The sequence below is a fragment of the Vanacampus margaritifer genome, chromosome 5 (genome assembly GCF_051991255.1).
Source record: "Vanacampus margaritifer isolate UIUO_Vmar chromosome 5, RoL_Vmar_1.0, whole genome shotgun sequence".
In the NCBI taxonomy this organism is placed as follows: domain Eukaryota; kingdom Metazoa; phylum Chordata; class Actinopteri; order Syngnathiformes; family Syngnathidae; genus Vanacampus; species Vanacampus margaritifer.
In genome coordinates, this window is record NC_135436.1 from 5,511,294 (window position 1) to 5,655,472 (window position 144,179).

A 144,179-nucleotide genomic window follows, 5' to 3' on the forward strand; every position below is an offset into this window, starting at 1 on the left:
TGACTTAAATTCTTGTCAATAAGTAATTTTTCTTCAGATTTTTGTAGGTGGGTTTCTTGTAGGAGACAAATATCTGCTTTTAGTTTTAAGAGATGGTCTAAAAAAAAAATTATTTTTGTCTGTGAGCGAGCGCCACACACATTCCAGGAGACCAGAACTAATTTATGCATATAAACAATATAAACATCCTGTGTATATATCTGTATAGGCTACTTGTTAATATTGGCATTTTGGATGGAATCAAAGTGGTTAGGTGGTTTATGTGATTTGTGTGAAATGAGGTGACGTGAAAGTGAATATAACAGTGAAAAAACGGCGAGGGAGATGGATGTGAAGGAAATTGGCAGGGGATTAAACATGTAACAATACACCAGTAAATGGTAACCTAAGCAAGATTTTTTGTTTAAATATATCTTAGATATAGCTGTGTAGTAATATTATATTTGTAATATAGCCTGTACATAATAAGTATTCATATTTTAGGTTTTATAGCTACATATATATGTATACATCTAATAATCAAACAAAGTTCAGTTCCAACAATGCCAATTAAAACAGCCAGGGAGTGGAGTTGGTGTTCCGGAATAGTTGGCCATCGATGTATAGCTTTTCAACGACCATCGTAGTCCGTTTCCCTATTTTGTCTCATTATGGGAAACAGTACCTTTAGCCGCTCATTAATCTCTCTCGGGAATTGGTCATTCATCCCGAAAGAGGTCACTTTAAGCTCCAGTCCTTTACTTTTTTACAAATTATTTCTGTTTAAAATGCTTAAGCTTAGTGAGAATAGAACGGGGTTTGTTGCCCCTACGGGCTCCAAGCCGATGTACACGGTGAAAAGAGATATTATTCACAGTCTACTGAGGACTTTTTAACGATGTCGTGATAAATCTGTTTTTCTCGTCTCTGGATTGTCAGAGGTGTTCTCGGATATGAATATTCTCTCGCATGCAACGGGATTGGACATCCAGAACCGTTTCTTTTAGCGTTTTAATCTCCTTTTTAATTGTCTCCAACTTGGCTGAAACAGCCGCAAGCGAAGAGCGTAACTCGGCATTATCTCGTTGGAGGTCACTTACCTGTTGGCCAACGAATTTCAAACTCACCTTTAATTCCTTGACGTCCTCGCGGATGAGGCAGAGGACATTTAGTTTTTTGTTTATGGAGTCCAGCATACTGACCGAAATATCCGTAGTAGCTAGATCATCCGTGTCAGTCAAGGAGTCATTTTTTCTCTTTTTGGAAGGTTTCTCGTAGGAAGGATCCTCCATCGCGCAGCTGTAAAAGTATCCGTCGATGAAACGTTCGAGGTCCTCCACGCTTGGTGGTATTCCAAATCTGCCGCATGAAAAAGAGAAGAGAAAAGCCAAGTTATATGGTGGTTAGATTCGGATTTGGTTTAGCAAAATAGAGCTAGTTCTATTTTAGCAGAAGGGCGCCGCCATGTAGGATATTCCCGGTCTTGCTGCAGGTCTCGAATTGCTAACAGCCGTGCTGTGAGTCCGTGACTCTATGGGACCTTTAAAACATGATCATAAATGTTAGATGAAACGTTAATGAGTCAAACTGCCTTGAAATTTACATGACAAAAAAATAAAAATCCATAGAATCTAGAACCTGGCCATATACTGATCAACCGAAGTCGATGCCTGCTACTGCTTTCTTCGTTGCTCGTTCTGTCACTGAGAGAGGTTTTGTCTGAGTACACGTATAAGTCTCTGTGCAGCTGCAGCAAACGTTGAATTATGGTCCACATTCTGGCAAACAGAATTTAACAAAGACATTGTACAATAATGGCAAAAACTTGAGCTGGATAATATAACCCAGTGGTTCACAACTTTCTTTGGCTAAAACTCAGATGACCACAGACATTTTTTAAATTCATTGTTTTATTTATATTTATTTTTTAATTTAATGACAAGGCTGCTATGAATATTATTGTGGACAGAGGCAGAATATCCAGGATGAAGATAGTGCCAAATTTTATATTCCCGCTGTAGGACATATATAGCCTTGTGAGCTTGTACAAGCTTCATATAGTGTAGTACAAACAATGAAATTAAGCACAAAAAAAAGAGCTATGTGGCTACAAAATAGAGTGGGCACAACCCTTTTTATTTTTTTAATCATTGTAAAGGAGATTATTATTGATCAATTACAAGAAATTCCTGGCAAACCTGTTTGAGGTCCTGACCCATAGGTTGGGAACCGCTACTAAGTAGTAAAATCACAAACATTAGCTGATAGCATTATATTTCATCATCAGGCCTCATTCACACTTTAGCTTTTCAGGAGTTTAAAGTTTTCTATTGGAAAAAAAAGTCCACCAATCCATTCTCCAAACCGCTTATTTCTCACTATCACACAATCAATCTTACAAAAAGTAATAATTAGTGATAAATAAAAGTAATACATATTTTTGGCATCGCATGAACTCCTGCAGCCACTAGCCTTATTTAAATGAATACGTTTGTTGGTGTTTTTCACACAGTGCTTGCTCGTGGCCAATACTTCATGCTAACGTCAGTTCAGCTTTGACAAAGTCGCCATTTTTCATGCATTGCGCCCAAAAAATATGTTGTCGCAAAAACGACCCCTTACTGTTTGTTATTATTTTGCAACACTTATTTAGCATGTCTCACCTGTGCATTAGGTCCAGCAGGTTGTCCTGACGGTGGCCGGCCGGACGCCATCCTTGGGCTTGCAAGCAAGCGGGAGACTACGATGTGATCACAGTGCCAAGTAGACATCGGACATATCAGGCACGTAAATGTGGCTGTTGTACGGCAAAATCTGGCATAATCAATCGCTCAAAGACCGCAATTGGTGCTCAGTACTGTCTAAAACAGATTTTTAAATGGAATTTTGCCACTGGCATCAATTCATATGCTGCCAACGATCACACAAATATGGTGTAAATAAGTGTTGAGTTAAGAATTATTTTAATTTCTACGTTCCCTGAAGGCACTGTCACTGGGGGGTGGTTCCAAAGCACTTTTGTGCAGCTGTCACTCATGATTCCACGTCCCGCTCAGTTGACCCCATGCCCCCACGTAACATTTGGGTCAAAAGTTTGAAACTGAAAAAAAAAAGATTTGAAACTGGAAAAAAAAGATCTGAAAGTGAAAAACGATTTGAAAGTGAAAAAATACGTTTTGAAACCCTAAAAAATAAGATCTAAATCTGAAAAGAAAAACCATGCAACTGAAAAAAATAAGACCTCAAATGTCAAAAATATATATGGAAGAAAAAGTGAAAATAAATCATTTGTTGAAAGGAATTACCGAGGTGAATCAAAATATATTTTCACCCAAAAAAAACGTTTTACACGCTTATATTTATTTTGAATACGTTTTTATATTTTGCAAAATTCAAGATCAAAACAACAATTTTCAGTTTCAAGTTTTGTTTTTTCAAGTACAAAACTTTTGACCCTAATTTAACTCCATAGTATTCTCGTAGTATTTGTGGACAAATACCGCGAGAATTTATCTTATGTCGCAATGCATTCAGTGATAGTGGCCTAGCATGGCAGCTCACTCTCTGCCGAGCAATGTGAAACATCCATAAAGAAAGCAAGGTAAGCCTCGTAGAGTTCCTAAACAAACATGCGATCGGGAGTCACCCACACCCATGCCGTGCTCTCAGTCATTCACCAGACGCATTCAAGAGCTTTGCTCGTCCCTTAGGAACGCAACGGAGACTTACCTTGCTTTCTTTATGGACGTTTCACATTACTCGGCAGAGAGCCAGCTGCCATTCTACGTTACTACACGCTGAATGCATTGTGACGTAAATAACAATGGCAAAGTAAAGTTTCTACAAAATGTATTAAACTGGAAATAAATTTTGAACAATGAATCTCATAGTTATGTTAGTAACAACCAAATAAATAATATAGAGCAAACTTGTCATTACAGTCGGGGTTCTTTTTAAGCTATGCCTCAATTTAATGGGCTATTTGCACAAATCCACTACTTCCTGAATTTAGCACCACTCCTTCATTTCCTGTCGTTTGTAATTGGACAAACTGATTAATCCAGGTGTGCCTGACCTCAGTAACCACGACAACAATGGCCAGACACACCTGGATTAATCAGTTTGTCCAATTATGAAAGACAGGAAATGAAGGAGTGGTATCGAGTTCAGGAAGTAGTGGATTTGTGCAAAGAGCCCATTGGAGCTTTATGAACTAGGTATCACATTTGTGAATTCTGAATGTACTATACAAAGAAATGGCAGACATGACTTGCACGTGCGGAAGATAACTGAAACTTCTGTTTGGAACTGATTAACCTGCTTGTCCTATTGCTCATTGCGTGACATTGAATTAACAGTAAAACTGGAGAGCCAGTGTAGTGTGAGTGGCTGAAAGGAAGGTCAGATTCCCATCGAGCTCTTAAGGAATGTGGAGCAAAAAACGTGTCTTAAAGCCAAACCAAGATGCACTTAAGGAGAGAGGACACTGGGCAAGCAAGATGGAGTTTCTTTTGGCTGTTGCCGGGAACATTGTGGGACTGGGCAATGTGTGGAGGTTTCCGTACTTGTGCTACAAAAATGGTGGCGGTAAGCAAATGTGATGATAAGCGCTTCTTGCAAAAGTTGTACATATCACAAAATTATGTGGATGGATGGATGGATGGATGGATGGATTCAGGTGCATTCCTGGTGCCATATCTGGTGTTTGTGGTGACGTGCGGTATACCACTCTTCCTTTTGGAGGCTACTGTGGGCCAATACACCCAAGAGGGGGGTGTCACTTGCTGGAGGAAAATATGCCCACTGGCTGAAGGTGTGTCATGTACATGCGTGCCATTCTGAAACACAAAGCATGAAGAAACTATTTCAAGAAGGACCCATTTGTACCTTTTTCCATCACTTCGGACAGTTCAATATTTAGTTGAGATCACAACACAGAGGAATGTGCAATGAGAGTGAATGATTAGCCACCAACTGAAATCCAGAAATAAAAACAAATGCGTTGCCATGGAGTAAGGCAAACATTCACAGCATGACCTCTGCCTTAAATTCAAACAAAAACTAAGGACTTACTCAACATGTTTTCACAGATGATTGAGGCTGGGACAATATATTAATATTGTCATTCATCATATTGTAATTTCGTATAAATACATCCGAATCAAATATTGATATTATATCATGTTATCTGTTCTGAAATATGTTTGGTATATCAGTATCAAAATCAATTATAAATCAATATAAAATGTGTTACAATATAGTATACATAGATGAGAATCAAATACCAATATTGGATTACATGAGATCACTGTGTTATGCTACAGTATCAATAAAACAGCATCAAATATTGACATTGAGATCTATTAAATTGTTAGTACAGTATCAATCAATACATCAGCATAAAATATCAAAGTTGGGATACATTATTTCATTATCTGTTACAATAAAGTACCACTACACCAGCATCAATACTGATAATATTATATATCAAATCGTTATCTCTTATGACACCAATGATACATCTGTATCACATAGCAATATTATGATTTTGAATGTTTATCTGATGAAGATGGATCCATGCATTAAGTAGGGATATATTTTTATATTTTATAATGTAGATTTTTTTTTTTTTTTTAAATAATGTAGATTCAATGCATCAGTATTAGATAGTGATCTCCTGATATGCAACAGTTATCTGTTACGATTCATTATCGACACATCTGCATCACAAATGGATGTTATATACATCAAAATATCACAATATATGTAGGCAGCTGTCCCTTGCTCCAAAACAAATTTCACCTTCTGAAAACTGATGAATGATGATGATGTGCGGTGTGTGTCAGGTATCGGCTATGCGGGGCAGCTGATCCAGTTGTACAGCTGCATGACATACATTATTATTCTGGCCTGGGCTCTTTTCTACCTGGTGTTCTCTTTCAACGCTCCGCTGCCCTGGAGCACCTGTGACAACTACTGGAACACAGGTGAGATATAACACACAACATACGCTGCATTATTTTACTTTGTATTATAGCTTTTTATGGGAAAGCACTGAAGAAATTACATTTTGCTATAATGAAGTTAGTGTAGAGCTTGCATAACAGTGTCACTTTACTGCTGACTCAATGCACCGCCATTAATGTCTTAACTGCTTGCAGCAAAAGTGAGCACGCACTTAAGTGAAAATAGATTAAAATGTATGCTGTATTTATAAATGATTCATGCATTTTCTTTATTAATACAACTTAAAGGGAATGCATCTCAGTATTTTAAACCCTTCCACAGTTAACTATAGACATATAATGATTAAATCTTACCTTTGACACCATGGCGATGTAATTTTTTTATGACATATTAGTTATTTTGCTGGCTATTTTTCTAACGCGGAAGTAAAACACCCGGTTCAGTAAAACCCCGCTTCTCCCTGTGTGGTTGCCAAGTCCGAGTCCAAGCTGCTGCGCGCACTGCACACAAAATTCTGGAGCGCTGCGTTCGAGCACTCTTCTAAGGCAAGACCGGCCAGCCCTTTCAGTACAACCGCATCTTCTTCAAATGTGGAAATTGGATGGATGTTCAATTCTTCAATAAACATTTGAAACAAAACGGCTCCTTTGCCGCAAAAAATTATTATGGAGGAGGAGGGGAAGAAACAAAAAACCTTGATGGGTACATGAACCCGGGAACTTCTGTTTACAGGGTGAGCATGCTAACCACTACACACATTCATCCATCTAGATTAGATTACGCAGAAATTTTACTTACAGTGTACGCAAGTGTCAGCCACGGAATTTAAGACAGCCAATTGCCATTGCACTTTGGCATTGCAAATGTGAAGGATAATTGATTGGAGGTATTGGAGGTGAACACCACTTCGGTGATGTTTTTGGTGAGGAATTAGCATTTTAACATGACTAAAAGCTCCAAAAAGTCAATTTTTCACATTAGTGACCCTTTAAAATGTTCAGGGTGACTTGTGGCTGGATCTTATCCTATCAGAGTACTTGCAAAAGGCGGAAAACACCCCGGGCAGGTTGCTAGTCAGTCAAAGGGCACATAATTAAAGACAGCTGTTAACATTCACATTAACACTGCCACTGAGCAGGAATTGAGCCAACACTGCCTGAATCAAAGGCATGCAAATGTACCACCTTATGTGTATGTATAATATTCAATACTTTAAATACTAGGGCTGGGTATTGCCAACAACCTTACAATACGATACATTTCACGATACAGGGGTCACGATACAATATGCATCGCGATACATATGTATCCCAATACATGATCTTCAAGGCAATACATATCCCAATATTTTACATTAACTCGTTCACTGCCATTGACAGCTACAGTATAGACGTCAAAAATTCATTTTAACTAGTTTTTTAACGAGTTTTAGTTTTAACATTTTTGCCCCACATTTGTTAACAAGAGTATGAAAACCTAGATTTATTTTTTTTGTACATTTAGAACAGATAAAAAATGTTTTGATTAATCGTGAGTTAACTAGGGAAGTCATGCGGTTAATTACGATTACAAATTGTAATCGCCTGGTGCCCTTAATTTTTTTTCTTTATTCTTTTTACAATATATATATATATATATATATATATATATATATATATATATATATATATATATATATATATATATATATATAAAAAAATTTTTTAATAATCTTTTTTTAAAGAGAAGATTATTAAAAATTAAGGGTGTCAGGCGATTACAATTTTTAATCGTAATTAATCGCATGACTTCACTAGTTAACTCACGATTAATCACAAATTTTATATCTGTTCTACTACAATAAAAATAATTCTAGGTTTTCATTCTCATGTTAACTCTTTGACTGCCAAAAACGTTAAATAACGTTTAGTAAAATCCTAGGGAGGACTGCCAAAGACGTTAAAAGACGTTCACTGTGTTTTTTTGTTTTTGTTTTGTTTTTGGGGGAAACGGGTGGAGGAAAGCCTTGGCCAGCTGTGCTTAAAGTATCAAGCAGATCTAGTTAGTATAATGACTATTTTTGGCCCCTAGATGGCAGCGATGACTCTCTTTGGACAAGATTGGGTAGGCGTCAGTAGTAGAAGACGTGAGGCGGAGCTAGAGTGTTGAGGGGACAATGGCTGAGAAAGCGAAAATGGCGACCGGTGGCAAGCAGCTCACGCTTGATCGTTTTTTTTCAAAGAAGAGAAGCATCAACCAGTGCTAAAGAGCACATTGATGACGACGATGATGATGATGGTGACTCCGAGGTTGACGCCGAAGTTGGAAGCATTGACGCGGCGGCTATGATCACGTCATAAAGCCTCACCGGCAAGCGATGCTAACACCGGAAAACACGGACCACAACCTTGCATTTCTGCTCAGGCGGACGACGAAGAGTGCCCGAGTCCAATGCATATTCATCGGAGGAGTGGGTACAGTCTGATCACGGAGAAGACACTGGTTATGGACTACGATGCCACAATGAATGGAGCGGATAAGATGGATCAGAACATCTCTTGCCAACCGGTATAGGAACTGAAGGACATGAGGAAGCCAGACGTAACACCACCATAACGTTACCGTATCATGTTACAAAAAGAAAAACTGTATTTGAAACATCCACACAATTGTAAATAGTACCACGGTTGCACACATTTGTAAATAGTTAGCGAAATTGTTTTGTCAAATTGTTACACTGTTGAATGTAAATAAACGTATTTTACTATCAAAAAACACTTTTTCATTGTTGGTGGTAGTGTTTTACAGAAGTAAAGCACTGTTTAGGCGTGTGTGGCATCATTCATGGGGAAAAAAAGGTGTCAGATTCACTAGAGTGCATGAAATAATATCGTTTCACAAAAAGCTTGATTTCGCCGTATTTTGTTTTAAAACAAAGCATTTGGGTGAAACTAACCATTTTCTATTGTTGATTACTGAAAAACGGAATAAGGTAGAAACAAACTTTTTTTTCTGATGAAAGATGAGAGTCCAATCTTTCATTTGGTAGTATGTGTGTTTCCATAGTCCAAACACAAATTTTCTGTGGACCTTGAAAGATCAGTCAAAATGCTTAAATCGGCTGGCACCCACGGCATCCCTTTTCTGAAAACGTCTGGCAGTCAAAAAGTTAAGAAAAGTGAGAACATTTTTTAAACTAATAGAAAGAGTTCAAATGAATTTTTGACGTCTATAGCCGTCAATGGCAATGAATGAGTTAATTTACTTGGATTTTTAGTGTAACGGTCATATGTACAGTATACCTAAATGATATGTCCATTATGCTGGATGGCAAAAAAAAAATTGTTAGCAGCTCTTCTGGTTTACCATCAAGCGGCATGCCTGGTCTAAATGTGCACGCACTGCAGAGCAAGGAGCAGCTTTCACAGACACATCGGGAAAATTTATGAATAGGACTGAGCCGATATAAGTAAAAAAATCAAAGTATTAAAATTACAACTCTAAAATGTGCTTATTTGAAATATTTGGGAAATAATAGCATGTCCCTTTCATTTGCTCTCCACTCCGCTGCGCTCATACGACATGTGGACTAATTGAAGGCAATTGATATAAAAGACTGCTTGTTAAGTACAATGCGAGCTGCACCCCCCACCCCTGCCCGCACCTGCTGCTAATGTATCAGCGAAACTTCAGAGGCTCCTGTTTCTGTGCAAGCAACCTTGCTTTAACTGCCTATTTAATGTTAACGAGCAATATCGATTCTGCTGCCTGCGCATCGATACGTGAATTGTAATGAGGCCCGCAACAATGTATTGCCGTATGGATTTTTTGGAGCACACCCCTAGTAAATACTGTATTGCCTACTTGTATGATTTGCCTTAGTGTCACTACCTATCATTCTTTCAGCTGATTGTGTCATTGTTACAAGGAACCATACCAACTACACCAAAGGAACCTCAGGAGCAATGGAATTCTGGGAGTAAGGAAGATACAAAATAAATACATTAAAATAGCATCTTCTACAAGAAATAAAATATCTTGTTTTTTTTACTCTGTCCAGACGTCGAGTGTTGAGTATCTCAGGGGGTATTGAAGAGATTGGCAGCATCAGATGGGAAGTGCTTCTTTGCCTCGTGGCTATGTGGATCATTTGTTATTTCTGTATCTGGAAAGGGGTCAAATCAACTGGAAAGGTGAAGTATACCAAAATGCAACGACTAAGAAAACTATTGTCACTTCAAAGATCTGACAGTCTTGCGACCCCCTTCTCATCCAGGTGGTGTATTTCACTGCAACATTCCCTTACGTCATGCTAATCATCCTTTTAATCCGAGGACTCTCTCTTCCTGGAGCCAGACAAGGAGTGGAGTTCTACCTTCTGCCCGAGCCATCGCGACTCACAGACCCTCAAGTAGACTGTCTGATGGATTGGAAGCAAATGCATTTAATGGCAATGGGTGTCTTTTTTAAACAGGTGTGGATGGATGCCGGCTCGCAGATCTTCTTCTCATACAGTATCGGTGGAGGCACCATAATTGTACTGGGCAGCTACAACACTCACAACAACAACTGCTATAGGTAAGTGTCACAATGGAGCTAGAAAACACAATACGGTGCATACATTCAATAGTAACATCAGTTACACAAGGACCAGCCAATAGGATCCAACACAAAAGCAGAATGAAAAATGTGGACTTTTGAAGACAATACTATAGCACACTACTATACACTGATAGGTATTCACTATACTCTACTATACACTGAAAGGTATTCATTTAACAATATGTATATTAAGTTAGTTTTAGTTTACAATTATGAATGTTACAATCACTTTTTGGGGATCCAAGTCAGAGTCTTTGGTTTTAAGTATCGGCTGATACAGTCACAATCCGATACCTCACCAATGCATTAAGTAAAAAAGTGTGCATCCACATAATCTCAAATACATATAGAAGTATGCATACAGACTTGTCACATGAGGTGCACAAGTTGGACCCAAAAGCAGACAGGACACGGATGTTGAACAAGTTTATATGCGTATTCTTGATATCAAAAAGTACTAAGTAAGAACAGTGAGCAGAGATAGTTGGAGATTACTCCGAAGAAATAACTTGATGAAGAAACCTTGACAAAGAAGCCTCTCCATACTGACAAAAGTGTCACTGAGCAACTCCAGCTAGCCATGTTCAAGTCTATATGACGGAATAAAGGCAGCGATGACAAGCAACTGCATAGCAACTGACAACATCTCAAGGACCCAAACCAAAACCCAGATCAATGCGTTTAAATGTTATACAGGGAGTCCTCAAGTTAGGTCATAGTTGTTTCGACTATACGGCGCCTGTGCCTCGTCTGTAGCACCTTCTTTCTCGTTAATTTCCCACAGAAATCACGCCATTTTAAAGTTATTTATAGTTGTGGTGTTGTTACCTCCAGCAACGGACGTCCATCAGCAGGTCGGCTCGGCATCAGCCGCGTCACATTTCCGTGTTTCCATCAGCTCCGCTCTGCCAACAGTCAGCAATGAATGTCCGTGCGGAAACACGAAAATTGGTTCCGGCTCCTGTTTTTTTTAAATTACTGTAAAAAGTATTTTGATGTAAATATCGACGTTAACGGGGAAATCCAACTTAAGTAGAAATTCGGGTTATATCGCCAGCGTAGGAACGGAACTGCACCGTAACTTGAGGACTCCCTGTATATCATTGCTGCATTTTTGTCTTTTTTTTTAATTATTATTTTTTACGTTTTTTATGTTTATCGGATATCTGCATTCAGCTTCAGTGTCTGACGAGTTATGTGAAATGAAAAGCAATTGAAAAAATGACAATGAGGTACTTATGAGGTACTTACTGGCCCACTATACACACCGTTTCTGCTGAGTACCTGAGTTGACCTGCAAAATAGTCCTTGGATGATTCAGGCAGACAATAATGGTTTGCTAATTTGATGGCCCATCACCATCATGTGCTGCCACCTGATTCACTGGTTGAACATTAACATAAAAATAAGACTTTTGTCTAAGTGCCGCCACTGGGTGACCGTGGATACTTTCAAGATTTCAGAGACACTGTTGGCAACAAACACACGTAATCTTGTCGTCTCGTTGATGTACAACAACAAGGCCATGCTATCAGTCCAGAATACAGAGTCTTCAAGCTGTATCTGTAACTCCTTCTTTAACATTCTGTCCATGTGCCCAGTTGCTGCAGTTAATTCCAAAGGTGGAATGGTTGGTAGGCTTGAGAGGTGTGACCCTGGATTTACCAATGCCGAAAGTAGAATGTACTTGATTGCGGCTATTCCATTGCAGCAAGTCACTGTGCCATAGCCATCTTCACTAGCATCACAGAAATAGTGCAGTTGAGCAAAGACAGAATCTCCAAAGTGTGCCGGCTTGAAACATCTATGCGCTTCAAACTCATTGAGCAGCACCAGGCTCCTCAGCCATCCAGTCCATTGTTGGGCAAGGGCGTCCGGAATTTTTGCAGATAGAACCACTGGTGCCAGCATTTCTAGCGGGTCATTGATGGAGTTCACCATAGAAAGGATATTTCTTCCGGTGAGAGTTTTGGACACACCATTGTACTCCCAGGGCTATCTCTAATGCTGCATTCACACCAAAAGCAAGAAGGCAATCTGGAACGCTTCCTTCGCTAGCGTTTCACCTCGTGAAGTTTTCTGGACGCATTCCGTTCACAACACGGGGTGGGGCTTCGGTAGTACGTCAGCTACGGAGGACAATATGATTACCATTGTTGCTCTGTACTTTTTGTGGAAGTCAAAACGTCTAAATGGCAAACGCAGCCGTCTTTGGATTCGCAACACCATCCAAAGGTGCGCAGAGCTCGACTTCTCCAAGAACTTCATCTGGATGACTGCTGCTTCCAGCGATATTTCCGAATAATGACCAGTGTCCAGTTTGACAACTTGTTGGCTTGTATCGGTGCTAGGATATCCCGCATGGACACCAACTATAGGCGTTCCATTTCAGCTGCGGAGCGACTGTCTACAGTATTTGTTTCCGGTGAGTTGCAGCTTTGTTTTGTATTGCACAAATACTATATCTACAGTACCACTCGTAAGATTTATGATAGCACAAGCTAAATCATAATCAAAATAATGTTGAAATACATACACCATGCTGCCAAATTGTAAATGAATTAATAAAAAAGATGGAATTATGATTGATGAGGTTATCTGCTCTATTTACAAAATTTCGTACAATACAACAGAAAGTAACAGGAATGTAATTATGATTGTTTTACTTTGCTAGCTTGTAAGCCTTATCAATTAAATAGTACTACTACATGACATTTTATGTATTTAAGGTTGATGTATTTATCATGATGAATATGTTTTCAAATAATGTTTTATAAATTATTTGGGCTGTCTACTGTAGACTACCACAGCAATTCTCATGCAACTCTGATGCATGTGTTTATGTATTGCAGATACTTTGCCACTGGTGACTCATTCCGGACCATTGCCAACAGTTTCCGTGTTGGGGTCTCCACAGTCTCCATGATTGTCCCCGATGTGATGACAGCAATATGGGACTGCCTCGTGGATGAGTTCATGTCTGTGCGTACACAGAGGAGTAGAGCTCAATTGCAGAGAGTGGAGTGAGCAGTGGAGTTTTTCTCTGTACTGTGGAGCACTGGATGGGAAACATGTCCTCAACGCCCCTGCTAATTCAGGCTCTCCGTTCTTCAATTATAAGGGAACCTATTCTTTGGTTCTCTTGGCCGTTGTTGATGCTGAGAAATGCTTCCGGGTCATTGATGTTGGGGGCTACGGAAGAACCAGCGACGATGGGATATTTTCTAACTCCACTTTTGCCCAAGCACTGCGCTCTGGCACCCTTCAGCTGCCTGATGATGGGCTACTATCTGAAGCTGACCACCTCGGAGGGCAGCCTCATGTCTTTGTTGCTGATGAGGCGTTTCCACTCCTGTGACATCTGATGAGGTCGTTTCCAGGGTACATCCTCTCACCAGAGCGCCGGCTGTTTAATTACCGTCCCTCCCGGTCTAGGTTGGTGGTGGAGAATGCCTTTGGCATCCTATCTTCTTAGTGGATGATGTACTGGGGTGTGGAAGTTGCTAAGAATTGTGTGAAGGAACAGCAGGAACAACCATCCAGCCTGAAGAGGTGTAACCACTGCCAGCTATGGGAAGAGTTGCTGTCAATAATTCAGCAGTGTGGCAATGAAGGTCAGGGAGGCGTACCTCTTTCTTCTCGGCGGAGGGAACGGTACCATGGTAAGATTCTGTGTAGTACACACCCAAAACAGTTCTTTTAAGAGCCACCCACACATTCTTTGGAGCAAAATTCCTTAGAATAAAACTATCAACACCACAAATATTGTATAACTGTTTCTGCATGCAATGTAAAATCCTTTAGAAAATATCATAATGAACACTTTGCATTTTGAATTTTATGTGTATATTGTGTATATGTATCTTAAGTATTAAGTATTGTATCGCTTTGTGAGGTAGCAATGCATTTAGCAGGTAAACACAACTTTTGTTCACTGTGGATAAACGCTGAAATTGACAAAACAGACTAATAAAGATTCAAATCAATGCTTTTGATCACAAAATAACTATTTTTCAAAAAGTTTTTATAAACTCAGAAAATGTATGTGCATGTCTGAGAATTGAGATTCACTTCTTTTTTTTTAATCACAAGAGAAAGGGAACTATTTACAAAACAAGTTGTTCATAAACTCGGTAAAATACTGCTGAATACAGCACATACAGTAGGAAATAATCAATTATTATGTGAATGAATAAGAGTTGTCATAGCAACACATATTTCGTTTTTATTATTAAGCTGTGCGTGTAAAGCTTAATTTGCAATATTTATATTTTCATGGACTGCAGTGGGGGAGGGGGGATCACATGTTTCGTAGTGTGTTCAGCTGTACATGTGTAGTGTAATGCAACATGAATCAAGCTCTGCCTTGTCAAGAATGCTGCAGCATAAAATTAAGGACCAATTAAGAGATAATTACTGTCTGGGTGACATATCCTCTCTCTCACACTCCTCTCTCACCTTCTGTGTACCTGGGCCGTGGAGCGGAGGGAGGGGCCTTCTTTCCTTCAGCACATATACTAAGGAAGTCTACCTGTGTTATATTCTGTACCGGATATTCGTGTTGTATGAATATCAGTCTCACCCATAGTCCCGATTCCAAATTATTCTCAACAACACCACCAACAAGATGTAAATTGGGGTTGTCAGATTGGGGTTCCCCTAGTGATTAGGGGGCCCTAAGCAGCTGCGTAGTCTGTTTATAGGCTGGGCCCTAATCCAGATCCAGGTCTTTTACTTCTTTCACTTTGTCATTTTCAGGTATGGTTACCAGTACCATCTGACTGTTGCCTATCCATTTTGTCAAGCTGAAGCCCACTTTCTGACAGACAGCTTTCAGGTCATGACACAGCAACAAAGTCTCCTCCACGCTCCTGGCTGATCTCAAGCAGTCATCAACAGAAGTTTGCAATACTGTATCAATTCAACCAACTTGGCATTGAAGAGATCCGTGTTGTCTGTAGATCGTCTGAGGGCATAGCTGGCATAATTTGGTGATTAAGTAGCACCGTATATGTGCACAACATCCTGTACTCTGAGCGCTGTTGGTATCTCCTTCTGGCCACCATAGAAATGACATCAAGTAGGCTGGTTCTTGACGGAATCTGGTGATAACTCCAATCAGGGAGCTAGCTAGGTCCGGCCCCTGTAGAAGCCTGAAATATTCAAATTAGACCTTTATTTTACATATATATATACAGCATAGTTAATTATGCTGTTAGCATAATACTGCTATTATTGTCCATAGAGGGCATTAAAAAAAAACTTTTTTTTTAAAAACTATATATGTATAGATAGGTCTGATGCCAGTGAACATTTTGAGCGGTTGAAAGTGAAAAAAATATTCATAAATGACTAAGTTATCACACTTCAAAGGAAATGCCAGATTTTGGCAAAAATTACAAGAATTTAATCAAACTATAATAACGCCCAGGTTAAACTGCCCCTATCTACCTCAAAGAATTACTCACTCTTCACAATGCCACACGACATCTTCGCTCTTCCTCCTCTACCTACTGCCTTCACCAGCCTAGGTCCAGACTCTCTACTATGGACGACAGGGCTTTCCAGATAGTCGCCCTGCGGCTCTGGAATGCCCTTCCAGAGACAACTGAGGGCTTCCACAGATTGTGGAAGTTTTTAAAAAAGGCCTCAAGACCTTTCTTTTCATTTTTTTTTTACTAGATTTTATGGTTTTTAGCTGTTTTATTTATTGTAATTTGTTTTAACTTTTCCCTGTAGCACTTTGAGATTTCTCTCTCTCTCTTTTTATTTATATATATATATATATATATATATATATATATATATATATATATATATATATATATATATATATACACACACATTTGCCTACGTACATTTTAGATGCTCACTAAAGACATCAACTATGACAAATAACAAACACGTGAAGTTATGATGTACTTAACAAAAAAAGGAGAACATAATAAAATAAGTACATAAATAAATAGCCACACTTTTCTCTGATTACTTTTTTGCACATTGTTGGCATTCTCTTGATGAGCTTCAAAAGCTAATCTGAAACACCTGAAAAGGGTTTTCCAACAGTCTTTAATACGAAGTTCCCTGAGGTAAGAATGCCAAGAGTATGCAAAAAAGTAACCATAGCAAAGAATGGCTATTTTGAAGAATTTATAATATAAAACATGTTTTCAGTTATTTCACATATATTATTATTTTATTTATTCTTAAATTATCTTCTTAATTTGTAATTCTTAATTCTTCTTAAATTTCTTAAAATCTCTACTAACTTATTCTTAATTATTATCATATTGTTATTATTATTATTATTTTATTATTATATACTATTATATTCATTGCTCTCTGGGTACTTGTTTATTATTGAGTCTTAAGGTTAGTAGCAGAGTAGCTTGAAATTTTGAATGGTAGATGGGGTGGGATTAGAAGCTTTCTTCTTCCCACTCCCTTTCAGGCAGAATTGGACTATCTTTTTGTTTTTTTCTCTCTTTTTTTTTTGAAATCTTTGTGCAACCTGACACCGACTGTGTGCTTTTTTATTGCCTGAAACAAAAATAAAATCAAATGAATGTGTGTGACATATTTTGCAACTGTTCCGGCCAGAAAAGCAACTCAAAGTGCATACTGGAGTCCAGTCCAGTAAATCCGAAATAGCATTAAAATTACAGTTAATTTTATTCATAGAATTAGTAGAATATTTTTGAGAGCAAAATGCATTAAATGCGCTTTGGCGCCCCTATTGACTGGGTGTGTTATTTAGCTTCATAGGAGGGACATAAATGGTCCCTTACAAACTAATTGAGTGTAAATACAACACTGCGTATTCCAACTGTAACACAAAGCTAAAGCCGCTCAATCGTTTGAGCCCGAGTTGTTTCGATGATAAGTGTAATTTGTGTGTTGCAGGGACTGCTTTTGGCTGTGTTTGCTGAACAGTTGTACTAGCGTGGTGGCTGGCTTTGCTGTCTTCTCAGTCCTGGGATTCATGGCTCACAAGCAAGGTGTTCCTATTGCAGAGGTGGCTGAGTCAGGTAAATTTGAAATCCTCTTAAGCCTCACTCTATGAAGAAGAGACAATACCTTTTCACAGTACCACAATAATGGACTCGACACATGGGAGGCAACAAACGACAGTAAAATACGTACCTCGTCGCCTCCGAGGTCTCAACACGCGGGACACGATAAGCAGCCGCGACGGCGATAGCAACATACGTCACTCTCGTGTTACAACAGATTTGATTGTCTAGTAAAATTGGAGGGAATCTAAACGTTTTCCTATTGCAGAGGTGGCTGAGTCAGGTAAATTTGAAATCCTCTTAAGCCTCACTCTATGAAGAAGAGACAATACCTTTTCACAGTACCACAATAATGGACTCGACACATGGGAGGCAACAAACGACAGTAAAATACGTACCTCGTCGCCTCCGAGGTCTCAACACGCGGGACACGATAAGCAGCCGCGACGGCGATAGCAACATACGTCACTCTCGTGTTACAACAGATTTGATTGTCTAGTAAAATTGGAGGGAATCTAAACGTTTTCACTGTAATGTAAACACAGAAGTTTCACAACAGTACTGTACGTATTTCCAGTATGAAGATCCATCCATATTATAACACTGCTAAATTTATCTCATCCATTTTGCTGGATAGGGCACTGTGTAGCATGCCCTGCGTTCAATGGCTCATCAATGGAACCTTCGCTGATTGGTTGAAGCCCCGGCAATAGCAACAAAAGTTGAACATGTTTCAACTTTCTAGTATAACGTCGCGGGCCTACGTGTACGCACAAGATTTCTCACATGCACGAAGGTCGCGTGTCGCCCAGGGGAAGGGGGGAAGGTGATTTTCACTTTGTCACCCTGCTTCCGTAGGAAATGAATTGAGAGCGAGCGACGTTGGCTCCTGTGTGCTGAGCCCATAAATTGCCAGATTTGTTGTTTGTGTTTTTTTATTTGGAGGGAGGTGAGTTTAACCAATTGGTTTTGTCACAACACCCAACACTAACACCTGAGTTATTAGCGTTGTTGCAGAACGACTTAAGATTGGATGTCAAAGCATTGCTACAATGGACCTTATGCATGACAGCTCATGACGTGTTTGTTTCCCGAGGAATATACAGCAGGCAAACTGCAAATTTCCTATTTCTGTTTATTCTAAGCTCCAGGGACAACATCTGGAGGGAAAATAACCTCGTTCTTTAAAATTGTGTTAACTCATTCCCTCGCAGCCATTTTCACTGAAGCAAGTCCCTTCGCTCCCGGCTGTTTTACTGGATTTTGACAGATTTTGCAAGGCCCACAGAATATTGTGTTCTATTGCTATAAAAAAAAATAGAAGCTACCAAAAGAAAGATGAAAGTCTCTTGTTTCAGCAGGAAAATAAGTATATTTTTATCTGTTTTCGTTTTGCAGCAATTAGCATTAGAATATAGCTAAATTTCATCATTATTCACAAACCTGTTGAAAACACTGGGAAAGAGGGCTTTTTGCAACATGGCCCTGGCTGATCTCTTATACTCTGTTGCCACCTGCAGGCCGTTTTTTGTCATAACTACCATTGCTTTAAGCAACCTCTTCAAGTCAGAAGCTGCATCAAAGTGTTCTGTATGCTTAAGCATAAAAAAACAAACAAATAAAAAACGTTTGGGAGTAAAAGACAAAGTATAAAAAAACATTTACTGTATACGTTTTGGGTATTGAATGAGTTAACATGGATTTTTGTAATTGGTTTATTCAATAATTCGGAGAGCTGGTGCTGTTCAAGATGGCAATGTCATCCGTTGTAGTGAAGTTAAAGACGAAGGGATAGCTCCTCCTGCTAACTATGTGGTGCACTATTATGTGAACTTATTTTTTTTGCACACACATCCACACATAGGCTATGTGCATTCCCGAGTGGGAAGTGATCCCTCACCAACTGCAACGAAGGCAAGCTACTGCACCACCTCGCCACCCAGAGCCCGCCCTTATGCGAACATGTTTGCCAGTGAGCCGGTTCTACAAAGGAGATAAGAAGTGTATACAATTTAACTATAGCAACACTGAATCGATGTAGTTCGTCCATCATTGTATTTGTTTCTCCTTGCGAGTCACAAAGCTCTTTGTGGGAACATTTTGATCACTTTGCTGGCATTTGGATAACTTGAACAATTAATAAAGTAATGTGTTACTTATGGTAGCGTGACATCATTTCAGCGAAAGTGAGTATATTTTAAAGAGTTTGATGGTATCGCTATGCATTAGGCTAGCGACTGAAAGTTATCACGCCTCCGTACCCTAAATGCGCAAATGGTGCGTGCTTAGAGTCCATTTGAGTACATGTAGAAGGTGCATGTGGGTGTTTTTTTCCAGGTCCAGGCTTGGCATTCATTGCATACCCTCAGGCAATAGCCATGATGCCGCTGCCTCAAGTGTGGTCCATCTGCTTCTTTATCATGATCATCCTCCTGGGCCTGGACACACAGGTTAGACCAGTGAGAAATTACGCAATATCACAAAAAATTATTCATTATGAATAATTTATAAATCCATTCATGCCACTGAACTGTTAGCCTGGTAAGCCAGACCCACTTTCTTGACAGAAAGAAAGTGGGTCTGGAAAGGCTGCCACGGGAGAAGTCTCGCGTGACTTAATAAAGTCAAGGAAATGCAGTTTCAACAGCTCCCTTGTAAATAATCTCATTCATCCAGGACATTTCATTCTCATGGTATTGTATCAATCGCAACTGGACTGCTTTGTTTGTTTTATAAAAAAAAGTTTTGAGCAGCTCTATCAGCAACCTAAAATCAATTTATAACATCTTGACCGGGACATCGGCCGGGTCAAGCTATTTTTAGATTCATTAGTCCGTGTGCCGGCGCACTCGCATTGTTAAACTCAAAACCGGTTCAAATCGGCTTTTGTTACACCCCTAATTAAGACAATAACTTATTTTTATTTATTTTTTTAACTATACATAGTGGGACTGTGGTGCATATTAAAACCAACACAAGATGGCACAGCACTGTTTTGTTTTGTTCATCCAAAATGCTTTGCGCTGGTTGGGGGTACGAGGCTGAAAAAATATTTCGCAGCTGGTACATCACTGAAAAAAAGGTTTAGAGCCACTGCCCTACATGATCCTAATCGCCAGTTTAAGGCTAAGTTGGTAACGTTAGGATAACGTTACATTTAACAACATTAGCCTAGCTGAAACACACAGTTTATCTACAATGTATTGGCGACAAAAATCTCCTCTGTACAGTGATATTGCCACTTTAAAGCAATGATTTATTTGGAAACAACTTTAAAACGTACCTGTGAATGATGTTTTCATTGTATGTACACAGTATGTTGAGATAGCCTGCATGCTGTCACTCACTGGAAAGACGTTTATTTATTTCTGCCTCGCGCAGGAGACGGAGCGACCTGTCAATCAACTGGAGTGGCATTGACACCCACAAGTTAGCAATAAAGTTCTCGGCATGACCTGCCCTACTCATTTTTTATATGGGCATCAGTTCTCTTGCCTTCAATTAACCAATAAGACAGCGAGTGCAGGCCACTAATCTGTAAATACTACTGGATAGCCGATAGCAGAGTTCGGCTCTGGTGGAGCTGATCCAGTAATATATACAAATCAGTGGTCACGGCTGAATGGCGTGCAAAAACAGCGCATTCAGAAGGATTCAGAAGTGGGTAGATGCAAAATTGAGGATTTTGAAGTGGGTAGACGCAAAACTGACTGAAAAAGAAGTGGGTATACCCGCGTAGTCCCTGGACGACACCTATCTATCTATCTATCTATCTATCTATCTATCTATCTATCTATCTATCTATCTATCTGAATACTGAATAAAACTCAACTAACATTGTTCCTTGGCACCAAAATGCCACATTATGGTGGTAAAGCACTATTTCTGTTCAAATGAAATTCCTCAACTCACCTCAACATGTTTCTTGGCACCAAATTGCCATTAGATGATGCTAAATTAATACTTTGCCTTGGCCAAACATAAGCCCCCACCAACACCACCCCTTAAAAAACTGTAAATTTTCCAGCAATAGCAGATGATAGCTCCCAAAAGAATAACAAAAAAATAAATAAATAAATAACAACAAACTGCCATTAGGTGAATTTGCTTGTGGAACCGCAAATATGGAGGTTCACATTTCTGTAATGTATAATATGTGCCTTAATTGGCTCAACAAAGGTTCTGAAACACTGATTTAGACGTTCTTTTTTGCCTGGAAGTAACCTTGTCGCTCGGCTCTCTGCAGTTTGTTGGCATGGAAGTGGTGATGACGTCTGTCACGGACCTATTTCCCGCTGTGATGCGTCGGTCAGGCAGGCGGGAAGCTTTCCTCTTGCTCTTCTGCCTTACGTGTTTCTTGTCACAGCTTCTCATGATGACAGAGGTCAGAATATAGACTTGTATACTCTCTCTGTGCTGTCAAAGACCACATCATTGAAAAAACCCATAAGCATTTTAATAACATATCACCACATGTGATCAAATGGTTACTTGCCATCCCATGCGCACAAGCTCAAAGTGTTTTCAATACTCACATTTTGGTAAATATTTTAGCAGTCTAAATTAATGCCATTGTCTACCACCACTATCAACAAAAGTGGGTACAATTCTTATGGAGGACCAAAACTGCTAAAATTTAAAATAAATGACTACATAAATACATAAATGGATAAAAGTGAAAATAAAAATCGATATAAAAAAATATAATTTAAAAACTATATGCAAAAAAACAAATAAAAATGGAAATAAAAACAATATATTGATATATACCTAAATAAATAATTAAAAGTAAAAAATAATCTAAAAATAAAAACAAGATTCAAAAAAATATAAATAAGTATAAAAATAAATGTTGAAATTAAAAATATATATAAATAGATTTAAATATATACCAATAAATAAAAACGTTCTGCTCTCAAATTTGTTTATTCCATGCTGCAGACGCTCTGTTAGGTCAAAATGTTATTCAAATGAGAGGGCATTCCTAAGCGTGTCTTGGGTTGGGCTCCGCGGTTGTGTGTACGTACGTACGTACGTACATACATACTGAAGACATTTAACATTTTCTATGCATATTTTTACTGTTTATGAATTTACTTATAGTATATAGATGCCATTTAACTGATAATGTTTGTGTGAAATATATTGGACATATAACTGTATTGTAATGAATAACACTTTTCACTCCCTTCCAGCTGGTGAGACAGGAATGCACATGGGAGGCATGCATGTTCTCAAGTTGATAACACTGTGGGTCTTAGGGAGTCTAGGTCGCAGGGTCGTACCTGTCTAGTCATATATTTCCGGCTCTGGACAAGACTGGAGTAAACATGTCAATGAATCACTTGTCTGTTTATTATAATTGCTAACCCTTTGTCCAGCCTCAGAGGAAGAGTATGCTTTTTTCCTCTATAAAGCGACTGTGTGTTTTTCATATGGACACACTCGAGGCTTAACATCACCTTTGAATGTAAGCATGTCTTGTGTCTTTTAGGAGCTCCTAAAATAAATCTTTTGCAAAAGAAGCTTCTTCATCAGATCTCATTTTTCAATTATTTTGAACACGCAAAGATTACACTTAATATAGTAATCAACTAATACCTTCAATACATACAGTACTTACACTTACAGTATTGCCATGTGACTTTTTAGGCATACCTCCACAAGTTAATGAGATGTAAGGTGTAGCTATTAGAAAACGTTGTACAGGTGTACTTAGAAGTGTGGCCAGCGAGTCCAAATATAACATTTCTCCCTGATGTCTTTCTCAGGGAGGGATGTACATCTTCCAGATTTTCGACTACTACGCTTGCAATGGAGCATGCCTTCTCTTTCTCTGTGTGTTTCAAAGCTTGTCAGTGGGCTGGATATTTGGTAGGTTGATGGGTCATGTCTTCGCTTTTAGTGTTTTTTTGCTTTGCGGTGCGGACGTTTAAGATTTAATGGCAAAAAAATAATTACATATCAGCTAAACTCTCATCAAGGGTTTTAATCTGATGTGTGCCTGCTCAATTGATAAATCCTTTTTGGCCTTGTTGCAAGCAGTAGTGAACTTTGACCAGATTGATATCGACGCCTCCGGTGGTCAAAGTTAATCACTACCAAAAACAAATAATGCGTTAATAACTAACATGCACTTTTTTTCTAGGCTTGATTTTGTCATTACTAGCTTGACAAGTATTACAGTAGTGCCAATATGGTCTTATTATTAAGTGCTACTGTGCAACTGCATACTTTTCCATGAAGGAGCGGAGCGGCTGTACGGCATCATAGCCGACATGACAGGCGACCGTCCCAATTCGTTCTTCAAAATCTGCTGGCTCTACTTGACCCCCTTGATCTCATTGGTGAGTGAAATTTTTAGGTTTTAGCTGTAATATGATCGTTAGATATTTCATTAGATACACCTGCACCACATGCAGAGGTGAGTAAACTTTTGTTGTCAAGGGTTATTTAATTTTTATAATTAACTAAGAGGCCATGTCATTCACAGATGAAGGTTAAAAAAAACTGTGTATGTAAATTATTTTAATTGTGATATGTAATGTTTTTATTGCAATATTTATGATGAATGAACTAATTATTTAATTAGATGATGAATACAAAACGTTTGTTTAAAAAAAAGAAAATTAAGTTCACAAATTCACTGCTAGTAATAAGTATGCTTATTAATTGTGTTTTTCAATGGGAATGGGTTTGGGAAGGTCTGATGCTCCACTGTAAATTCCAAGTTTGTAAAGAACTTGACTTTGACAGCACTATATATATATATATATATATATATATATATATATATATATATATATATATATATATATATATATATATATATATATATATATATATATATATATATATATATATATATATATATAAGTTTGTGAACCCTGCAGGCATGGTTAGATTTTTTGTATAAAATATCAAAATAACCTTATTAAATTTTTAGTCATACCCCAATCTACAATGCTGAAATTGAAATAATGGACTTAAACAAAAAGAATGATAATATTGTCATTCATTATTGAGCAAAAGTTGTTGATTTAAGAAAAACTCATATTTTATGGGTGCAAAAGTATGTGAACCTGTCACTTAATCAGACATTTCACCTCCTTTTGGAATAAGAACTTCATCCAAGCACTTTCTTTAGTGACTTATCAGTCTTTCACATCTACTTTTTTTTTTTTTTGCCACTCTTCCTTGCAAAATGCAGCCAATTAAGAGAGGTTGGATGGGCGTCTAGCATAAACTGCCCTTTAAGTCAGGATTTTAACTGGGTACATCCAGAACATTTCTTGTTGTTCTTCAGACATTCCTTGGTTGTATTACTGGAATGCTTTGGATTATTGTCACGTTGCATGATCCATCTTCTACCAGACTGTAACTTCACAAAGGACGGCTTCAGGTTATGTATCCAGCATTTCACAATATTCCTCTGAATTCATGATTCCCTGGACTATGTGGAGTTGTCCAGGTCCTGAGGATAAAAATGCCAGCCCAGAACTTAACATTCTCACCACCCTGCTTCACTGTAGGAGAAGGTTCTTTTGCTGGTATGCAATGTTGACTTTTAACCAAACATAACTGTTTTGACTCATATGTCCACAGAAAGTATATATATATATAAATATATCTACTGCACTTCCTTTCCGCCACCCGAAATGCCCCTCTGCACAAAGTGCAAGTTGCACCGTCTCCGTTTACACATTAACTTATTAACAACTTCCTTGTTTAGCCGCTCGATGGCATTAATAGGGTCTAGGGGTGTTAAAAAAAAAATATTGGGCAATATATCGCAATCTTACAAGCATTATTCTCGAATCGATTCAATATGTGGCCGAATCGATGTTTAAACATAATTTCTTTATGGAAATATTCAACAAAATGTCTTACTTAGGGTTAGGTTTTACACGTTAAGCATGGTAGAATGTTATATTATGGAATATTAAGCCTAAATATACATTTTCATACAAATTTTGCATTGTATATGTACAAGTTTACTGATTAGTATTTTCTAAATTTGAGTATTTTGTTGTTGTTGCAATAATCAACTTATAGAATCGTATCGGGATTAATCGGTATCGAATTGAATCGTGACCTATGAATCGTGATACGGATCGAATTGCCAGGTACTAGGCAATTCACACTCCTAATTAGGGTCACTGTAGTACCCTAACCCTAACCACACACACTGTGGAAAAAATAACTTTAATAAAGTTATTAAAAAAAATAACCTCACATATTTATCCGAGTCCTGATTGGGAGACAATGTCCAATTCCTATCAAGTCAGCAACCACGTGATAGGGCCCGATTTCCGATCCCGTGATCGGATCGGGACATCGCTACGAACAAACTAAAGGAGAATTTTACAGCTAATGTATATTTTACTAGTTTATTTTTATTCTTTATTTTTTTATGGGCCTAGTTGATATGAATTTTCCTATTTTGAGCCTGATTGCTAATGTTTAAAATAGTGGGCAAGTTTACTTGCTACAAACGATATCGCGTGCTGTTGGCAACAGATGTAAAAAGTGTTAGAAGCCGCTCTAGGTAGATCTGGTGGTTTGCCAACAAGAAACTTGAACGAGCACTCCAGGGGAGATGACTTGTAATGATAACTCTTGATACTGGCATTTCAAAAATGTTCTCCCCATCACCACTCACATCATTTTGTATGTGTCTCTCCTTGTTAAGGTGAAAGTACTACTGATTGTCACACCCACTTAAGTGGGGCGAAATTCGTTCTCCGCATTTGAACCATCCCCTGAGGGAGCGGTGAGCAGCAGCTCAGGAATCATTTGGTGGTCTAACCCCTAAATTCCAACCCTTTAATGCTGAGTGTCAAGCAACAATTGTTGGTGTCCTGCTCTTTAAATACACAGACTGGGATATATTAGAAGAGCAGGACACCAACAATCGTGTCACACTGGACAATTACACACACTGTTTTGGATTACATTTGCTTCTGTGTGGACAATGTCACATGCTGGAGACAGTTCCGTGTGTTTCCTAATAATCCTCCATGGATGACACACAGTGTAAAACAACTTATCCGAGCAAGGGACATTGCATTCTAGTCTGGAGACCAGGAGGCAAACAGTGCTGCTAGGGCTTATCTCAGGAGGGGCATCAATACTGCCAAATATCACTACCGGAGGCGTATTGAGGCCATGTTTTAGAACACCACAGCCCTGAGACAAGTCTGGGAGGGCATCAGGGCCATCACGGACTACAAAAGGGAAACCACCATCACCCTCAGCTGACAGTCCCACTCTGGCTGAGGACCTAAACCTCTTCGATGCCCGTTTTGACAGGGACAACACCGACCCTGTCCTGCCTCCCCTTCTATCGACTGACCCCGCTCCAGGCGGAGTTCTGGGCCAGATGCTGAAAGACTGTGCTGCAGACCTGGCAGACGTCTTCACCTCTATCTACAACACCTCGCTGTCCTGCTCGCTGGTCTCTGCCTGCTTTAAAGCAGCTACAATTGTTCCTCTTCCAAAACAGTTCAATGTCACATGTTAGAATGATTACAGGCCTGTGGCTCTCACCTCCATCCCTGCCAAATGCCTGGAGAGACTGGTCATCAAACACATTAAAGCTGCCCTACCGCCATCACTGGACCCGCAACAATTTGCATACAGAGCGAACCGGTCAACTCAGGACGCCATTGCCATGGTGCTGCATGTACTTTTAGAGCCCTTTGCACAACTCCTCTTTGTGGACTATAGCTCGGCCTTTAACGCCATCCGGCCGTTCAAACTCTGGTCCAAGCTCCACCAAATGGGACACAACAACAACGCCTCTACTATTTGAGGAAGCTGAGCGCTCACATTCCTAGATCTCTGATGGTGAACTTTTACAACTGTGCCATCAGACGCATTCTAACATATGGATTCTTAGTGTGGTTCTCCAGCTGCACTAAGGCTGACCAGCAGGCTCTCCAGCGGGTGGTGAAAGCTGCTGGGAGAATCATTGGAACAACTCTCCCTGAGATTAGCACCATCTACTCTACTGGCTGTTTGAGTACCACCTCACCACCTTTTCCACCTGCTGCCCTCAGGGAGAAGGTACAGGTCCATATGGGCCAGAACATCAAGACTGGCCAACAGTCTGTATCCACAGGCTGTGTGGCTACTGAACTCTGCCCCTCTTTCCTCTCTTCCCCCCGCCCCCCTTTATGGACAATAATAACCTCCAACAACAATAACTTTGAAACGGTTTGCATTGATACAGAATGTCACTACTCCCTTTTTCCATTTACCCTTTTTTCTCAACGTTTGACAACCATAATATTTGATTCAATGATCTGGTTTTGCGCTGATGCACAATGTCATTCTCAGGTATCTGAATATTTCTGCTCTGCACTTTATTAATGACAAGACCTTAAATTGCGCTTAGTCTTTGTTGTACTATGTCCTATACTGTGTTGGATGTTTGCACTGGGTTATTTTATGGGTATTTATTTTGTGGGAATTTGCACTGGATGGATGATTCAAACGTAGTTTCGTTGTTCCTTTGTGACAATGACAAAAAATATTCTGAATCTGAAGGAGGGTGGCAAATGGGTCCCATTTTTAAAGTCTTTGGTATGACCCGAGCAGGGATGGAACCCATGATCTCACCTCCCAGTCAATGGACGGACACTCCACTACAGTACAAGGCCACTGAGCTGGTTGCTTGTTTTCATGAGCAATCAAGATTGCGCTTGTTTTTGCAAAAATATGCTGTAGTAAAACATTGGAATGTGTAAATCAACCCCAGTGAAACAATGTGCTATATTTTGAGATTAAAACCATACACATTAAAAAAACATGCCAGATTGACAATAGCGTAATGTAAACATCACTACCACGGACACTGAGTCTTTGGCTGGTGTACACATTTTTAATAATTTATAGAAGTGGCAGAATTAAAGGGCCTTAAAATCAAATTTTGCTTTGGGTTCAATGGCTCGTTCTGTACACACTCAAAACCGTGCCATGTGCTGATATGTAAATGGAATTTTTTCCACTTTTCAGGGCTCTTTTATATACTCGTTAGTTGAGTACAAGCCACTGAAATTCAACCGCTGGTACATGTACCCCACCTGGGCCTACGTGTTGGGCTGGATGATGGCGCTCTCCTCCATCCTACTGGTACCAGGCTGTGCGCTTTACAAGCTCAGCAGCGCCACCGGAACCTTCAGTCAGGTGGGCAGTGTCCTCCACTGAAATGCACAGTGAAACAAGGAATTTGTTTTCTACAAAGTCAAAAAACTAAGCATTTTCTCAATAGTTTTACAGTATATTTTGGCATATTTCAGTGCAACAGTATGTGTATCTCTTTGTTAGCGTCTCCATCGCCTGTGCTGGCCTGAGCCACTTGACTGCTCACCGAACCAAACGGGAGACACAGCACTGCAACACATCACGGAGGATCTTGAATAATTTTAATTCATGAACATTTAACTCATCCACTCCCAGCCATTTTCACTGAAGTAACCCCCTTTGCTCCCGGCTGTTTTACTGTATTTTGACTGATTTTGCAAGATCCACAGAATTTTGTGTTCTATTGATATAAAACCTACCAAAAGAAAGATTAGAGTCTCTTCTTTCATCAAGAAAAAAATGTATATTGCTATTTGTTTCCATTTTGCAGCAATTAGCATTAGAATATAGCTAAATTTCATCATTATTCACAAACCTGTTGAAAACGTTGGGGAAAAGAGCTTGTTGGCCCTGGCTGATCCCTTATAATAATAATAATAATAATAATAATAATAATAATAATAATTTATTATTATTATAATAATTAGGGATATGAATTGCCTAGTACCTGGCAATTCAATTTGCATCACGATTCATAGGTCTCGATTCGATTTAATCCCGATTACGAATCTATAAATTGATTATTGCGATTTTTTTTTAAACGCTAATTTAGAAAATACTCATCAGTAAATGCACACTGTAAGATTTGTATGAAAATGTATTTATTTTTTGAAAATTCAGGCTTATAACTGAGCCACTGCATTTAATAAACAGGTTGAAGTCTGTTTCATGTTTGAACAGCACTGAAATAAAATATTAAGGCTTAATGTTCCATTAAAAAAACATTCTTCTATGCTTAATGTGTGAATCCTAACCCTAAGTAAGACGTTTTGTTGAATATTCCCATTAAAAAAATTATGTTTAAAAATCGATTCGGCCACATATCGAATCGATTCGAGAATTGCGCACTGTAATATCGCGCTCTATTGCCGAATACATTTTTTCTAACACCCCTAATAATAATAATAATAATGCATTGGATTTATATAGCGCTTTTCTATCTAATCAGATTCTCAAAAGATGCTTTACAATGGAACGGATACATTATTCATGAACTTACACATCCACACTACTACTTAAGTAGCCACAGCTGCCCTGGGGCAGGCTGACGGAAGCGTGGCTGCCTGTGTGCGCCTACAGCCCCTACGACCACCACCAAACATTTGCACCTTCTATACACCAGTGTGAGTAGCACTGGAGGCAATGTGTGTGAAGTGTCTTGCCCAAGGACACGACGACACATGACTTGGGGAGAGCGGGGATCAAACAGCCGACCTTCTCGTTACTGAACGACCATCTCTACACTCTGCTGCCACCTGCTGGCCGTTTTGTAACAACTACCATTGCTATAAGCGATATAAGCTATAAGCTTCATGTCAGAAGCTGTATCAAAGCCTACTGTATGCTCTAGCATAACAAACATATAAATACGTTTTGGGGTTTGAATAAGTTAATGTATGACAGGCGTAGTATAAAATGGTAGCTGGTTCAATAAAATAAAAATACTATAATCAGTCTTCAAAAACACAGTCATTAACTGGATCTAAATTTATAGTATTATACTGGACATTTCAAGTACAGTAATGCACTAGAGGTGTGCCCAAAAAATTGATTCACGTAAGAATTGAGATTCTCATTTACTACATTTTCAGATTTAATGAGATTTGTTCCCAGACAGCTGGCCTGGGACACTTTTTAACACCATCCATCTAAAGTTAATCACAATCCTTGCCGCCTCTCTCTCCTCACCTACCCCCCGCCCGCCCATCCTCCTCCGTCTCCCGGTCCCTTCTCCCTCGTCACCCTTCCTCCTCCTCCCCCCTCCCTCTGCTGCCCTGCAGTCGCCCCTTCCTTCAGCCCGGGAATTTGAGATGAAGAGGCCTTCGATGCACCTTTTTTTTCCTTCCTGCCGCATTGGAACATTACAAATACAAAAATATAAGCGTTAACAGTGAATTAAGGTCTCATCATTTGTGTGGTACAAACTGAAGAGAATCTTATGACGTTGACCTTCAACGCACTTTAGGGTGCCATGTTGATGCCGGCCTTACTAAACTTGGTAAAAAAAAAAATGTTAACGTTGCACTGCCACAAAAAAAAAAACCTATAGCCTATCCGTGATATTCATACAGAATCAACCAAGCCAGCTACTGTGACTGTACTAAAATGTGTACTACTTTTCAAAACCTTTAACATCAGAAATGGGTTATTTAGAAGCTCAGTAAACAAAATCCAGAAACTTTATGTAACCAAATGTTGCAGATATCCACGCAAAAATAAGGCACACACCAAGGTGAAAATGTAAAATGCATGAATAAATAAAATTCTTGGGCAGTTGAATGCAATAGTAGGTACTAGCTAAGTTTTATCAAAGGCAGTCAAATCACATGCACGCATAGTACAAATTATAATGATGACAAATATTAAAAAAATGTCCAACTCCTGTCAATTTACAGAATGTCAATCAGATAACCATGACAAAATCTTCAAAACTGAGCATGCAATGAAAAAAACATACAACAATTAAACAATAACAGCAGTACTCAATAAAAGAGGAAATGAAAAAGAAACAGCTTTATCAAATAAAAAATTTTGATACAAAAAAAACATCCATATCCCATCCTGAGTAGCTTCACAAAATTTATGACTCACAGTCCAACACTCAAATGAGACGCTCATCGATCACATCAGTGACATATCTTACTATCACAGCACACTGGTCTGTGCATGGAGGTCATATCTTGTGTGTGTGGTGTCAATCTGCACAGAAAACATTCCTGCTTCCCTTACATTCTTTAGAAATCGTTTCTTTTATTAATCTGCTGATTACGTCAATGACTTTGCTGACTTTGCTGTCTTGGAGAACAACGTAACAAGTGATTGTCCGCCTTTAGTCCCGGACTCATGTTAGCTTTTGCTTTGCTGTATGCATTCATTAACATGCTCTTTGAGAGTCACATCAAATTTGACTTCTTGGCTTAGCTGTTACAATACTAGACATTGTCTCTGGTGACAGGACTGTTAGATCTGTATGAGCAAAAACAATATAGGCCTAATCAATAACATAAAAAAGTAACATTGACGTCTAATTTATCAGGCCATCAAAACTACTACAATAGTGAATAGGCTCCTAATTCCGGTTTTATTGTACTTGGAACATAAACATAAAATTGCCAACCCAGTACAACAACACAACACAAGTCTGCTTACTAGAAGCTCCTGCTTTATTTGGTTTCTTTTCATCTACCTCCTCCTTCAATGAGGCCAACACACCTTCCCCCTCCTCCAAAAACGGCACCACCTCCTCACCACCATGACTGGAGTCACCCAGTCCTTCAAAACTTTCTCCACTAGTGGCTTTAACAACTGATGTTTCTGCTGCTAATGATAAATGTACAGTATATATAATAATAATAATAATTAGGGGTGTTAAAAAAATAGATTCGGCAATATATCGCAATCGTACAAGCGCGCAAATCTCGAATCGAATATGCGGCCGAATCGATGTTTAAACATAATTTCTTTATGGAAATATTCAACGAAACGTCTTGCTTAGGGTTAGGTTTCACACATTAAGCATGGTAGAATGTTATATTAATGGAATATTAAGCCTAAATATTTTTATTTCAATGCTGTTCAAACATGCAACAGATTGTTTGTTAAATACAGTGGCTCACAGTCATAAGCCTGAAGTTTCAGAAAAATAATACATTTTCATACAAATCTTACATTGTACATGTACAAGTTTACTGATTAGTATTTTCTAAATTTCAGTTAAAAAATTGCAATAATCAATTTATAGATTTGTATCGGGATTAATCGAATCGAATCGTATGAATAGTGAATAGTGATACGGATCGAATCGCTAGATACTAGGCAATTCACACCCCTAATAATAATGTTAACAATTGTGTTCTTAATACACATAGCAATCGATGTAAGAAAAAACACACACACATAAATGTCTCTCGCACACACTGCCCCCCGCCCCCACACGTGCTTATCTGAAAGTAATCCAGCTAATTTGTCCACATATGAAATAATATGGAAGCATGACTTAACTGCTAACTGTGATCAAATAACAGATTATGGTTTTGATGATATTTTGATAGTGAGCATTGCAACACTAATCAATCAATGATGCTCCATAACAAAATCATTTGCATTAAATGTACGGACTACTTGGTCTAATATTGAGCCATATTAAATGTGTTTTTCACCGGGCCTACCTGTCGACGTGCTGCTGGAACCTGCCGCGGTTTTGCTGACAGTTGAGGCGCCAAAGTTGAGCGCCGAATTTGTGAGTAAGATGTACCGCAGTCTCAATGAAACGCAAGCTGTCTGTCTTCTACGCTGTGCGTGAGTGTTATTTGAAATTTTCGGATCGTCTCCTCGAGCCGTTCTTTTATTTCATCTCCGGAAGAGATGGCTGCTCTAAATTGCATGTCATCAAGTGCATTTACCAGGAGGCCAGTAAGATTCTCTGTCAGCTTCCCAGGTTCCGCGACAAAGCCGATATGTCCAAGCCTGCTGTGCTCCTGACGTCATTTACTGGCACGGCAGCTTACAACATCTCAGGAAAAACGCTTCATTCCCTCTTAAAACGCCCCAAGAGTCTAAAGCCTCCAAACTAATTTGTCTGGATCCTTCTTCCCCCATCACTTGCAACTGGAGGGATGCAGCACTTTTGTGTACAACAGACAAGTTTCATATTCAAATAGACTAGACATGGCCCAAAAAAAGGGTGGCGGAGTCGCAGTCTATTATCGCGATTGTCTTCGACGGAGCCCCGTCGGTTTATTTAAAATGTGCTTGACCTCAAATTTGCTGTCGTCAGGGTTGACGCTCCTGTCGAGGCTGTGATAGCTACGGTCTACGGGCCACCCAACCTGAATCTTGGCACATTTCTTCCAAACCTTGGAAGTCTCTTGGACGCCTTGGCGATGATGGACTGCCAACCTATTGTTGTTCAACTTTAATGAGGATTTGCTTTCAAAGGGAAAGAAATCCATTCTGGACTTGTTTCAGTCCAGAGGCTTTTCACAGCGGATCACCCAGGCCACAACTGGAAAGCAGACTCTGATTGATCACATTTACATATCTCACTCAGATTATTGTGTTCAATCAGGCGTTCTGCACATTTACTACAATTACCACAGTCCGGTCTACTGTGTGTTAACTTCTTGTGTGAGCTCATTGTAGATCACATTGGGCTTTGATGGTCGTGGAGATTGTGACGTTCGTCTGTTGTGGCTTTTGTAACTTCTACCTGATGTTGGCAGACGTAGGTCGTTTGTGTTGGCGGGTTTCAGGCATCCAGTCATCATGCAGTACGTGTTCAGTGTACTTCATTTGCATAGGCTGTTTCTCTCAGTCAGGGCGCAAGCGTTCAGTTTTACGTCAAAATAACGTGTATCTCTTTCTCATTCATCTTCAAACTCGCCAGAATGCATCGTCTGAAAAACTTATTATAGTTTTTTCATAACAATAATGTATCTCATACATAAGCGCTTTTCTGGACACTCTAAAAAACGTTTTATTCATGCACTCAGTCTTTCTCAAGTTGACCCACCAAAGGTACTCCACATTTGTTTGGGTTTCCGGTGGATATTTTTCTATTGTTTGACATTTATACTCGTGGTAAGGGCACCATTTTCATAAGTGTGCCTTTACAAATGTTATTGAGCCTTTCATACCACTGCTCAAAAAATGTCAATACTGTACTTTAAATTGTAAAGGCTGAAAAGCAAAATCCTTTTGCTTGTTCGAAATTTGTGTCATAACAGAATTACACTCAAAATCACAGCAGAATCTGCATCTTCAACCGTTAAGTCGTGAGAGCCTTTTGTTCGAGGTGTGCGCTTTCTCATACAACTCAGATGAAGCACAATTTGTGTGTGTGATGTGTCCAACAAGTTAAAGTCAAATGTGTAGGCGTGAATGTGCATGTTTCTTAAAGCGACAGTAAAGAACTTTTAGTTTATGGTGATTATGGTTAACGTCCACATTTCTTGACCGATTCCAATCGTTCCAATTTTAAACTGTTCAGTTCATTCCCATTTAAAAAAATAAAATACATTTTCAAAAATAAAAGCACCACATTATTATAATTTTTTTTAAATGTTAAGGAATGGACTGATTTTTAAAAAGTGCTTTTTTTAGCTATATTGCCCGGTCTCTCACTTGTGCATAGCAACTGCCTCGGCCAATCAGGGCTGCCTGTCATCTCTCTACCTGTTGAGCTCAACTCACCCCCTTTTTTCTGTGTACTCAAGGCTTGGCCTATGTATAACTACTACTATTGCAAATACTATTACTACTACTACTAATACTACCTTGGACAAATGATTAGGTACGCCCAGGATTCTCACCACTCCGCCCACCCAGGGTGGCAGCCGTCTTGGCCAATTGATTAGGTACGCCCAGGATTCTGGCTAATTAATTACGTACGCCCAGGATTCTCGTGGGTGTCATTTCATTTTAAAATAGCATAATCAAAAACAACAAAAGCTCACAACGGGTCACAATACCACCCATGGGTTTAAGATATCATTTAGTGTTTTGTTTCAAATCTTAGGGCCGACAAGATTGCTTCTTTTCTCGTTGGGTCTCCATAATAACCACTTTACAGTCAAAACATAACCTAAACACCCTTGTTGCACAAAAGCGTAATATAACTCTATTTTCATTATGCTCTATTTATTAGTAAATTAAAGTATTTTATACCTTTTTCTCACAGTTCAATTCATTTTCTTTGATGCCATAAAAAAATGTCGTCCATGCAAGTCAAAATCTGACTTTCAAATGTACCCAAGCAATTTATAATTGCTTGAGAGGGTATTGTGGGACATTCACAATATCCTTGTGGTAACCATATATATATATATATATATATATATATATGTATGTATATATATATATATATATATATATATATATATATATATATATATGTATATATATATATGTATATGTATATATATATGTATATATATATATATATATATATGTATATATATATATATATATACGTATATATATATATATATATACGTATATATATATATATATATACGTATATATATATATATATACGTATATATATATATATATATATATATATATATATATATATATATATATGTATATATATATATATATATATACATATATATGTATATATATATATATGTATATATATATATATATATATATGTATATATATATATATGTATATATATATATATATATATATATATATGTATATATATATATGTATATATGTATACATATATATATACATATATATATATATATATACATATATATATATATACATATATATATATACATATATATATATATGTATATATATCATTCATTATTTTGCTTCAGAATCCAAATTATCTAATCATGTGTCTAGTTAAAAAATTTTTTACTTTCAATCAGCACTCCTTCCTTTAGCAAGTCCTAGTGAAATTTATCTCTACTTCAGCATCTTACTTCAATAGTCTTTAGCATAGGGAATCACTTATTCGCTCTGATTTCCACTTACTTACATGCTGTCATTAAACCAACATCAGAATTACTTTTTATCCAGAATTAATCAAGAAGCAGGTTAAACAGCCCTTCCTGTACAGTTTAGAATAAAAACAACAAAAAATACCGTCATCTCTTTTCTTTTCCTAATCACATCTAATCTGACGCAGACACTTACCATCTCAACATTTACTGTTTCCTTCTACCATAACTGTGATACATTACATCATTAATTGAAACAACTTCCTAGTTTGTCCAGCATTATCCTTACACTCTTTAACCTGTCTTTCTGCTCTACTTAAAATTTCACTAGTATGTCAAACATTCTCATACCTTCTTTATCACACCAACATGTCTCAGCATTTTTTCCCACATTCTTTTCTTTTCTATTTCACACTACACTCTCAACATGTCTAGCATAATTTATAGACTCATCTAAACTTTTAGTCAAATTCCACTCCTTCACTTCAGGTCTCTTACTTCAATTTTGTTGTTGTTCCAATTAGAATCTGCATGAGTCACTGTCAAGCTTGTTAATACATGCAAACATCACAGTAATACAACTTTTAAAACATTTAACTCATAGTAAGTGTTTTCAAATTTAGTCAATAAGTGTTTAAATCACTACCTGTCAAAGTAATAGTAAATAGTCTATAGTCTTTTCGAATACTTAATCGTCTTTCTCTGTTAAGGAAGTCAATTCCACATAAAAGCGTTTATCATTTGAGTAAAAAGGCCTTCCCCATTTGGCAATTTGCCCAATGGTGCCTCTATAAATACTTTACAATAGTCATGGCCGAAAATCATCATTACTTACTTAAAGCAAAGTTTCAGATTTCACTAAACTTGTATTTAACAAACTAGATTTGCATTATATATGTATCTAATAATATATAAATCATTATGTATTTTCCATTTTTATCATAAGCCTTTTAATAGGAGGTGGACTATTGCTAAATTCTTGTCCACAGAAAGTGGAGGAGTGGACTGACTCACTCAGGGTCAGACTGATGAGGGAGAAACCGAGGCCTCTCATATTACAATTCCCATCTGTTTATCATCAACAACACCACTACTTGTTCTAAAACACTTTATTGAATCACACTCTGAATCCATCTACTAATTCTGCACTTTTCTTTTACTTAACTCTAATATAATTCAAATTTCAACATACTGTTTCTTCTTATTCATTTTTTTATCAGTCTCATTTAACCTTTTTATTTTTATTTTAAATAATTAATCTAAACAATTATCACAACTCCACATATTGCCAGTTTAATCACCTTTTCTTTTCTTTTTTTTTGCCAATTCAACCTAGAATAGAAATTGTGTAATTGTGTAATAAATCATTTACAATGGTCACCAATCATTTTCCTACTATCTGCACTCTTGTCATATTAAGTAAATTAAAAATGTCAATTTAAGGAACAAAAGCACTCAGCAATTTTGAATATTTCTTCATCAAAATCTCCTCTTTCATCTATGGCCCTTTGTTAATTACTAATTATTAACTTGTTTTTATCCCTTACTTCCTTTTTATTTAACTATTCTCTCTCCTTTCAAACACACCTCAACACGTCTAATAGTTCTCTTCTTGCATGCCTCCAGGACACATTTACAATAACTAATTCCTCTCAACAAGGCAACCCAACCGGGGTCTGTGCAATTCTCACCTCCCCCTCTCTAAAGGGGCAGATGACCAACAATCAGCAGGCGTCGATCAACTCCGCTACAAGAGTGGCAAATCCGACTGCTCCACACAAGCACGGCACGAGAACAAGCACGGACCGACCACCGATTGGTCGCCACTCACCAGATGGGCATAATTATAAAACACACTCACCCCCCTCAGGATTAGTCACCAAACAGACACCCCCCTCAGTACATATATTCTCCATTCACAGCAATGCAATTTTTGACTTACTTTCAATCAGTACTATCTCATAATAACTCGAGTAACTTGAGTACCAATCCATCAAATTAAACCTCTTAGTTATTCAAGTTAACCTTATTCAATCCCACAATGTTTTTATTTTATTATTATTTTTTTTCTCTCACAAATTTCCCGAGGCCCGGGTATTAACCCCTGACAGGACCACTTTCAGCCCACGCACCTCAGGTCTGACACCACCCAAAATTTCTTATTTCCACCGTTTTGTTATGCAGTTATGTTAGACACTATCTAACAACCCCTTATACACAATTCAAACCCTTTTAGACATCATTTCAAGACAATATGACAGAGACACATACAGGAGCTCACATACACTTTTACACACAATACACTTATGCCTCGATATCAGTAGGCTGTTAAGGCTCAAACTTTTCTCCTGGACTTAATCTTAGCGCCAGCTCAAGTCTTATTTCTCTATCTCGTTTGTTTTTTGGTTCACGGGCAGGTATTTCAACCCACCAATTTTAGAAAATGTTGTCCAGTTTGTCAACACGTAGGGTGTTCTAGGGACTGATATGTTTTAAAAACAGGGTGACAATAAATTTCTCACTGTGGTAATTCTCAATTTTCTACCCAACGGGGCAGAGAATTCTTGCCTTTGCTTCCACAATGAGTTCACTTCCAATCCTGTTTGTTTAATATGAATCAAGTATCAAGCGATACTACACTTTACACCATTCACTTCACACATTCACACAAGGCCTTTTTGTCAGCATTTCACGGAATTTAGGTACGTACACGACTCTGGCATCGTTCCCTTTCACTTGCCATTGACTAGTATTCACAAGGTTTTACACTATTGAGTCAGTACCTTCGCGCAATCTTTTTCACTCACACTTTCCCCTGGAAAGTAAACTTTTATCACCACTGGTGTCTTCCCTCCGCCAGAATGCTGTCAGCCTGTCAGATCCCAGCTGGCAGGCAGAGTTACAGTCCTCAAAAAAGGATCTTAGGCTCACTCTAGGGAGCCTGTGCCATGGCCATGGTCTTTCTGGAGTCCACCACGCCCGCTGGAATCTTGGTGGTCTTTTAGCATCCGGCTTGAAGGACCAAGTTAATGTCAGGTTCATTCAACCTAGAACATTTAATAAACAGACACGGAAGGAAGACAAGAGATATAGGCTTGCGAGGAGAAATGAACAGAGTTGTGAACAGATCACAAGCTTCTGCCTTTTCTGACACATTCTGTCATTTCTCCTCCTTTTATTTGGGTTGACCTACCACATGGACATTACTGCTCTGAGGGGTTTGGGGAAGCAACAATCATTTACAAAAAGTCGTTACATAGGCAAAAATGCAGACATCCTTTAACACTAATAGTTTCTCAACCATCTGGCCATTTGTCTTGTGATGATGGCACATTTCCTGTCGTGATTCCAACACACAAAGTTCAAACATAGGTTTAGGTTACAATGTTGACTACATTCCCAATGTTGAATAAATGCTTTGCAATTAATAAAAGACATAAATATGGGATAATTAGGATATATTAATCTAACAATTATACTTACCATCGAAAAAAACACACACAAAAAACCTACTGCATTAGGTTATGAGGAGACTTCAAGAATTTTGACCATCCAGGATTGGAGCCTGTCTGCCTGTCTGAATGTCTACTCACTGCAAAATGCCCTGCAGATTTACAGAGCAGATTACGGGTCACTACGCAACAGAAAAATTCACCGGTAAGATATGGTTTGAGAGGGATTTAACAGTCTTATGAACACACTCTCAAGCTCTAAGAAAAAAGTAAACCGATATTCATAACAGAAATGACTGAAATTAAAGTGAACCATGAGACAACCACACTGAAAAACTAAAATTTGAAATGTATTATAGTCGTTTCAGGTATCTAGCATATCGTTCTTATGTGAGCTGGTGCTAGGGACTCCTTGGGCGGCCAATAGGGTGGTGATTCCAGCGTGCGTGGTCCAATGCATCCACGCAGAGTTTCCAGAGGACGACAGCCATCACACTGGGTTTAAACTGCCCCCCGTCTGAACCTTGACACATAGCTGGCAACAACCTTGTCGGGCCTCTCATGCTGGGCTTCTCAGGGACAGGCATGGCCATTATTGTGTCAATGTATGTGTCAATTGTGTCAATGTATGGTCAATGCCAATGATTGGCAAAGATTTCTTAAAAAATGAGGTCCATTAGGTCTGCTACATAGCCTGTAACATACAACAAGGACAAATATCTTTGGTTGAACTGTGTGTATTTTCATGTTATTATGTCTTTGTACATATTTCATGTAATATATAGGGACAAATACTTTTAAACCCAAAAATAAATGTTTGAATTTAATGAAGTCTTACCAAACGTTGACTGAGTCTTGAGAAGTTTGGCTCTGCACTCCCTATGAATTACTTTTGGAAAGGACAGTTTGTAGCGAGGCACACCTTCCTTTGTCTCTGCCTGTGGTCGTTCAGCATTTTCATTGTAATGCATTGCAGCAAGATATAGTCTGAAATGTTAGGAAAATGTGTGACTAATAGTAATGTACACTCTAAAAACAGTTTGGTCAAAAGTAAACCAATTACGAATCAAAAATGGACCGATCCACTTTATGGGTCAATTTGACCCCACTTTCCGGGCTGTTTTATACGATACGATACGATACAATATACTTTTATACAAAATCATCCTATTTTTTTGACCCAAGTAAAGGATCTGACCAATATTTATGAGTTGTTTTACACTAAAAGACCAATTTCTTGACTCATAGTTGGCTCAAATAGACCCAAGTAGAGTATTAGTCCATCTTTGACCCACAGTTCGTTTACTTTTGACCCAACTGTTTTTAGACTGTATACAATTGGAATCATAGCAAGTGTCAAATATACATACATGTTTTATTTTTTTTTACCTGCACAGCATTCCAATGAGGGGAAAGACAACATTTTGGGGGGCCAAACGAATGATGATGATGATGAAAAGATTCCAAGGATGAAGTCTGCTCATGAGGACTTAGTTTTACAACATCCTTCTGTGTTGGTGAAATACCTGCTTGGAGCAATTTGTACTTGTCTGTTGTCTTGCGGATCTCATGCTCACAAATTGGATAGAAAGGCTCCTCGTGTGTATAAATGTCTAGCACGTGGTTCAGAATTCCTTTCCACCTGGCAATTCTCTCCGGACCTGATGTACAGGAAGCTGCAGTCTAGTAAATGTGGTTGTTGATGCTCTTTATCCACAGTTTTTCGCAGCCCTTTGTCTTACTGATCACATCCAGCTTCCTTGTAATTCCTATAGTGAGAGTGAGTTACAATCCATTTAGTAAAATAAAAATATATGTTTAGATAAGGAATGCATGTGAGTGGCAGAGTTTTGGACTATTTGGCAAAAAACAAATAGTTACAATAATCCTCACGGGATATGACAGCTGTTCACAAGGAAATAGGTTGTGTATGAAGTAAGGTAGAGGTTAAAACGATTGATGTTGCACATGTGGAAGTGGGCTGAGTGTGATGTAATTGATGTCTTCTTGGAATGACAAAGTGCTGTCAAGGATAATAACCAGACCCTAACCATTTGAGGAGGGGTAAACTGAGGTGTTATCAACAGCAGTGTAGCTCCTTATAGGTCAAGTAATTACAACAAATTGTAATTAAGTGTTTAAAATCAACATTGATGCCTGTAAGGTTTTAGTGGATCCCAAAACACGAACAAATAAGTAACAAAAACGAAAGCACACAGGCAAAACTCCAACAAAAAGATCTTGCAATGGCAAGAGAAAAATTAATAACAAAAAACGCACGCAACAAATAGGCGGAATTGTAAACACACTTGAGCCAGTCCAAAAAGGCAACAAGGCAAAGTACAACAACAAAAAAATCTTCAAGAACTTACAAGTAGTGATGGGACGTAATGTGCCGAGGCTTCAAAGTGTGTCTAGTAATCCAGGAAGAAAGTTCTAAAGCGTGTGTCGAGGCGTGATTCATTCCGGGCAAATGACATCACCGATGGCGTGTGACACTTCAGGGTTTCAGGAAGTGGTTTGACTTTTGCAAAGTTTCGCATAGCATATAAAGCGCAATGCTTCTCTACAAAAGTTAGGTGTCCGCTGGTGTTTTGCGCGACGCAATTTTTGACGTAACTAACACGCTTTCTTTTGACATGGAGCCTGCAAGAAAAGGTTATCCCCGGTTTGGCAACACTATGAGCAGATCTCTGCGGATAAGGTATTTCACACAATATACAAGTATGGAATGACACACGTTAAAATTCACGTCATTTGCATTGCAAGGTGAAATGTTTGTTGGGCACTAAGCAATTGGCATACAACAACACACTGTCTATGCTGAGGCATTTCCGTGCTTGCCATGAACAGAATAATGATGATGAAACACATGGAATGAGTCATGGTGGGTATATGGTTTTTCGTATTCTTCAGATTTGTTCACCATTAATCTATCTATTTTTTTTATTTATTTTTTTGAGAGCTCAGGTTTGTTCTTTCAGTAACTTTACCGATTTGACATGTCATCATCATTTGTTTTAATTTTCATTTTGTATGTGCGTGTGTATGTGTGTGTGCATGTGTGCGTGCATGTGAGTGTGTACTCATTAGTTCACCTAAAACCTATTAAAAATCCCATACCGTTCACCTAAACCGAATACTTCAGAATCCAGCTAGAGTCGTGAGGTTGTCAGGAGACCAGAGGAAGGATCAAAGAAAGGAAAGTGAAATCCAGCACCGACCAGACATTACTACCCACCGGGTTACCAACCAGAGTCTTTCACCAACCCCAGAAACATCTAAATTCCAACAAATTAGGGAGACCTCAAGAGACCAAAGGAGAGACTGAGGAAAGGAAGGAAGGAAGGATAGAAGAAGCAGAGTGAGATCCATAGACATCAGCCTCCACCGATTCAACGACCAGAGGAAGAAGCAGATTGTGTTTGAATTTCGATAGATGCTGGTGTGGTGGATCTGGCATGCATGAAAACCTCCACCAAAGAGGGGAGCCGTCGACCCCTGCCAGGACAAAACAAGCACTACCCCCTAGAGCCCCCCAGGCCACGGCAGCGCCAAGGGACAACCCCCGGGCCCCGCAGGGGCCACTAGCCGGTGAGCAAACCCAGGAGCCAAGAGCGCCCACCACCCCAACACGGCCCGCGCCCCCAACCCAACGCAGCAGAATGGGGCACGGGAGGCCCACCAGGCATTCCACCGGCCCACAGCCCCGGCTCCCCCCGCCACCCACCACAACCCAGCCGCCCCCAGGCCCACAGGCCCCGAACCGCGTCGGGGCAACGTCGCCCTGGACACCAGGGAGAGCACCGCAATGCAGCACCCCCCAAGCAGCCAACAGAGGGGCAGAGCCGCCCACGCTCAGCCAGGGGGGACAGCACCTATAGAGTTAACCCACTGGCATGCAGTGATTCCGAATATTGACCCTTAATACCCATTGGAAGTGAATCTTGAGGAGTTGGTGACTGTAAGGTGTCGTTAAATGTTGTCTGCTCGATCCTGCTGGCAGAAACTGGATTCCTGACTATAAAAACACAACCATTAGTTACAAATTGCCAAATACAGAAACAGCAATGTAAGTTATCGCGATGTGATGGCTCTCGCTAACAGGCAGACTTAAGTAACCAGATTTACGTTAAAAGATTCTATATACGTAGACTATTTTCGTTTCTATACATTTTGATATTTGGTTTTTATTTGAGGCAGATATTTTTTCCATTAAAATGTGATTTATGGGGTTAGCCCATAGGTCGATATTCAGAGTTTGTTTATTTTTCCAGTTAACAAGAATTGTTTTTTTCGCGATAGTAAGGGCTACAAGTGTAGATTGAAATTGTTTACGTGGTAAGTCAGTTGTTGTTAGGTCACCTAGCAAACACAAGTTTGGAGATAAAAGTATCCTACAGTCCAAGATAGCGGAAAGTTTTTCCAAGACTTTAGTCCAGAAATACATAACCGGAGTGCATAACCATAAAGCATGAAAATAAGTGTCTGTAGTGTTTTGTAAACACTGGAGACAAATGTCGGCGTCTGAGAGTCCCATTTTCTTCATCATATATTGAGTAATGTATGTTCTATGAATACTTTTATATTGGATAAGTTGTAAATGTGTGTGTTTTGTCATTTTAAATACGTTTTCACAAACTTGAATCCAAAAGTCAGATTCCGGAGCTATAGACAAGTCTGTCTCCGATTTTGAGATTGGTAAAGACATTTTATCAGTATATGAAAGTAACATATATTTTTGAAAGTTTTTTTGTTGTTGTCGGAGAAAGCTTGTTAATATCTTTAGCTAAAACAGGCGGTTGGAGCGTACCCCGAAGTGTTGGAATTTGTTTCTTTATCATATTTTTAACTTGTAGATAATGTAAAAAATTTTCGTTTTTTATTCTATATTTTTGGAGCAAGGATGTATATGATATAAACATATTATCTGAGAAGAGATGGTGGAGATGTGTAATTCCTTTCTGCTCCCACAAACCTAAATAAAACTATTGCTTGTTAAGTTGAAAGTCGGGGTTATGCCATAGGGGAGAGAGCCCACAGGGCTCCACTTGGGCTTTTGTAATTTCTAGTGCCTTCCACCAGGCAGTCAGGGTGGTGGAAATCATTTGGTTTTTAAAACAATTATGTCGCTTAATCGATGTTGTAATAAAGAGTAAATCTAGAAGTCTGAGGTTATTACAATCCTTCTGTTCTAGTTCCAGCCAACAGTTAGTATCTCTGTTGGGTTGTGCCCATAGAATGATATATTGTAGCTGGTTAGCTATATAGTAGTACATAAAGTTTGGTGCCTCTAGACCACCTTTGGATTAACTTTTCTGAAGAGTAGATAGACTAATCTTTGCTTTTTTTTTATTCCAGTAAAATTTTGTAATGGCTGAGTCCAACAACTGGAACCAGTTAGCCGTAGGTTTAAATGGAATCATTGAGAAAAAATAGTTTATTTTGGGTAAAACTTTCATTTTAATGGTGGCTATTCGTCCTATTAGAGAAATAGGAAGATTATTCCAGCGCTCCAAGTCACTATAAATGTTATCCAGAAGTGGAGAAAAGTTTAAATTAATTAAATCAGTTAATTTAGGTGCGATTTTTATGCCTAAGTATTTTAAATTACCTACAGGAAATGAGTAGTGTGGGTTCTGGCTTGCAGGGTTCCATGAATTTTCTGTAATAGGTAGAAGTGTTGATTTTGTCCAGTTAATAGAATAATCTGACAACTGTGAGAATTTAGTTATTGAGTTGAATACTTCCCCTAACGAAATAGCAGGCTTTTCTAAATAAAGTAAAATATCATCGGCATATAGATTAATTTTATGTTCTGTTACCCCAGAGTGAATTCCTTGAATCCTTCTTTCCTGGCGTATGGCTAATGCAAGTGGCTCAATAAATATTGCAAATAATAAAGGGGACAGAGGGCATCCCTGTCTTGTGCCTCTCTGTAGAGTAAAACTCTGAGATATAATCCCATTAGTAGTAACTGTAGCTTTAGGAGAATAATATAATACTGACACCCAGTGGATAAATGATTTCCCAAAGCCAAATTTATTTAAAACAGCAAAGAGGAAGGACCAGTTAACTTTGTCGAAAGCTTTTTCTGCATCCAATGATATAATAACTGCCTTTTTATCATGCCGCTGTGACATGCTAATAAGGTTAAAGAGCCTCCTAATATTATTAGTAGAGTGACAATCTTTAATAAAGCCTGTTTGGTCGCTATGAATGATTGTCGAGATTACTGTTTCTAGTCTAGATGTGAAAGCCTTAGTGATAATTTTAATATCAGTGTTAATTAGTCAAATCGGACGGTAACTTGATGGAAGGGTGGGGTCTTTTTCTGGCTCTAATAAAAGTTTAATTGCTGCTGTATTCATGTGTGGGCGTATGTAACCATTAGTTTTGATTTCTGTTACTACTGTTAAGAATAGTGGAGCAAGCATTAACCAGAAGTGCTTAAAAAATATAGCCGGATAACCATCCGGGCCAGGTGCTTTGCAATTAGGCATACTATCTAGAGCACTGTACAACTCGTTTATAGTGAGTGGCGCATCTAACATATCTTTATATTCAGTAGTTAACTGAGGTATATTTAAGCTACTGAGGAATGCCTCAATATGCTCAGGGTTAGGCTTGTTAGTTTCTGAGTATAGGTTACGATAATAGTTATAAAAAATTTGATTAATTTCTTCTGGTGATTGTGTGCATTCACCAGTTGTCCGTTTAATAGCCATTATAAGAGATTTTTCCCGATTGCGTTGAAGTTGGTTTGCAAGAAATTTACCTGATTTGTTATTATATTCAAAGTTGTTGTATCTCAATTGTTGTATTATAAACTCTGTCTTTTTAGTTAGCATATTGTCTAACTGTATTTTTGTATTTTGTAAGTCAGTCCATATTTGGTTATTTGGGTTTATTGCGTACTCATCCGTCAGTTGTTTAATTTTATCTTCCAAGTCTTTTTCTAATTTTTGATCCTGTTTCTTTTTATAAGAGTAATATGATATAATTTTACCTCTAATTACTGCTTTCCCAGCTTCCCAGAGAAGAGATGGCGATAGGTCTGGAGAGTCATTTATTTCCAAAAAGTCTGCCCACTCTTTTCTTTTTTCTTTTTCTTTTCTTTTTTATTTTTCTGGGAGATCTCAGTATTGATCATTTGACATGTCATCATCATTGTTCTCCCTTTTTTTTTTTTTTTTTATGTATGTGTGTTTGTGCGTGTGTGTATGCGTGCGTGTGTGTGTTCGTGCGTGCGTGCGTGCGTGAGAAAGAAAAAAAAAAAAGAATTCCCATACCGTTCACCTAAACCGAACACTTCAAAATCCAGCCAGAGTCGTGGGGCCGCCAGGAGACCCGAAGGGGGACCAAAGAAAAGAAAGAAAAGCGAAGCCCAGCACCGACCAGACACCACCCACCGGGCCACTAACCTTCACCAACCCCAGAGACATCTAAACTCCAACAAATCAGGGAAACCTCAAGGGCCCAAAGGAGAAACTGAGGAAAGGTAGAAAGGACAGACGAAGCAGAGTGAGATCCACAGACACCAGCCTCCACCGAATCAATGACCTGAGGGAGAAACAAATTGTGTCTGAGTCTCGATAGATGTTGGTGTGGTGGATCAAGCATGCATGAAAATCTCCACCAAAGAGGGGAGCCGTCGACCCCCGCCAGGACAGAGCAAGCGCAACACCTCAGGGCCCCCCAGGCCGCGGCCACGCCAAAGGACGACCCCCGGGCCCCGCAGGGGCCACCGGCCGGAGAGCAAACCCCGGAGCAGGAGCGCCCCCCACCCCAACGCGGCCCGCGCCCCCAACCCAACGCAGCAGGACGGGGCACTGCAGGCCCACCAGGCACCCCACCGGCCATCATTTCATTCAACAAAGACCTTCATCACGAGATGGCTTCGAGGGACGGACACATCTGCTATTGCGTCGTGACACTTAACCACATCACATAGTGTTATGCCTCACATTTATTATGCCCCTTCCACCGAATTTTTTAATGAATCAAACTGAATTTTGACTGCTAAGCCCCTCTATCTTTCTCTCTCTCTCTCTCTCTCTTACCTGCTATTCTTATTTCTAAACTCCACACATAAACATTGCTTCATTTTGCGACGATCAAGATTCGTGCTGGACTTTCTCTCTAGACTATTGTGGGATTAAATGTCCGGTTTTTAAATTTATAGAAGTTCAATGGTAGGACTGAAGACATTTAATATTTTCAATTTATAATTTTACTGTTTTTGAATTTACTTATAAAGCATGTAGATGTAATATAATCATGAGTATTTAAAAGAATACAGTGGGATGGTGATTTTGTGAACTCTTATTGATCCTCTTACCCTCAAAGCTATTGAAGATAGGAATTTGCATGATGTTATCAGAGTCTTTTGTCATTAGAGACTAAAAGTCTGGGGTCAGATCCTGATTGCATCTGTTCCCCCAGTCAAGAAGGGGAACTGTATGTAAATGTCTTTACTAACAACATTACACCTTTGTCCAACCTGGAGTCAACATGTCTGTATGTAAATGTCTGCTTACTAACAACATCACACATTTGTTCAACTAGGAGTCGACATGTCTGTCCTTTGTTCAATCAAGAGGCGGGAAGAGGAACCTTTTATATTTTGAGTATAAATGAGTCGATGTTCTGTAGACTGTTAGAGACTTGGGGCCCCACGTTGCATTCAGATGTGGTGTCCTGACTTTGTCTTTGGAAGCTTCTAAATAAATCCTTGCAAGGAACCTTCTTCATCAGATCTCGAATACAATTATTTTGGAACACGCAAAGATTACACTTAATATAGTAATCAAAATATTCCTTCAAAATGGTGACGCCCCGACGTGGACATATTGAGACGTTTTTGCAACAGCTGTGATTGGTCCTGCACACCGGATTTCTAAAGCGCAAAAATATTAACAAGGTGAGTGGACATTTTATCCACGTAGAGAAATTCTGGTTGTTTAGGATCAATACAGTTGCATTTCGTCTGTGCTAGATTGTATTTGGGATCTGTGAACAAGTTAGGGGGGTTAAAGTCGTATTTGTTACGGAGGGACGCGAAAGTCCTCGATTTTGAAAATTACTACGACATTGAACCATGCATGGGAGATTTGTTCCGCGGTGGAATAGGCTGTCTTTTTATTTTTATTTTTGTATGAATAAGCCGCCCGGATAATTCTACGGGGTGTGCGGAGTGTATTAGCCGCCCGTGTGGTATCATTCACACGGTGTGTGTGCTGTGTTGAATTACTAAACCGTGGGACATAATTCCTCGGTGTGTGTGTGTGTGTTGTGTTGAATCAAGCCGCTCGTGTGATATCATTCACATCGGAGTGAGAGCTGTGAAGAAGCCCGTTGTGTACGGAAGTGACGTCAAGTAGAAGTGCTCCGCCGTTTGAAACGGCATAAGAGATTGAGTTCCACGGAGGAATAGGCTGTTTTTGTTGTGGTGTGATATTAGCCGCTAGTGTTGATCACACTATGTGAGTGCTGTTGTGTGTTGTGCTATAAGCGGCCCGTGTTGATAACACGAGGCGACTGCTGTGTTAAACGCCCGTATATCGCTACGGTGTGTGGTGTGATATTAGCCGTCCATATATTTCTACGGTTCGAGAGCTGTGTGAAAAGCCGCCCGTGAAGATCCTGGATATATTTATTAAAGTCGCGCAGAAGGTATTTAATATCTAGTTTATTTTCGTCTTGTTTGTATTTTTCTGAAAAAAAAAAAAAAAATATATATATATATATATATATATATATATATATATATATATATACAGACGCTCCCCTACTTACGAACATTCGAGTTACGAACAACGGTACATACGAACATGTCTGCGCGCATGCGCGCATGTCAAACAATGTTCGGAAAGAGATGCTGTAAGTTAGATTTTTTATTGCGCACCTTTTTCCGAGTACTGTAGTGCTTCTTTCCGCCGCTAATACCGACGCTTGGCGCTGTGAGAGCTCACCCAGCATTGGAGGCTCAGCAACGTGTCGAGGAGGAGGAAGAAGAAGAAACGCCTGTCGCTCATAGATAAAGCCATTGCACTCTTCGAGCAGCAAGACCCAAATATTGAACGTTGCACAAAGGTTGCAAATCAATTGAATGATGCCATACAGTGCTACCGCATCATTTATGATGAAAAAAGAAGAAAACTGTGCAATCGTAGTTAGATCGCTTCTTTCGGCCAGTTTCTAGTAAATCTTCCAAGGAAGATACTCATCAACCCTCATCTTCTTCTCCGCGACCCTCAACTTCTTCCTACATTGAAGTTACGGAGGAGGAAGTAACTTTTGAAGCCCATTCTAGCGACGACGAAGAACCTCTCATGATATAAAATCCTCCTCTTCCTCCTCCTCCTCCTCCATCAAATCCTTAAGCATCGAGTACATCTTCCAAAAGTAAGTTAAACTTCATTTTATTTATCTTATTACGTACATGTACATACTGTGTGTGTCTCTCGCTCTCTCTCTCTAACATACGTAGTACAGTACTGTACGTATTCTCTTTAAACATAAATTATAATACAAAATATAGCACTGAAGCAACTTACGAACAAATTCACCTTACGAACGATCGCTCGGAACGTAACTCGTTCGTAAGTTGGGGAGCGTCTGTATATATATATATATATATATATATATATATATATATATATATATATATATATATATATATATATATATATATAAATTTTTGGGGGGGATTACTGAGAATAGTTTTGATCTGTTATATTGTAGTATCATAAGTGAGACGTCACTGACTATAAATATTAAAAACGACTAATTACTAGATATTATGGACAAAAGATTTCGACCGTAAATAAGGATGGATGCATACACTTCCGGTCGATAGAGAAGTGGTCGCTAAGCGAACAGTGAAGGCTGTAGAGTTCATGATGCTGGACGCATTTCCACCACGGCGTCAACGTAAGTATGAAACTCTTTTAAATGTATGAATGCGCACTAATTGTGATAGTGGTTGGTTCTCACCGTTGAAAAATGTGGTGTGTTCGTGGAGCTTGATTGTGTAAAACAGCGCTAGACGCTGATTACCTACAATATAAGGTCGTGGACTAAATGTTGGTTTGTGCTAGAATGTTAGCGTTGGGTAGCTCTGTGAAAGTTGCGCGGATGGCGGTGTTAAGTGATTTTGAGAACAAGGAGGCTGATGCTAAGCTAGCGGCTCTGCCAGCGTACGAGTTGCCATGCGCAGGAGGTGAGTTTTTGGTAAGACGCTACCGCGCGAATTATATATATATATATATAAAATATACCGCTGTATATTGTGTCTCCAAAAATGAGTGAGATAAGATAGGATGTATATGAATGACATTTTGTAGGAAGTGGAAAAGAGTAGGTTTCAATGGAAAAGAGGTGGAAAAAAAATTTCTCTCTCTCCAATTTCTTTGTCCTCAAAAAAGGGTGAAAAAGAATGGTAGCAGGAAATCTGCATATTTTGAAAGGATGGGGGCCGTGAGCTGCTGTTTTAAGAAGGTGGTGATTTGTACTGTTGTCTGTTAAAATTAAATTAAACTAGATAAAAAGGACAGGGGAGTGTGTATGATAAGTTTTTCTTCCACCAACCCCCCCCCCCCCCCCCCACACACACACTTCTCTCTCTCTCCTCTTTGTCTCCTGTGGGGAGGGGGGTGTGATAAGTTTTTTTCTTTCCCCTCTCCCATTGTCTCCATTTGGGAGACTTGTAGTCTGTTGTGTCAAAGTGACACTTTGTTGTCATCTTGTGGGATTTGTGTGTGAAATAGGAGTCAGAGGGCAATGTGTCCTGTAATGGGAGTTTTTCTCTTTTCTAGGTAAGAGAAGAATGCGGAAAGATATAGAGGTCTAGATCAGTGTTTTTCAACCACTGTGCCGCGGCACACTAGTGTTCCGTGAGATATAGTCAGGTGTGCCATGGGAAATTATCCAATTTCACTTAATTGGTCTAAAAACATTTTTTAGAAACAAATTAATTATTATCTGCCAATAACGTGTTGTTGTCGGCTGTGAGAGCAGTGTGGCGGAAGAGTGGCAGTAATCATAAATCTTCGCCTGTAGGTGGCAGCACGTCGCTAGTTGTTGATTGCCCTCTACTTTGAAACAAGGATTAGTGATGCATGGATGGCGGCAGGTGCCTAGCAAAACAAAACGGTGACAGTGATGCAAAAGTTTTTGAAAAGGAAAAATGCTAACTCCGAACCGGACCCTGGACAGAATTCGGACCCAGATGAAGGCCCTTGTATGAGTGGTGGTCAAAAGACAGCAAAGACGGCGAGCTCGACCAAGGCCTCTAGCGCGCGACAGTACAACGAAAGCTATCTTTCACTTGGATTTACCTTTACCGGGGATGAGACGAAACCGATACCGTTGTGCCTGGTGTGTGGTGAAAGGCTATCAAACAGTGCTATGGTGCCAAGTAAGCTTAAACGCCATCTCCAAACGAAACACCCTTCTCTCCAAAACAAGGATGTGGGCTATTTTGTTCGTCTGCGTGAACACATGGAGAAACAGACAACTTTTATGAGGAAAACCACAAAGGTAAACGAGAAAGCCCTGAAAGCTAGCTACCACGTCGCTGAACTGGTTGCTAAGTCAAAAAAATCCCACACTGTGGCAGAGACATTGATACTGCCAGCCTGCAAAGCTATTGTGAATGAGATGCTCGGACCTGAAGCGGCTAAGGAAATAGCCAAAGTTCCTCTCTCAGATAACACAATTTCCAGACGTATTGATGACATGTCTGCAGACATTGAAAGTGTGGTTTTGGAAAAGATCCGGATCAGTGAGAAATTTGCATTGCAACTGGATGAGTCTACTGATATTAGTGGACATGCTCAACTATTGGCCAATGTGCGTTTTGTGGATGGAGACGCGATCAGAGAAAACTTCCTTTTTTGCAAGGTATTGCCAGAAAAAACGTCAGGAGAGGAAATTTTTCGCGTCACATCAGAATACCTTGAAAAAGGAAGACTTAAGTGGGAAGACTGCACAAGTGTCTGCACTGATGGAGCTGCGGCCATGGTCGGGCGCATCAAAGGCTTTGTAAGCCGAGTGAAGCAGAGGAACCCAGATGTGATTGTTACGCACTGTTTTTTACACCGCGAGGCCCTCGTAGCCAAGACTTTACCAGCCGACCTAGTTCCTGTGTTGGATGATGCTGTGCGCATGGTGAACTTTGTTAAGTCACGACCTGTGAAAAGTCGCATATTTGCAGTTTTGTGTGAAGAAATGGGAGCGACGCATAAAGCGTTGCTGTTTCATACGGAGGTTCGATGGTTGTCGCGCGGCAAGGTGCTCGCCAGGGTGTACGAACTGCGAGAGGAACTTAAATTGTTTCTGACAAATGAGAAGTCCGATTACGCAAAGCTGCTTGCAAGTGATGAGTGGTGTGCAAAGCTGGCATACCTGGCAGATATTTTTCATCATCTGAATGATCTGAACACACGAATGCAAGGTCGAAATGAAAACTTCCTTACAAGTAAAGATAAAATAAATGGATTTCGTTCAAAGTTGCACCTCTGGCAACAATATGTGGAACGTGGCAACCTCGACATGTTCCCACTTACCAAGAAACTGCAAGATTTTAACACTGCTGCATCGTGTGAGATAATAGTTAAACATTTGAAAATGCTTGAGGAAAAGATGTCATTTTATTTCTCTTCAACCTCAACTGAAAGCCTTGACTGGGTCAGGGACCCATACAGTTCAGTATCAGTTGGAAAGGACATGACTTTACAGGAGCATGAGCAACTAACTGAACTGAGACAAAATCGTGGTTTAAAGCTAAGCTTTGCTGATCTGCCTTTGGACAGTTTTTGGTTGGCTACTGCCAAGGAATACCCCATTCTGGCAAACAAAGCATTTTGACATTGCTCCCATTTTCCACGACATATCTGTGCGAGGTGAGCTTTTCAAGTCTGACTGCCATAAAAACAAAGAACAGAGAGAGACTGAGAGCTGTTGAGGAAGAGCTTCGTGTGTGCCTCTCGTCGATTCCTGACAGAATATCTTCTCTGTGTTCATCCAAACAGGCCCAGGTTTCACACTGAGTAAACATAAAAAAGATGACAAAACACTTTTTTCTTTTTGTTTATTTGATTCATATTGAGGTAACTTTGACAAGAATGGCTTTATATTGTTAATATAGGCAACAGAGTTTTAATTTTTAACATTGTCAGCTGGTGGTGTGCCTTGAGATTTTTTCGAAGAAAATAGTGTTCCTTGGCCCAAAAAAGGTTGAAAAACACTGGTCTAGATGATAACTACAGGCCACTATCATATTATTTTTAAAATCAGATCTGTGTGTTTTATAGTTGAATGAGTAATAAAACCAAATTTTAATATAGTTGAATAAGTAATAAAACCAAATTTTAATTGAAATAGACTTTTCATTTTTGATTTTTATATTTCCCCTGCATCTCTGATAACTTATTCGTAGGTGTGAAAATGATTTAACCTTTGTCCTTATCTGAGTCCCATTCTAGAAGTCTGGAGAGGACTTCTCACCAAGTGGCCAGGGTGACTGTGAGCTGTCACATTTTAAGCATAATTTGAGGTAACATGTAATGAAGAAGATGTCTATGGTAGACATATGCGTAAATATAGTACTACTACTTGCTATAGTGTAGTGATCAAATTTAAATTAAACTACAAAATACATATTTTTTTGAGAAAATTATTATTTTTTTTAATTACAACAAGCAGATAGGATCTCTTGCTATGATCTCATCTCCCTCTGTCTGTTCCGAGTGTATAAATGTTTCAGGCAGGTTCAATCTTTGACGAGAGGTGTTGTTCTTGGGTGTCTCAAACGTGCTGGAATAACCTGGCTGTTGGGAATATGGACCTCCTGCTCTGCTTGGTGCACAGAGTGGACGGCGAACTGAACAATGGTCACTTTCGGGGGGGAAGTGATCACACGGACTGCGAAAAGGATGGTACACTGTAAATCCGTTCGCCCTGTGACTGTTCAATGACTCTTATGAATTATCTGAGCAAAATGTCCATCAACTCTTTGAGCAGACATCTCGAACTCTCATCACAGCCGTCTTGATGAAACTGTCAGGGGTCTCCAGTGACAGCTAAGGCTTGCTTTGAACTTTGCCCTGCATAAACTGCTATCTACAAGGACAGGAAGTAATATGAACTCCAGTTGTGGACTCAAAGTTCTCGAGTCATCTGAGATTAGCCCCTTGAGTCATATTTTGGTCTGTTTGAGTACAGTTTGCACTCTGTACTGTGTCGGAAAAGGAGATGTGATCTATAGCAACGCAGTTTCGGAAATTGAGAACAGCTTATGTGAATTAGGGTAGTATAAAATTTATTTTAATCTTTAATACTAATTTTTCCGTTGTTTGATGCTTGTTGAATTTCGTCTTCTAATTTTTTGACCATTTTCCTTTTAAATTTTAGCTTCTAGATTGGACTCATAGATTTGGAACACCTACGGCGAAATAAATTTTTAATTTTGATTAAGCTCAACAGCACTGATCTTTGGATCCCACGGGGAATGCACAAAGGCAAAGTTCCCTGCTGTGTTTTACAAGCCCCCACTACTCTGTAGAAGAGGTGAGGTTAATTAGCATTTTAAGAATACTTTTTGGTTGGTTTAAAGTAGGGATTTTGTCTTGTTTTTCTGATTATAACTCGTTTCTTTTACTAGTTGTGATGGCAGATATTTGGAAGATTTGTGACCTGAAATAGATTAATGGGGTTATTTTAAATCTTTTTCTCTTCTCTTCCTGACCCTAAAAGTCCTCCGCTGCAGTATCTTAATTTACATCTGCTTGAGTTGTTTTTCTCACTTTAAGTTGCCTGAACAGGATTCAAATTTACATTACAAACTCTTGCCTCAAAGGCTTTTGTTTTTATGGCTCCTGGCTAGCTCAGCTGGAGATCTTCTTGTAGTTCTGGTGTTGGCCAAATTGTCCCAATTTGGTTGTTTTTCTAATCTACAGGACACAAGGTGTCTGTTTTTCTTCCTCTTTGAAGCGGCATCTGTTCGCTGCTACAGTTTTCAAATACATGTCTGAAAAAGATCAGAGTTGATTTTATCAGATGGGGGAATGACTGGTCTGTCTGTGTATTGTTGAAAAGGAAGTCTGAGGTGAGAATGGTCTGTCTGTGTATTGAAAGATATTATAACATTTTAATACCTAATTTCATATATCAACTATTGTTACACATTATGAATATTTAAATTTTTCATATTAACCTTGTCGAAATGTTTTGTGTCCTGAGCAGAGCACATGATGTTGACCTCGTATGGCCTGGCCTTAAGCTGGGACATACTATTTAGTCTAAAAAGTTCCTTCTCAGCACTTTGTGCGAAAACACATTTATCCCTTGAACCAGAATTTGTCTCAAAAACACACACACTCCTTAGGCTGGTACACACTGATTGGTCCAAAATTCCTTGTTTTATCTGTACACGCACATCTCGGTCATGAAAACAGAATTAGTTTTGAAATAACACACACACACACTCTTTACTTTCTTCATCAGTCATGGCCACCGTAAATTTGGTTCAACTTGTTTGTGAGATTTTGCTATGGGAAAATCCTTCAACTATATAACACATTCTGTCTCAAAAACATCCACCTGACCTTGTTTACGCCATCTGCTCACGGAAAAGTACCAGAGAGTATGTTTATTCTACAAATGAAAAGGAGGAGGTCTTTTTAACTATAAGAAGCTATTGTACACGTAGAAGAACACATTTGACGCTCTGAATCCCACGATGATTAAGTGATGAATTAGAGGCAGTTATTTGTCCAGAGACTCTCTGTTTTTTATTAAATCATTTTTGCAAAAGGTGTATTTTTCTTACATTAAACCTATCTTCATTTTTGGAACACGCAAAGAGGACAAAATTCCTTAAATTCCTTCAATTGGTGAAACCGACGTAAAACGACGGTTTGTGGCGGTGCGTTCACAGACGAATGGAACTCTCGGCCATATTAATCAAGGTAAGTGGACACTTTATCCACGTTTTAGGAGTTCTGTCTGTCTGAGAACGCTGCGGCTGATAAATTCGTCTTGCAAAATTATATTGAGGATGGAATTTGTGTAAGAGAAATAGTGATAAATTTTGAAGTCGTGTGGTTGGACGCGAAGTTCCAGATTTCGGATTTTACCACGGTGTTTGAACTATACACGTGGTGACGTAGCATAGTATACGGAAATGCTGTCACGTTAGATTGTACGCGATCGCTCGGAAGTCAGTCTGGGAAGCATTTTGTTTAATAATTATTAAATTAATAATAATTGTGTTTTTATAGACGGGGGATGCTTGGAAGATTGACATAATTTCCTTGTATAATAAAAGCTGCACGTGGAGTTGTACGCAATTGCTTGGTAGTCAGTTTTGAGGTACATTTTCTGTTCTTACAAGACGAGAGATGCTTGGGAAATTGACATAAATTCCTTGCATAAAATAGAAGCTGAAATGGAAAATAGCTGTGTTCACGCAGGCGAGAGGCACTTTGGATAATTTGTTTAAAGGTCCTTGTGCAAGGAATTCAGTTTGTTAAACGCAAACGGGAGGTTCTCAGATGAAATTGCGGAGGAACTACGAAATATACAGCGGAATTGTACAGCCCTGATTGATGTCGTTAAGATCTGAGAACATATATATTCAGCTTTGGTAGTCAGGTTGGCAATAAGCGGAGTTGATACGCCGTTTTGTGATCAATCGCGAGGTCCTTGGATGATTGAATATGGATATTCATGGACAGATCTGTTCAGCTGACAGACAACAGAAAGATGAATGCGCAAATGAGGATATATTACCAGAGATTGGTACGTAACGTTACGAGGGGTTTCTGCACAATTGAATCGAGTAATTGTGAACAGACAGGCTATATTAGTCGAGAGACTGCTCCGTAATTGACTTAAAGCGGTATTTATTATTTTGAGATAAGATCATGATATTTGTTGTGTATTATTTGTATGTGGTAGAATAGTCGACGTCATTGTTATTGTTTTTACGGGGGCGCAAAGAGCTATTTTGTCGACTAATTCTGTTATAAGTGAGACGTCACTTCATTAATAAATATTAATACGACTCAACTATAATATAATATAATATAATAAGCTATAAGACACGGGCAATAATTAATATAAAGTATGGTCACTATTTGAAACTACAAAAATGGACGCTTTATTCGAGCGCGTAATATGATATTTTGGCCCGAAAAGCTTCCGTCAAACTACGGGATGACGCTAGGAAAGGTTGAGTGCGCATGCGCTGGTGTCAGAGGAGAACCATGAAATAAAAGACGAGGAATAAAATAATTGCACGACTGGTTGCACGATTGCGGTGGAATGAATCTTATGGCGCCGTTATAAGCTACGGTAAGTTAATTTTATTGATGGAGGACGTTGAGGCTTGCGCCGCCGGGCGTTCGAGGTAAAATACGAGATATAAGAACGCGTTTACGAGTGGAATAAAAACGACACATAATCGTGTATTTTGGATAAAATAATGATGAATAATGCTAGAATACTAGCTTTAGGTATTTTTGTGAAGTTATAACCATTTATATAACTTTAAATAATGACTTAAAATGTTGGGGCTACGGTACACTTTTATTCTGAAGGACTAAATGATTTGACCTGATATTAAATCCGCTAGACGGAATTAAAGGTTCCGGATTAAAATATTACCGTTGAATAATGACTTAAAATTTATTTAATATTGAACGACGGGACTTGATTATATTGTGGAAAAGGTTAGTTTATTCTAATAAGATATGACATTTGTTCGATGGTTTTGGGGGCGGTAGTTTAACTTTGTATTTCCGTAAACGCCGACCGCGGATTAGAAAAAGTATTAGAGTTATATGTATTTTAATATAGAGGAATATCCCGGACGTAACTTTAAGAAAAGTGTATTAAATGATGATTAATGCTGTAATATTGACTTTCGATTGTTTCATACAAACAGCTCGTATGATTTTGAATTTACGTAATAAAACAAATGAAACCGTTTAATAAGCGCTCAACGGGATAAATTAATTAGACGGTAAAATTACTAATAAAACTTCTAACGCTAAAACCGGCAAGCGTCTGCGTTAAATAATTGAACGACATTATATAAATTGTTGCCGTAACTGATTTTATAAGCCCCTTATATAAATTTCTTAAGCACTAATGTTGAATACTTAAACTGGCTTCACGAGTGCAAATACGTCATATTTAAAATTATGTTTGATATAAAACGAACGGATATTAATACACAAATAACATAGAAAGGTATAGTTTTAAGATATTATAAAATTTAGATGCATATCTTATGCTTATAGAACATAAATAACTTTGACTGATTGTAGTTGCTATGACTCTAGCTGACCGCTAGGTGTCACCCTTTAATAAATTAATGACGTGAGTCAACTGGAAATTTTAGTTGCTGTGACTCATTTTGACCACCAGATGTCCCCTTTTTCAAATTAAAAAATGCCAACAGCCATCAATCTTTGTAATGAGGTCAAATAAAATGTTTTTATAAAAGGTAATGTTAATTGTGTGATTGTTAATCTGCTTTTAAAGTTTAATGAGAAAATATATATTTAATTTTTCTGGGATTGTTTTTAGATTAAATAGTTGAGTCTCTACTCTTATTTTAATAATAATAATAATAACTAAAAACGAACAATTTGAATAGCTACCATGTGGAATAATTCTTTATATAGATGATTGTTTTTTCTCTTATAATTTTGTTTGTGCGTGAGAACATTGTTTAATAAATTTTAAATATCTTTTCAGAATCAGGAGACACGCCCATTAAAGACGGAATTCCCACTAAAGTGCCTTCCTGGGGATTAAGTAATGTGTTAATTATAATTTAAAAAGGGCTATTCCCATATTTATAGTAGGAAAATAATTCTTAATCTCTCCTGAATGTAATATTAACCTTTGAATTCGACAATTGAAGTCTCATTTCAGATAAGGAGTACGATTCCCTGGGAGATTGGACCTTCCATGGAGAGCCATTTGGGAGGATAACATTTTTGACATATTTAAAAGTTGTTATGTAATTAAAAAATAATTTATGCTTTGATGTTTGACCAAAAAATGGACTAGGTATCTTTGAAAATATTAATTGAAAGCTATCACACTTATTAATTGATTTGGTATTATATTTTGGGAAAAGGAGGAGGTCTTTTTAACTATAAGAAGCTATTGTACACGTAGAAGAACACATTTGACGCTCTGAATCCCACGATGATTAAGTGATGAATTAGAGGCAGTTATTTGTCCAGAGACTCTATTTTTTTTATTAAATCATTTTTGCAAAAGGTGTATTTTTCTTACATTAAACCTATCTTCATTTTGGAACACGCAAAGAGGACAAAATTCCTTAAATTCCTTCAGTATCATTGAAAAGGAAGTCTGATGTGAGAATGAAGTTTGGTGTGAGGAATTTACAGGCGGAGAATGGAGAGGATTGGACTTGGAGGAAAGTAAGTTCTACAAAGATGACAAAAGACGACCCTTATAGCAGAAATACGGTAAGTATGTTCCATCTCAGAAACAATTGAAAAGTATAATTTCTAGAGCCCATGGAATATGCCATTTAGGTGTGGAAGGAACATTGAGACACCTGGGTGACATTTTTTCATGAGACAAGTTGTTAAAAATGAACTGCAGGACTGCAGTGTTTATTTAAGGTATAAGTATATATATAAATCTCTTCTCAGACTGTTTATGGCCCAGCCGGACATGAATAGTTCTGGGTTAAGATGATGTTGTTTTTAAATGATTTACACTGCTATAATAAGAAACCAGCGTTAAAAATGCAGAAATTTGATGTACGACAAAGAGCACATTTATGCTAAATCTACAACAGTAAATATCATGGTAAAATATTTGATTAATCATTATCTACAATCATAAGGGTTTCCTAGGAATATTGGATCAGACAAACCCATTTGAAAAAACAAAACTTCATAAGATATAGAAACAATTAACATTTGCTAACAAAAAAAAACAGGTGCTCTTTTCAAAGTAAAGAATGGAGACTATGTATGTTATGAGTGACTAAATGAAAATGATTTTGCACACAGATTGGTTTGCTGATCATAATGGTGGGGGCCACATCCACTACATGTGAGCCACATGAGGTCCCAGGCTCATCAATCACATCAATTGACCCCGACCGAGGGGGTTGACTAAGCTGCTGATCCAGATGCGCGCCTGTCTGTTCGAGGAGGATGATGTCCAGTGCTTTTCCATGGCACTATTATCAAAGAAGATTCGTTCAAGTGCTTTTCCCTGAGCATCATTTCATGATTGGATCACTTTTTCCCAAATAGTGATCCCAGAGTGTGTCAATTTTTGAATCTCTGGCTATTGAGGAGTGCCAGGTTCAGAAAGAGGCTGACAAACACCTCTTTAAAAAAAAAATAATAATAATTGACCAACTGTCGAACGCACTTTTCATTCAACAAAGACCTTCATCACGAGATGGCTTCGAGGGACGGACACATCTGCTATTGCGTCGTGACACTTAACCACATCACATAGTGTTATGCCTCACATTTATTATGCCCCTTCCACCGAATTTTTTAATGAATCAAACTGAATTTTGACTGCTAAGCCCCTCTATCTATCTTTCTCTCTCTCTCTCTCTCTCTCTTACCTGCTATTCTTATTTCTAAACTCCACACATAAACATTGCTTCATTTTGCGACGATCAAGATTCACGCTGGATTTTCTCTCTAGACTATTGTGGGATTAAATGTCCGCTTTTTGATTTTATAGAAGTTCAATGGTAGGACTGAAGACATTTAATATTTTCAATTTATAATTTTACTGTTTTTGAATTTACTTATAAAGCATATAGATGTGATATAATCATGAGTATTTAAAAGAATACAGTGGGATGGTGATTTTGTGAACTCTTATTGATCCTCTTACCCTCAAAGCTATTGAAGATAGGAATTTGCATGATGTTATCAGAGTCTTTTGTCATTAGAGACTAAAAGTCTGGGGTCAGATCTTGATTGCATCTGTTCCCCCAGTCAAGAAGGGGAACTGTATGTAAATGTCTTTACTAAAAACATTACCCCTTTGTCCAACCTGGAGTCGACATGTCTGTATGTAAATGTCTGCTTACTAACAACATCACACATTTGTTCAACTAGGAGTCGACATGTCTGTCCTTTGTTCAATCAAGAGGCGGGAAGAGGAACCTTTTATCTTTTGAGTATAAATGAGTCGATGTTCTGTAGACTGTTAAAGACTTGGGGCCCCACGTTGCATTCAGATGTGGTGTCCTGACTTTGTCTTTAGAAGCTTCTAAATAAATCCTTGCAAGGAACCTTCTTCATCAGATCTCGAATACAATTATTTTGGAACACGCAAAGATTACACTTAATATAGTAATCAAAATATTCCTTCAATATATATATGTATATACACTCTTAGCTTACTCATCACTCACAGTACTTAAATATTTGTGCAAGTATTTTTTCTGCACTTTTAATTTCTACTTGAGTTTAATTTTCCAATGTAACATTACTCCTATTTGAATTAAATATTGGCTATTCTGCTTTTGAAATGTTAGTCTACCTGTATCACTAAGATGTGAGCAGTGTCACTGTCACCTAGCTAGTTTAACAAAAATAACTAGGTCAAATGTTAGTTTATTTATTTTTAATTAAATGAGAATAATCTCATAAATTTCAAAATCTTGCTCAAAAGGTGGAGACACTGCTGAAGCATCAGTGAAAAGGATGACCCACTCTATCAGCAAGCAGCCGGGAGACAGGAGATGACACCTAGGGGGGTTTCCATCAAGCCGAATTAAGGAAAAGCCTGTCTTATTTTGCTGAGCCCATCTTATTTTTATCAAAGTTCCGTTCCATCAAGTTGGGTTACATAAATTCCCACTCAGTAACCATGGTAATTTATGCTGCAGAAAAGGCTGTCTCATTTCAATAAACCTGGCTAATTTTAAGTCAGGGTTCCATTCCATCAATGTGGTTTATGTGAATGCCAACTCAGTAACCATGGAAATTTATGCTGCAATCCACTTGTGACTCCTAGTGGCGACTTCTTTGACTACAAGTTGTCATTTCTACAGGTACAAATCACGACTTTTACAGGTAAAAATATTTTTTTATTCCATCAAGCCGGATTATGGAAAAGCCTGTCTTATTTCGCAGATCTTCTGCTGATGTGAATGTAGCAGGTGGGGGTCCCCCACCTGTGGCAGTGGCCTTAGTCTTTTTTCTGGTGGCTACAATGGTGGGCAACATATATTTACAGCTAAACACCTATTTAGTCTTATTTTTTTATATAGATTGTTATAGGCTACTTGCCGACTTGTTGCCACGATCGCTTTTGGCTACTGTTAAGATGTAACAGTGAAGAATGAATATGTAGGTCAATTTGAAGTTCTTTACTTTAAATCAATAATTAATAACACTATTAATGTGAAATATACATCTAACATGAAACAATTCTAACTTATACATTTAGTCTGTCTGCTATTTTTTTATTTTTATTTTTGCCAATGATATTTCCCTCGTCTTATTGATTAGCAGCAGTATTGCCTTTTTTGGTGAGTCTTGAATTCCTCATACAGCTCCATCAATAACTTTTGTTCAGTTTGTGAGAAGAATACTGCTCTCGTTTTGCTGTCTTTTGACATAATTGATCGCAATTTCGCCTATCGACTCATCAGGGCTTTTTGTCTACCCCGGGAGCGTGTACAAAGCTTGGCTATGCAAGCCTGGTTTACGTTAGCCTCGATTAGACGCGCTGGAATGGGTTAGTGGAACGACTTGACGCTTTATTCGGAGATGGTGTTCACTTCCAGCCTCGCTTTTTTTGCATGAGCCTTGCTTTCTTTAGCTGCGTTGATGGAATACCCCCCTGATCTTCAAATCAAGGTTGACACAACCACAGCAATGGATGCAGAAACGGCTCTTCTGGACATCAAATAAAACATTTCAAATTATGCACAATCTTGTTTATTGAATGATACATGTTCATTGATTTGACTATTTAAAATAACTCAATATGGATTAAATTGTACTCCTTTAACATTTCAAACTCAAAATTGGAAGACGTCTAGAAAGCATAATTTCTTCACTTTCCCAAAGGTGATTGCTGTGAAACTCTCTCAGAACAGTAACCAGTGTATCAAGGATTCTCATTTGTTGGACTTCACAGCCGCTTTTTTAGCAGGTTTGATGTCACACTATGTGCCACCATCTAGAGATGGATCAAGAAATAGCTTTGATTGACTGCATGCTGGCATCTGGGCAAACAGAATGGTTGGGTCAGCATATTCATACAATAAAAAATAAACATAGCTTCCTGGCTGGGTCATTATCAAAACACAGCCACTGACATTATACGTAACTGTACTTATACTTATATGTTTAGCTTTATCTTGTTAGCCAGAAAAAAACAAAGATTTGGTCACATCTTAAGATCAAAAATATTGGTAATACTGATAGACACAGACATTGTTCATAAACGTTTCCATTTGCATTATTTTTATTTGGCTTCAGTGTTGAAGGCAAATGTGTATGTTAACAAGTGTTAACAAATGATCATTTGAATTTCACTGCTGTTGTTTTAACAACACATTGAATACTGTATGTACAGTAAAGGCTTTTGAAATAAAAACGGCAAATATGTCATCATGAACTCACAACATATGTCAAGCTTAATATATCTCAGTTCAAGTATACAGGTAGTTTTTTAAAGACATTAAAGAAGTGCAGGGACAAGCTATTGATCGTATGTTTACACTGTCTCAGCTATGACAATACAAATGGCCCAGCTAAAAGGAAATACATTCAGGACAGAAAGTCACAGTCCAAAAGTAGGCTTCAAATCTGTAAAAGAAAATCGTGACTTCAATGTGTTCAGTTTTCGTGACAATTAACAACATGAGATGAGCTAGCTAGCACCGGATTACAAGCTATGATCGTACAATAAATCTTACTAAAACTTATTTCTTTCTGCCCACTTTGAGTGCTCTGCATGTCACCCAACGTTTAAACTGCTGCACACGGTGTTTGTACATTGAACCATGTCAAAATGTTCACGCCTGGGACGTCCTCTTCTTCCAAAATGACACGTAAACTGGTGTGGCTACTCTATTTGTTTGGAATTTCGGACTTGTGCATATTAATGATAAAAACGTGGTGTCATTTGAGATCAACCCACTGTCATTCGCTGAACCAATGAGGTTGAGCTTTAGCCCGCCCATATCATCCGGAGCACGCCCTCTTCTTCTACGAGTACAAACCACCGAGCCCTACAAGTACGAATCAGTTTTGCACCATCTGTAGCGAGAGATTTGGTGCAAAAGTCAAGTGACTGGACAGCAGCAGAAAAAACACTTGTGACTCCTAGTGGCGACTTCTTTGATTACAAGTTGTTATTTCTACAGGTACAAATCACGACTTTTACAGATATAAATTTACACTTTTTTCTACAGGTACAAAAAAAAATTGTACAGGTACAAATCACGACTTTTACAGGTACACATTTTTTTACAGGTACAAATCACGACTTTTACAGATACAAATTTATACTTTTTTCTACAGGTACAAGTTTTTTTTTAAACACAACTAAAAAAATAGGTACTAGGTACAAGTTACTTTTGCACCATATTTACCTCCATATATTTTCACTGTGTTTGCCCTACGTGGGGACTGCCAGGCTCATTCTTACTCCCTATACGAGCTCATATAACCTAAGAAATATAAGCTTACACACTTTAGAATATGCACCTCCCCAATTAAATATACTGTTTAGAACGTAACATGTCCCCTGGGGGTGGGGGCTGAGGGCAACTTCAGGACTTGGCTTTTCTATACCTGGCAGTTAAATTCCAGGGGAAATTTTTAAGAAACTCTCTTTTACTCCACCCTCTGTTTAAAGGTCTCCGTCAGCGGCGTTGAAGAAGTTAGATAACTTGTATTTGTGAGTGTTGCTGTATATTTCTCCACCATGTCGATGGCAGAGGTTTATGATTACATCGTAATCGGTGCTGGCGTACAAGGATCTTTCGCATCATACCAGCTAGTGAAAAGGAAAAAGAAAACTCTTCTCCTCGAGCAGGTGTGTCATATATGATGTTTTGTAGGAATTAGGTAGGAAATGTTTTAAAAAGTCTGTCACTGTTTAGCCGAATGGTGAAGTCGCAACAACTTTTGCCTACTTAGTCCTTTGGCTAGACATGCACGTGGGTAATTTTCATGGGAAAGTTTTAAACCTACAGTACTTAGTAGTTGTGTTTGAATAAATAAATAACTAAATAAATAAATAATGATGATGATAATAATAACAATAATAATGTCAACAGCGCCTATAGGACAAGGACACTTAAATAAATAATGAATATAAGCATAATAATCAATATATTGTTGAATACATCTATTAGTGCACAATTTTCTGAGCATTAGTCATAATTCTGATTTCAAGTAACTTAATGAATCAGTAATATCTTAACTCTTTGACCGCCAAACGTTTTCAGAAAAAGATGCCGTGGGTGCCAGCCGATTTAAGCATTTTGACTGCTCTTTCAAGGTCCACAGAAAATTTTGTGTTTGGACTATGGAAACACACATCCTACCAAATGAAAGATTGGACTCTCATCTTTCATCAGAAGAAAAAGCAAAATAGCAAAATAAGTTTATTTACATTCAAGTGTGTAACAATTTGACAAAACAATTTGGCAAACTATTTACAAATGTGTGCAACCGCGGTACTATTTACAATTGTGTGGATGTTTCAAATACAGTTTTTCTTTTTGTAGCACTCCCCTGCGTGCAAGGGGACGCAGCAGGATTTGCACAACAGATTCGTTTCACTGCGATTGCCCCTTGGCGTGCAGACGCTACACTTTCTTGTTGGCTTTTTTTCCCGGGGAATAGCAAGTATATACTGCAGTGTGTGTTTGGCCATGTTGCCATCAAGTCATCTCTCAGGATCATGATACGGTGACGTTATGGTGGTGTTACGTCTGGCTTCCTCATGTCCTTCAGTTCCTATACTGGGTGGTAAGAGATGTTCTGATCCATTTTATCCACTCCATTCATGGTGGCATCGTAGTCCAGAACCAGTGTATTCTCCGTGATCAGACTGTACCCACTCCTCCGATGAATATGCATTGGACTCGGGGTACTCTTCGTCGTCCGATTGAACGTCCGCCTGTGCAGAAGTGCTCGGTTGTGCTCCGCGTTTTCCGGCGTTAGCATCGCTAGCCGGTGAGGCTTTATGACGTGATCATAGCTGCCGCGTCAACGCTTCCAACTTCGGCGTTAACTTCGGCGTCAACCTCGGAGTCACCATCATCATCATCATCGTCGTCATCAATGTGCTCTTTAGCATTGGTTGATGCTTTTCGTCTTTGAAAAAAATGCTCAAGCGTGAGCTGCTTGCAACCGGTCACCATTTTCGCTTCCTCAGTCATTCTCCCCTCTACAATCTAGCTCCGCCTCACGTCTTCTACTGACGCCTACCCAATCTTGTCCAAAGAGTCATCGCTGCCATTTAGTGCCCAAAAATAGGCATTATACTAACTAGATCTGCTTGATACTTTCAGCACAGCTGCCCAAGGCTTTCCTCCACCTGTTTCCAAAAAAAACCCAAAAAAACATAGTGAACGTCTTTTAACGTCTTTGGCGGTCCTCCGTAGGATTTTACTAAACGTTATTTAACGTTTTTGGCGGTCAAAGAGTTAATGAGTCAAATGCGGGCATTTCTAAATAATACAATTACGTGTAAACTTAACTCACTTGGATTCAACTGTGAAAATATAGTCCTTTTTTTTCTGTTTCGAGTGAAGTAAGGGCATCTCACATTGAACCAATCAACAGCTGCCTTTCTTTAGCTTGGTTCATAAAAATTACGTATACCAGCAGGGGCAGAGCTACGCGGTGGCCAATGGTAACTTTCATTCCCATGGCTACGGGGTTTCTTTGATGAACATCATGATTTTGTGGTGCAGATTGTTAGTTCCGCTTTACAGCATTTCCACACAATCCCGACCCAGCAAAAATTGGTTGAAATGACTTTGAACAAACGTCACTGGTCTCCGTCCAAAAGACGTCTGAATTTGTTGAAAAGTGAAAGGTGAAAATACGTCATTTTCAAGACGTTGCCTGCCAAAATCCTCATGAGTAATATTAAACAAACAACAACAGACTACCATTCACACTCACATTGTAAAAATAGTTATAATATTAAATAAATACATGCAATAATAAATAAATACATACATACACATAAAATACATTATGACATACGAAGTGGAACCGGAGGGAGACAACGTTCCACTCAAAGTATTACAGTGCATATCATACCATGGACTGATATGTTATGATAATTAATTATGCAAAATCACCTGCAGTGGGAGACAACGCAACAAGTCATGATCGGCTTTAAAGAGGCTATTTGGAAAATTGTATGAGCTCTCCAGCCTACCAGCAATACTGTACCCCTTACACTCACATGATCCCAGCAATTAATTCCATTTCCCATTATTCCTCTTCTTCAAATCAGATAAATCTTCAACATTTTTTGAAGTAAATCTGGACCTCATTGGACAAGCAACTAAATTTGGACCACGTCCATTTTTGGACTAAATTTGGACTACATTACATGGGTTATAACGCGACCCAGTTTTCAACGTCCATTTTTGGACAAAATGTGGACTACATTTCATGAGCTATAACATGATCCAGTTTTCAACGTCTATTTTTGGTCTAAATCAAGTCTAAGACGAACGGACCCGATTTAGGCCAAAATTAAACGTCCAAAAAACGTCTGGTGCTGGGCGGGTCGCATTACACTGGAGTACTTAGATGCCGTGCCACCTAGTGATGGGAATGACAGTTCTTTTAAGTGTATTAAATTATTAGAATCGGTTCGTTTAAAAGACCTGTTCAAAAGATCTGTACCATCGAATCATTCAAAGGTGGAGTTAAAAAGAAAAACAGAAAAACTCCAGATAGAGACATGGCTTTCTGCGGCCCACCGTGGTGACACAGATTTCACCCCTACTTTTGTGCTCACCCTCCTCATACTGATCTTAATAGTGCAATTACACAACATTCAAAACTGGTGCTTGAGGAAGCTGAGAGCAGCAGCCAACCAGGAACGAATTTGAACCCAGTACACCAATCAGTAGCGGGGTTCGCACAGCCAAGAGAGAAAACGTTGATTACCGGCCAGAAACGTCCTGAACAGGCCAAAACGAAAGTCCAAAATAGAGGCATGGGGAGTGGTGGTCGTGGGCAAACTCACCACCACACATTAAAAGAAGCCAGAGGCATTGATTGAGACTTCATTTGTACACATCCAACATTTATCCATCCATTTTCGGAACCACTTGTATTTGAGGGAAATCCATCGGACTCTACTTTTAACAAAAACATCACCGCTGTAATGTATGTGGGGTACAGTACGAACAGTACAGGCCAAAAGTTTGGACACACTTTGTTATTCAGTACATTTGCTTTATTCTTATGACCATTTACATTGTAGATTCTCACTGAAGGCATCGCAACTATGTATGAACTAATGTGGAGTTGAAACAGTGAATGCCCCACTCATATTCCCTTAATGCTGAACATTTTATGTGTGTCATTTTTTTCCATTTTAGTTTACTCTACCTCACACCCGAGGGAGCTCTCATGGCCAAACCCGTATAATCCGTAAGGCTTACGAGCAAGATTTCTACACCCAAATGATGAACGAGGGCTATGAACTTTGGGCTCAATTGGAGAGGGATACTGGTGTCAAACTGTACAGGTAAGCTGGCAGCTGGATAATCAAAAGAGGTTTTGGCTGAACAAAGAGTTTTGCCATACTCAAGGTGCTCTGTATGCAGAGAGCAACTCCACGAGGAGTCTTAAATTAATCTATTTCTTATTACCTCCAGCATCACTAAATCACAAATTGACAGCTTCCATGCCTTCGGAATCTGTTTTAATTTTTTTTATCCTTAAAGCCTCTGATTTCTATACACAGAACATGGAGGATTTTGTGTGCGTTATCTAGGGCAGTGATCACCAACCTCGTTTCCACCACAGACCGGTTCATACTCAACTCAACTAAGCTCAACTTTATTTATCATTGTTGATAATAATTTTTTCAATGCATTAAAGATCCACTATCCTAACCCAACAACAAAGGGTTAGACGCAAACAACAAAATAACCACATTCTATATTTATCCCCAGTGCACTTGCATAAAAATTACGATGTAGCTGCAAAGGGGCACAAGCCAGTGTCTTCTTGTGCCGGTCCCAAACCCGGATAAATACAGAGGGTTGTGTCAGGAAGGGCATCAGACGTAAAAATTTTGGCCAAATCAAGCATCCATCCATCCATCCATCCATCCATCCATCCATCCATCCATCCATCCATCCATCCAACAATCCATTTTCTCAACCGCTTGTCCTCACAAGGGTCGTGGGGGGCGCTGGAGCCTATCCCAGCTGGCTTCGGGCAGTAGGTGGGGTACACCCTGAACTGGTTGCCAGCCAATCGCAGGGCACACAGAGACGAACAACCATCCACACTCACAATCATACCTATGGACAATTTGGAGTGTTCAATTAACCTGCCATGCATGTCTTTGGAATGTGGGAGGAAACCGGAATACCCGGGGAAAACCCACGCAAGCACGGGCAGAACGTGCAAACTCTACCCAGGAAGGCCGAAGCCTGGACTCGACCTATCAAATCCAAATCAAACATGCAAATCAAATATATTACTTCCATACCGGATCGGTCGAGGCCTGGGTTAACAATGACCGCCATCAGTGCTGTGCAGTGGAAACTGGACTACTGTTGGTCAAAGAAGGAGAGAAGGAATGTGTGTTCATAGGAGAAAAGAGAAGAGGAACACCAAGAGTCTAGGACTGAGAGTAGGGACTTTGAATGTTGGAACTATGACAGGAAAAGGTAGAGAGCTGGTTGACAGGATGCAGAGGAAGAAAGTGGACATATTGTGTGTTCAGGAGACCAGGTAGAAAGGGAGCAAAGCTAGAAATTTAGGAGCAGGGTTCAAGTTATTCTATCATGGTGTAGATAGGAAGAGAAATGAAGTAGGAGTTATCTTGAAGGAGGAATTTGTTAGGAACGTCCTGGAGGTTAAAAAAAAAGTGTCAGATAGAGTGATGAGCCAGAAGCTAGGAATTCTAGGTGTGATGATCAATGTTGTTGGTGGGTATGCGCCACAGGTAGGATGTGAGCTGGAGGAGAAGGAAAACTTTTGGTTGGACCTTGATCAAATGATGCAGAGAATCCCTAGAAGTGAGAGAGTTGTCATTAGTGCAGACTTTAATGGACACGGTGCAGGAAATGGTGATAAGGAGGTGATGGGCAAGTTTCGTATACAGGAGAGGAATGCAGAAGGAAGGATGGTGGTTGACTTTGCAAAAAAATGGAAATGGCTGTTGTGAATGCTTTCTTCCAGATGAGGCAGGAACATAGGGTGACCTACAAGAGTGGAGGTAGGAGTACAAAGGTAGACTACATCTTGTGTAGACGGAGTAATATGAAGGAGATCAGCGACTGCAAAGTAGTGGTAGGTGAGAGGGTAGCTAGACAGCATAGGATGGTAGTGTATAGGATGAATCTCGTGGTGAGAAGACAAAGATGGCAAAGGCAGAGCAGAGGACAAAATTGTGGAAGCTGAAAAAGGAAGAGTGTTGTATGACTTTCAGGAAGGAGTTGAGACAGGCTCTGGATGATCAGGAGGTTCTTCCAGATGACTGGACATGTTCAGCAAATGTGATCAGGGAGACAGGTAGGACAGTCCTTGGTGTGTCATCTGGAAGGAAATTAGATAAGGAGACTTGGTGGTGGAATGAGGAGGTGCAGAAGTGGATCCAGAGAAAGAGGTTTGCTGAGAAGTGGGACAGGACTGAAGAAAGTAGACAGGAGTACAGGGAAATGCAGCGTAGGGTGAAAGTAGAAGTGGCAAAGGCCAAACAAGTGGCAATGACTTGTATGCTAGGTTGGATAGTAAGGCGGGAGAGACTGATATATACAGGTTGGCAAGGCAAAAGAGACAGAGATGGGAAGGATGTGCAACGGGTTAGGTTAATAAAGGATAGGGATGGAAGTGTGTTGACAGATGCCAGTAGTGTGATGGGAAGATGGAAAGAGTACTTTGAAGAGTTGATGAATGAGCAAACTGCGAGAGAGAACGTAGAAGTGACTGTTGTGGACCAGGAAGCAAAGATTAGTAAAGATGAAGTGAGAACGGGATTGAAGAGGATGAAGTATGTAAAGGCATTTGGTCCTGATGATTTACCTGTGGAGGTATGGAAGTGTCTAGGAGAGGTAGCAGTAGAATTTCTGACTGGGTTGTTCAACAGGATCTTAGATAGTGAGAAGATGCCTCAGGAATGGAGAAGTGTGCTGGTGCCCATTTTTAAGAACAAGGGAGACGTGAAGAGTTGTGGCAACTACAGAGGAATAAAACTAATGAGCCACACAATGAAGCTATGGGAAATAGAAGTTGAAGCTAGACTAAGGGCAGAGGTGAACATTTGTGAGCAGCAGTATGGTTTCATGCCAAAAAAAGAGTACCACAGATGCAGTATTTGGTTTGAGGATGTTGATAGAGAACTACAGAGAAGGTCAAAAGGAGCTGCATTGTGTCTTTGTAGATCTGGAGAAAGCTTACGAAAGGGTGCCCAGAGAGGAACTGTGGTTTTGTATGAGGAAGTCTGGAGTAGCAGAGAAGTATGTTCAAGTGGTGCAGGACATGTATGAGGACTGTCAGACAGTGGTGAGGTGTGCTGTAGGTGTGACGGAGGAGTTCGAAGTGGAGGTGGGACTACAACAGGGATCAGCTCTGAGCCCCTTCTTGTTCGCTATGGTAATGGACAGGATGATAGATGAGGTTAGACAGGAATCTCCATGGACTATGATGTTTGCAGATGACATTGTGATCTGTAGTGAGAGCAGGGAACAGGTGGAGGAGAAGCTAGAGGAGTATCTGTGTGTGAATGGGAGAGACCCAAGTGGAAGAGTGAGGTTACAGGGAGAAGAGACCAAGAAGGTGGAGGAGTTTAAGTATTTAGGGTCAACAGTCCAGAACAATGGAGAGTGTGGAAAAGAAGTGCTGAAGCGTGTGCAGGCAGGCTCGAACGGGTGGAGAAAAGTGTCAGGTGTGATGTGTGATAGAAGAGTTTCAGCTCAAATGAAAGGAAAGGTTTCAGACCAGCGATGTTGTTTGGTCTGGAGACAGTGCCACTGAGGAAAAGACAGGAGGCAAAGCTGGAGGTGACAGAGATGAAGATGCTGAGGTTTTCTTTGGGAGTGACCGGGATGGATAGAATCAGGAATGAGTACATCAGAGGGACAGCACATGTTAGCGGCTTTGGAGATAAAGTCAGAGAGGCCAGACTGAAATGGTTTGGACATGTCCAGAGGAGAAATAGTGAGTATATTGGCAAAAGGATGCTGAGTTTTCAAACGCCAGGCAGAAGGTCTAGAGGAAGACCAAAGAGGAGGTTTATGGATGTAGTTAGATGTAGTTAAAGAGGACATTTGGTGTCAAGGTATTTGGTGTGAGAGCAGAGGATGCAGAGGACAGGGTTAGATGGAGGCAACTGATTCCCTGTGGTAATCCCTGAAGGGAAAAGCCGAAAGGAAAAAAAGACTTGCATAAAAATTACCATTCAAGGATGGCACAAAACTGCTGAAGAAACCAACATTAGGTGCAAGAACTCATTTTGTACATTTTTTTTTCATTCAAAAATCAACTCACACTAAATTTTTATTATCATTGACGTACATAAGTACTTTGTACTACATATAATTCCAAATCTAGTGGCGAGCGGTCATAATAAACTATTAATGCAGTGCATGCTCAAGCCCTTCAATAAAATCATGTGTCCTCTATTATACAATACCTTAGTTATACTGTTTTGGTTTTAAATTCCTGTGTAATCTGTCCTGTTTTCCTCGCGGAGAAATCAAGTTGTTAGTTCCGAGAGGTTGTTTCTGTACATGCGTCTTTTGAATGGCAAAAAAGATGACAATGCACATGCACATAATTGGCTTATTTGACTTGTTTTGCGGTAAACAGTCAGTGGTTCAGTTCATCGCCGAGTCACAATGAGTGTCGTTTTCCCGGATAACTTTTGAGGAAAAGAAGAATATAATTTCTAGTGGTCGTCCTACTCCTGAAGTAGTCATCAAGAAAACCGGGATTCATTTTTTGAAAATCCTCGGTGTTCTGGAAGTCTTTGGCCGGCCGTATCTTCCCAGCCCTACGTCCTACCGGGGGCATACAGGCATCCACGAATTTGTCTCGACAAGACCTTCCCAACGGTGTATGGCCCGTCACGTTTCCGGCCTTGCTCGTCGCGTTTGCGACCTGGAGATAAAGGCCCGACAGTTTCCCAATTTCATGCCCTGGAGCGCTCCAGCGTGCGTCCGCCACCTCCCCATGGTTCACCCCTAGATTACACTGCATGCGTGCGCATCGTGGATCCGCTCCACCAATTTGTTTCCATTTCCATCTTATTCATATTACACCAGTTGCGTATGCACTGCAGATCGACTGCCGACCAGCTTGTTGTGCCGAGACCGCCAGACGAATAGACCCGGCAGTGCACCCCCGAGCCTCCCGGTCAAAAATGGATATCGCAGCCTTGTATAATCATCATTCAAATTAAGAGTGTCATTTCTAATAGCTGTTTTGTTGTTATGTGTGTGTGTGTTTTTTTTAATTACTATTTTCTTCTTTGTTTTTTAGGAAAACATACTGGCCTGGAAAAAAATTGATTGATCGCCATTATATTTTTGTTTGTCAAATAAATGTTTTGGATATTAATTTAATTCTAGTTTATTGTTATTATTATTATTTCAAAATCCACAAAAGTTTGAACACAGAGTGTATAGGCCTACTGTATTTAAATAATTGATACAGTATGTGAGATGTGCATGTATAAAGTGTGTGGTGAGGTGTTAAACTTAAAACATGTAATAAATGAAAAAAATATAGTATGAAAGAAAAAGCATTTAGAATAAACCCAAAAATATATACTGTGCTGTATAATAAGTAAATAAAAATATACTTTTAACTCTTTGACTGCCAAAAATGTTTAATAACGTTAAGTAAAATCCAAATGAGGGCTGCCAAAGACGTTAAAAGACGTTAACTATGTTTTTTTTTGTGTTTTTTTTTTTGGAAACGGGTGGAGAAAAGCCTTTGGCCAGCTGTGCTGAAAGTATCAAGCAGATCGAGTTAGTATAATGACTATTTTTGGGCACTAGATGGCAGCGATGACTCTCTTTGGACAAGATCGGGTCGGCGTCAGTAGAAGACGTGAGGCGGAGCTAGAGTGTTGAGGGGAGAATGGCTGAGGAAGCGAAAATGGCGACCGGTTGCAAGCAGCTCACGCTTGAGCATTTTTTTCAAAGACGAAAAGCATCAACCAATGCTAAAGAGCACATTGATGACGACGATGATGATGATGGTGACTCCGAAGTTGAAGCCGAAGTTGGAAGCGTTGACGCGGCGACTATGATCACGTCGTAAAGCCTCACCGGCTAGCGATGCTAACGCCGGGAAACGCAGTGCACAACCGAGCACTTCTGCACAGGCAGACGTTCAATCGGACGACGAAGAGTATCCCGAGTCCAATGCATATTCATCGGAGGAGTGGGTACAGTCTGATCACGGAGAAGACACTGGTTCTGGACTACGATGCCACCATGAATGGAGTGGATAAGATGGATCAGAACATCTCTTACCACCCGGTATAGGAACTGAAGGACATGAGGAAGCCAGACGTAACACCAGGTCACCGTATCATGATCCTGAGAGAAGACTTGATGGCAACATGGCCAAACACACACTGCAGTATATACCTGCTACTCCCCGGAGAAAAAGGCCGTCAAGAAAGTGAAACTAATCTGTTGTGCAAATCCTGCTGCGTCCCCTTGCACGCAGGGGAGTGTTACACAAAAAGAAAAACTGTAGTTGAAACATCCACACAATTGTAAATAGTACCACAGTTGCACACATTTGTAAATAGTTTGCCAAATTGTTTTGTCAAATTGTTACACTGTTGAATGTAAATAAACATATTTTGTGATCAAAAAACACTTCCATTGTTGGTGGTAGTGTTTTACAGAAGTAAAGCACTGTTTAGGTGTTTGTGGCATCATTCATGGAACAAAAAGGTGTCAAATTCACTAGCGTGCATGAAATAATATCGTTTCACAAAAAGCTTGATTTCTCCGTACTTTGGTCCAAAACAGAGCATTTGGGTGAAACTAACCATTTTCTATTGTTGATTACTGAAAAACGGAATAAGGTAGAAACAAACTTTTTTTTCTGATGAAAGATGAGAGTTCAATCTTTCATTTGGTAGTATGTGTGTTAGTCTAAACACAAAATTTTCTGTGGACCTTGAAAGATCAGTCAAAATGCTTAAGTCAGCTGGCACCCACAGCATCCCTTTTCTGAAAACGGTTGGCAGTCAAAGAGTTAATGGAGAAAAATGACTGTAAATGAAAAAAAGAACATATATGACGAATGAAAAAACATTCACAATAATCCAAAAAATCATACCAAAACGAAATAAAACTTATATAATAAATGAAAAAATATATATAATTAACGGGGGAAAAAATGTATGCGGATTTCCATTATCGTGGGTAGTTTTTGGAACGTAACACTGATTGTGTCATTTCACTCACCACGGAGCTGGTTACATTACAGTGTATGTGCATCAACATGCGTCTGTCCTGAATATTTCTGCTTTAATTTTATACCTACAGTACACAGTGGTATAAAATAATAATTCAATAATATTTAATATAATAATTAATAATAAAAATAACCCCCCAAATTTTACCGCTCGTGCCCTGGTGGGCGCTCGCATATATATCCACTCTAACCCTCTCCAGGCAGGCATTGTATATTTGAAACAACTAATAGCTTATCCTCTAATTAATCCATATTCTTTTCTTTTATTTTTTATAGCCTTTTTCTACTCAAAAGTACCACTGCAGACCTTCATTGTGTATTAGCAACAAACAGTTTCCCAGTAGCTCACAAGATGGCAAGCTTTCTCACTTTCAAAATCTCTGCCTTCTTGGCTTCACTGAAATGGATTTTCCAGGCATCAATTTGATGTAAGTATCACTACTGAGTGTGCCCACCCCTGGACTAGACTGATTCGATCATTTCCCCAATCATGCTGATAAACATGGACAAAGCAACAATGGCTACTACGTAAATGCAAAGTAGTTTTGTGCTTTACAAAGGACAAAAATTGTTTCGGACTACCACCCGAAGAAGTGACGTTCAGACATGGCCTTCTCAATTAGGATTTGAGATGTCGGTGTAGCATTATTTATATTATAATTTGATGCAAGGGGATCAAAAGTTACTGTAATTTTGTTCGCACTATTGTAAGTTTTCACTTTTTTTACTCACAAAGTTGTTTTTGTTGTTATCCTACTATGCAAGTATATTTAGTGTTTATACCATATTCCGTCTTCAGCGTTTTTACCACACTGGGTCAATGTTGTAAATCTGCAACATCCCAGAATGCATTGTATGCGAAGGTTTCACACACAAAAAAAATCTGAATTGTATACTACTACTATGATAATTTGCCCCAAATATCAGATTTTTCCTGTTAATTAAGTTTAATTTGAGCCTAAAAGGGATAAAAGGTCACCACTTGCTACTGTCCAAATTCACAAAAAAATATTAGACCTACTCAAGGTGTGGTATAGGTCAGTATAAAACAGAGTGTAAGCACAACTGAAATATATCTGCCATCAAGTGATTGGTGATGTTACAACTTAGAAGTAGTAGTCGACCCCTGCATATTTGCTGTTCGGCACCCACAGGTTTGTTTATTCGCAATGCCAATGTCCACCGCCCCCTAGTTTTCCCCGTTTATCGTTTAATGAACGTTTATCAGTGTTTTTGAATAATTTGGGGTGTTTGTGGAAAAAATTTGTGTTGTTCCGATACCACTTTTCAGATTCAGTTTCAGTTATTGTCATTACAACAAGTGCAACGAAACAGTAAAGTGCAGACCATTCAGTGCAAAGACAAAAATAAAATATTTTAAAACTATGATAATAAAAATAATAGATATAAATAGATAAAAAGAACAGATGAAAAAAAAAGATCATAATCAGAATTAAAATTGGAATTAAAAAAGGCACATTATAGCACACAGACTAAAACAACTACCTACACAAAGTGCACACGAGAGAAGTATTGCATATTGTGTATTGCATGGTGGACTGCACACATTATAAAGAGTGGTTATCCTTCTATATTTTTGGCTTCTAATACCGATTCCTTTTTTTTTTTTTTTTCTTGGGAGAGCTCAGTATTGATCATTTGACATGTCATCATCATTGTTCTCCCTTTTTTTTTTTTTTGTATGTGGATGTGTGTTTGTGCGTGTGTGTGTGCGTGTGTGCGTGCGTGCGTGCGTGTAAAAAAAAAATCCCATACCGTTCACCTAAACCGAACACTTCAAAATCCAGCCAGAGTCGTGGGGCCGCCAGGAGACCCGAAGAGGGACCAAAGAAAAGAAAGAAAAGCGAAGCCCAGCACCGACCAGACACCACCCACCGGGCCACTAACCAGAGTCCTTCACCAACCCCAGAGACATCTAAATTCCAACAAATCAGGGAGACCTCAAGGGCCCAAAGGAGAAACCGATGAAAGGTAGAAAGGACAGACGAAGCAGAGTGAGATCCACAGACACCAGCCTCCACCGATTCAACGACCTGAGGGAGAAACAGATTGTGTCTGAGTTTCGATAGATGCCGGTGTGGTGGATCTGGCATGCATGAAAATCTCCACCAAAGAGGGGAGCCGTCGACCCCCACCAGGACAGAGCAAGCGCAACACCTCAGGGCCCCCCAGGCCGCGGCAGCGCCAAAGGACGACCCCCGGGCCCCGCAGGGGCCACCGGCTGGAGAGCAAACCCAGGAGCAGGAGCGCCCTCCACCCCAACGCGGCCCGCGCCCCCAACCCAACGCAGCAGGCCCACCAGGCACCCCACCGGCCCACAATCCCCGCTCCCCCCACGACCCCCCCGCCCCCCATCCACCCCCGCCATCCACCCCAACCCAGCCCCAAATCCCCAGACACCCCCCGCACCCACCCCCACCAACCGACAGCCCCCGACCCCCAGACCCCGGGGACACACCACACCCAGGCATCGGCGCCGAAGAGGGGCCGGACAGCGGAGCGGAGAGGGCATCCGCATCCCACCCCACCCCCCACCACGCGGAGGGACGGAACACCAGGGGCAGAAGGGGAGATGGGGGCACCGGAGGACGGGCGGCACCCCCGAACCCCAGGCCCAGCGGGGAGAGGCCCCGGTCGTCACCCCAACAATCTAAGTGAAAAACTAACCCTGCACACGGACAGGGGACCGCAGCACTGCTCCATACTGCGGCCTGCCCCAACCGATGCAAACCCCAGTTGTGTGGTGCATTAAAATTGGAGGGGAGCTGCAGGGCGGAGATGGTGTCTCCACCCTACCCCACTCCCCCCAAAAGTGTGTTATGTGCCCTCTATGTCTAAAATGTATTGTGCAAAACTAGTGCAGTGAGTTAAGAGGAGCGACCAGCAATCAATTTGACACTGGTTGGTATTCGGAAATGTTCCTTTGTAGTCTCTTCTTAATCTATATTGCACCTTCCCCTTCAGACGAACAGGACTTCTGGTGATGGGACCAGAGAACAGTCGGAGCTACCTTGACTTTAAGAGCACTCTGGAGAAGAACAAGATTCCTATGGTGGTTCTTTCCCCTGACAACTTCAATCAACACATTCCTAATGTCATCCTGGCTGATGGAGATGGTGCTTTTGTGGACACCACTGCTGGAGTGTTATATGCGGATCGGGCACTAAAGGTTGCACAGGTACAGTAAAAGTACTTTGTATTTGTATAACTATAGTCAAAGTTTATAATCAGTTTGAAGCATTACGGTAATATATATATATATATATATATATATATATATATATATATATATATATATATATATATATATATATATATATATAAAGTATGTATGTCGACCATGTTTCTATAAATTTTGATATTTGGTTTTTATTTGAGGCAGATATTTTTTCCATTAAAATGTAATTTATGAGGCGGTTAGACCATTGGTCGATATTCAGAGTTTGTTTATTTTTCCAGTTAATAAGAATAGGTTTTTTTCGCGATAGTAAGGGCTACAAGTGTAGATTGAAATTGTTTACGTGGTAAGTCAGTTGTTGTTAGGTCACCTAGCAAACACAAGTTCGGAAATAAAGGTATCCTACAGTCCAAGATAGCGGAAAGTTTTTCTAAGACTTGAGTCCAGAAATACATAACCGGAGTGCATAACCATAAAGCATGAAAATAAGTGTCTGTAGTGTTTTGTAAACACTGGAGACAAATGTCGGAGTCTGAAAGTCCCATTTTCTTCATCATATATTGAGTAATGTATGTTCTATGAATAATTTTATTATTAATTGTAAATTTGTGTGTTTTGTCATTTTAAATATGTTATCACAAACTTGAATCCAAAAGTCAGATTACGGACTATAGACAAGTCTGTCTCCCATTTCGAGATGGGTAAATATACGAAAGTAGTATATGAAAGTAACATATATTTTTGAGAATTTTTTTGTTGTTGTCGGAGAAATCTTTGTAATATCTTAAGCTAAAATGGGCGGTTGAAGCGTACCCCGAAGTGTTGGATTATTTTGTATTTTTGGAGCAGCGTATAGATAGATAGATAGATAGGTAGGTAGGTAGGTATGTATGTATGCATGTATATTGTATGTATGTTTGGGGGGGGGGGGCAAACAAAAAAACATCTTTAATGTCAACTTGTGAATTATTTTGTTTTTGTTTACCAGGATCAGTTTCAGAAGTTGGGTGGTGTAATTAAAGACCAAGAGAAGGTAACAGACATCAAGCCTGGCCCAATCGTGACGGTGTCGACATCTGCAGGTGCTTATCAAGCCAAGGGAATTGTGATTGTCGCTGGACCTTGGACTAGTAAATTGTTGGCCCATGTTGACTTACATCTTCCTCTACAGGTAATAAGAAATTTCACGTGATTAACAAACCAAAAGTAACATTGAACCTCCAGATTTGCAGAATGAGTAAAAGCAGTGATGCCGCTAATGTGTTGCTAAATAACGGGTTACTCCAAAATGTGCACGCTTCCAGTAACAACTAATCTAACGCATCACTTTTTACAATATCACAAAACGTTACTATGTAGAATACATTTAATTTTGTAGGCCTACTTGAGGAAAACATTACGTTTTTAAATAGTAGCATCTCCCACCACCTAAGGCCTTTAACTGCCTTCAGGTTGCAACAGTGGTCAAGAATTGGCAAAACTTAAATAAACAGCACATACTTCTCAGCCTGGGTGCCTCCCTCACACACACACGTATTGTGCATTCAACATAACTAACAGTTAATTAATAATAATGCCTGATTCCAACACCATAATACTCAGTAAAGGCACTCAACAAATAGCTTTACATTATGGAATACGTAAGAAAGGGAAACTCTTGTGGCATTGAAGTTGAAGGGAGATTTCAACTTCACATTCCCGTCTGAGTATGTGTCGTGTCACATTTTCAGCATGTTGATGACTTGTGTCCATACCATAATACATAAACAGCAATGGAGGAAGCAGAGAGAGACACTTTTTCAAGCTGCAAAGAAGTCACATTTTGAGTTTGTGTCAGCTAAAATAAAAATATTAAGGTTTGTTGCATACTTTGTACTGTCGAAAGATTCCCTCGGACGGCAATATGAATTTCAATACTTCCACTATGCATTTCACTATGCTCAATACCAAAGTAAATAAACACGTTGTCATTGATATCCACAAAAATCTGCAGCCCCTCACAGATATTTGTTAAAGGTGGCAAAAACAATTGACTATGTTGACAAAATTACCCACTGATTTTGTGTGTCCTGTTTGTCTTACTGTAGGTGGTGAAAATCAATGTGTGCTATTGGAAAGAGAAGATTCCCGAGTCATACCATGTGAAGAAACGCTTTCCCTGCTTCTTGCTAACTGAAGGACAGGCTAAAGACCATATTTATGGCCTGCCATCCAACGAATACCCTGGCTTGATGAAGGTACTGTATGCCTCAGCACTAACAGACAGTATGTACCAGACGACCTTGGTGAGGTGCCAAATGTCAAGTCAAGCTCATTTGTATAGCTCTTAATCACAGAAGAGTTTCAAAGGCCTTGCAAACCTACAGTTGACAAATGTAAATGAAACTTCCCTGATCTAAACCCACCAAAAAAAAGAAGTTAACTTGCTTCCCAGGAGCTAATTGACATGGACGCACCACATTCAGCGATAGATTAATTTGTACCAACCACTTCAGATCTACTAATTTAGATTTTGCACTGGTGAAATTATGGTAAGTCGCAGCGTGGGATAGGACTCCCATAATTAAAATGCAACTCAAAGTTCTGAGTGATTAAAACCTCCAGAGTACGATGGAAAGATTATTATATTTCCTCCATTTTACCCCAAGAGACTGGCCTATAATTTAGAGGGATTAGTCTATTAATTAATTTTTAATATAGATAGCAAACTGAACCAATATCAGTGGCAGAACTATGTAGGGGTGGTCAGGGGTCGGCCGGGCCGGCGCGCTTGAGTCCAAATGCCAGTGTCATTTTTTGTTTTGTTTTTGTGCCAGTCCAGCCCTGATGTACATTTATTGACTATTTGCACAAATAATCTTTTTTAGGAAAATATAAACAATATAGCACATTTTGATGACAATGTTAATTTTAAAATATCTTAATACTGTTGTAGTTTACAGTGATGCAGAATTGTATTGAATCGTACTGAGAGCTGTTTGTTACGTTTTAGTAGTCTTGGAGCTATATTAATAAGTGAAAAATTAAACATAGCTCTTACAATTGTAATGGATCTATATACTGTAGATTGTGCCAGTGGCCACTTTATTGTAGTCAACAAAAATCCAGGTCCAGAAAGTAAAAACCCTGCCACAGTTTGGCTTTAGCCCCTTGTGCTAGTTAGCGAGCGAGCTCCTTAGCAGGTAAGCAAGCACCCGGGGAGCTAGCTAAGGAGCTTGCTAGCTAGCCTAGCACCTGGGGCTCAAGCCAAACTGTGGAAAAGTTTTACTTTCTGGACCTAGATTTGCCACCTCTGGTGGTCGGTGGGTATCCATTACTGTTCTGTTTTGCCACTGCAGTTCAATAATCATAGTCACAACGATAGGTGTCATAGAATTGAGTGTCTTTATGTGGCACAGATTTGCTACCATAACGGCAGCGAGACTGACCCGGACCAAAGAGACAAGCAGACAGACAGGGCTGATATTGACATCCTGCGACGCTACATCGCCCGCAGTTTTCCAGGCCTGATCCCCGAGCCCGCTGTGGTCGAGAGCTGCATGTATACGGTCAGTAGCAATATATTTTTTAAAAATCTTTTATCAGTAAAGCAAGTGAGTCAGAAAGTTTTATGAAACACTCAGGTACTGACTCGTTCTGTGGATGTAACAAGTCGATTTATTTTTGCTGAATTTGACTCTTTTCCCACATAACAACAACATACAAATGTTTTTGGGGGGTTATCTCATGTTTTTAGTTGTTTTAGTGTACACCAGGATAATATGGCTGTAACATGTTATAAACTAATGAGCTTATATGCAACATTTTTAACATGAACATCATGCAAATCATCTTGTGATTGTGATTGGTTATGTAAGATCCAATCACGAACCAAAAGTGTTGACATCATCTAAATTATGTGTTTTATTGGTTTGGACACACGAATATGTCATCTACTGGTCTGAAGGGGTTAATTTCTCCCCAGACGCAATCAAATGGATTGAATCCTATGTCTCGGATCGTTCCCAACATGTCCGAGTCCAGTCATTTAAATCAGCACATTTGTCTGCTATAAATGACACGTACTTGGATTTCTATTGCACCATCATAGATTATGTAATGTATTGTTAAATACAAAGTGGTATGTTGTTACAACCTGCCCCAGTACCAGGGTGAGTTGAGGATGGATGTAACAATTACATTATTATGCTTAAAAAGGTTCATTTATGGAAGCAATTTAATGAATAACTAGAAAAATTCCCGCGGAAATTTTGAATGGCACTGCTGACTTGTTAATGAGCTGAACAGTTTAAAATTTAAACGACTGGAATCGGTCAAGAAGGAAACATAAATTTGTTAGACTACAATAATAATAATAATATTAATAATAATATCATTTATCAAAAGTACAAAATGAGTACAATGAAGATAAATCTAATTGAGTAAATAAATATACATAACATGAAATAGATATAATAAATAACGTATTAACTGGTATGTATTGTGTGAGTGTTTGTGTGTGTGTGGGGGGGGGGGCTGTCTTAAAGAGGGTAAGCATTTGAACTGTTTAACTGTTGTACAGTAAACCATACACTCAACAGTGTGTCTTTTTTAAGTGCAAAATTGGAAAGCAACCAGCCTATAGCATAATACACAACAAAAGGGGCCTATTTTTTTAATTAGAAAGGCAGTTGTGGCAAATATAGTTCATGTCTGGGGTGCAGGCTACTTGGGGCCCAAAATGTACAATGCTGACATTTGATCCACACTTCCTTTGGCTGTGAGTTATCAAAATGTTCTATACACGCAATTCAGACAATTTTCATTGTCTGAGGAGTCAGCATCTTCTTTGTCATCAGGCTTGGGGATTTTGTTTGGAAGTTTGTTTGTTTTTGTTATTTTTGCCTAGGCATGTTGTAAAAAGGAGACCAGTACAAAATTTTGCCATAAGGGGAGGGTTGTAACACGTTTTAAAAACAGTTACAACCCTCCCCATGCCTGGCAGCCATTAAAAAGCTAACCATTTTTTGTATTTAGCTTAGCATTATTGTCAAGAAATGTTTAAGTTTGACTTCCACTTTAAATTTAAACTCAGTATACACATTCACCATGAGAAGTTCTCTCACATCACCTACTGTTTACCCATCTGGTCTCAACCTAATGTTACATCTTTGACACCTTTTACAATTGAACTGTAAAAGAATGTCTAGATAAGAAGCCAAATAGTTCACATCATATCCAATATTACAAAAATAAATTGATTATTTACCTGGGAAAACATGGTTCAATATTCATATCTATAAATCTTCAACATTTTAATAACATCTGAACATCTGACCCCAGCAGAAGCGGACATGCAGCACTTATAAATTCCCATTTTTTGTAGGAAAAGTGCTTTTGGTCAAGCCGCTTTTTGTGTTTGAGCTGCTTCTGAGTGGAATCTAGCTGCCATCACCATCAGAAATCTAAACATCAATGAATGTTCTTATGTTTTTGTGTGTTTGTTTCATTGTCGATCCATTGTGGCTCTAATGTACATTTTAGTTCCACTGCTTTTGTTATGTAAACATTGTAGCTCAATAGTATTTTAGTGAATGTGTTGCTATTGTATGTATTTTACACTTATTTTTATAGGGTGAAACTTAGGATCTGTCTCGGGACTGCAGATAAAAAATTGTGGCTAGTTCTGGCATATTTACTCAAATGTTTATTCATGCGTACTTTCCTTGATATAAATAAATTACAAATTACAACTACTCAACTCTTGATTAGTCGCCGATACCAAATACCGATACCGCTACCCCCCCCCCCCCCACCCCACACACACACAAAAAAAATCGACAGATCATTTTAAAGAACAACCTATATAACCCAATATAGCATTTTTCCTTTAAATTCGATTCTTCTAATTCTTAGTTCCTGATCATAAAACATCCATAAATGGGCGGCCGATAGTACCGTCTTGAGTACCAATACCTTAAAATAAGTCTGGTATCTGCACCAATACCTAGTATCTATACTCGCCCATCCCTAGCTTAATAAAACATTCTCTACAACATACTCTTTTGTTTCTTGATATTGCTAACTTTTCATATTCTGTTTTCCCAGCTAACACCTGACCATCATTTTGTGTTGGACCGCCACCCTGCATATGGCAATATTGTAATTGGTGCAGGATTCTCAGGTAAAACACAGCACCGCATAACATGAAATATAACGACGACAACAATGCAACAAAGTAGCCTCAAAACATAACTGAGCCTTTTTTTCCCTTCTTCTATTGGCTGATTGTGTAGCTTTGATGAGTGAGGGAGAAGTTAGCCTTGAAAGCCACATGAACTTTCTTGAACAAAACAAGTTGGTCGGGTCACTCAGCCGTTGAAAGCGATTATAAAATGAACCGTGCAATCAAATTTGTTTATTTGCTGTGACGTATTCTTCGCAAACAACGTCACTCTTTGCTGCCTGAAGTCTATCATCACACGAATCATCAAGTTTTTACTGCAACGACGACCTCAGTCATTCACTATTATCTCTCTTCGAGTAGCCATGTTGAATCCACCCAACATTACTGTTTACTCAACATCCTTACATATGAATATACAGTTTATGTCATTAGTACGCCCACATATTTACTAATATTCCACACATAGCTCCCGCTTTATGACGTTGCGTCCTCTTTGGACGAAGAGGTGGCCTAAAGCAATGGTAGCAAGTGGCATCAGAATATAAGAGATCAGTCAGATAGAAATATACATTATAAATAATATAATACACTCTATTATACTTGGTAAGGTTCCATGTTTTTTTTTTATAGCACTACAACACAATATTTTGTGGGCCTTGCAAAATCAGTCAAAATCCAGTAAAACAGCCAGGAGCGAAGGGGGTTGCTTCAGTGAAATGCCATGTTGATTTTTATTTTAAATCTTACTTTAGAAATGAGAATCATAAGCAAAACTAATGGACTGCCTTTTTTCTAATTTCTAATCATTCGTCTTCATTTGTAATTTCTGTTTTGTACTTTGATGTGGAGTGTACGTTACCCCTTTATTATTCCTGGAGAAAATTTGGAATAATTTTTTTCCAGATGACTCATGCAGCACTGCATAAATCCTGTATCTTGAAACCCTTTGAGTGATAGGGTAAGAGTTCACAGAACATATCCATAATAATGAAAGAAATTGAAGGCGTCCTCTCTCCTACCTTTGCAATAGGAATTTGTCTTCAAAGCCTGACACAGGTGCTTTAAAGGTCCCATAGTATGATAATGCACTTTAGTGGGGTTTTCTATCAATAATATGCATCCCTGGCCTGTCTACAATCCAACCAGGTATGAAAAATGTGTGCTTCAAACGGGCAGATTAAACTTCCGTGACTAAGTGACGTCAAAAAGACACGGAAGTGCACTCGACCCAGCCCCCTTGGGTTAGTGGCACCACCTCTGGTAAAAGTGTGTCACAATCACTGAAATTCGAGAAGCTGCCTGCGCCTTTTTTTTTCTCTTTTTCTGCTCGCATGTGCTCCATGGAGAGGGAAAAGTGGTTGCTTCCTTCGTCCCAAGTCTTTGAGTAGACAGTGGATTAATTTTATTTTTGAAGGACGTGTACCGACATCATTTCTCAAAGGACTGTTTTGTTAGTGAAAGCCTGTTCAGAGCTGGATTTGCAACACTTTTAAACATAATGGATCGGTCCCAACAGTGTGACATGACTGCAAACGGTAAGATGTAAGTTTAACATTTTTGATTTAGCCTTCCTTCCTATCCTTTCTAATAAGAGATGTCCACCTTCTACCATATTACTGGTGTATTTTTAGTGCCTAATGTGGGAGCTACATTTGTCGTGTGGAGGTTGTTTGGTTACAAGAGGTCAGATATGATAAAGCAGACGGTGGTTGAATAATATGAAGCGGTTGCGTATTGTTTTGTCAAGATACAATCCACAGTGGTTAATTTGCGGTGACTGGCAACTGGCCACCGAGTTGACATGACTTTGTGATGCTAACCGGCCGCTAAGTGGTCTTGACGAGACGGCTTGCACGTTGCGACTGCGGTGGCCTAAATGTCCACATTTGTGTTATTCATAACCGCTTGTAAAAGCATTCATGGCAAAACGGAAAATAACGTTCGCGGGAACTTTGCCGGTTACGGCAGAATAACCATTGCCTAAACAATCACAAACTAACATTACAACATAGTCTCTGTAGTAACGGTATGATACTTTTTCTTATGGTAAAACAATATGCCACTTTTCCACATATTAAAATAATTCTCAAATGTGTAAAAGACCATGACTGAAATCACTGCCCCTTCGAGAGAGAAGTGTATGGTCGAGGCGTGGCCTGGTGCAGCTATTTACATAAAAGTGACACACCCCTAAAACAGGCTGTGTTGAACAGAGCGTTTTTTGGCTGATTTAGGGACAGCAAAAATATTAGATCCAAAGTAAATTTTGACGAATGCATGTCGCAGACATGTCTTTTACACATTTGAGAACTATTTTAATATGTTGAAAAGTTGAATAATATGAGACCTTTAAATATACTTCTGGGGTTGTGATGACTACAAAGTCACTCACCCTTTGGGCTTGCCTTCTATACACTCATGTCCCTGATGCACAAAATTCAAATGGGCCCCAGGACGGCGCATAGGGGTATAACATCCAGAACAGAAGAAGTGGGTCTAGCCACATGCACACACTGTTGTGTTGGTTAGATAAATACTTATTATTGTTAGCACAATCAACACAGTCATATCAAATAGGGTATACCTCCAAGAGAATAAAAAAATGAATAGGTAAAAATATTCTGTAACTGAAAATGTATCAAATCTGTTCTCTGAATGAATGAAATACAAAAAAAAAATCATCCGATGTATTCATTGTATAAAATACAACCATTTACAAAGGGCAAAAATGTAACCATAGTTTTTGCACTGTACTGCACATCTTTTGGACAATCCCAAACCATCCAAATAGAAGGCTTTCCCTTCTTTTGTTTAAATAAATTCACTAAAATATTATACTGTAATGCAATGTTGTGTTGAATTTGAGCTCTTGCTGTGGCATCACATTTGACTGCTAAGGTGTAGCAAATGGTGTAGGTGGTATGTACTGATAGATTTAGCTCATTCTGCTGAATTTTCTTCTGCAGGTCATGGCTTCAAGTTTGGGCCCGTCATTGGGAAGCTGCTGTGTGAGCTTAGCCTGGAAGAAGCGCCCTCCTACGACCTTTCACCTTTCCGAATCAGCCGCTTCCAGACGAGCATCAAATCATCTTTATAGAATTGTGCTGTCAACAGATCATCAATATCTTAAGATTTAAAGTTTCAGTTGCTATATTGATAATGATGATGGTTATGTTATCATTATTTATAATGCACTTTTCATTGGATAATCTCAAATTGAAGAAGAAAAGCATAAAACAAGGGCTTCGGCCTAAATAATTGTAATTTCATTCTTCTCTCACTCAATCCTCTAGATTTTTGAACGCCTCCACTTAGGGCAGCATCTGAAACCTGACCCGACGATGGCAGTGTACCTAATTCCACTTGAGGGCCAAGGTCTCAGATTTTGTTTTGTTTGTTTTGTTTTGGAGGTGCTAATTCTCATTCGAGCTACTTCACACCTGGCTAGGAACCACTCCCATGGGAGTTGGAGATCATAGCTTGGTTAAGCCAGCAAACCCACATCAACCGACTCCCCTAGATGTTCCCGTCAGACCCTTAAAACTTGTTTGGATCTGTGAGACCTATGGAACCCCTCTCAGAAGGTCTGGTGTAGTCCTCGCTGGAACTTCCTGACCTCCTTGGTCACGTTCCCTGCGGCCCGATTCTGCAGACGAAGTCTAGTGGCCCACCCACCTTCGGCCACTACCCAGGTCACCCGGCCCCTTTGGCCCCTCTCATGGGTGCTGAGCCTCGGGGAAGGGGACCCACTTTTACAACTCTGGTCAAGCCCTGCTTGGTATAACAAATATTTTTTAATTAATACACTTTTCACAGGTACAAATGGATGTTTACTAGGGGTGTAAGTTTCTCCAATCAAGACAACACGCATATCGATACATGGGGTGAGATCCGATACAAGGATGGTTCGATTTTTAAATTAAACGATTTGGTTTGGTTCGATTCAGTAGGATTACAATTCTATGTTCGATTCAGTAGGATTTTTATTCGATTCAGTGTAGCGGTGCAACGATTATTTGATTGTTAAACAATTAGTCAATAGTCAATTAATTATTATAATTATTTTGTTACTCCATTAATGGTTTGAATATCTTGTTTAATTTAAAATGATCAAAATCTTGTAATTTGCACATTTGCAAAAATCTGCTTTGATTTTGTAAATGCAGCAGCAAGCAACATTTTTTGCATCTGTAATGTTCTGACATGTTACAGGCCAAATTAGTAACTATAATTTTTTTTTAAATACTGATTTATGCACCTGCCTAATAAAATACTCCACTTGTAAGTTGTAACTACCTTCTCAAAAGTAAAAAGAAAAGTACTTCTTACATTAATTTAAAAAAAAAATTCAATACTGTCTGCAAAATTTTAATCACTGCATCTCATTTGTCACAAATGACAATGGCTGGCAACCAGTTGCGGGTGCACTCCACCTCTCACTCAGTCAGCTAGCACCAGTGACCTTGCAAGCAGTGTGGAAATAAATGAGTGGATATTATCCTGCTTCAAGTCAGTTGACACGTTTAGAAAAAAAGGTTGCTTGTCCTAGTAGAATGAGACTTTTCAGAGGAGCTGTCAGCCATTTGCTTGACACAATGGTTCGACGTGAGCTGAGCAGCTTGGGGACAAAGCGGGAAACAGCAGCCACATTTGGAAGGCTAACGGTATAGTGGATAGGCCACTACTTTTGAAGCCGCGAGTCCGCCATATTGCTCCTCCCAAGAAACGTTTCTTGGCATATGATCCTATACATTTACAGTATCAAAATTGGAGAACATTTGAGACAGTACTTAGTAGAAACAGCATGATTTATGATGTTTTAATTTGTTAAACATAAATAAGAGGACTTCAGACATTTTCTAACTTGCCTTAAATACATGTACAAATGATATGCTTAATGATGTTTACAGGAGGAAACTTTATATTATTCATTAAAGAATTATAACTGTAATTCAACAAAAGATGCCTCTGCCAAATCTAATACTAGGGTCTAAGGAACTGAGCAATAAAAGAAAAAGGGGGTCTTCAAAGCAGCACATACGGGAGACCGGGGCTAGTTCTATCACATTTTACACTTTTATATATTTCTTGGAATCAATACATCATATATAAACAAAATGTATATGAGATGAAAGACCAAAATCCATCCATTTTCTTAACCGCTTTTCCTCACAAGGGTCGTGGGGGGCGCTGGAGCCTATCCCAGCTGGCTTCGGGCAGTAGGCGGGGTACACTCTGAACTGGTTGCCAGCCAATCGCAGGGCACAGAAAGACCAAAATCTTAGGTATATTTTTTTGTATTCATGTCATTTTCATATTTTGTGTCAGTGCAGACTTATAAGCCATCAAATAGAGGGAGTGAACATGTGATATGTTGCCCCACTAAAAGTTGTCACACTATATGGGGTAAGAAATTCATTCATCATTGATCTTGAAATTTTCCATAGTCATTGAACAAACTTTAACATAAATAGATTAAAGTCCTTGGGAACTGCTTGCATGTAGGGCATAGCTCTCAGCCTTTTGCTTCCCTTAAACTGGAAATTTGACATTAAATTGAATTTCAAAAAATGAAGCATTTCAGTTCATAGATAAATGGTTCATCACGAAACATAACGTGAGCATACTGTAGTTTCATCAACTGGAAAATCTTTTTTTTAAACAATGAAACAGAACATGGCAAATTAATTTCCTCACTCTTCAAACTCTATAATCTGAAGAACAATTCTGGCATATGTAAACCGAGTTGCCAGAGGTGCATTTTTCATTGGCCCATTCTTTGCATATGAGACAACAAACCCCAAAATGACTGAGACAAGTTGCCCCAAACTACCATGTTGGCTAATACTTGCTCTAGTTTCAAATTAACTTAAAACAGAGCAGTGAGTGTGGCATGACAAGATGCCTGAATCTCTCCTCAAATGAGTCCACAAAATTTGCTGCTAGGATTTGTATGTGTATGACACCGTTTATAAAATATACAGTGCTGCTCAAAAGTTTGTGAACCATGCAGGCATGGTCAGATTTTTTATATAAAATATTAAAATAACCTTATTAAATGTTTAGCCATACCCCAATCTACAATACTGACATTGAAAATAATGGACTTGAACAAAAAGAATGATAACATTGTCATTCATTCTTGAACAAAAGTTGCTGATTTAAGAAAAACTCAGATTTTGTGGGTGCAAAAGTATGTGAACCTCTCACTTAATTGGACATTGCACCTCCCTTTTGCAATGAGAACTTCATCCAAACACTTTCTTTAGTGACTTATCAGTCTTTCACATCTACTTTGGGGGATTTTTGGAACCTTTTCCTTGCAAAATGCAGCCAATCGAGATTGGATGTGCGTCTAGCATTAACTGCCCGCTTCAGATCCCGCCAGTATTTTGAAGGAATTTAAGTCAGGATTTTAACTAGGCACTTACAGAACATGAATCTTGTTCTTCAGACATTCCTTGGTTGTATTGCTGGAATGCTTTGGATTATTGTCATGTTGCCTGATCCATTGTCTACCAAGCTGTGTAACATTACAAAGGACGGTTGCAGGTTATGATTAGGATTTCACAATATTCCTTTGAATTCATGATTCCCTGGAATATGTGGAGTTTTCCAGGTCCTGAGGATGAAAAGCCAGCCCAGAACTTAACATTCTCACCATCCATGCTTCACTGTAGGGAGAAGGTTCTTTTGCTGGTATGCTTTTCACCAAACATGACTGTTTTAGTTGTGACCAAACAGTTCAATTTTGGACTCATCTGTCCACAGAAGGGACTTCCAAAAAGCCTCAGGTTTGTCCATATACTCGGTGGGAAAGTTGAGATGGGCAGCTTTGATCTTTTTTGTGAGCAGAGGCTTCTACCTAGCAAGCCTTCCATGAAAGCCTTGTCGATTGACTTTTCTTCTTCATGCTTGTTGAAGCATGCACGTGTCCCAGATGCAGCAAAAGAGGTCTGCAAATCCCTTGATGTGATGTTCGGGTTGACTTTTTACCTCAATTATCATTTTTCTTGTGGTTCTTGCTGATATATTAGAAGGTCTTCCACTTCTAGGCAGGATTGTAGTAATTTTTTAGTGTTCTCTATTTGCAGATGATCTGCTTCACAGTGGAATGATGAAGCGCTTTATTTTTTTTTAGATAACTTTATACCTTTTCCCAGACATGTGCTGTCACTACCCACTTCCTGAGGTCCCCTGAAATTTCTCTTTCTCTCAGCATGACTGACCTGGGTAAGACTAACGTGATGTGGTTTTGTCTCTGTTTCAGTCAGTGATGCACAATTTCTTTCTAAACCTCTCTCATTTCATTGGTCCATTTCAGCGGTTAGTTTAGTTACCAATTTGTCCTACCTGATCCTACGTGACTGCTTGTTTTAAGGAATGCAGCTCAGAGTTCAACTATTTTTGCACCTACATGAATTGACCCCCCAAAATTTTGAATCAAGTTTTGACTCCACAATTGATAAAAAGAAAAGAAAATAAAATAAAATAAAGAAAGAACAATGCACTGAAATGCTAAACCTACAGCTTATTTATTTTAAAATGTAATGATTCAGATTGAAAAACAAAATCAGGTTGAAACAATTGGAAAGTCCAAATCGCTCAAGAGGTTCACAAACTTTTGAGCTGCACTGAATGAAATTATTATTTTTTTACTTTGGGTTGTGCAAAACAAATAACTGGCACTCATCTCAGCTCACAATGTGCTATTTATTCTCTTCTCAGACAGTAAGTACACAACCACTGACCACTTATACGAAGAAACCTAGTATTCCACTGTTTTGCTGCGCCTTCTGGTGGAGGTGCTTGTTTTAAGGAATGCAGCTCAGAGTTCACCTACTTTTGCACCTACATGAATTGACCCCCCAAAATTTTGAATCAAGTTTTGACTCCACAATTGATAAAAAGAAAAGAAAATAAAAGAAAATAAAGAAAGAACAATGCACTGAAATGCTAAACCTACAGCTTATTTCTTTTAAAATGTAATGATTCAGATTGAAAAACAAAATCAGGTTGAAACAATTGGAAAGTCCAAATCGCTCGAGGTTCACAAACTTTTGAGCTGCACTGAATGAAATTATTATTTTTTTACTTTGGGTTGTGCAAAACAAATAACTGGCACTCATCTCAGCTCACAATGTGCTATTTATTCTCTTCTCAGACAGTAAGTACACAACCACTGACCACTTATACGAAGAAACCTAGTATTCCACTGTTTTGCTGCGCCCTCTGGTGGAGAAGAAAATTGCAATGTGACAACTTACTTGACCTGGTCTCCCCTACTATCCACTTATTTATTTTTTTGCTTGTTAAAAAATAGCGACCGCTTCCGCCTTTGTACTCCTCGGTTGCGCGTTCCTGTCGACGGGTGTGAGGCTGCGAATATCTAGAGTGTGTCTCAGTGTCCGAAGCATTTCAGATAGCCGAGACGCCCTGCCGCTGATGAGCGGGAGTGCGCGGTTGGGGGGGGCTTAGTGTTGGAACGTGTAATGTGTAAAACCCGGAAGTCCGTGGCATCTACCCCATAGTCCCACACATAAGTCTCCCCCGCTATGATTTTTGGTTTTGTGTAACAAATATAAATGTTTTGGATCATACCATCAACCCAGGTAAATAAAAAACAAAACAAAAATGTTTTTACGTGAATATTTGGATGACTGGATGAAATCGATCCATCCATCTTCTGCCATTGTTTATCTTCACCAGCGGGTGTGCTGGAGTCTATCCCTGGCGACAAGCGGCAATAGGCGGTGTACACCATGGACTGGTTGATTGCCAAATGCAGTAACACAGAGAAAAAAAAAGTGGCGTTTGTTTCCCTTATAACCTCAGGGTCAATTTTGATTATTTCTTTAAATACAGGTGGGATTAGGCAACATTAAGGTAGGTTTGCACTTTTGCTTTTGTCTGGATACAATTGAAAGAACAAAAGAAAGACTGAGGACCATATTAATGGGCAAACGGAAATGTCAAGAAGAAGCAATAAAATAACACAATGACAAATTAGTCTGAAGGCATTGTAAAACAATCACCACACTTTATTTACAATATATTTAATTGTAAGGCAAATTTTATAACAAGGTCAACATGTTCAATAATGAAAATAAACGAACTATTTTCAAAGCTAGCATAAATCATACACATGTACTGTATACATAAATAGTGTGTGCATTCAGTAAAGTTAGGTTCGCTCTTTCGTGATGCAGCCAGATACTATCATGTATCTGGCTCAATAACGTGGATGCGTGTGTTGTCTGCATAGAGAATAAAAACAAGGACATCACCTTATAAAAGTTGCAACCGCAACCGTCCTCAATTTTCTTTTCTCAAGATGCTTGGCTTTTCTTTTCTTTTTAAGCCTCAAATGTCATGTGAAGTTGTTGCGGACTGCTGCTGTACACACTGCAGCTAAATCACCAACAAGGGAATTATACACATGAATGCAACATAATTATGCTTTCGGTGTTGCTTGCTGTTTAGCACGGATAAACGACGAGCAAAAAAATTGGAAGCAACTTGACAGATAGGCCTCAAACACACTTGACAGAGTATGAAAGTGAATTTACATACTGAAGCCATAACAATAACATTACTAAGGCATTGTTTCCTATTGTCAACAAATCCCATGACAACATTGCACTTAATTCATTAGAATTGGCGTAATTAAATATTTTTAAATCAATTTTAGCGCCATTTTTATTGTATGATCCTCAAACTTTTTCTACAGAACAAAACATACGACAGTGCTGACCAAAGAAAGAATTAAAATCATCGTTGACCATGATTGAATTTGATATGACCCTTATTAATCTAGAAGACGGACAATATATCAAAAACACCAAAGTTGTAACTTTAACACTAAATTCACCAGTTTTTATTTAAACAAGTGAAATCCCCACAATTAGTGACAATAATCATAATTAGTTGCTGCATCAAATATTTCAAAGTGTGGTTCTGAAATTGTTGTGATTGGTGCAGCATGTTAAAGTGTATTTGGGTGAGACATTAACTGACATTGATCTTGATGGCTCATTTGGCAACTTTCACGGTCATCAGCATCACAATGAAAGCACTTAAGACTCCATTTGCAATTATTTCTATATGGGTGTGCATGCTTGAATGAGTACGTGTAGATCACAGACACGGCTCACTATCTTTTGCAGGTGAAGGTGCGACCTATTTTAGGACATGCATACTTTATGCTTGCGGTATTGCAAAAAATGATTAGCAGATGTGTCATAAGACAGGCACAAGAGTCATAAGAAAATATAAAAGTACAAGTACATGCTGGCTCTTTAACATCTTTGCCATTTAATCAAAGAAGAAAATGTCAAAATGGCTACTGTGGATAGGTCATACTGTTTCCAAAAATGTCTAAGTCAAAATTCTTTGAAACATTAAGACATATTGACATATTTCTATATCTTATCCTCATTGTATGGAGGACCAAAATTAAAAATAAATGACTAAATAAATAAATGAATAAAAGTGAAACTAACGGATATAAAAAATACATGAATGGAAATAAAAACTAATATATATATATATCCCTAAATAAATACAAGTAAAAATAAATACATAAAAAAACAAGATTCAAAAAAATAAAAAGAAATGTCGAAATAAATATATAAATAGAATTATATATTAAATAATAAATAAAAATGCTCTGCTGTCACATTTATTTATTTCGTGCTGCAGACGCTCTGCCAGGTCGAAATGTTATTCAAATGAGGGGGCGGTCCTAAGCATGTTGTGGGTTGGGCTCTGCTGTTGCAAACTGCCTAGATGAAGGAAGTCTGGCCGGCTTGCATGGAGAGCTCCAGCAATAGACGACTATCTTGTCCACTGTCACAACTTGTTGTCCAGCAAGTCAAGTTGCAAGTTGTGGTGACAGTGGACAAGATAGTCGTCTATTGTTGGAGCTTTCCATGCAAGCCGGCGATGGCGGCCAGACTTCCTTGTTCGCAACAGTGGAGCCCATCCCACGACACGCTTAGGACTGCCCCCTCATTTGAATAACATTTCGACCTGACAGAGCATTTGCAGCATGAAATAAATAAATGTGAGAGCAGAGCGTTTTTATTTATTGATTGATATTTATTTCTATTTATGTACTTGTATAATGTATTGACATTTATTTTTTGAATCTTGTTTTTTATGTTTGTATTTATTTTTCTTTTATTTATTTAGGGATATATATAATTTTATTGTTTTTATTTGCATTTATATTTATATTTTGTATTTAATTTTTGAATTACATTTTTATATCCTTTTTTATTTTCACTTTGATTCATTTATTTAGTAATTTATTTATTTTCCAGATTTGGTCCTCCATACATTTGGTCTGGCTTTGGTCTTTCATCATGGGAGATGGCAATTTGAACAGTTTATGTTGAATAAGATCCAATTTGTATTTAATAATATAATATTCAGTGAGGATAAGAAGCCAACAGAAATAGTGCCGAATGTCAACTAAATGCCCCTTTAATAAGAAAAGCACATCAAATTGAAAATAAAATGAAGTAAGTGATAAAGTTAGCTTAGGTTTTCCACACACAAGAAATTCCGATTTAGTACTTGAAGTAATCCTGTGAGTTTAAAAGCCTGGACATTTTATTGCCTGCCTACTTATTGGGGGAAAAAAAAGATAAGAATGGATTTAGTAGCCTACTGGCTTCCCTTAAGAGTTGATGATGTAATTCCTTTCAGTGGATCCTTATCCAGCAAAAGGCGTACAAAGCGGGAAGATGAGAGCGTGTGCAGATGAACGGCCAATGAGAACGCACAGCTGCATATGTGCCAGGTGGAGAAAGAGCCCATTTGTATCAAATGGCACTTGTCCCAGAAAAGACTCAAGAAGAAAAAGGCTTTCCATGATTCAGTATCAATTGGCAACAATAGAAGTGTCTAAATGAAACAAAAGCTTTTTGGCAAAACATACAACCACTATATAATGCAAAGAGAATACAAACGAGACAAAGAGATGAAGAAACAATCAACTCTCATGGCAATCCTAAACTCTTTGGCTCAGTTACATCCAAGGTGGGAGTTGAACAGCAATGCCAAGCAACCAGTCTGGTGAGAACAAGGCCACTGTCAGCATCAAGTTTAGAAACTAAGCAAATCCTGAGAGGATACACCACAAAGTTGTGATGGAACCAATGTGTATTCATATGTTTTCCTTGAACGAGGTCAACTTTGCATGCAAGTGGCTAAAGCTGTATTTGATAAAGTGGTGCTTAACACAGCACAAACTAAGATCCCGGCTCAAAAAGTTCGTCACCACCACCATCCTTGACTTGACTGCTATATCGGTATCGAGAAGTGCACATAGATCCCTGGGCAGCGTCTTCTTTTTCGTCTTCCTCCTCATCAGATCTGAAGCTGTAGCGTCTTCTGGCGATGGGGCTGGAGAAAGGAGGATTATACAATCTTAATATTCATGAAAGCAAAATGACAAGCAATATATAATGTCCATTTTAAAGGCAATTAGTATGAGAATTCTTTGTTCCCCAAATCATAGTGTATCCATGAGGATTTTCAGGGCATTGTCTGGATCACAAGTGGACTGTTTTGGCCTCTCATCCAAACAGACAGGTGCAGTTGCAAGAACATGTGAAGGCAGCAGAACAGTCCACTTGCGATCGATTCAATGTCATGAGAATGAAATACTATAGATGAATGAGATTATTCACTCCATGCCTCAGCCCTTTCGGATAAACATATATCCCCCCGCACCCCTTTAAATGTGATGAAACAAGCCCCTTACACACTGGCCGTCAAGGACAGAATTTTCACAGCTTCTTTTTTTACCGGCTCACTGTCATTTATGTAAAATCCCGATGCAGGATTGAAGTCAAGCAGCAAATTTTGGCTTCCGAGATGGTATTAGAGGCATAAAAGTAAAGCAGGAAACCGGGACCAGATTCCCACATTCCTATCTGAAAGCAACCATCATTATTCCAGATGCTTCATTTGACATCACCATGCATTAAAATGTGTGAAGACTTGATGGCTGCAAAACGCAGTCTGACAAATAGAGGCCAATAAATTGAAATTACACCTCTGATGAGCCAATTTGTCTGTGAGGCAGTGCGAAAATGGGGCTATCGATTGAATACTTACAGCCACACTGGAGAAACTGAATCCCCCATTGTATTGTAAAGGTCAGGCAGATTTCAAATAACACTTCAAAGACAACAAAAACGCATGCAATGTAGTATTTACAGGTGTCAAAATTAGTGTGTTAATTTTGAGTTCATTTAAAGTTCCTTGAACGTCACATATTATTAACAAGGCGCGATGAATGACGGCCCGTTACTTGGAAAGCCTGTACCGGGGGAATTCCAGTCGCAATGCAGCAGACACGTCCACGTCAAAATTTAGCAGGAATAAATTTACATTTGTGGAGACTGAGGTCAAGTTGTATCTTACAATTTTAAAAATGTGCAGAATTTCACAAGTTACTTCATGTTAATGATTAGATAGCTCTTAATATGAAAAGAAAACTGAGCTGTTACCAATGTATTACAAATGCAATTATGCCATCTAGTGGCGGAAAAATTACCAACACAAATCAATACAACACTCGTTTTTTACAATACAGTTCAGCACATCATTGTAATTAACTCAATTTTATGAATAATTATGAAATGACTGTTTCAATGACTTAAAGATGCAGTCATATTTCTATTAGTCAAACATTTTTTACCACTTTTCTGTTAAGAGTATGAAAACCTAGGAAAAAAACGTTATTGTGCATTTTATTGTACACATAGATAAAATATGTGATTAAACGTGAGTTAACTATTGAGGTCATGCGAATTTTAATCGCGTGACACCCCTAGTTGTAGTGTCACGATACCCAAATTTTGACTTCGGTACTTTACCTGTATAAAATACCTTGAAACGGTACCGCGAGCAAAATCTAAAACATCAGCAAAAGCCGCAAAATTACTTTTATTTTTAATTACCGGTAATTCAAAATATTAGGATGCATACATGTTAATTTATGTAAATACTGTATATATTTATGTATATACTGTATGTGCTTTCACATTGCATGCCATATTCTTGAAGTACTGTATTTGACTGCATTTGATGTCATCCGTTTTAAATATTGGTAATACAGTGGCACTCCCATGAGTCAATGTAACGTTGCTAGAGTGTGCATGCATGTCTCTGCTTCTCTCCATTTCGCTCCCAATTAGTCGAATGCGTAATCAAATACTACAAACTGGGAACAAAATAATTCACACTAGATGTATTTTTTAAGGGACGTGTCAAAAATGCATCACAACCTGTCGCTCTGTCAGTCATCTGGGCTTTTTCTATGCATATCTGTGATTTCCTACGGTGTGCCTGTTTATTGAACGCACCTTGAGCCCACTGCAGGGCCAGGAGTGATTGTTGCGTTTTCTTCTGCTTTCATCGCGGAAAAAAAATTGCTCGTTACAAAACGTCATATTGGTTGGCTTGCCGTGGCTGTCAGCCATGTAAGAAAAAATTCCATATGACAATGACACTTTGCAAGTCATACTTCTCAACGAGAAGTGGACGGCCAGCGAGCGCTACACTTAATTAGCGCGTTGTGCTTCTCAACGAGGAGTGCATGCCCAGCAAGCGCTTCAGTGTTCAGTGCGTGAAGCCATCTTCCTGAGGCCTCTCACACACAAGCTGAAAGAGGCGTGCCGCTTGAGGCGTTTTCCGCATATCGGTAGACAGGTGGCCATACGTGCATGTGTACCCGCCTTTAAAAGTTGGCGGGCTGTCTCGTATTTATTTTTTTAAGTACCGGTGCTAAAAAAAAATTGATACCAAGGCCTTTTTGATGCCAAAACATCAAGGTACGGTACTGGTACCGGTATCCCGTGCAACACTACCTAGTAGTATTAAACCTGGAAACACCATAACTTGTAATAATGGTTATGATATACAGTGAGGAAAATAAGTATTTCACCCCCTGGTGATTTTGTGAGTTTGACCCTTTACAAAGAAAGGAACGGTCTATAATTTTCATGGTAGGTTCATCTTAACAGTGAGTGACAGAATATTTAAAAAAATCCCAGGAAATCACATTATATTAATTTTAAACATTTATTTGTCTTTTATTGAGGAAAATAAGTATTTCACCCCCTACCAACCAGCAAGAATTCTGGCTCCCACAGACCGGTCATGTGACCAGGAGGCACACACATTAGTCCTCTTACTTAATTGGTATTCCTAATTAAGTTCCCGTTACCTGTATAAAAACACACCTGTTCACAGAATCAATCAATGCATCAGATTCCAACCTCTCCACAATGGGCAAGACCAAAGAGCTGTCTAAGGACGTCAGGGACAAGATTGTAGACCTGCACAAGGCTGGAATGGGCTACAAGACCATTAGCAAGCAGCTGGGTGAAAAGGAGTCAACTGTTGGTGCGATAGTTAGAAAATGGAAGACACACCAATTGACCATCAATCTCCCTCGGTCTGGTGCTCCACGCAAGATCTCACCTCGTGGAGTGAACCGGATCATGAGAAAGGTGAGGAAACAACCCAGAACTACACGGCAGGAGCTTGTTGATGATATCAAGGCAGCTGGGACCACAGTCACCAAGATGACCATTGGTAACACACTACGCCGTAATGGATTGAAATCCTGTAGTGCCCGCAAGGTCCCCCTGCTCAAGAAGGCACATGTACAGGCCCGTCTGAAGTTTGCCAATGAGCACCTGGATGATTCAGAGGAGGCTTGGGAGAAAATGCTGTGGTCAGATGAGACTAAAATCGAGCTCTTTGGCATCAACTCGACTCGCCGTGTTTGGAGGGCGAAAAAAGCTGACTTTGACCCCAATAACACCATCCCCACCGTCAAGCATGGTGGTGGAAACATTATGTTTTGGGGCTGTTTCTCTGCTAAGGGTACAGGACGACTTCACCGGATCGAGGGGAGGATGAATGGGGCCATGTACCGGGAAATCTTGGGTGAGAACCTCCTTCCCTCAGCCAGGATATTGAAAATGGGTCGTGGATGGGTGTTTCAGCATGACAATGACCCAAAACATACAGCAAAGGCAACAAAGGAGTGGCTCAAGAAGAAGCACATCTGCGCAAACTTGGTGACCAACTACAAGAAACGTCTGACCGCTGTGCTTGCCAACAAGGGTTTCTCCACCAAGTACTGAGTCATGTTTTGCTAGGGGGTGAAATACTTATTTTCCTCAATAAAAGACAAATAAATGTTTAAAATTAATATATTGTGATTTCCTGGGATTTTTTTTAATATTCTGTCTCTCACTGTTAAGATGAACCTACCATGAAAATTATACACCGTTCCTTTCTTTGTAAAGGGTCAAACTCACAAAATCACCAGGGGGTGAAATACTTATTTTCCTCACTGTAACTATTATACAGACCAAGTATAACTGACTGTTTTTTAAACTCTAAAACAGCAGTAGAACCTCTGTGTTTAAACGTCTCAGAACTCGTACAATTCGGACTTCAACCAAAAAATCTGAGTCAAAAATGCCTCGGAGTTTAAACTCATTTTCGGAGTTTGAACACCCAAGCAAAGCAAGCTAAACCGAACATACTTTGTAAACAGGTAGCCGAGTGAAGCCGAGCAATGCCGAATGCTCACGCTGCGGTAGTTGAGACGATGCACTGCTCATTTCCAGTCAGATCAAGAATACTCCCGTATACTTGCGAGTGCATTTTGATTTTTCCACAACAATTTTCTTCGCCATGGGCCCAAAGAAAGACAACAGTGCCAGTGGAAGCAAAGAAAAACATACAGTGCTACGAACCACAGTGGAATTAGGAAAGAGATTATCGCGCAGTTGAAACTACCACGACTACTTCTGTAAATACTGGCACAAGGACCCCCCCTTAGCTGTTCAAACGTGCCTGACGTTAAACAACGCACGCAAGGACCGCTTAGTAGTCTAACAATACGCCCAATGTAAAACACAAACTCAGCACTGAACTAAAGCTAGCATTAACCATCCACTGATGCCATCATACCACAACAAAAAAGGTAAGGTATTCTTTATCGTTTAAATACTGTACAGGATATTAATGTAAAAAACACAAATAGAAATTAAAATAGGAAATAATGTAAATGCAATTAACCTGTTCCCAAGCTCCAAAACAAAAACATTCCTAAGGGAAACCTGTTTCGGAAGTTGAACAATTTGGACTTTGAACACTTCGCAGGAACAAATTATGTTCAAACTCTGAGGTCCCACTGTATACTACAAACTGGGAGTTAGTTGTTGTCAGTTGTGCATTCTTAGGTGGTATAATTAGGTGCCTCCAAGTGTCATTGTGGGAGAGTTCCCCGTTTTATTTTCCCTTTTCTAATGAGATGTACCAAATGGAAGTAATTTAACTCATTCACGCCTAGCCATTTTCACTGAAGCAACCCCCTTTGCTCCGGCTGTTTTACTAAATTTTGACTGATTTTGCAAGGCCCACAGATTATTGTGTTCTATGGCTATAGAAACATTAATATCAAGATTATAGTCACTTCTTTCATCAGAAAAAAAGTAAATTTGTATCTGTTTCCATTTTGCAGCAATTAGCTAAGTTTCATCATTATTCACATTCCTTGTGAAAACTGTCAAAAAGAGCTTGTTGCAACATAGCGCTGGCTGATCTCTTATACTCTGTTGCCACCTGCTGGCCATTTTGGGTAATAAATGCCATTGCTTTAAACCTCCTATTCTTGTCAGAAGCTGCATCAAAACCTTCTGTATGCTCTTGAAAAAAACAAACAAACATGTAAAGATGTTTTTTGTGAGGGAAGGATACTTGCAACGTTTTTATACATTTTTGGGTTTGAATGAGTTAAATGCTGAGCCAAATGGGTAAGAATGCATACCCAGACAAATACTTCATTGTACCACATTAGCAACTGAGTGGTAGATTTGAAAGACAAACCGTGCAAACATGCTATGTGACTCCCCGTCAAAAAGTGCAAAATGCAGTGCACGTTTGATTAGACCATGCTGTAAATCTTTTTTTTTTTTTTTTTTTTATAGATATGTTGATAGCAGGCAAGCACCTACTGCCTGCTTCATTCGCTGTCGGGCCGATACAAGTACTTCATCATCAGGCTGTCCACCTTCTTCTTCCTCTTCTTGTCCTTCTTTTTGGTGAGGGGTTGTTGGCACTCACTTTGAGGCCGATCCTCTGCTTCCTCTTCTGCGTCGACAACCTTCTGAGATGGGGCTCGCTTCACACTGCTAGAGCTGCGGTAGGAGATGGTGGAGGCACTCGAGCTTGACCTCGAGTCAGAGTCAGAATCTGATGATGAAGGTGATTCTTCCCTCTTTCTGGACTTTTTCTTGGACTTTTTGGACCTCTTGGAAGAGCTGCTCCTGTGACTACGATTGTCACTTGAACTTTCAGATTCGGAACTATGGCTTCGCTTCTTCTTCCTGCCTTTGCTCCTGCTCTTGCTCCGGCGACTACTACGGCTGCCGGAGCTGCGAGATGGTCTTATGCAGCTCACAGCTGATGCAGACCGTTGAAGATTACTGCCGGGACAAGTTCCTATGCTCAATGTATTGTCCGCATCCGCTTTAGATTTTTCTTCCTCGTCCTCAGAGTAGTCCAAGCAACTCCGCTTGAATTGAATTGGTTTGAAACTCAACACTTCATTGATGGCTTTTTCCAGGTCTGGGTCGAGGAAGTTCCGATGGCTGACAGGTTTGATATCCGTGTTATCGGTGAGATCGTTATTTGCGGCTGATCGAGCTTGTGGGGGCGGCATGGAAATACTGCGTCCGGAGGACGAATGGCTGTAAGATGACCTCTCGGTGAAGGCCACACTCCTGCTGTCATCCAAATGCAGATCAAACTCACTCAGATGGCAGCTACGTGCGAGTGACATCCGGGAATCAGCTTGACTGACACTACCAGGACTGCGACCGCCAGATCGTCTGCTCAAGCATGGGCTGCTGGGGTCACTCCCATATAGTGACCCTCTCCCGCCACGCTCGTCTAACCGTGAGGCGCTTTGATGATGTCCAAGAGGGTTTGAGAAACCCAAGCTTAGGGTAGACTTTGTATCATCCTCTGGGCTCAAGCCAAGACAAGTCGAGGCCCGCCTTGGTGGAATGAATGAAACTGTTGATTCTTTGTCAATTTCACTCCAACGGCTTTCCATGCCTTTCCTGGCCCGGCTGTTGGCATCTGAGTACGCCTGAGAGATAACCGATTCTCTGTCAACCATGTCATCCGCTGGCAATGATTTCTTCCTGGAGCCGGATGAGTATGTATCATCTTGAAGATCAGTGCTTTTGGATTTAGACTTTTGGAAAGACCGATCATCCTCCAAGTCAGCGTTTTCCTTCAGGACACTAAAGAGCTGGTTTCCTTTAGAATCCGTGTTGGAACGTTTTCTGTAGCTGAGAGAGCTCATCACGGATAATGGTCGGCTTGTCTCTACATCTTTGCACTCCTTATGTGCCTCTTTCCATTCTTTATCATCTGACCACTCTTTGCCTTCTTTTGCATCTAAATTTAAAGCAAATCTTGACAGACTACAGTGGTAAGTTCGTTGGGCCAAAGATAATGGGAGAAAAATGACAAAAATGAGTTTGTAGACACAATATTGGAAAAACATGGTATGCATCTTGAATATTTGATATTATTGCATGAAATAATACATTTCTATGGGGCAAAATTAATTTTTAAATGCATTTATACTGTTCTCTTTAGGCATGGGCCGATTTTAGATTCTGACCGTAAGATAACTGTGGCCAAAAATATTGCACTGTATCACAGTATTAAAATTACAGCTCTTAAATGTCCTTTAAAAAATATATATTTGGGGAAATAAAAATAGCATTTTTTCCCCCATTGAATACAATGTATTTCATTTTTAAACAAAATATAGAATATTCGGTAACATGTTAAGTTTTTTTTAAATAAAAAAATAAATGTTGATATTCTTCTTCTGTTTAAATTTTTCTGAGCAAGTCAGTGTCCCATCACTGGTTAGCTATTTTAAAGTGCTAAGGTCAGCATGTGTCTCTTTTCTCCGCCCGTCCTCCTCCTCTCTAAGGCAATTAACTTCATAGAGGCTGCTCTTTAACTTAGCTCTATAGCAGCACATTACCGGTGAAATCTTGACTCTTTAAAGCAACACTAAGGAACTTTCAGTTTACATTGATTATGGCGGCGCCATATAGACAAAAGAGGTAATGTTATGCCTGAAGGAAGACCTCATTTCCCATGAGGACAAGGTAATTGCATCATTTTTGAGCTCACGCCAGCGAGTGGAAGCCGGGCCAATGTTGATCCTTGACTTGCCATAGAGCAGTCAGCACATTTGTAGTTTTTTTATATGGCAGTGTTCCTACCATTCTCCTCATAGTTGCTTAGTGCCAGTAAAAATGATTCAGACCCCCTCAGGCCATGGCAAAGGTACCAATCTACTAGTTTTAGGTCGATGTTTCATGAGAAAAGTTATGAAAATATTTTATTAAGGTTGAAAAGTTCCTTAGTGCTACTTTAAAACCACAGTAAATCATCAAACCGGTTATGGGCCCAAGCCTAGTTCTCTGATTTGCGATCTGCATATTTTATGTGCTATTATCGTGATGACAATTTTTTTCCCCAATAGCCCTAACTCATATTTATATATCATTGCTGTTGGGCGGAGTACTTGTGCAGTCACAATGACAACTTTTACGGAAATCAAATACAGGGCTGTGGACACAATGAGACAGAAAAAAGAGCAAAGTGACAACATTATACAGTATAAATATTGTCTGACTAGACATTTTGATGAGCAAATCATGAACCTTCAAAAGTATTACATTTAGAACAGTGAGACCAATTTTTATTTTTTGATTTTGTGGATGACAAATCCACAGATTAAAATAAGCGTACATTTATGCCATTGTGTATGAAAAAATAATGATAATATTTTTATTTCTTTTTGACAATTTTTCCTTTTATGTCAGGCTGCTGCCACACTTTGGCTACATTCACACTGCAGGCAAATGCGACCCAGATCGGATTTTTTTGCCCAAATGCGTCCTGTATCTGACTTTTTTGTCAGTCTGAACGGCTCAATTCAGATTTTTTCATATCCGATCTGGGTCACTTTCATATGTGGTCCTAGATCGGACACGTATCCGAATTTTTGCAATGCGACCGCAGTCTCAACGGCCAGGTCGCATATATCCGACCAACGTCGACGTAATCAAAAGTCCAAATATGCGCTCCGCGCGGGCGGGGCATTAAGCTTAATGTAGCTTGCTTGCGTGCTAAGTAAATTCAAATGTAGTTAGATTAAGAAAGATTTTCACCAACCCAGTGAAGCCATGGTCTTGTGACTGTTTATGAACGTGTGGGTTGATTTCCCACTCTGAAAGTCTCAAACAACTTATGTCTGTTGATCTTTGACCTGAAGAACTGATTATTTTGATGGTAAATGTGCTAGCAGGTAAGCTCAATTGAGTGTGTCTTATTTAGAGTGAAGTCAAAGTCCTATGGCTTGGTGACAAATTTAGAACAAGCTGTCAGTTGACAGGCAGGCATTGATCTGATGCTCAAGAGCATTTCAAGTCTAATGCAGCCTGAATGGACTGCAGAAAAAAAAAAAAGCTATCGCACAGACAGTACGGTCGCATGTTTGCTTTTTCACTGACCTGGAGCTCTTCAGGCTGCCATCATCTGAAAAATTCTTGGCAGATCCTTTACTTTTGGACAACCAGGATTTCACACCATCCACACGACCCTCCACCTCAGAGTCAGTATCTGAATCCCCTTGACTAGTGGGGAGTCAGAGACAGAAAACAAGTCAGAGAGGCAAAGGAGAGACAGTTGCAAAGAGGGTTAGATAGAGAATCAGTTCAAAGAAATGTGCAGGAGAGTCAAAAGTAGCAGAAATCAGTAAAGCCCTTGCAGGAACACAAGCATTGTGTTATTTCTGCAGGATAAAAGACAAGACTTGCACATCTAAAAAAATACCCTTTTAAAACACAAGCATATGAGGTTAAACACACACAAACACTTCACAGCAGCTTCTCACTTTTTACATTGGTATATTGTTGTAATCTTTGTTATGTGGCAGTGGACATCACAACACTCAGTCTTCTAAAGCTGTCAAAATAAATAAATAAAAATCTGTTCTAGATAGCAGCGTAATAAACCTCTTCCTCAATCTAGGTTTAAAGTTATTGAACATGACCATGAAACCAATTTTATTGCCCCCATGATTTAGTTTTGATCTGCCTATTTTTGCCCAAATAACCAGTAGTCTATCAGCAATAATAAAGTATGTGGAATCTGAATCAGAATCAGAATCTGTTTAAAAAACGAAAAAACTAAACAAAAAAACAACTCACATCTTGTGGAAGAAACAAACAGTTTAGCCCCAAAATGTTATGTTCCATCTTTAATTAAACTCATCAGTTGACAGACACAAACACTTTCAGGATTTTAAAGGGGAGATTTTTTTATCCTGTGAAATCCAAATGTGCAGCTTGTTTCCTCTTTCCTTATGGAACCCATAAAATAAGTGTAAATATTTTACAAATCCACCTCTAATGACGAAAGTTCGACAACACCAGAATGGCAAACACTGCCAAGGGATCGAAATGCCTTTTCGTCATTTTGCCGCTGTTGAATGAAAATGACATCACAGTTGCTCAGGGCTCAGTTAACAACCAATCACAGCTCAACCTGATAAAACAGGTGAGCTGTGATTGGTCGTTGCCTGAGCAACTGTGATGTCATCTTCTGTCGAAAGCAAGTGGCAAAATAGCCGCTCGCTGAGAAAGATAAAAACAGCTGGATTTTGCTGCTTAACTCATATTCCACAAATGTAATATTAATCAGAATGTCATGTTTAGTCTAGTGAGGTCACATATAAGTCAACATATTATTGTCAAGGTTGATTTTCCCTTTAAGCAAGCTCATGTCAAAGATTGATGAGAAACACATCCTCTTTGTCTCCTGAAAGAAAGTAGTTATTAAGTCTATGAAATATTCAAAAGGACTTATGGGACAACAAATCTCACTACAGGCTGCAGTTCATTCAAAATAAATCACTGTCCAACATGACACTTAAACCACAACAATGTCAAAAAAAACTTCTGTTACACATTGACTTATTTTATGCCAATATACAGAACCCAAGGGGGGAAGTGTGCTTCATGCTGGGTATAGGAACACATCGTCAGTGATATTCATGCATCTCAGGATGCAAGGGCATGCAATCAGCACCAGGGTAATGAGGAATCTCTGAGCACTGTTGATGATGCATTATCCCCAAGTCTTTTGCACCAAAGGAACCCTATTTAGGTTATTTATGTATCTCCCTCTACAGTACTATAAAGCTGTTACTTTTGATTTAATTGGTTACTGTGAAGATATCATGTCCAAACCTGTGGACATTATTGCTTCCACCAAACAGTACAGTTGAGTTCCGTTGGTTACAACATGGTTTGAACAGTGAATCAGTTCCATCACAGCACTCACAGAACACTTATTGGTGACTTCAGCACGGTTACGGGCTTTAAAGTGCTGTAAGCAACTTTCCTGGCTTTGTGGTTTATTTAGAGTTCTGTTCATGTCATCTGTTAATCAGTAATAATTGGCGGGAAGAGAGAAAAAAAAAGACAACCATTTTCTACCACTTAGTCTGTTCAGGGTGAGCTGGAGCCTATCCCAGCTGACTTTGAGCAAGTGGCGGGTTAGTTACACCCTTCAATGTCTCGTTTCCATTTCCACTGACTGTGTACTGTATCACTGGAAAACCGAACTGTACTGCAAGGTGGAAAAGTTGCTTTGAAGCAAAAGCAAAAATTGAATAACACCACAACGTCTCAAGTATTAAGACAGTATATAGACAGATATGTTTTTTTTTTTTAGGACTGATATTGATGCCGATTATTAGAAGTCAAGGAGGCCAATAACCGATATTTGAAGCTGAGATTCATTTGCAGTAAAAGGTGGAGAAAAAAATATTGGTGTCAACATTTTTTTAAATAAAAATGCCAATCTTGACTCTGTTGTATTGTCTTAAAGCATGTTTATTGAACAATTTTTCTGACTTCTCAAAATTAAAAAGTTCTTTTTTTCTTTTCTTTTGTTTTTTTAAATCTCAGACATTTCACATCCTTTTAAATTTCTAACAAAACATTAATGGAGCTCCCAAACTTATAAATATGTCCTAAAAAGTTAAATGGAAACGTAAGCAAGTAAATACCATAGCTCTCTATAGTTTTTTTTAAGTAAATATTTTTTTCCTATGATTTAAAAATACCTGAAATGTTTTAATATTGAACAAAAACAAATGGTTCAAAAGGTACCCAGGGTCAGTAGCATCCCTTATAAAGTTAATTGAAAATTTTAATAAATAGCTCCCGGAGATTAAAATGGTTTTGGATTTACCTTATATCGGCTGTCAAATAAAAAAGAAGAAGCCGATACCGATATTCGTCAAAATGCCCAATATCGGTGCAGATAACCGGTCTATCCCTAATTAAGATTAAAAATTATTCAGAGACAAACTGGCTTTGAATTCAGGTTTTCTTTTAAAAGGGTATCCTTTAAGCACAGATTCTCTGTGTTCAAAGACTCTTGAATGCTGCATCATTCCCAGTGGTAAAAAATAAATAAATCAGAAACTTAAGTTCCTCACGTTCTGTTCTTTCTTTTTTGATACTTTGTCACCATGTCTTGTAAACTGGTGGAAATGTTGGATGGACAAACAAAACAAAACAGAAGACATCAACAAAAAGACAGAAAAAAATCCAAAGGAAAATATCCAATCTGATGATTGTGAAGTTCTTGATGGTGTTTTTTTTTTCTTAACAATAAACTAAACTACCTTTTCTGGACACATAGAATGAACTCAGCATGCAACCTTATCTGTGTCTTGTAAAGTGAGTGAAGAAAAACTTTTCAGAGTGAAGAGTAAAGTGTTTTCACTCTGCCAGCAGACATGACAGAGGAAGTGCATTTTCTTTGGTATGTATATTAACCACATTGAGTCAATAATAAAATAATTCACATTCACAAGAAAAAAATGATCATACAGTAAATAATTGCTATGCAAAAAACTTGTGTAGTTGGAGCATGGTTGATAAAACCATTTAAACCTACTGAATACGCAAAATCCGGAAAAATAAAGAATTAAACAACGTTCAGTACAAGAAATTTGACCGCTGTTCATTTCAACTTACTCATTCTAGAAATGGAGAGAAGTCTTGGCATTATATTACCCGAGTCATCCATGTAATAGTCGATAGAATAATCAATTCTAAAAAGATTTGTGCGTGACAGCATTAATACACACTTAACAGTCCTCTCACAGTTAGGATCAGGTGAAAATAAACAATTGTTTCTGATTCGAACTGAATGCATAATCCTGTAATAATAAAATAAGAACTATATTATTGTAATAAATTCTCTCTCAGCATTCTGGGTCAGAGCAGACAAAACACAAGCTGGGTCATTCATTACAAATTACAGTGACTGATGCTATTCAGAACAAGAAAGTCCTTATACGAAACTACTGTATGGCCTTTTACTATTTGATGTCTTAGCAATATCATGACTAAGTCAACATAAATGACTGATTGATTGGAAATATTTCTGACATTCAAAAACTGTTTACACTCAAACCCCTTTCTATTTGTTTGCAAACAACCATGTGTTACTATGTGCATCAGTGCCATTTATTACCTGTTGATAAGGTCTTCATTGTCATCACTCTCCATTTCATCCTCAATGGCAGCCTGGAGGTCACCTATCCTTTTGAATGCTAGTTTCAGGTCTGCTTGCAAGCTCTGATTTGCAGCCTCTAAGCTCTCAATGTCCATTTCCTATTCATGATATAAAGGACAAAATGAATCTCTCAAAAGTAGTTCATTATTTGGCTTTATAGTGGAACACTACTATAAGTCTCATCACTTGCTTACTGATTAGACGGTTATATCATTATCATCTATCGCATACTAACCAGCTCATGCTTTTTGCGGCTGGCCTCTCCTTCCTTTTTGGCAAGTTCACCCATCTCTTCTTTCATGTCACGAATCTGTCTCTGCAATCGCTTACTCTGTTCTTTCTCCCGGATCTCACTGCTGCTGCGTTGATCTCGCTCCTCTGTCAGTTTTTCCAAATTTTCCTTGAGACGTGCTACAAGGCTCTGAAAAAAGGATATAGGATTAGACTCTAAAATATTGTTAGAAATATCTTCAAACTCACACAGAAGTATTGTGTGCACTACATTTTGTGCAGACATTCAGTATGCATATAGGGTAGTGTATTTTTGTAAATGGACTGAAAATAAATGGACTAAAGCCTGTTTCCATATTTTGACAACCAGAAACATTCAGTCCCTTTTGTTTTCGATGATGAGGAAGCAAAATGGGACTGATATATATATATATATATTTTTTTTAATGTACTAGTATGATTAAAAAAAGGTTTTAATTTTTTTTAATATCCACACGTTTGTTTTCCCTTTGAACAGTCAACATGAGTAACTAGCCTGCACAATCGAATCAATGCAATTTTGTCAGTACACAAAAGAAGGCTTAAATTTTTAGGGCTGGGTATCGATTCTAATTTCTTCAATCGATTCGATTTCGATTCACAAGAGTTCAGTTTGATTAGATTTTGATCCCCCCATCCCAAATTCGATTATTTTTCTACTTATACACTTTTGTGTCAGGCACAAAATAAAAGTAAGACCATAATGCAAGCTAAAGGTGAAACAGGGATAATAATCAAAAAGGTGTTCAATAAAATCTTATAGAGATGTTATGTTCATGTGGTCATATTTACAGTATACTGTATGTCCATGACCATTTGTTTCTCTGGTCATGCATATTTGGCTCACCCAACTGACCATTTCCCATTCCAATAAGCTGGAACTTCTTCACTCTGGCGCCTACATACGTCTTAGCAGCACGACCAGCACTACTGCTGTCTTTGGCTCTCACCTCCAAGCGTTTGACCTGGGTCTTCTCAAACTCCAGCTTCGTTTCAAGCTCACGGATCTTGGCCTCCTGCCGGCTCACGAGTGATTTCTCCACCATTGACTGCTCCTGGAAGTCGAGTTGACTCTGGAGCGCTTGCATCTATGTCAATGTAAAGCATAAGTTAGTTTTTTCTTTCTTCTTCTTCTCTTTTAACAGTACAACTCTCAAATGTAAAAAAAGAAGGGGAAAAAGAAAAAAAAAGGGATTAAAGCTGTTGTACCTTAGGTTCTTTTCATTCTCTCTAAAATGTCTTAGGGGAGGCACACTTAGATTAATTAATTCGTCAAGAAGGTCTTTAGACACATTTTGTATAGCTAATCATGCTTGGTTGAATGACTGATCCACAAGCTTTAATTATATTCTAATATTTTAGGATGGACTTTGTTATATAGTACATTATCGTCAACACAGGTTCCCCATTTTGCATTGTGCACAGCAGAGAAATGCCAACAGAATGTACGGGAAATGACAAACATCAAACACTTACTGTCTGTATGTTGTAATACAGTAAATGCCTATTTTGTTGTGATAAACAATTAATTGGCACCTTCACATGCTTGTACTGCGTTACCTTAGCTTATGAGTGCCCCAACTAACAAGCAGCTGGCGCTGTCAAGTTTTTAACTTGACTTGCAAGCAATAACTTGAGTTACGAATGTATTTAAGGCCCTGCACCTCTCCAGTCAAGTGGAGGAAAAATTGAGCAATTAAGGTAAAACCTCTTAGTGAATCCTCAGTTCACTAACATATTGTTTTATAAAAAGAAAATAAATGGGAAAAAAATAAGGAAATAAATCCAAACAGATATTACTTGGGTTCACAAACATTTTTCACACAGCATTAAAAAATAAAATACAAATAAAGATTGCGCAAAAAAAAAATAAGCGAAAGTTTTTGTAAAGTAAACTCTACTAAATAAAAACGGACTTTTAGCTTAATTACGCTTCATAAAACCATTTTTTAATAATTTTTTTTATTATTATTATTTTAGCAATGTCTTGCTATTTTTCATACAATTTACAATACAGTGATATTTTTCTTCAGCAAAACCATATAACAAATATGTGTGTTTTTTTGGGGGGGGGGCTTGAAATGGATTACTAATAGCATTTCTTTTCATTACACGAAATATATGTACAGTGTAACTGCTGTTAAGTGCTTTGAGTTACGAGCATGGTCAAAGAACAAATAAACCTTGCAAGTCAAGGCATCACTGGAGTCCAGGATATATTCTGTAACATCAGAAACCAACACCAGTCTATTGATATAATTTGTTTGGTTTCTGTTCACTAATCATTTCATTTATTAATATTGTTTAGGAAGAAATCTTTGGCTTTACGCCCTTCCACAGACTGTACATATTGACCGGTAATCCTTCTGAAAGACAACATAGTGGCTAAAGCAGTTACTTACGGTCTCATGCACTTCCTGCTTCTCTTTGAGGGTCTCCTCCAGCTGTGCTTGAAGGTCACTGATCTGAGCCAAGTTCTGGGCTGACTGAAACCACAAAAACAGCGGAACGATTTGGAAGAGCAAACAAAACCATATACTAGATTTTTTTTTTTTTTTATCATATATAAATCCTAAATTAAGAATAACACGATAATGCCGTCGCTAATGTATTGTAAAGAAATCCACCTGATATAGTTCTAGTCTGGAGAAAACAGTTTACAATGTGAAACATGCAACTCATGGTGCTGGATTTGAGAAAGGGTATACTGTACTCTAACTGATGACTCTGTTTTACTTGAACAAATCTGACCGGAACATATTTTGCGTCGATGAATAGATAAATTCGCAAGACGAAGTATCCTTGCCAGCAAGATGAATTCTTGCGGTATTTGTGAGTTCACAAACTCCGGAGAATACATCTTGTACCGCTCCCGCTGATACGTTTGCAGCCGATCTTTTTTTTGATCGGACCAATCAGCCGTTGTTTAGGCAGGACGAAACCAATAAGACGAAGGGGCATACTCTTATTTCATTATTATAAACTGACAACAATCAATATATGGTTAATATATTGTGATTCTGGGGCTGAAACGGATTAACTGCATTTCAATTCATTTTAATGAAAAATACTGCCTCAGGTTGCAATTGTTTGCAATTTGATAACAGGATCACAGAATAAATTAAATTCGGAACACGAGGTTCCACTGTAGTTGTTAAGTTATTTTCACTTTGCTGGTTATCACTTTGTGGGCTACTCCTATTCTGGTGTAATTGTGAATATTGTTGCTGTGACATACTAATTTTCCTCACAGGATAAAAAGTATCTATCTACTACTGTATCTGGTTATAAGTCTGTGTATCTATCGTGTGTTGGACGTAAAATGAAGGGGGGGGGGGGGGGGTTAGACCTGAGCCACAGCAGCCTTGTGCTTCTTCATTAGCTCATTCAAATCTTCCTGGTCTTCCTCCATTCTTGTCTGCAAGTCATTCTTCTCCCTTTGCAGACGACTCAGCTGTTCCTCCAGCTGGAGTGCAAGAACAAACACAAACACACAGACAGTGCACCGATCACAAGTATGTCAGATAACACTAGAGAAAGGTTAATCTAACTCCTAAAAGCCAAATGTTGTCACAAACTGTAATAGGATGTGTCTTATGAACAGGACAACCCTTAAATAATAACCTAATTTGAATTTAGTGCCATAACATGAAGTCCTGCTTTAGCCTTAGCTTGACTAACAATCTCCATAAAATCACCATGACCAACAATTCATCCTAAATGCAGTGACAGGGAGACAGCTTTACTTCTTTCCACCCAGTCATGAACAGCATACCATAATTCCATCATAAACTGCCAACTGTGGTGATGAGACCCTCACACGCATAAAAAATAAAAAGCATACTCAAAAAGCTGAGGGAGCAGAAGAGACGAATACTGACCGCCTGCTTTGTTTTGGAGATGTCCTCCATTTGGACATGCAGGTCTTCAATCTCCACTTCCATGGATTTACGAGATTTAACTGCAGCTGCACAAGTGAATTCGGACTCCTCCAGCTAGACATGGAAGTGAACAGAAAAAGTTAATACATAATTTATGAAACAAAGTGAAATGTACAGCAGATGACCTGGTTCTTTAGTTGAGCAATTTCCCGCTTGCTGGGTGCATTGTTCTTTATGTGGTCTAACATGATCTGAGCATCAGCCAGCAAAGTCTTGGTCCTCTTCAGGTCTTTCCTCAGACGTTTCTCAGTCTCACTGTCACCACTTCTCACCTGAGGGTGAAAGTAAGACTGAACTGATACAGTTGAAGATACAGGTAACAGTTTTGTTTAACTTTGTATTGTATTACAGATTGCGGTAATCGTTAAATAGCATCAGTACAAATTAACTCATTCACGCCCAGTCGTTTTCACTGAAGTACCCTCCCTCCTGGATTTTGGCAGATTTTGCAAGGTCCACAAAATATTCTGTTTTATTGCTTTAAGAACACGGAAGCTACCAAAAGAAAGATTAAAGTCTCTTCTTTCCTAAGGGAAAAAAACCCCATTTGTATCTGTTTCCGTTTTGCAGCAATTAGCATTAGAATATAGCTAAGTTTCATCATCATTATTCACAAACCTGTTTAAAACAGTCGGGAAAAGAGCTTGTTGCAACATGGCCCTGGCTGATCTCTTATACTCCACCCGCTGGCCGTTTTTTGTAATAACTACCATTGCTTTAAGCGACCTATTCAGGTCAGAAGCTGTATCAAACCCTTCTGTATGCTATAGCATAAAAAAACAAACACAAAACACGTATTTATATGATTTTGGGAGTGAAGGACAAAGTATTAAAAACATATTTATACGTTTTGGGGTTTGAATTAGTTAATATAGAACAGGTATGTGTACAGTATAATGTACAAGTTAAAATAATTTCTGCTGTAGTTACCTCTGTATAAATCCGTCAGCTGGTACATTCCTTTTGTCAGTAGATTAAAGGGAACATCTTATGGAAAAGTGAGTTTTTATTTGATTGCTGACTAATAGTCGGGTTTCAGTGGGTGCCCGCCCATCAAAGTGTGAAATTAGACAACCAGCTACATCATTCTGTGAGCACCCTATTTACGAAAATATGCCTGTAAGCAACGCAATCAGACCTCAAATTCAAATAGTAATGCACGCATGACTAGGTTGGGCGAAGAACTGTAATGTGCATGCGATGCTATGGAAACACAAACGTGTCAAAGTCAAAAGCTAAGCCGAGTTGCTCCATTTGTATGCTAATTGGTGACAAACAAGTGTATCACTACCTGTATGAATTGTTACAATGACAAATCAATTCACCCACTGGAATTTCAATGAAACCACATTAGTCATAGATTAAGAAGTACCTTGTCCTGGGCTGAGAGAAACTTTGACTCCATCTCTCTTTTCTCTTTCAGCACCTTCTGCTTTTCATCATACTCTTCCTCAAGCTGGATTTCCATTTGTTTTAACTAGACAAACACAAAACATTTACAGTATACCAAAGTAAACAAAGATCTATGTCAATGTTAACAAGGCTTATGACAAAAATTAAAACAGGATGGTCAAAATCTTTCCACGCGCACGCGCACACACACAAATATGAACGCAAAAAGCACCTTTATATTGTAACTTATCTACTACTATGAGAATTTAGCTCTTTTTAGAGACCTGGCACTTTTAACTCATGAAGCCCGTATCTCACTGAGGGGCGCAGGCTTGGGAGGGTCCACGCAGATAGCGAGAGTTGCTTTTTATGCCCACTTCGTTCAATGTTGCAAAACGGTGCAAAGCCTCTTTATCCTCGCAAAAACCTCTCACAGTCCTTTTCTTGTATTTCGAACGTGTTCAAAATTTCTCTGCGAAAAGAAAAAGGGTTTGAGATACGGGCTTTAATTGATAATTTACCAAAAACATTAAAAAAGAAAAAAAAAGAAACTGTTTTTGATTGCTATAGAGCCATTTACGATGGCATAATTAGGGCACGTATAAATATATATTTTTTAGAGGGCGGGGGCAATATTCCGAGAAAATAACTTGCAAATTTGCCGTTTAAAAAGTGGCAAATTTGTGATTTTATAAAATGGCAGATTTGCGAGAGAAAAAAACCCTCAGAAACTTACGAGAAATACACGTAGCGTACTACTCGGATGTTTGTGCCAATACTTTTCGGTCGGGTTTTCAAATAAGGAGATAGTATTTGCTTTAGCAGTAACCATATCATGTTAAGCATTCACACTTTGAAGCATTGGGTACGGACAGCGACAAAAACGCCTCACTTTGCAAAGGTCCACACCCTGAGGATCAAGCATTTAAGTTCATTTGTTAAAATAAAACTTGTACATTTATGTTTCCAGAATAATGTTTCCCTCTAGCTGCCGGGTATGACGAGTAACGTTTAAGTTAAGAATGAATCCGTCGCCATCCTTCCTTTTCATTTTATAAACAGGGTCCATTAACCACCAACAAATTCTCACATTAGTCTATAGCTACGCTAAGGAGTATTTCTCATAAGTTTCTGAGTTTTTTCTCGCAAATCTGCCACTTTATAAAGTCACAATTTTGCCATTTTATAAAGTTGCAAATTTACGAGTTTTTTTCTTGCAAATCTGCTATTTTATCTTCACCTTCTTTTCCTTTGGGCTTTTCCCTTCAGGGGGTCGCCACAGCGAATCAGTTGCCTCTATCAAACCCTGTCCTCAGCATCCTCTGCTCTCACACCAACTACCTTCATGTCCTCTGTCTTTGGTCTTCCACTAGACCTCCTGCCTGGTATTTGGAAACTCAGCATCCTTCTGTCAATATACTCACTATCTCTCTGGGCAGTGACTTAGTGTCACTTGTTTTCTTAACTTCTTCTTACCAGCGTGTTTTTGCTGTCTCTCTCTTTCTATATAAATATTGGCTAAACAATTTTCAAACTTACATGTTTTTTAATGAACCACCTTACCTTCTTGCTGCATGACTGTCTGATTTCCTCGACCTCATCATCTTTGCTCTCTAAATCCTTGGAATGGGTTTGGCGCAATCGCTCCATCTCCATCTCAAGACGTAACTTAGCCTAGAAAACAAATTAGACATAAATACATACCTGCATTTACCATAGTTTGACAAGGCAGTAATGATATTTTCAGTTGCATTTCAAGATAATGGCACTACTTACGAGTAGATATAAAAAATCTACACACTGTTGCTTAAATGCCAGGTTTTTGCGACATAAAAAAGGTACATAAATATGAATAAAAAGATAAATAATTTCAAATCTCTTTCCACCATCCATGTAACCGATAACCTGCACAAAAAATTTTGGGGGGATAAGTAAAAATAAACAACTGAGATAATGTGATTTCAAAACTCAAAAGTGTGTGCATAATTGGGGATGTGGCTGTGGTGAGAATTAACCAATTACATGTGCTAGATGGAATAAGAACTCCACTTTTGTTTTAAGTTCAGACCACTTTATTTCGTTCCACTTCGCTCCTGCCACTGTTACAGCACCAGTCCAACAACCGCTTCCCTCAGACATTGCTAGTGTTTCACCTGCAAGTGTACTCCTGACAATTCTCTTGATTTTCTTTGACTGCCAAGAAATAGGAGAAAACAGTCCGTTTTCACTCATCAAAACAGTAAAGCGGCCAACTTGAGTACCTCCATCTGAGAGATTTGCAAATGATGCATCAGTAAATGTAACCAACTTCAGGCTATCATCTTTTCCAAGGTATTGAAAGTTCAACTCAACTGTCTTAGTTTTGCTTTTAAACACAACTCTATTTGCTTCATGAATGGTCTCTGTATGGTAGTACATTTGAGATTTTATGCCAGATTACTGGCATCAGGTCTGCTTTGTCTAGCAACCCATAAAAGTTGCCCTATCTATGATCTGAGCTGATCCCTCTCTTCCTCAGTAATAGGTGAAGCTTGCTCAGCTGCTCGTGACGATGTGAGTCATCAACATGACAAGCGAGTACACTGGCTACATCCTTGTCATTGTCCTGCCAGTAGAAAACTGCTGGGTCTACTTTGGATACAATACCTCCTGCCTCAATCATTATATTCTTTACTCTGATGTACCAATACAGAGAGGCATCTGCCAAACCATACACACTTCTTTAATTTCCAAAGTGTCCCTACACTGTTCGCTTCAGGAGGTTTGACAAAAATGTCTCTTGACAGTTCCATACCCTGTAAAAAGGCTGACTTTATGTCCATCGAATGAACTTGCCATTGTCTTTGACAAATCCCTGCTACAAGAAGCCTCAGTGACTCAGACGCACAGGTTGGTGAGTCTTTTTGTAGCAGCTGTGTAACTTACAGCTCTTAAAATCCTCTTGCAACAAGCCGTGCTTTTGGTACTAATCCAGTCACTGTCTCTTTCAGAGTCCAGGCCCATCGTGTGGATATGCGCTTTTGTCCCTTGTCCTCAACTTTTTCAAACACATCATTTTGTCTCCATTTTTGTATTTCACTTGACTTAGCTTCATCAAATGAGACATCTTTTGTCACAAGTATGTCCTCACAGGGATTTACCGAGGCATCACGATGCACCTGGATTTGAAGATCCTTCAACTGTGACACATCTGCAGATTTGTTGGCGCCAGCCATTCGAGCAGGCTCAAGCAGCTCCAAATTGTACCAGTTTTTATATTTTCCTGTCACTTTTCCAGCACGCCCCAAAACTTTTGCCGTTTGTTGAATGCCATTTTCTGTATTTTTGAACGTTACAATCTGACCAGCCTTTAAATTGACACTACTTCCATGCTCTTGTCCTTCAGCCCTCTGGTTTTCCATAGCGGGCAATAGATAATTCTCAGTGCGTTCAGCATGTGTCTCTTTTTCCGGCTCATCTGTCATATCAACAGCACACTGTTGCTTGTTGTTGTTTTCTTGATCACAGGTAATCTGAGAGTCGTAATCATATTCCTGAGTAACTTTCTTGAGTATGAGTTGATGAACTCGAACACAGGTGCCTCCATGTCTGACAAAAACAACTGCACCATACTGTCCAATGACCACTCCTGGCCCTTTCCATTCAGAACAGTCCACTCTTTTGTAGTAAACCTTGTCACCAAGTTCAAACTTCTCATCTGTGTGATGCACCTATTTCTTTAGTGCTCTTTGTATTCTCTCTGAACATTCTGCTTCAGTAAAAGCCTTTCTTGCTACGTGCAGAGCTGAAATAAGCTTGGTGACCCATTCACTTTTTGTGGTACCTTCTAGAGCAGGTGCTTGGTCAATCAACACAGAAGGTAGATTGGGATTATGTTCAAATACCATCTGATGTGGACATTAGCCATGAACACTTTGCATGCAGTTCTTTGCCATCAAAGCCCAGTCCATAGCAGTGCTCCAGTTGTATCCAGTACTTGTTTTCACTTTCATTACTATCTCAATTAGGGTCAGATTGTGTCGTTCTAAAAGCCCGTTACTCCAAGAACTGTAGGCAGCTGTTGTTTTTACCTCCATGTTAAAATTCTCAGCCATGTCTCTCACTTCTTCATTGTTGAACTCCCCACTATTATCACTAAACAGTTTTTTAAGTGGGCTGTGCACACTGATCCAGTCGTGAATAAAATGTTTGACTATCTCAGAAGACCTTTTTGTACTAAGCACACTCCCTGCACTAAAACGAGTGAACTGATCAATAATATGTAGGTACCACACTCCTGGCTCGAGCTCATGCAAGTCCACAGCAACAGTTTCATTATACATTGAAGCACGTGGTAATCCCAGAGCAGGTTTAGGTTTAACTCTACAATATTTTTGACACACTTCACATTGACTTACTACCTTCTGTAGCAGGTCGACACATCCAGTGTCCTTGTGGCCGGAACTGCTCAAGTCTTTCTAGCTTGTCTGCAGAGTCATGTCCAAATTATTTGTGAAGTTTCTCTAAAACTCTCATCTTCTCATCTCTTTTCATTGTATCTGTTATTGTGAGTATTTCTTCCTCAGTAGCTGGCATGTGCTCCGTATCACCATTTCTTGTCACTGTCCACAATGCTTACACAATAATGTCCAGAACTAGTGAAGTCCAGTTTGACAGGCTGCTTGAACATTACTGCACTGTCACGCTCCATGTTCAAAACTGTTCCTGCTCTTTTTAGGGATGTCTTGATTAAGAGCAGTGAGATGTCAACAGGTACAACTTCAGCTTCTATGTTACACTTTGTGTGCCCAATTTTAGCCGGTATGTTCACACTTTTCACTGAGTAGACCACTTTTCCATCGCCAAACTTAAATGGCCTGCAACTTTGTTTTTCACTCTCTCTCATAGTACTAGCACTTTTCTTTCCTAATACTGTGCTGTAGTGTTCAAGCCACTGTTGTCCACACACTGTCTTAGTGCAAGCAGTGTCTATGATTGCTGAGCCAAAACATTCTGTCATGAACATCATGACTTGTCAAGTTGATTTGTACCATTTTGTGGAGTTTTCTGTCGAGGGGACCTTTGCCAGGCCTTGTTTTTTTCCCATTGCTGCTCCGCAGCATATACCATTTCCTGGCTGATACCTTCGGTTACAGCACTCGCATTTCCGCCAAATATCCTCTTCAGCGCCGACTTCATGTTAGTAAATGTTAAGTCACTGCATGCTGTTAAGACTGCCAAAAGCGTTTAATAACGTTTAGTAAAATCCTAAGGAGGGCTGTCAAAGACGTTAAAAAATGTTCACTATGTTTTTTTTTTTTTTTGGGAAACGGGTGGAGGAAAGCCTTGGCCAGCTGTGCTGAAAGTATCAAGCAGATCTAGTTAGTATAATGACTGATAATTTTTGGGCACTAGATGGCAGCGATGACTCTCTTTGGACAAGATTGGGTAGGCGTCAGTAGAAGACGTGAGGCGGAGCTAGAGTGTTGAGGGGAGAATGGCTGAGGAAGCGAAAATTGCGACCGGTTGCAAGCAGCTCACGATTGAGCATTTTTTTCAAAGACGAAAAGCATCGACCAATGCTAAAGAGCACATTGATGACGACGATGATGATGATGGTGACCACGAGGTTGACGCCGAAGTTGGAAGCGTTGACGCGGCGGCTATGATCACGTCATAAAGCCTCACCGGCTAGCGATGCTCTTTTTTTCTGGAGAGCTCAGTATTGTTCATTCGGTAATTTTACCGATTTGACATGTCATCATCATTGCTCTCCTTTTTTTTAATTTTAATATATTTAATTTTATTTTTTTTTGTATGTGGGTGAATATGTGTATGTGCGTGTCGTGTGTGCATGCGTGCGTGCGTGCGAGTGTGTGTGTATTCATTCGTTCACCTAAAACCTATAAAAAAAATCCCATACCGTTCCCCTAAACCGAACACTTCCAGCCAGAGTCGTGAGGCCATCAGGAAACCTGAGAAAGGACCAAAGAAAAGAAAGGAAAGTGAAATCCAGCACCAACCAGACACCACCCACCAGGCCACCAACCAGAGTCCTTCACCAACCCCAGAGACATCTAAATTTCAACAAATCAGGGAGACCTCAAGAGACCAAAGGAGAGACTGAGGAAAGGAAGGAAGGACAGACGATGCAGAGTGAGATCCACAGACACAAGCCTCTACCGATTCAATGACCTGAGAAAGATTGTGTCTGAGTTTCGATGCTGGTGTGGTGGATCTGGCATGCATGAAAATCTCCACCAAAGAGGTGAGCCGTCGACCCCCGCCAGGACAGAGCAAGCGCAACACCTCAGGGCCCCCCAGGCCGTGGCAGCGCAAAAGGACGACCCCCGGGCCCCGCAGGGGCCACCGGCCGGAGAGCAAACCCAGGAGCAGGAGCGCCCCCCCACCCCAACGCGGCCCGCGCCCCCAACCCAACGCAGCAGGACGGGGCACTGCAGGCCCGCCAGGAACCCCACCAGCCCAAAGCACCCCCCCCCCCCCCACACAAGCATATAGCGATAGGGCTCGCCCCCCGCATACTGGGCCCGCCCGAGGTGCCAGGAGGTCCACCGGAGCGGGGCAGGCACAACACCAAAAGGCCCCCGGAGCGCCGAGACCCGGGCCACGGATGGAGCCCCTGGCCCAGGGGAGGGGGAGGAAGGTGGATAGGGGAGGGGGAAGGGACGGGGGAGGAGACGACGAGAAGGGCAGGAGGCAGCGGCAGGGCCGCAGAGAGAGGGGGAGAGGAGGAGGAAGGGTGATGAGGGAGAAGGGACAGGGAGGCGGAGGACGGGCGGGGAGAGGCAGCAAGGGGAAGGAAGGGGGAGGGGAGAGGGGACCACGGGGCACCCTGGCGGCCCACAGGCCCCGAACTGCGTTTTCCGGCGTTAGCATCGCTAGCCGGAAAACGTGGTGCACAACCGAGCACTTCTGCACAGGCGGACGTTCAATCGGACGACGAAGAGTATCCCAGAGTCCAATGCATATTCATCGGAGGAGTGGGCACAGTCTGATCACGGAGAAGACACTGGTTCTGGACTACGATACCACCATGAATGGAGTGGATAAGATGGATGAGAATATCTACCACCCGGTATAGGAACTGAAGGACATGAGGAAGCCAGACGTAATACCACCATATCATGATCCTGAAAGTAGACTTGATGGCAACATGGCCAAACACACACTGCAGTATATACTTGCTATTCCCGGGAAAAAAAGGGCGGCAAGAAAGTGTAGCATCTGCACGCGAAGGGGCAATCGCAGTGAAACTAATCTGTTGTGCAAATCCTGCTGCGTTTCCGTGCACGCAGGGGAGTGTTACACAAAAAGAAAAACTGTAGTTGAAACATCCACACAATTGTAAATAGTACCACAGTTGCACACATTTGTAAATAGTTTGCCAAATTGTTATACTGTTGAATGTTAATAAACGTATTTTGCTATCAAAAAACACTTTCATTGTTGGTGGTAGTGTTTTTCAGAAGTAAAGCACTGTTTAGGTGTTTGTGGCATCATTCATGGAAAAAAAGGGTGTCAAATTCACTAGAGTGCATGAAATAATATCGTTTCACAAAAAGCTTGATTTCTCCGTATTTTGTTTCAAAACAGAGCATTTGGGTGAAACTAACCATTTTCTATTGTTGATTACTGAAAAACGGAATAAGGTAGAAACAAACTTTTTTCTCTGATGAAAGATGAGAGTTCAATCTTTCATTTGGTAGTATGTGTGTTCCCATAGTCCAAACACAAAATGTTCTGTGGATCTTGAAAGATCAGTCAAAATGCTTAAATCAGCTAGCACCCACAGCATCCCTTTTCTGAAAACGCTTGGCAGTCAAAGAGTTAAAGCGAGCTGCCTGTCTGTCATCTCCAAACACGCTGTGTCCAACAGCTTAAAAGCTAAAACAGCATCGGGTATTTGTTGTATTTCTGCATTCGTGAAAATCGTTGTTCAAACTCAATTATATAGTCCGCCATGGACATATTCACGTCTTTCATAATCCGGTCAAAATAGGAGTAAACCTCATATATTCTGTCCTTTTCTTCTTTTAGGAAGTTTCGCAAATAGAGTGTTCATTCCCGTGTCATCATTTAGTGCGTCTGCTGGAATTTCCATTGCTGTCTCTCGCACCCTTACCTGATAGCGCCAAAGCCACCGCGAAGGCTTGCTTTTTCTTCTCCAAGTCGGTGACTCTTGTCCAAATTCCGACCGCATTTTTCCAGCTTTCGTAGGGTTTTCCTTCTTCAAATGGTGGCGGGACTCTGTAGTTGCTAACCATCCTTTGATACCAATGTTAGATGGAATAAGAACTCCACCCTTGTTTCAAGTTCAGACCACTTTATTTCGCTCCACTTCGCTCCCGCCACTGTTACACCACCAGTCCAACAACCGCTCTTCCCCCAGAGCCGCATTAGCATAAAAGAAGTAGCACTGCCCCCTTGCGGTGTGGCATGTGAAGGTTATTCAATTGAACAACAACATTGACACTCATGTTAAATAAGAGTCAGTACACACCATCATTTAAAGGAGCGCTGCAAGTAACAATCAGCTTAATGATTGATTAATCTGTCGTTTGTAGTTTGTTGTGTTGAAGATGAGAGATCAACGAATCTTTACTTGGATTTAGCTATTAAGAAAGAGACGTTCAGGATAGCTTGTGCATTTGTATTGAATTTGCAGATTTACTTAGAAATTTTACAATGTAGCGCTTACAGCAACATTTTTTCAACCAGCTCAAGGCAGTTGAAGTCTACATAGGAGAAATATTTTTATCTCAGGAGACATCTGTTTGTCTACGTGCCAAAATGTGATTGAATGTGCTTCTCTAATTCCTAATTAATAATTGCTTTGTTGGTCTGTACTGTACCTGTTCCAACATCTGGATGGTTCCTGCTTGCTCATCAAGCTCCTCCTCCTGGTCCTTCAACTTTGCCTCCATGTCGCGAAGCTGCTTTCTCATCTGAATTAATCATAAAAATATTAAACATTTACTTCAAACAAAATGTAAATTTTGTAATATCATGGTATACAACTACTTTTTTGTATTTCAGAGCCAAAGATATGACACATCTGTATATATGGCAGTACATTTATGTTTCAAAGTCAGAGAGCAAAAAGACCTTGGCTAATGATGCTTCATCCTTGGACTCTTGGGAGTTGAGATCCTGCAGCTCAGTCTCGAGTTGGTCCAATTTAAGATTAATTGCACACACTTCCAGATCTTTGTCCTGTAGAACCAAACAGAATAAAAAAAAAAAAAAAAAGAATCCCAAGCAGGTTAGCATGAGCATACAGTACAAAAGAAAGGAAGGCCCACAAACAAATAATTGTGGACAAGATTCCTACAAGTTTTCCATCGTCAAAATCAAGTATTTTTAATACAGTGCCCAGATTATTTTTCAAGATCTTCCAGCATGGCACAGATTTAGTAAAACATACTACATGAGGATAGCTATAACAAAAATTAGGGATGTTATGTTGTTACATTTTAAGTATAGAAGAGGATTAGGGCCAGTGAAGAGAAAAAAAAGGGTTGGTAGGATTCTCACTTTATTCTCAGAATTCTGACTTTAATCTCAGAATTCTCACTTTATCACTTTGATCTCCAGAATTCTGACTTTAAAGAGAGAATTCTCCCTTAAATCTCATAATTCTGACTGTGACATAGAGCTATGAATTGTGGGGGGAAGTCAGAATGTCAGAATTTAAGATTCCCACTTTAAAGTCAGAATTTAAGATTCCCACTTTAAAGTCAGAATTCTGAAAATTAAGTGAGCATTCTGACTTTAAAGTCAGAATTCTGAGAATTAAGTGAGAATAAAGTCAGAATCCTGCCAACCCTTTTTTTCCTTACTCTTCTGTATTTAAGTCTCCACCTAGCAAGCAAACATGTCAAACCAGTCAAGTAAAACTAAAATGATCATATATTGTCTTATATTCACTTTTAACCAATCCAAATGTTTTCATTCTTTAGCTAAAATTAAGAAATTTGCTTTATTGGTTCAGTACTTTTGGAGGGGGTTGTTTCTGCAGCAACAATTCTGGCAAAGTGTCTGCTGAGAGTCAGTGAATATACAGATCCAATACAAAGCATACTATAAAGAAGATTTTGCAAATGGAGCAAGTATATACTGTACATACAGTACCTCAACCTGTTGTCTGAGACTGAAGGCCTCTCCGGTCAGTAAGTCTTTCTCTCGGGCAAGTCTCTCTCTGAAGGTCTTTTCCCTCTGCACCTCATCCTGAGCTGCACTGAGCTCACTGTCAAACCTGAACACAAACGCAAACAACACAGATTTGAAACATTACACAGCATGTTGCTGCTCTGCTGGCCTTTACAATATGTGGCAAAAAAAGAGAGAGTGAGATTAGGTTTGACAGCGTGTGAGAGTGTGTTTTGTTGTGCTTGGATTGGACATATACTAACTTCCTCTGCTTTTTCTCCAGATCATGGTTGCGGCTCTGTTGACCCTCCAGGTGAAGTTTGGTGTCTTGTAGTTCGGCCGTGAGTCTCTGTGCTTTTTTCTTTAGATGCTGGATATTTCGTTGTGATTCTTCGTTATCGGCCTGCAGGTCGCTGATCTACACAAACCCAATAGAAAAAAGTGACCATTCTTGCCTTACCCACTTCATTCATCCTGATTAGGGCACACACTTAAATGATTATCACTAAGTTGCACTATGAGGTTTTAAGTTTGTGCTTGCAAAAAAAAAAATATATATATATATATATATACTGTATACATATATATATATATATATATATATATATATATATACTGTATACATATATATATATATATACTGTATACATATATATATATATATATATATATATATATATATATATTTTATACACATTGTGCCATGTCTCAGTGCAGTAAAACTTGCAAAACTGCCACAGGGCACGGTGACACCATAATGTTTCACGGCTTGGTTCAATGTCTCCTCTCTACTCCTCCCAACAGATTTCTGTCAGGTTTGAAGGTCAGCAGGAACGAAAGGAATGAAATCGTAGGTCTCTGAATCAGAATTTAATCGAATCGTGGGCCTCAGAATCGGAATCGAATCGTGAGGTACAGATATATTCTCACCCCTAATGTTAAACCTTTGGCATTATTTGGGGTTCTACATACATTTTAGATAAAATACCATATAATATTCCACCCAAATGACAACAATAGACGAACACCGTTTTCTTAAACGAATACCACATGAAGCTATTTAGTGTGAGGCTTCACACTGCAATGCTTCTTAAAATGAGAAAACTCAAAACTTGCTGGGTGTTTTTTTTTTATAGGGCAGAGCAGTTTTAATAAACTACCTCAAATCTCATAACATTGATTAGACTGTAGTTTGGTTGACTCCCAACTCCGACTGGCGCTTGTAGCAATCCTTAGCCTCGGGTTTCAATTAATTTTTACATCGTCCATTATGGATGTTTACATGCTGTGTCCAATAAAAAAACATGAAATCATACCTGTTTGTGAGGTATTAGTTTCAGCAGATTGCGGTTGTTGATTGCTATGATTTAGATTAAGATCAGTTTGCATATTATGACTAATTCATGCAGAAATCTGGGTAATTCCAGAGGGTTCACATACTTTTTCTTACAATGTAAATTGGTCAGACTGAAATTATTAGAATAGATTACTTTTCAACATGTCTGCCAATGGATGCATAATGCAATTATTCTCTTACCCTCCTCTCCAGCTGTCGTTTGTTTTGCTGCTCTACTTCCAGCTTGTCATCAAACTCCTGGTGCAGTCGCTTCTTGGTAAATTCAATTTCTCTGATGGCTCTTTCATACTTTAGCCTCCACTCTCCCCCTGTCATGTTAGCACATATATAGTTCACACTTGAGAAAGTTTCATTTATTTTCTCATTCCAAATGTAATTTTAAAGTGGAGGACCCAAACACAGAATTTCAAAATGTGCATTCTGCATACTATTTGCTTGTACAATTCTGTCTTTTTCATTTCTATATGGGATAATACACACATTCAACTCCTCAAAATGTGTGTAGGCCTATATTTTTCTTTCTGTTTCTTCTTTTTTTTATTGGAATTTCTTAGTTCTGTTTTCAATACTTATGTGACATATAAAAAGCATGATAAAAAGCTAGTCAACTTCTATCTTTTTCCAGAAAATGTTTATTTTGAAAAAGTTTTTTCCTGTTCATATAACATATTACTGCGTTTTTTTTTTTTTAAATCCCTGTAATACAGACGTTGCAGCTTTTGTAAACATTCAAAGTATTTTATTTTATTACATTTTGTAGAACACTCAAAAGGTTATCATGAATCAAATTTTACATAATTTATTGAATCAATGTATACATGATAAACAAAGAATAATTGAGGAAAAAAGTATATTTTTACCTGTTAGTAATAATTAAAGTAAAATGAATGAATTCCAGATAGCAAGAATGAAAAGCAGATAGCAGGAAGGAAAACTGGGTATTGGGAACAAAAACTGGTTATTAGTTTTAGGGAAAGGCGGGAATCGGGATAGAAAACTGGCTTTCATGCAGCAACAGGTACTAAGAACATGCGCGTATATGTGTGTGTGTGTGTGTGTGTGTGTATTCTTATATGGAAAAAAAAATGTGTTAGGTCTTTTTAAGTTTATTCTCCATTTGATTTTAGGGTATTTAGTCTGGTTGATTAAAAGTTGATTAATATTAGATTATTTTAGCCTTTTTAAATTTATAGTCATATTCAAAAGCCTTTTCTTTCAGTGTTCAATGTTAAGCCAGTGATGTGCTTCCAGTTTTGCCCTACTGTGCCATTGTGTTTGACACCTATGATTTAGAGGTACATTATACCAATATCAACAGAATATTAGTTTTTCATAAAACAAAACAAACTTAAACCAATGTTTGCCCGTCAAGAAAGAGGACTCTACAAATCAAATTGTAGCTGTACATGCCCATACTATTCAAAGCAACGCCAGCTAAAAATCTTGAGCAGGTCGGACGATTGAGATTTTCAATAATGACGCCTAAGTTGACAAGTTCACGCCAACATACACAAACATGAACAGCAGTCTCAATACGTAGGTTAGTTATGGTTAATTTTTTGGTGTTTGCACTTGTGTAGGAAGGAATTTTTTTTTACCTGTTTCGTCATCATCCAACACTCCATTGAGTTCAGAGGCCCTGATCAGGCGAGCCTCCATCACTTCCATTTCCATAGATTCCATCTGTTTCTTCATGTTGTCAAACTGGACCTAATGGAAAGCAAAATACTCTTATGAGGATGAGCATTATAAATGAATGAACGTTTTAATGGTTTTAAACATGTTCAAAATTTCCTTGCAACAATAAAAAAGATTAAAACTGTTGGTGAAGGTTTAGCAAACATTGCGACCTTGTACGACGAGAAGTCAACATTTGCTAGCTTCACAAATGTAAATAAATAAATATGCTATTCTACATCTGTGTGTCGTACAAATAGATGTGCATATGTATGCATGGCGAGAAAAAAGCTTAATGCCTGTAAAATCCAAAATACTGTGGCAATTGTTTTGATTTATTCAGATTTTGAAGTGGGGATGAGTAGACGATTCATAGCATTTCTGTGTCACTAAGCGCATTTAGCTTCTGCACATGTAAAGTTGTACTCATACCTACGGTATATAAACTTACAAGCACAAATGTACCTGTGTGTGTGTGTGTGTGTGTACCTGCAGGTCCTGCATGTCCTTCTCAAGACGGAGTCTTTCAGATGTTTCAGTCTCCAGTAGTTGGGAAGCCGACTCTCCTGTATTCCGCTCATCAGTCAACTCTGATGACAGCTCAGTGATCTGATCACATATACACACACGCGCACGCACACAGACGCACAACAATAATTGCGCAAATTCACTTTATATTATCATGAATCCAAGAAACCACACCCCCGTGGTTCTTTATCCATCAACTCGTTTTCAGAACCGCTTATACACACAAGGGCCGCAGGGTGCTGGAGCCTATCGCAGCTGGCTTCGGGCAGTAGGCGGGGTACACCCTGAACTGGTTGCCAGCCAATCGCAGCATGGTTCTATAGTGTACATTTATTACCTAGTTTTAGCTACAAAACCCAACACAACCCTGTTCAAAAGTGTGGTTTTTGTGATATTACAAAAACAGAGATCTTACAAAACAAGCCATGGTCCACAGAGAGCTTCCAGACCATCAGAGAGAGCTCACTGTTCAAAGGTATTAGTCAGGAGATGGGTACAACTACAACAACAATTCCGAATTACAACATATACCACGGCTACTCAATGGCAGCTTATTAAAACAATACAGTTTACTGTTTTATAAAAATACATTAAAATAATATTTAACACAGGTTGCATGGCCCGTTAGAAAAATTAATTGCCCACCTCTGACTTGCAGTTTGACAGAGATCAGCTAACTTGCTTACACAGCTCTCTTGGGCAACAGTCCGCTGTAAAATCTTTTATTGCACCATGGACCACTTTAGCGTAAGGGCATATTTTGACGAACCGTCGAAGCTACAGCACATTGAAAATGACATCACACATCTAAGGGCTCAAATAACGACCAATCACGGATAAACTGTTTCCTGGGTTTGGTCATGTAACGTTCGCAAGCTGAGTCCTTAGACACTGTGATGTCATTTTCATTTGACAGCAATTAACAAAATGGCAGCCACCTGAAATGGATTAAAAACTGTGAATTTTTCCAATTAATTCATATTCCACAAATGGCAATATTAATCAAAATATTGTGTTTAGACTAGTGGTGCCGAATTGAACATATTATTGTAAAAAATATATACTTAAAAAAATTAATTGACTTTCCCTTTCAAAAAAGAAAATTCCAAACAGCTAGTCAAGAAATGGCGCGTCATGCTCCCCTGCCCCATTCCCGCTCCCGTCTCCTGCAGCATGGCTGCAAGCACAAAGGCAGAGACAGGCAGCAGTAGCAGCAGCAGCCCCCAGCCCTCCTCAGCACGGTTTTGCTTTTGTTTCTTTATACTATACAGTGATCCCTTGCTACTTCACGGTTCCAAAATTCATACATTACAGGTTTTATCTTGGGTTGGACCTCGATATTTTGTGTTTTTTTTTGGAGATTAGGAGTGGAATTTAACACCCGCGAAAAGTGAGGGAACATTGTAATTGAAAATTCCATCTTTACTTTAGTGGAGTCAAGTTTTTCTAAATATTTACTAAACACTAGTAGCATGCAAAACACAAACATGATGTCACAGCTTCTTTTGTTCTTGCTTACTGTTGTGATAAGCCCACTGAAAACTATGGAACAAGATTTCTGTGTGGTCACATTATTTTGTAGAAATCTGATGAGTATTCAACAATCATGTGAAATAAATAGGTAAATAATTATGACTTATTTATGAATAAATTACAAGAAGTACACTTTTTCTCACGTTTGGTATATTGGTAAGCATCTATACCACACATTGTTTGTTAAAAATACTTACCAATTGCAATTAATCAATTGTAATTGTTTATACAGCGATAAGCAGTTCGGAAAATGAATGGATGGATGGACGGTTGTTTATAAAGCTTACCCTGCTCTCAAGACGATCACTGTTGAGTCTCAGTTCATTCCTTTCTTTCTCTACCTTCTCCAGCTTCTGCTTCAGCTGGAGGATCTCTTCCTAGAAAGTAAATGGCATTAAGATGCATGATAGAAAATTAATCTCAATACTTGACTCATTAAAAAATTGAACTAATAATTGATTATTCATTTCTTTGCAAAAAGAAATCCAAGGAAAGCGGAAACCACCTGATGGTATGCGTTTTATGCTTACATCCTTGCCACGGATTTGTTCCTCGGTGAGTTGCACCTCAATTAAAGGTCTGACGGTAGTGAAAAGCTTCCACCATGGCCAACCTTTCACCCCACGATTCTTCTTTATGTTCTTCTGGATACAACGAATGGCTAAATCCTGGATCTGTCAGACAGAAAGCATACAGATTGAAAGTTTTCATTAGAAGACAAGAACAAAACAAGACTGAATGAGAGCCATCACTACAGACTTTTCAGCACGTTCAACAATACCAGACATAAGAGTCGCAACAAAATAATTCCGGTCCCATTCTTTCCATCCACCCCAATACCGCTCATCCTCATTGGGGCCTCTACCTCTCCTTCATACCTGACTCCAGAAAGGAAGCTACATATGCAACTTTGATACAAAACTGAAAGTGATGGGGTGGCAGCGAAAGTGTGGTGGGGGGTTGTCTATGGGCAACTATTTAATTTGGCTTAGTGTTGGCTAGATGGCAGCACAACTCGCCATGCTCCACCACTCTCAACTCTTGCAATGGCAATGAGATAGAGTGGAGCGAGAGAGAAGACTACTATCTGAAGGAACAAAAAGTTGTCAGGATCTGCTCTGTGTATTCCTCAAAGGAGGTTCACATTTTGTGTCATTGTGCAGGTTTTTTCCCCTCAATTTCTACCTTTTCTCTAACCCCATATACGTATACTTTCCCTGTAAAAAGGTGTAAAGTATGAGGGAGAATTGAGAGAGAAAAAACATATAAAAGGAAATGTAATAAATTGGAAAATTGTTTTTATACTTAAAGTATTGTCTTTGACATCTGATTTTAAACCTAGTGTAATTTATTGAGAAACATACGTATTTGTAAACCCAATTCCAATGAAATTGGGACGTTGTGTTCAACATAAACATACTACAACAGAATACAATCATTTGCGAATTATGTTCAGTCACGATTTTCATTCATATGCCACCGTAATTGCACACACAAACACAGATCGGCTGTGTTCGCCAGTCACTTCCTCAATAAATATATTTTTTCTTTCTCAAAGGAAGACTATGAAACCAGAGATGGGTAGGAGAGCTATTTAAATTATGGCAAAACTTGACGACATTAAACACGTTTTTATAGCACAATAGACCAGAAAATAAGTCCAAAATGAACAGGGCCATGTGTGCACAGCGATGACGTGGACTGCACAAAAAACGTCCAATATGTACATGGTATGTCATCATTTTGACACTTTATCGGCTTAAACCTTTCTTTCAGGGAGTCGGATGCTGTTGATATTTAATGTTCATATAGCTTACTGCCCGGGCCACAACATCTTATTGCGTTTTGGAGGAATTCCATTGGCTTAATGTAGCCGCAAGGGGTTACAAGCCAGTGTCTTCTTGTGTCAGTCCCAAGCTCGGATAAATACAGAGGGTTGTGTCAGGAAGGGCATCAGACGTAAAACTTTGGCCGAATCAATATATGACTTCCAAACCGGTTCGGTGTAGGCCTGAGTTAACAATGACCGGCATCAGTGCTGTTGACCTACATGGTGCCGGTGGAAACTGGACTACTTTTGGTCGAAAAAAGAGAGAAGGAAGGTGTGTTCGTAGGAAGAAAGAAAAGAGGAACACCAAGAGTCTAGGACAGAGTAGGGACTTTGAATGTTGGAACTATGACAGGAAAAGTTAGAGACCTGGTTGACATGATATAGAGGAGGAAGGTGGACATACTGTGTGTTCAGGAGACCAGGTGGAAAGGGAGCAAAGCTAGAAGTTTAGGAGCAGGGTTCAAGTTGTTCTATCATGGTGTAGATAGGAAGAGAAATGGAGTAGGAGTTATTGTTAAGGAGCAGTTTGTTAGGAACGTTCTGGAGGTAAAAAAAGTGTCAGATAGAGTGATGGGCCTGAAGCTAGGAATCGAAGGTGTGATGATCAATGTTGTTAGTGTGTATGCGCCACAGGTAGGATGTGAGCTGGAGGAGAAGGAGAACTTTTGGTTGGACCTTGATGAAATAATGCAGCGCATCCCTCGAAGTGAGAGAGTTGTCATTGGTGCAGACTTTAATGGACACGGTGCAGGAAATGGTGATAAGGAGGTGATGGGCAAGTTTGGTATCCAAGAGAGTAATGCAAAAGGACAGATGGTGGTTGACTTTGCAAAAATAATGGAAAATGGCTGTCGTGAATACTTTCTTCCAGAAGAGGCAGGAACATAGGGTGACCTACAAGAGTGGAGGTAGGAGTACACAGGTAGACTACATCTTGTGTAGACGGTGTAACCTGAAGGAGATCAGCAACGGCAAAGTATTGGTAGGTGAGAGTGTAGCCAGACAGCATAGGATGGTAGTGTGTAGGATGATTCTGGTGGTGAGGAAGACAAAGACGGCAAAGGCAGAGTGGAGGAAAAAACGGTGGAAGCAGAAAAAGGAAAAGTGTTGTATGACTTTCACGAAAGAGTTGAGACAGACTATGGATGGTCAGGACTTGCTTCCAGATGACTGGACTACAGCAAATGTGATCAGGGAGACAGGTAGGACAGTCCTTGGTGTGTCATCTGGAAGGAAAGGAGATAAGGAGACTTGGCCGTGGAATGAGGAAGTGCAGAAATGGATCCAGAAAAAGAGGTTAGCTAAGAAGAAGTGGGACACTGAGAGGACTGAAGAAAGTAGACAGGAGTACAGGGAAATACAGCGTAAGGTGAAAGTAGAAGTGGCAAAGGCCAAACAAGGGGCTTACGATGACTTGTATTCTCGGTTGGACATTAAGGAGGGAGAGACTGATCTATATAGGTTGGCAAGGCAAAGAGACAGAGATGGGAAGGATGTGCAAAAGGTTAGGGTAATAAAGGATAGGGATGGAAGTGTGTTGACAGATGCCAGTAGTGTGATGGGAAGATGGAAAGATTACTTTGAAGAGTTGATGAATGAGGAAAATGAGAGCAAACAAAGAATAGAAGAGGTGACTTGTGGATCAGGAAGTAGCAAAGATTAGTAAGGATGAAGTGAGAAGGGCATTGAAAAGGATAAGATGTGGAAAGGCACTTGGTCCTGATAATTTACCTGTGGAGGTATGTAAGTGTCTAAGAGAGGTAGCAGTAGAATTTCTGACTGGGTTGTTCAACAGGATGTTAGATAGATAGTGAGAAGATGCCTGAGGAATGGAGGAGAAGTGTGCTGGTGCCCATTTTTAAGAACAAGGGAGACGTGCAGAGTTGTGGCAAATAAAGAGGAATAAAGCTGATGAGCCACACAATAAAGCTATAGAAAAGAGTAGTTGAAGCATTGTGTCTTTGTGTGCAGTAGGTGTGACGGAGGAGTTCAAAGTGGAAGTGGGACTACATCAGGGATCAGCTCTGAGCACCTTCTTGTTTGCTATGGTAATAGACAGGATGACAGACGAGGTTAGACAGGAATCTCCATGGACTATGATGTTTGCAGATGACATTGTGATCTGTAGTGAGAGCAGAGAACAGGTGGAGGAGAAGCGAGAGGCACGGAGGTTTGCCCTGGAAACGAGGGGAAAGAAGGTTAGTCGTAGAAAGACGGAGTATCTGTGTGTGAATGGGAGGGAAAGTGGAAGAGTGAGGTTACATGGAGAAGAAACCAAGAAGGTGGAAGAGCTTAAGTATTTAGGGTCAACAGTCCAGAGCAATGGAGAGTGTGGAAAAGAAGTGAAGAAGCGTGTGCAGGCAGGCTGGAACGGGTGGAGAAAAGTGTCAGGTGTGATAGAAGAGATTAATCTTAAATGAAAAGAAAAATGTATAAAACTGTGGTGAGACGAGCGATGTTGTTTGGTCTGGAGACAGTCTCACTGAGGAAAAGACAGGAGGCAGAACTGAAGGTGGCAGAGATGAAGATGCTGAGGTTCTCTTTGGGAATGGCCAGAATGGATAGAATCAAGAATTAGTACATCAGAGGGACAGCACATGTTTAGAGGCTTTGGAGGTAAAGTCAGAGAGGCCAGACTTAGATGGTTTGGACATGTCCAGAGGAGAGATAGTGAGTATATTGGTAGAAGGATGCTGAGTTTATAAGTGCCAAGCAGGAGGTCTAGAGGAAGACCAAAGAGGAGGTTTATGGATGTAGGTAAAGAGGACATGAAGGTAGTTAGCGTGAGAGCAGAGGATGCAGAGGACAGGGTTAGATGGAGGTAACTGATTCGCTGTGGCGACCCCTGAAAGGAAAAGCCGAAAGGAAAAGAAGGAGGAGGAATTTCATCTGCTTGACTGTCCATGCTGCCCACAGTGAGTGGCACATTGAGCGCATTTAAAACATGAAATACGGACTAAAAAATATGTTATCTCCAACCTAGATTTTTGTTATAGAAATATGATTTGCGTGTGCTGCTCCAAACGGAGCCTGCTCTGCCTGAACATAAGCACGCACTCTTACCGTAGTATATGGGCGTCAGAGTGAATTTATGAATGGGACCTTGGAAAGAACTTTGCAGACACGTCTTATGACGGTGTTATGAGCAAATGCAAAATGATGGATTCACAATGTCTTTGACAACAACGACTAATTAAAATGACAAAAACAACAAAATGCACATATTCCAAACCCTGTCGAAACGCAACATTTGCAGCTCAGCGGGATAGGGGCTTAAGCGTTAACCTTTCCTCAAATGTGTAGAAGTCTTACCTTTCTCTTTTTGAAAGCTTGCCTGGCCAAATATCCCCTGCACGCACCCTGGAACAGAGAGATATTTCTTCTGGTCTGAACAACCCGTTGCTCCTCCAGCCTTGACAGAGTCCCTGCTCTGAAGAAAACCTGAGCAAGGAAAGCAGAAAAAGACACATTAATTACACCAAGTCCCTAACTTAAACACATGTTAAATTTTGTTTTGAGATGTTTTAGTCACTATTATAGCAATTTTCAAGAATTCAAAATTTTAAACTGCATTTCTCAACCACTGCAAAGCAAGCAAGGGAAGTAACAGCACATTGTTAAGGTTAAGGAAGTCAATGTCACAAAAATTTCACAGCATCACAAAACATAATGGGTCATATTTTCGTTCCCAGCCAAGTCTAGCGCAAAGTGCAGTCTAACTTTGCACATGGGCGGAGTTTTCTTTCTTTTGGCATTTTCGTAGACGGGTGCAGTTCAAAAGGGGTGTTTGCGCTATGGCGCGCCATTATTGGACGGAATATAGCCAAGACCCGGCCAATCGTTGTGGCCTCCATCATTTGCATTGAAATCAGGGGAGTCAGGAGCGCACGCCGTGCTTGACTTTCGTGGAAGCAAATTGACTTGGGGGGGCTCGGAACGATGAAACTGGCGCGCATAATGCGTTTATACAGACAAAATGCAAGATCACGTGACTTGGTGACGTGGGCAGTTGAAGACTGCTTGCAGGCCCTGTTTGTGCATCCGTGTGGGACCCCGCCCTCCACATCCCGGCCCCGCAACTTGTGACGTGGTCAGTCGGAGGGGTTTGATTAATCTAAATATCTAAATATTTTGAAAATGACAATGATCATAATTTGTCCAATAATTCAACTAAAAAGGAGGAAGCGTAAAACAAAAAAACCTTAAGACAGTAGCTGAGCATCGTCATGGGCACACAGCTCAAACTATACTATACTATATGTAACTATGATTGCGTAAATAATGCAATTTTCCAACGTGCCCCCCGCCCTCCTACTGACGGCTATGTTCTTTTTCAATTTAAAGAAAGATAAAACCAAACAGATTGGGACATCCTTCATCACGCAGCCCGATAATGACCCAAACACAAAAGACAAAAAGACAAAGGAGTTCACCCAGGGCAAGTCAATCACCGTACTTAATGTAGGTCACAGGCATCATGTAGTTATTGCAAGCAAATAATTTGCAACTGAATATTTTATTGTATTCACTTAATAATACTGTCTACAGTCCACAGTATATTTTGCTCAAATTCATTGTGAAATCTAAGCATCATCAAGTTTTGTAAGGGTCTAACCAATTTCTACACTAGAACGGAAACACTTTACCGGTAAGCAAATATGTAATTTTAATAAAAACAGTATGTCCTCCACTCACCCGGCTTAGTCCCATATGGTAGTTGCTTTTCTCCAAATCCAAGGATTCCAGCAATTCCTCCACTGCCTGGAAACCAAAAATACAAGAAACTGACACATACGGTACACATGAACAATTTAACAAATCAAATGACATTATTGCCCTTAGAATGTAGGCCTCTTTACCTCCACCCAGATCTCAGATAAAACACATTGTATCTGCAATTGGAAGATAGAAGTACAGTGTATTTACACTACTACTGTGATGTACAGTGATTATTTATCTCTTGACATCACTCGCGATATCACTAAAAGCTCTCAAAATCGTTGTCAACAGTTGTTTTCCTTGTGGTTTCTATCTTGTTCAGGACATTTAATGTGGTGGTATTGACTATGGCCAATATTTGCACATACTTTCCAAATGCTCTAAGATTCACACCCAGCTCACTGATATGTGTCAAAGCTAATCCAGTGATTGTATGTTCAAAACACAATGTTTTGTTTTACCTGTGTTGTATGAGCTTGTTTTGAAACAAACTGTCACATTTTAATGTGCAAAGGGTTGTTCATGCATTAGACACAATTCTAAACAGTAACAAGGTTACTGATACTGTCCAACAGAACATGCTTTATTCTAACAGTCACATGGTACTGTAGAATCAAAAAGTGGTGCTGTACTTCACTATGGCTGATAATCTTGAATGAGAGTCAAATTATACCATATTGTTGTGTTCTGGAGGGATTTCAGCAATGGCTTGGGCCCTGGGCAATTTCTGTGGCTACATTTGTGGATAAAGAAAGGGAATCCACAAACCTTTCCTTCAGAAATGAAATTCAGCAGATTAATTGAATTTGGCAGAATCAATCTGTGAGATATCATACATAACTCTATGTGTATAACCAAATTGAGTTTGATACTGTACATCAGGTGCTAAAAACAAGACTAGCAAGAATGAAAATGGTGAAGAGATGTTCTTTATGTAACAAACCCTTGTCCAACTGATCATGGACTGGCTAATCACAACTTTGAGCATTCTGCGTCAACAGTATGAGGGAATGTTCAAATTATTCTGCAACACGCACAAATCACAAGATAAAGAGACAACAACATGGCTATGTTCATGTGTGTGTGTGAAAGCGAAGGGTAGGATGGGGGAGGTGGTAGTCAAGGGAAAGACAAGAAGAGTGCTCCTCCCATTGTAGGTAATAATCAGTATAATAGTCATATGCTACCAGCCTTAGCAATTAAAATTAATTACCCGTATACACAAGTGTGCTCTTGGGCAGGAAGCGAACGGCAAAGTGAAAGGACAACATTGGGTTGTTGTTTGAACCCCACAAGAAGAGGGTGAAAAACATGATGACATAATTATGGAACACCAATTGGGTGTATAGTTGACTCCCACATGCTCACGGTTCGACACCTGTGAATTCCCATATTTATATATATATATATATATATATATGTTTGCAATATTTTTGTTTTGTTTCCTTTGAGTTCTTGTTCTTGCGCTGTATGCACTTTCAGCAATTTCAGTAAGCTACTTGGTATTTTTTTTATTTTGCTTGTAAATATTGACCATTTGCGCAGACGTCACGTAATCATGTGACTGCCCTATGACGGACGGCGGAAGGAAATGATTGTTGAATGGAAGTGGACGTGACCTGGAACAATTTAGTGACTTAGAGACTGCTATTTTACAAATTAAAAGTTATTATTGCCCATAGAGCCATGGAATCTATTACTTCAACCGAAGTTAGCCTGTCAGTCGAAGTTGCACATTTAGTCTGGACTCAGAGAGCGCGATATTTACTAAAGTTGGAGATCGCTAGTTTGAAAACAGCCTTTACCTTCTGTTGCTTGCTGTTTTTACTAAGTTAATCAAATCGCTGACTTTGCCGTAATTGATCTAAAAGCAGATCTAAAAGCTCCATTTGGAGGGACTGTGCATTTGCCCGTTTATACACGTGTGGCTTCTTTTGAAAAAATTACAACATTCTTAACTAAAAATACGTTAAACATTGAAATTTGTTAATAAGATCATTCTACGGACATGCCATTCAAAACAAAATAATTTTACTTCTCGTTTGCTCACTCACTGTTGGATAAGAGCAGTTGGTTTGTGGCATGATGCCTGGATGGTGAAGGACTCCTCACACGCTCTCTTCCCGGCATTCAAGAGACTCACACCTAGTTGCGTGCTACAGTGTCCAACCAGCTGGACCCAGAGGAGATGCTGCTTTGTTCCCAAGCCTATTTGCCTCCGACCTCAAGTAGTACTTATTTTATTTCTATTCTTACTCATTTATTTATGTTGTAAAGTTGTGTCTATAAAGCCTCTCTCTGCTCCCTAATTGCCGTATGGGACTAAAAGTTTTCTGAATCTAAAAATATATCTAAACACCCATTCAGGTTTATATTCACAACAATGGCAATTTAAAGTCTTCAATAAACCTCAGTAGCATATTTGGGATGTCGGAAGAAAAAGAAGTACGCAGAGCAAACCTACTCAAAAACGGAGTACAGGCAACAGAGATTCTCCCGGACCTCCTGACTGTGAGGCAGATGTGATAACCAGTACAATATTGGATCATGCAGTTTTAATATTGTACAATGAAAAAAGAGGTGAATGTCTATTATTTCATCCACCATGCCAGATTAATAAACACTGAAAAATATTACTCTCACCCTCTTCTCATCAGTCACAATGTAGTGTCGTCCATGCTTCTTGGTCAAATGTGGTGCAAGGACATCAAAACGCCTTCGGAACTCCGAGAACACCATGTGGTCTGGGTATCCTGGATGCAAGTTGGAAGAATGAACAAAGAAAGAAGACAGCAAAAACAAACATCTTAAGAACAGCCAACAGCATTTCAAGCTTCTACAGATGACCACAAAGAATACTGGGGGGTAAAAATGACAGAATAATTGGTTAAATTGAGATAAGAACAAATCTTAAAAATGGCTACAATTTGCATAACAGTTGTACAATGAATGCAGCTACGGTAATTGTCAAATCTAAGTATTTGTCTCCTGGTCACTCACAAATTAAGAAAAAGGTATACACTGTTAGGTTTACATAAACAGCCTTAATACTAAAAAACAAATACGATCAGAAAACATTGCACCAATCAAATACTTCCTTTTATTTATATGATTTTCCTAATTACAGTTATTTGTGGAGAAAACTTAATTAATTACCTTGTCTGTAGATGCGCAGTGCATCCAGCAGTTTGGATCCTCGGAGCTGAGCTCTTAGAAGACCCACATCTAATGTCATGAGGCCTGAATCTGCACTCTCTCCATGTGTAACACGCAGTTCGCTTCCTCCACCAACCGCCTCTGCTTTGGGCAGCAGGCAATGGACAAAATGGACTTTGGAGCGACGCACCATGTCAATCAGGGCATCCTAAAGAAAAAAATATGTAATTCAATTTGCTATTGCATTTCTCCAAAATGTCTAGAGCCTACCTTTTTGGAAATGTACATATACACATAAATATAATATACAGGAAAGTGCGAAAGTAGGTATACAGTGTTCCCTCACTTTTCGATGGTGATACATATTTTATTTTATTTTATTTGAGCTACCACCCTTCTAAACACTTATTACACTTAAAAAAATAAAAAATAATTAAAATGCAAAATGTAAAATCCGAGCCATTGATTATAGGCTGCATTCATAAATTATTGTGAGTGGATGTGAGCGCCGCACCTCGGCAGCACGTGGAGACAACGAAGATAGAATATCAGCTTAACTCATTAACTCCCAGCCATTTTCACTGAAGCAATGCCTTTCACCCTTGGGCTCTTTTACTGGATATCAACTGATTTTGCAAGGCCCCCAGAATATTGTGTTCTATTGCTATAAAAACATGCAACCTACCAAAAGAAAGATTAGAGTCTCTTCTTTCATTAACAAAAAAAGTACATTTGTATCTGTTACCGGTTTGCAGCAATTAGCATTAGAATATATCTAAGTTTCATCATTATTCACAAACCTGTTGTCGGAAAAGGAGCTTGTTGCAACATGGCCCTGGTTGATCTCTTATACTCTGCTGCCACCTGCTGGCCGTTTTTTTGTGGTAATAACTACCATTGCTTTAAGCAACCTCCTCAGGTCAGAGGCTGCATCAAAGCCTTATCTTAGCTCTACACATAAAAAATTAAAACGTAAAAAATTTATGAATATGTTTTTGGGACCATGTCAATATTTAAAATAGAACGTTTGTATACGTTTTTGGGAGCAAATAAGTAAATAACTACATTCAAGTTTTTCTTTCTAATGCTAAAATGGCTTACCTTAACCAGAAACCGGGTTACAAAAGTCAAATGAAAATCTGCAATAGAGTGAATCTACAATAACCAAACCACAACGTTGCGAAGGAACACTGTACAGTAGTATCACATTGATGAAATTAGTGACAATTATGAATGTGTTTTTTTATGTTTTGTTTCGACAAATAGAGTATATACATCTTTTTTACTTACCACCTGAAGTTTGACCTGAATACACAAACTCTTCTTCTTGACAGCAGCTACACCTGTAGTGAAGGTCTTCCTCATGCTAGTGGCCCGTCGCAGGGCCAGTTGTGAGCTTCCTTCCAGACCAGCAATGGAGCCTGATAACACTGTCGCCCCACTTGCTCGGCCCATAAACAAACCGCTGATGTTTTTCCTTTAATGTGACACATAAAGTACAGTATCATGTGGCATTATGTATACTCTAAAAACAGCTGGGTCAAAAAAAACAACTATGAGTCAAAAATGGACCGATCCTCTACTTGGGTCAATTTGAGACAACTTTGAGTCAAGAAATAGGTCTTTTAGTGTAAAACAACTCTTAAATATTGGTCAGATCCTTTACTTGGGTCAAAAAAAAAGGGGTAATTTCGTACTAAAAAAAACACAGAAGTCAAATTTACCCATAAAGTTGATTGGTCAATTTTTGATCCATAATTGGGTTACTTTTGACCCAATTGTTTTTAAGAGTGTACTGTATATGTTTAATAAAGGACTGGCTTGGCTTTTTAAAATAATAATAGTCAACACAATATGCACAGTTTCTTTAATCATATTTGAAAGTTTACTCTCAATGTTCTGACTGGTTGATGATCCCTCTGAAGCAGTATTGCCACACTAATATCAGAAGATCTTACTTTTGGGAGTCTTGCAGTAGA

The 144,179-nt window shown here is 39.3% G+C and overlaps 4 protein-coding genes across 16 annotated transcripts in view; 3 read left to right on the forward strand and 1 right to left on the reverse strand.

Moving 5' to 3' along the window:
- Window positions 1–4,161: 4,161 nt before the first annotated feature.
- LOC144052053 (sodium- and chloride-dependent GABA transporter 2-like) lies at window positions 4,162–40,616 on the forward strand. Of its 4 annotated transcripts, XM_077565816.1 has the most exons (14): window positions 4,162–4,566; window positions 4,658–4,792; window positions 5,826–5,966; window positions 9,832–9,904; window positions 9,986–10,118; window positions 10,202–10,336; window positions 10,400–10,503; window positions 17,431–17,555; window positions 19,878–19,990; window positions 21,787–21,924; window positions 23,312–23,414; window positions 23,787–23,887; window positions 28,560–28,730; window positions 28,872–29,228. In XM_077565816.1, exons 1-14 carry the CDS (start codon window positions 4,407–4,409, stop codon window positions 28,965–28,967), a joined length of 1,728 nt encoding a protein of 575 aa, XP_077421942.1. In that variant the 5' UTR covers window positions 4,162–4,406; the 3' UTR covers window positions 28,968–29,228. The 4 variants fall into 4 exon arrangements, with proteins under 4 accessions (XP_077421942.1, XP_077421941.1, XP_077421944.1 ...); XM_077565815.1 differs by having other exon boundaries at window positions 10,202–10,503; XM_077565818.1 differs by lacking the exon at window positions 10,202–10,336.
- Window positions 40,617–51,437: 10,821 nt separating this feature from the next.
- Window positions 51,438–62,161, forward strand: LOC144052000 (zinc finger BED domain-containing protein 5-like). Of its 2 annotated transcripts, none has more exons than XM_077565718.1 (2): window positions 51,438–58,180; window positions 59,591–62,161. In XM_077565718.1, the coding sequence occupies exon 1, from the start codon at window positions 51,986–51,988 to the stop codon at window positions 53,690–53,692; it is 1,707 nt and encodes a 568-aa protein (XP_077421844.1). In that variant the 5' UTR covers window positions 51,438–51,985; the 3' UTR covers window positions 53,693–58,180; window positions 59,591–62,161. The 2 variants fall into 2 exon arrangements, with proteins under 2 accessions (XP_077421844.1, XP_077421845.1); XM_077565719.1 differs by having other exon boundaries at window positions 51,438–57,625.
- Window positions 62,162–65,719: 3,558 nt separating this feature from the next.
- Window positions 65,720–89,171, forward strand: pipox (pipecolic acid oxidase). The gene is made up of 8 exons (XM_077566177.1): window positions 65,720–65,914; window positions 69,462–69,610; window positions 79,528–79,741; window positions 80,730–80,912; window positions 81,829–81,978; window positions 83,140–83,289; window positions 85,829–85,904; window positions 88,874–89,171. Exons 1-8 carry the CDS (start codon window positions 65,804–65,806, stop codon window positions 89,002–89,004), a joined length of 1,164 nt encoding a protein of 387 aa, XP_077422303.1. The 5' UTR covers window positions 65,720–65,803; the 3' UTR covers window positions 89,005–89,171.
- A 7,794-nt stretch (window positions 89,172–96,965) lies between these two features.
- The window catches only part of myo18ab (myosin XVIIIA b), a 121,113-nt gene continuing 73,899 nt past the window's right edge, over window positions 96,966–144,179 (reverse strand). For 5 of the 9 annotated variants that reach the window (XM_077565381.1, XM_077565377.1, XM_077565380.1 and 2 more), the window contains 27 exons: window positions 144,159–144,179; window positions 143,491–143,677; window positions 142,201–142,408; window positions 141,688–141,797; window positions 139,021–139,086; window positions 137,638–137,766; window positions 133,025–133,168; window positions 132,782–132,871; window positions 130,923–131,042; window positions 130,355–130,466; window positions 128,937–129,064; window positions 127,663–127,817; window positions 127,382–127,505; window positions 126,356–126,463; window positions 126,103–126,195; window positions 118,814–118,924; window positions 117,231–117,335; window positions 115,984–116,130; window positions 115,799–115,912; window positions 115,267–115,383; window positions 114,320–114,403; window positions 112,868–113,005; window positions 111,883–112,068; window positions 111,606–111,745; window positions 110,560–110,604; window positions 107,561–107,683; window positions 96,966–98,318 (listed from right to left, as the gene is read on the reverse strand). The exon at window positions 144,159–144,179 is cut by the window's right edge and continues 139 nt beyond it. In XM_077565381.1, the coding sequence (XP_077421507.1) occupies window positions 98,165–98,318; window positions 107,561–107,683; window positions 110,560–110,604; window positions 111,606–111,745; window positions 111,883–112,068; window positions 112,868–113,005; window positions 114,320–114,403; window positions 115,267–115,383; window positions 115,799–115,912; window positions 115,984–116,130; window positions 117,231–117,335; window positions 118,814–118,924; window positions 126,103–126,195; window positions 126,356–126,463; window positions 127,382–127,505; window positions 127,663–127,817; window positions 128,937–129,064; window positions 130,355–130,466; window positions 130,923–131,042; window positions 132,782–132,871; window positions 133,025–133,168; window positions 137,638–137,766; window positions 139,021–139,086; window positions 141,688–141,797; window positions 142,201–142,408; window positions 143,491–143,677; window positions 144,159–144,179 (3,259 nt within the window). In that variant the 3' untranslated portion in view covers window positions 96,966–98,164. Of the gene's footprint in view, window positions 98,319–103,963; window positions 105,434–107,560; window positions 107,684–110,559; window positions 110,605–111,605; window positions 111,746–111,882; window positions 112,069–112,867; window positions 113,006–114,319; window positions 114,404–115,266; window positions 115,384–115,798; window positions 115,913–115,983; window positions 116,131–117,230; window positions 117,336–118,813; window positions 118,925–126,102; window positions 126,196–126,355; window positions 126,464–127,381; window positions 127,506–127,662; window positions 127,818–128,936; window positions 129,065–130,354; window positions 130,467–130,922; window positions 131,043–132,781; window positions 132,872–133,024; window positions 133,169–137,637; window positions 137,767–139,020; window positions 139,087–141,687; window positions 141,798–142,200; window positions 142,409–143,490; window positions 143,678–144,158 lie in introns of all 9 variants that reach the window. The other 4 variants (XM_077565384.1, XM_077565378.1, XM_077565383.1 and 1 more) reach the window with 3 other exon arrangements.

What these genes read in the sequence shown, in the direction of transcription:
- LOC144052053 (XM_077565815.1), top strand. Translation starts at nt 4,407, where the DNA reads ATGTGGAGCAAAAAACGTGTCTTAAAGCCAAACCAAGATGCACTTAAG. An exon ending in TGCAGAGGTGGCTGAGTCAG is followed by an intron (nt 17,556 to 19,877) that starts GTAAATTTGAAA and finishes GTTTTTTTCCAG; the next exon opens with GTCCAGGCTTGGCATTCATT. An exon ending in TCCTGGGCCTGGACACACAG is followed by an intron (nt 19,991 to 21,786) that starts GTTAGACCAGTG and finishes GGCTCTCTGCAG; the next exon opens with TTTGTTGGCATGGAAGTGGT.
- LOC144052000 (XM_077565718.1), top strand. Translation starts at nt 51,986, where the DNA reads ATGCAAAAGTTTTTGAAAAGGAAAAATGCTAACTCCGAACCGGACCCT.
- pipox (XM_077566177.1), top strand. Translation starts at nt 65,804, where the DNA reads ATGTCGATGGCAGAGGTTTATGATTACATCGTAATCGGTGCTGGCGTA. An exon ending in AATACCCTGGCTTGATGAAG is followed by an intron (nt 81,979 to 83,139) that starts GTACTGTATGCC and finishes TATGTGGCACAG; the next exon opens with ATTTGCTACCATAACGGCAG. An exon ending in AATTGGTGCAGGATTCTCAG is followed by an intron (nt 85,905 to 88,873) that starts GTAAAACACAGC and finishes TTTCTTCTGCAG; the next exon opens with GTCATGGCTTCAAGTTTGGG.